General features: G+C 46.0%; 2 protein-coding genes across 5 annotated transcripts; one reads left to right on the plus strand and one right to left on the minus strand.

Moving 5' to 3' along the window:
- Nucleotides 1–37,674: 37,674 nt before the first annotated feature.
- Nucleotides 37,675–97,317, minus strand: CUNH2orf76 (chromosome unknown C2orf76 homolog). Of its 4 annotated transcripts, XM_040737913.1 has the most exons (8): nucleotides 97,198–97,310; nucleotides 70,162–70,306; nucleotides 60,282–60,332; nucleotides 57,131–57,168; nucleotides 50,596–50,677; nucleotides 40,352–40,407; nucleotides 38,446–38,514; nucleotides 37,675–37,834 (listed from the first exon to the last, which is right to left on the minus strand). In XM_040737913.1, exons 2-7 carry the CDS (start codon nucleotides 70,292–70,294, stop codon nucleotides 38,470–38,472), a joined length of 405 nt encoding a protein of 134 aa, XP_040593847.1. In that variant the 5' UTR covers nucleotides 70,295–70,306; nucleotides 97,198–97,310; the 3' UTR covers nucleotides 37,675–37,834; nucleotides 38,446–38,469. The 4 variants fall into 4 exon arrangements, with proteins under 4 accessions (XP_040593847.1, XP_040593846.1, XP_005070357.1 ...); XM_040737912.1 differs by lacking the exon at nucleotides 38,446–38,514 and having other exon boundaries at nucleotides 97,198–97,312; XM_005070300.4 differs by lacking the exons at nucleotides 38,446–38,514; nucleotides 40,352–40,407 and having other exon boundaries at nucleotides 97,198–97,308.
- Nucleotides 97,318–97,320: 3 nt separating this feature from the next.
- Nucleotides 97,321–104,931, plus strand: Dbi (diazepam binding inhibitor, acyl-CoA binding protein). Its single transcript, XM_005070299.4, has 4 exons — nucleotides 97,321–97,468; nucleotides 98,394–98,511; nucleotides 101,988–102,050; nucleotides 104,684–104,931. The coding sequence occupies exons 1-4, from the start codon at nucleotides 97,460–97,462 to the stop codon at nucleotides 104,755–104,757; spliced, it is 264 nt and encodes an 87-aa protein (XP_005070356.1). The 5' UTR covers nucleotides 97,321–97,459; the 3' UTR covers nucleotides 104,758–104,931.
- Nucleotides 104,932–107,619: the final 2,688 nt, after the last annotated feature.

Below are 107,619 nucleotides of genomic sequence, written 5' to 3' on the forward strand. Positions count from 1 at the left end.
GTACTCAGCACAACCCCCAAATCATGCAGAGATGGAGTGATCTACCGCCATTACAAAGAGTGGTCCCATGGGGGCTCCCCTGGGCCAGGAAGCATCTTTTGATGCAGGGAAGAAAGAAACAGCCAACGTACACAGGATGAGATGTTCCTCTTCCCACCAGGGAGGCATCGTCAGGGACCTTAAGTAACAGGATAGAAGCCCAGTGCAAGAACCTCCCTTTAGGCCCTTGATGGGCAGAGGTGTCACACCGGAGAGTCTGGCTGCTTCTTGCAGAAATGGCCAGCCAATATCCTGTGCCAGAAATAGGGCCTAGGACCTGAACTGGCACCTGTTGTGGCCCACAGAGAGGACCACTGGAGGCAAAACAGAGATGTCAGCATAATAGGGGCCAATGAATTCCCTGCTGACCAAGGACAGAAAGAACACTGCAAACAGCAAAAGTGGGAGCCACGCATGGTCCTACCTGGTAGGGGCCTACTGCCTTCTCCATCTCTCACTGGAGGGAGATGGTTCCTTGTACCAAAGGGGGAACAGTGGGGCATCCTCCCTTTCCTCACCCTACTCAGCCGCAGCTGCCTACAGATGGGGAGTGGGTACCTGTCAATCAGCTCATGGATGGCAGGTGCACCACATACTTGGTTCCCATCTTGCCGTCTGTCCCTGCTTCTCCCCAACTCCCCAGGCAGTCAGCAGCTTCTGGGGGCCGGTCACTCCATAAGCCTGGCAGTCTTCATTCTTTGGGTCCCAGGGTACCGCAGCCAGCGCTCTAGAAACTAAATGTCACAGCCTGAGATGGACATGCAGTGTATGGTGGGGTCAGCCTCCCTGTTTCATCTTGTCGAAGCTGTCTCAGAAGCGGTGACAGTGCACAGCCACCTTTTGAACTCCAGACTTTCCTTTCCGGCAATCAGATCACACGAGCATGGCTTCCATTGTGGATTCAGACAGTTCCGTGGCTGGAGCCTGTGCTCACTCAGCCATACATTAGATGCAGGGGTTGCCAAGGTGAGCATTAATCTGTGCCAGAGTTGGCCACTGAGGAATGGCAGGTGTGCCGAGGAGTGACAGGCCAGTGACGGAGCAGGTGAGGTCCCCACGACAGAGTCTGGGTGGTAAAAGACAACAGTGCAAGAGGAATAGAAGTCCTGGGTGTCCTATACACACACACACACACACACACACACACACACACACACACACACACACACACACCTCTGTATTTCTTGGAAACATAGAAAGTATATATTTTTTGCCCCGCAATTTTCTATGATTCCAGATAGTTTATCTCTGCAAAATTTGGCCTCTGGTAGTTGTTCAGAAATGCTCCTGCTTCACTGGCCATGTGGCTCTCCCTCCCCTTCCATGACGTGAATAAGGAGGACATGTCTACTGAGTGCTGATTTCATCTACTGGACCAGAAACCTGGCTTGTTTCTGTAAGTTCCCGTTGTAGCCTGGCTTTCAAAACACTGTCTTAGTTGTGAAAGATTTCCCTACCCATCAGGCTTCTGCTTCCAGAAGAATCTATCCTGCTACATCCAGTCTCTGGACTGAAAAGATAATTTTTGTTTAATTTTTTATTATAGTGTGCATGTGCACCTGTGTGTGTGTGAGTGTGTGTATAAGCATGTATGTGTGTGAGCTTGTGTGTGTGAGCGTGTGTGTGTGCGTGTGTATGTGTATATGTCTGAGCATGTATGTGTGTGAGTGTGTGTGTGTATAGGACAGTTCAAAGGAGGCAGTTTTCTGCTCCCACCATGTAGACTCTGGGGATGGAAGCCAGGTCTTGGAAGCACATGCCTTTACTCAATGAGCCGGTTCCTATTACAGTTCCATTGAATTTTCAGGAAGCAAGGAAATTAGTGGGGCTGAAAACAAATGGGACAAATGAAGGGCTGCTGGCTACTGACTGATGCCTGGTGAAAAACAACTTTGTTCACACCAGCTCACCTTCAACAAACCACCGGTGAGACAGCACAGGAGCATCCCCCAGGGACCAAGAGAGCAGAACTGGTGCATCCCCCAGGGACCAAGAGAGCAGAACTGGTGACTTCTAGCTGTGACCGAACCACCACACTCATGAACCCACAGTAGCCATGGCTGCCTGAACAAGAGGTGGCCAGTCAATATTCAAGCATGGAGTTTCATTCCACCTCTGTCAGAGGAGCTATCGTCAGCTGATGGCTTTTGCAGTAGGGAGAGCCTATTTTAAGGGAGTCACTGATAATTCCAGTGAATGGCCTCAGTCCCGTGAATATATGGGCAGCGCAAACTGAGCTCGGTGGGTTATTAAATCACTATCATCATCAACAACAACAACATGATGCTGGTAGCAAGTAAGAGGATTTGGGAGACACTGGCAGAATGAGTTGAAGGCAAATATGATCAAAATACATTGTGTGCATGTATGAAATTCTCGGGAAATTGATTAAAATATCCTATTTTTGAAAGAGGCACTGGAGAGATGAGAGATGACCTTTCAGTTAAGAGCACTTGCTGCAGCCGGGCGGTGGTGGCGCACGCCTTTAATCCCAGCACTCTGGAGGCAGAGGCAGGCGGATCTCTGTGAGTTCGAGGCTAGGCTGGACCGACAGCCTCCAAAACAATACAGAGAAAACCTGTCTCATAAAACCAAAAAAAAAAAAAAAAAAAGAGCACTTGCTGCTTTTCCAGAAGACTGGGGCTCAGTCTCCAGCATCTACAGGATGCTCACAGCCCTCTGTAACTCCAGTCCCAGGGACCATCACCCTCTTCTGGCCTCTGCACGCACCAGGCATGCACGTGGTGCACAGACACACATGCAGGCGAAGCATCCATACACATAAAATAAAACAATAGTAATAACATTTTTTAAAGAAAAAGCAACTATAGCTAATGGCCCTGGAGCAGGAGCTCAGGTGAAGAGTGTTTGCTGCTCTTCCAGAGGACAGGAGTCCAGTTCCCAGCACTCACATTAGGTGGCTCACAAGCCCCTGTAATTCCAGCTCCTAGGTATCCCATAGGTGACCTCAGTAGACCCCTGAACACACGTGGCACACACACACACACACACACACACAAATGCACATTCCAAATAAAAGTCTAAAAAGGGGAGAGGCTGCAGAGGTGGCTCAGTGGTTAATAACATTTGTTGCTCTTGTACAGGATTCCCAGCACCCACATAGTGACTCACAAACACCTGTAACCCCCATTCTAGGGGCTCCAACATGTATGCACGTGGTGCACATACATACACACATACATACATACATACATACAGGCAAATATTCAAACACAAAAAGTAAATAAACAAAAATCTTAAGAAAGAGAGACTCTCATACACCAATTACTGGAGTTGCAAAGGGAAAGAATTGTGGGAAGGCAAATTGTGAAGAGGGGAAAACCAAGATTTTCTAAAGCCAGTAAGACTGGGATCTAACTGAAGCAGAAAGCGTTTGCCAGCAAGCAGGGAAACAAATTAAAAGTAAGCCACATTCAGACACAGCAAGCAGCTCTGAGAAGCAGCCAGGAAAGATAAAGACAGGTCACCTACAGTTGTAGAACTGTAAGAGATTTCCTAACAGTTCTGTGGGAATCAGAAAATAGTGGCCACAGCTCTTAAGCGACAGAGAGGAAGTGATCGTCTTTAGTTATCTATTTGCATATTGATTTGCATATTCAACATTGACATATTTATGTATATATGCATGTATTAAGGAATGAGAGCAAAATTACTGTTTCCAGGAAACAAAACTTAAGAGGTTCCCAACACTTCTTCCCTAAAGATGTGCTCAGTGAGAAAAAAAGGATCCCAGAGGGGAGGCTAAAAAGGAAGGATTAGAAAGCAAAGAGACCCCAAGCAATGAGATGACTCAGGGGTGAAGGGGCTTGCCACCAATTCTGAAGACCCAAGTTTGAGTCCCAGTATCCACCACACGGCATACGTAAAGAGAACCAACTTCCACAGCATTCTCTCTCTCTCTCTCTCTCTCTCTCTCTCTCTCTCTTTCTCTCTCTCTCTCTCTCTCTCTCTCACACACACACACACACACACACACATACACACACAGACACAGACACACACACAAATAAATATAAAACATACAAACAACAGGTCTCATGAAAAATTAAAGGTAGATGCTAGAAATACATCCCATGAGGAGAACATTGTGCCACACTGGGGGCAAGCTCACCAATGTCTAAGACCTCAAAATCCCCTCAGTGCCCAAATCTGACACAGTCTTTCCAGCACAAACCCACTGTCCTGAGGCTTTGCATAAACCTAGATACCAGTGTCTACTGAGGTAGAGCCAGGAGTCCAGTGCACAGTGGCATCCGTGCAAGCCTGTCTTCCAGCATATAGATGCTGGCAGGTCAGAAATGAGCCTCCCTGGGCCCCCTTCCCACTGCAGCTGAGGAGCTCAGGAGGCATATGCTCTAGGTTTATATCCAGGAGACAATGAAGTCACAGGGCAGTGGCACTGTGGGCACCCTGTTCTGGAAGGAACAAGGACAAAGTCCAGATGTTCCATACAACTCTTCCTAAGCTAGGGTGCTGCATGCTTTAAGAAAGAAGGGAAGGGAGGAGCTGGATCAGTGGATGGAAACACTTGTTGTAAGCATAGGACCTGAGTTTGAATGCCAGAACTCACATAAAAATCAGGGTGTGTAGTGTCTGGATTCCCAGGGCTGCTTCAGGGAGATGGGAAGCAAGGACAGGAGACTCCCCATGAGTTCAAAGGCCTGTTAACCTAGGTACACATCAGTGAACAAAATATTGCCTCAAAACAAGGTGGAAAGTAAGGACTGGTACCAGAGGTTGACTGACCTCTGACCTCCAACCCACACCTCACACAAAAATGTATGCAAAATCACACACACACACACATACACACACGGTGGGGTGGGAGAGACGGACTGTGTTAACCAAGGCCATATGAGCAATCACCACAATGAGTAGAAATATAGATTGCACTTTTCACTCAAAAGATAGATTGTGAGGGGTGGCTATGAAACCTCACCCCCAGCTGAGGAGCTATCGGCAGGAGAAGGCTGACGCAGGAGGGAATGTCGGTTTTCCTTAGGGATTTGGCCCCTGTTAGATTGCCCAGGCTCCAATGGGTGACCCTGTACCTAGGCACACACTGGCAGCACTAATTAGACCCAGTGGATTAAGCAACAAAGGAAGTTGTGGGAAAAACAAGACAGGAAGGTCTGGGTGAAGTAGAAGGCGAAGGAATGGGAGTATATTTGATCAAAACATATAATATGCATGCGTAAAATAAAACTATTATTCTGGAAGAATAAACAAAATATATTTTAAAAGGAGGTTGTCTGGAGTTTGTCAATATAGCTATGCACATAATGAATCAGGCATACAGCTGCACACCTCAAGACTAAAGGCAATGGTAAGAGGAAATGTGTTACGAAACATTAAGACAGGTGCTGTGGAGTATTCTTTGTTTACACTATGTGAATAAATGTCGCTGTGATTGGTTTAATAAAGAAGTTGGCTGGCCAATAACCAAACAGAATAAGGTTAGTCAGGAGAGCCAGACCAGGAGAATTCTGGGAAGAAGGAGGGCAGAGTCTGGAGTCAACAGCCAGGTCAGAAGGAGTCGGCACACAAAAAGGGATGGAGGTAAAAGCAGCAACCCTTGGGGCTGCATGTAGATGAATAGAAATAGTTCAATTGTAAGAGCTAGGCAGTAACAAGCCTGAGTTATTGGTTGAGCATTTATAAGCAATCTTAAGTCTCTGTGTTGGTTTTTTGGGAGCAAGTGGTTGGGACAGGAAAACTCTACCTACAGAAGGGGGTGGCTAGATCATCATATAAAATATACTTTATGAAAAAAGGCAGTATTTGGGGTAAAGGGGGTCATACCATAATGACAAAATATTTAAATATTTAGAATTGAATTATTATATAATGTTGCCTCAAAATACAAAAAGAGTATCTGGAAAGATTGTTCAGTGGTTAGGAATAGTTGCTGATCTTCCAAGGAACCCACATCCTATTCCCAGCTCAAAACCAATTGGAACTCCAGTTCCAGAGGTTTCCACCAAGCCTTTCTGGCCTCTTCAGACATTTGCACTCACATGCATATACAGACACACTTGCATACATATAATTAATAATAGAAATAAAATCGTTTAAATGAAGAGATGTATCCTAGTGTGCATCCTATTGCTGTGATAAACACCATGACGAAAAGAAAGGGTTTATTTCATCTTACAGCTCACGTTATGAAGGAAGTCAGGGCAGGAACTCCAGGCAGGAACCTGAAGACAGGAGCTGAAGCAGAAGCCATGGAGGGTGCCGTTCACTGGCTGGCTCCCTATGGTTTGCTCAGCCTGCTTTCTCATACAGCCCCAGGGTGACACTGACCATGGCAGACACAAAGTTGCCTACAGTCAATCTGATGGTGGCAATCCCTAGGTGCCCTCTTCCAAGATGATTCTATCCAGGTGGGTTACAACAGCTGGCCACCACAGGAGGGATGAGGCAGGAAGGATAGAGGAAGAGGGAGGGGGACATCACCATGCTAAATCCCCACATGTAAGAATTATATGTGTGTGGCTTTTGGGGGAATTTTGTTTCGTTTTGTTTGTTTGTTTGTTTGTTTGTTTTCAAGACAGGGCTTCTCTGTATTGTTTTGGAGGCTGCCTGGAACATGCTCTGTAGACCAGGTTGGCCTCGAACTCACAGAGATCCACCTGCCTCTGCTTTCTGAGTTCTGGGATTAAAGGTGTGGGCCACCAATGCCTGACACATGTGTGTTTAACAAGCTTGACATCATAATAGGAAAATTCTAGTCCTATGAAAATATATTAGGCCATAAAATTTTCTTAACAAATATCAAGGAATAAGTATGGAGAATATATTCTCTAAATTCAATGAAAAAACATTAGACTTCAGGAAGAACATGGTATTTTAAATGCCCAAAAATTTGAAATTTAAAATATTCATTTCTAATTAGGTCACTTACCAAAGACAAAATTGTAATAGAAACTTTTTAAAAAATTTAATTAGATTACTATTAAATACCTCTATCAAAAAGTTCAGGATACAACAAAAATATTAATTAGAAGGAAACCCATAGCCTTGACAGGAATCACACACCAAATAAATACATGAAAATAAAAAATGAAAAATTTAAAATCCAGACAAAGTACCCAGAATGATAAACAAAATGTAAGAGCAGAAATTTGTGAAGCAAGAAACAAAGACTTGGTAGAGAGAATAGCAAAATGAATAAATAAATTTTTGATAAGGTTGATCATGACTAGAAAGAGAAAGGTTCAGATAAAGCAAGCTTAAGAGGAAACAACAGTACAGATTAAATAGAATTTTTAAGAGACCATAAGCAATTCCATGTGAAGCTTGAGGGATGGCTCAATGGTTAAGAACAGCCACTGTTCTTACAGAGGACCTGGGCTCAGTTCCCAGCATCTATGTCAAGTGTCTCACAATCACCTGGAACTCCAGCTCCAGGGAGATCTGCACCTTAGGCCTCCTTGGGACCTGCATTCATGTGCACATACTGACACAATACACGTAACTAAAAACAACAAAAACAAGATTTTACAAAAAGCTTACCCGTGAGATTATGCAAATAAGCTTGAAAACTTAGGACAGAATGAACAAGGCTATAATTATATGTGCACAGAGCTCAGGGAAGCCAGAAAAGAACATTTGATCTATTGGAATTGGAGTTACAGACAGTTCTCAACTGGCATGTGGGTGCTGGGGACCAAACCAGGGTCCTCTATGAGAGCAGCAATCTCTCCAGACTCCTAAAAATATTTAAGATAAACTATTCTCTAATTTACTCTATGGGGGATAGTAAAAGATAATATATTGTAAAAGAAAATCATAGTCCATTCTTATTCCCAACATGAAGGAGAAAATTACAAGCAAAGTGGTCTTAATCTTGTGATGTGACCAAGACCATACATGTGACTACATTGGCTTACTCTAGGAACATAAGTGTATCTTATTGTAGATTCTACAATACCACTAACCACAGTCACCGCATGATAATTTCGATCATCTCAATAGAAAGAAAAGGAAGGGAAATGATAAAAATCTATCATCTATTTGATATGGTTTGGATATAGTGTAAATGTGTCTCACAAAGGTTCATGCATTGGAAACCTGTCCCTATGTGGTATTATAAAGAAGTGATTGGACTTCTTAGGGGTAAGGCCTGTTGGGGGAGATGACTAGTCATTACTGAGAATTGCCCTTGAGGGGGAATTAACATAGGTTTCAAGAGAGGTAAGTAGCCCTGCAAGAATTGGTTGATAGAAAAAAATAACTACATAAAATAAAAACAAACCAACAAAAACTCACCAGGGCCAGGGAGGCAGCCCAGTTTGTGTCTTCCTTAGGGTTACCATTTCTGGGATGAGACACCATGACCAGAAGCAACTGTAGGAGGAAAGGGTTTTTTGGCTTACATATCCTAAATCATAGTCCACTGAGGGAAGCCAAGCCAAGGAACTCAAATCAGGCAGGCGCTGATGCAGAGGCCATGGAGGGGAGCTGCTTATTGGATTGCTCCCTGTGGCTTTGCTCAGCCTTCTTTCTTACAGAACCCAGGGCCACCTTCCCAGGGATGGAACCACCTACAATGGGCTGTGCCCTTCCCCATCAATCACTACTTATGAAAATGCCCTCAAGCATGCCTACAGCTGGTCTTAAAGAGGCAATGCCTCAGTTGAGGTTCACTCAGTGACTTCAGCTTGTGTCAAGTTGGCACCAACCTAGCAAGTGCAACTGGTGAAGTCCTCACCTTATAAGCACGAGGACCTGACTAGCCAGAAGCCCCCAACACGCACACCTTTTCTAAACAGCCAAGCATATTGGTGTGCATTTGTAATCTCTGATGAGACAGGCAGATTCCTGAGACCCCTGGCTGGGCAGCCTGGCCTATTGAGCAATTTCCGGATCAGTAAGAGACCTTGTCTCTAAAAACAGGGTGTATGACACCTGAGGTTATCCCCCAGCCTCCAAATGTACATGCATGTACTTGTTCTCAAACCATGTACACATGGGTCTGCACGCGCGCACACACACACACACACACACACCCCTGCACAGGAAAGAGCAGCTTCTCCCTCCCTGTTCTCTGTTCTCCAGTCCTCTGTCCCACATGAGATTCGCCTTCTGCACATGTCCCACAGTTGTGTTGTCTTCTACCAAAAAAGCTATCAAAACCAAATCCATGAAGCTGTCCAGTTGTGGACTTTCAGCCTCCAAAACTGTCAACAAAGCCTGTCTTCTTCCCAAATTACGGAACTTCATGTATTTTGTTACAGCAGCAGAAAACAAACTAATGAGAGAGAGGAGAGAATTTTATTAGAAAAAGAGTAACACAACAGATTTTTTTCCTTAACTCATTACAGATCATCTATAAATGTACAGAAATTTCATTCTAGAACTGAAATGTTGGTCACATTTACTTCAAAACCAAGAACAAGCGCTGCAGGTGCAGTTCAGTGGCCTGGCATTGGCCTAGCATGTTCAAAGCTCTGGATTCCATCTCCAGTGTTGGCCAAGATTTAATTATTAATTAATTAAAGAACAAGACAGTTGTTCCACATCACCACTCTATGTAAGACTGAATCTGTTGCAGAGATCTCAGCCAAGGCTTAAGGACCAAATGATTAAAGGGGCAAAGCCACATGCAACAGTGGAGATGCCCCTCTCGGAACTTTGAAATAACAGTCACTTGCACTGGAGACTCAGGAGAATGAATGTTCTCATAGCCACTCCGAGGCTTTGGCCAGCCTGCTTTTCATTAACATAAAGGGCTGAGAAGTGGCTCAGTCGGTAGGGAACTTGCCTAGCATGCACAAAGCCCTGGGTTCCTGAGTTCTATTCCCAGCATAGAACAAACCAGGGCTGGTGATTCAAACCCAGTACTCATGGAGAGAGGGGTGGAGGCATGAGGATCGTGTGTTCAGTGCCAGCTTCCACTGTTTAGGGAGTTTGAGGCTATACTGGGCTATGACATCCTCCCCCCCAAATGAACAGATGGGTAGATATGTAGGTAGATAGGTAAATAGACTGTTTTACCTCCAGGATCCTCTCTCAAGGAAATAAAAAATGGCCAGGTTGTGCATGCCTTTAATCTCAACACTTGGGAGGCAAAGGCAGGAAAACCTCTGAGTTTGAGGCCATTCTAGTCTACAGAGTGAGTTCCAGATAGTCAGGGCTACAAAACCAAATAAATAAATAAAAACAAACAAAACCAAAACCAAAAAACTGAATTCTCATATGCTAACAACAGTGTTTCAGAAAAAGAAAATTTTTAAATGGCTTTGACAATAACAACAACAATATAAGCTGTGTAGAATAAAATCTAATACATGTGGGGAAGAGCTGCAAATGAAATGACAGAATTGTATTGAAAGCATTATATATGATCTCGGGAAGGAAACCCCCATGTTAGAAATTCCAGTTTTCTCTAAATTTATCTAATATATCCATCGCGATCAAAGACCAATCACTTTTTGAAAAAGAAATTGTCCAGCTATTTTAGCAGGTTTCATTAGTACTTTGTTACGGTTTTGCCAACAGAGCATTCTTGTACTCACAAATCTGGTGAGAGAGATTCGTCATGCTACGATTGGCCACACGGGGGAGCACTGGGGTCAGTCGGGAAGGAGGGTGGGGCAATTGACCTCATCATGGTGTCCACCACAGGGAACTGACTTGTAGAGTATCAGTGGGCTCTGGGAATATGGGCCATCTCAAGGTGTTGAATGAGATGACTCTGTGGGTGCAGAGAAACCTAAAGTGTGAGACTCCAATACAGAAGTTACTGGAAGCACACAGTGAGGACTTTATTTTAAAAATATGTCCTGGAGAAATGGCTCAGTTGGTAAGAGTGCTTGCTAAGCAAGCAGTAGGACCCGAATTCAGACCCCAGCACCCACACCAAAAGACAGGCCTGGGGGCTGGAGAGATGGCTCAGCAGCAAAAAACATTGACTGCTCTTCCAGAGAACACAGGGTTCAATTTCTAGCACCTACATGGTGGCTCACAACTGTCTGTAATTCCAGTTCCAGGAGATCTGACACCCTCTTCTGGCAACCATGTGGTACACAGACATACAGGCAAAACACCCCCACACACAAAACAAAAGTAGGTAAAATTTAAAAATAGTAACACTAAAAAGCCAGGCTTGTCTGAGTGCTTCTGTAACCCAGTCCTACAGAGAGGAGGAAACAAGGACCACCGGGACTTGCTGGTAGCAGCTCACACCAGGTATAGTGAGGGATAGAATGGAATGCCCAGCATCTTCCTCTGGCCTCTGCATGCGTGTGTGCACATGTGCGTGTGCACACACACGCAAACACACACACCATATACAAACACAATGTGTACCCTAGAAGGAGGTGGGTGACACAGAAGCAAGGAGCCAAGGAAAAGTGACTTGATCATATTATCAGGTTGTCCAAAATAAGGTGTGCTTGGCAAACACAGGTAGGGTGCATGTGACAGCACAGGCTCCCCAGAAGCTGGAGCCACAGTCCGGAAGCTGGTGCCAGCATCTCTGCAGAGAAAACGAAAGCCCAAGTCAAGTTAAGGTACTCGTGATGAATCAGATGTGGAAACGCGCCCTACCAAATATCAAGATGTATTTTAAAGTTATCCTCATTAACACAGTGTGGTGGAAGCCCAGGAATAGATAGAACAGAAAACCTAAAAACAGACCCTCACGGATACGGAAACCTGATACACGTTTTATTGATTCAGAGACACATATTCTGCATATTTTAATTTCTTTGAAATTAGAACGTTCCTTGCAATTGATAGCCTCTACAGCACCACTGGCTAGCAGTTACTCAACTGTTACCACCCACCAGCACGATATATTTATTTAAATTATTATATCATTTATTTATTTGTGTGTGTGCAGATGTGTATATGTGCATGGATACACATATGTCACAGTGCACATGCCAGAGAACATGTAGGAGTTGCTCTCTCCCCTGACCATGTGGGGCCCGGACATCGAACTCAGGTCATCAGGGTTGGCAGCGAGCATCTCCACCTGCTAAGCCATCTTGCCAGCCCTCGCCCTACTTTTTGGCTCCCCTTCTTGTACTTGATCTTTCAGGCAGGAAGAGCTACCTGCTGGTAAACTCAGGAGAGTGACTTTGGAGGGGTTGGTGGTGCGAGCGTGGAATCCCAGCACTTGGAAGTCACGGCAGGAAAACCAGGAACTCCAGGTTCTCTGCTACACAGCAAGTCTGGGGTCAGCCTGGAGTACAGAAGACCCTGAAAAGCAAGAGAGAGAGAGGAGGAAAGGAAGGGAGGGAGGGAGGAAGGTGCCTTTGCTACAATTTACAGAATATTTATCCAGGTGTGTGGAGGAAAATTCCAGGAAAACAAAAAAAACTAGTTCATCAAACCAATTTTTGTCACTCTTCTGAAAGTCCTGCATCATAAAAAGAATAGAGCTATTGGTACATACAACTATTAGTTCACCAACAATGTCTTCACACTGAGCTAGAGGAAGCCAGACACAGAGGGACACAAAAAGGGCACACTCAGAATCCATTCATGCCTGAGGAGGGCAAAGTTGAGAGACGTGGAAAAGAATTCGATAGCCGGGTGTTGGTGGCACACGCCTTTAATCCCAGCAATCAGAAGGCAGAGGCAGGTGGATCTGAGTTCCAGGCCAGCCTGGTCTACAGAGTGAGTTCCAGGACAGCCTCCAAAACAATACAGAGAAACCTTGTCTCAAAAAACAAACAACAACAACAACAAAAAAGAATTCACTAACAAACAAGAAGAGAGGCCGCCAGACAAGGACATGAGCCCCTTTTGGGGATGGTGGACATATGCGGGTAATATCAGCAAGAGTAGGGTTATACGACATCTAGAGTTGTAGAGGATCAAGCTATGCATGAGATCCACATTTCAACAGTTTACTCATTATGCATCAAAACACAGGTTTTCAAAGAATGTATCAATGGTGCTTTACTGTTTCCTCTTTAGTGGAGAGTAAAATCCCTACCCCAACCCCCAGCTACACAAGGAGTTTGAGACCACTAGGGGCGATACAAGGCCATGGAGAAGTAGAAGCAAGGCTAGAAGAGAAGGGTGTGTAAAAAAAGAAAGATTAAAGAGGAAAGAAAAACCTGCCTCCAAATGGACAGAATCAACTTTTTCTGAACTCCGAAAATGAGTCAAACATTGACAGTCACCTGGAGTTAACACTGGAAACAGCCAACGGTGAGGAAGAGTGGGGCTCTGTGCTGTTTAATTTGCTGGCGTGTGTGTGTGTGTGTGTGTGTGTGTGTGTGTGTGTGTGTGTGTGTGTCTGCATGCTAGCATATTTGTCATATTTGTGTGTATGTAGCACACGTGTGCACGTGTGTATACATATAGAGGTCAAAGGACAACATCAGCTGTCAATCCTCAAGAGCCAATCACCTTGCCTTTTGATAAAGTTTATTTTACTGGGACCTGGACTTCACCAGCTCACCAAGGAGTCTCCTCTCTGCCTCCACCAGGTCCCACTTTAAAAATATTTTTTATTTATCCCTGGTGTACAAATAGACTTTCAGTGCCCATGCCACAATATGGGCTCTTCTTTCAGCCGGGACTCTTGTGGGAGGGCCTAGGTCCTGCCCTGGATGAATGACAGTCACTGGAGATCCAGCTTGGAGAGCCTCACCCTCCCTGGGGATCAGAGTGGAGATTGGGTGGGAGGCTGGGGGAGGGGGAGGGATCTGGGATTGACATGTGAAACAAGCTTGTTTCTAATTTAAATTAAAAAAATATTCAGACAAACTATTGAGTTATATAGCCAGGGTTTCTTTCAGAGCCAAATGATACAACTTACTCTAACTTTGTAAGCGGATATGAAATTTAATGGCACCTTGATACTAGAGCACATGGGTCCCAGTCAATCTGTTCAGAGGGACAAAAGATGTACTGGGAAGCAAAGGTTAATTATAGTATCATGATCAATTAGTCAAGCTTTCTCAGTACAGTTAAGGAGTGGGAGCTAGGTTATACAGCATACATAGTCTGCAGTCTGATGACTTTAAGACATAGCAAGCATTGGAAACATATGAAAATGTCTATCTCACAGTGTCAGCTTATGTTTGCATTCCATAATGACTCTTCTTCAAATAAGCTTTGTTAGAAATTGATAATTATTTTAATATTAATATGAAAGACATTTTCCAAATGCTCTGAACTCCTTATTTTTACATTCCCAATAAAACTTACATTAGACATTTATTTACAAAAATATTTTTAAAGAGTATCAGTGTTTTGCTTTTATGCATACCTATGTATGCTATGCATGAAGTACCCTAGGAGGTCAGAAAATGGTATCAGATCCCCTGGAATTAGATTCTGTTGATGACTGTAAGTCACCATGTGGGTGCTGGGAATCAAACCCGGATCCTCTGGAAGAACAGCCAGTTCTCTTAACTGCTAAGCCATCTCTCCAGTCCATGTCCAGCTTTTTTACTGGGCTCTGGAGGTCAAACTCAGGGCCTCATGTTTGCGAAGCAAGCAAACAATTGGTCTTTCTTGTTGAGGATTTCATTCTGTAGTCCAGGCTAGCCCTGAATCCTTGACAACCTTCCTGCCCCAGTTTCCCACATGCCGGGATTACAGGTGTGTATGCTACCATGCCTGGTGTGCTGTTTTGGATCTTAAGTTGCTCAAACTGGTCTTGAATTAAATTCTCCGAACTCACCTTTCCAAGTCACTGGGATTATAGGCACACACAACAGTGCTCAGCCAGAAACATTTGTGAAAGACACTAACGGACATTTCATTGTGCAGCTGCCTTGGGGGTTAGATAAGAGTCAGGGCAAACTGGATGAGCTATAGAGCAAGATGGGGGGGGGAGGGGAAAGAAGAGAGAGAGAAAAAACTGTGGGGAGGGTCTGAGAAGAGTTGGGGTAAATACGATGGAAATATATTGTACGAGTGTGTAGAATCTCAAGGAATTAATAAAAAGCACATTTTCTTTTGCCTACTCTCCAAGAAAGAGGGCATTCCTAACCTTCTTTTTGATGCAGTATCTAACATTCAAAAACCGAAAGGAAAAATATCTTATCTAGTCGTTAAAATAACTGTTCACACAGATGGCATTCAGCATAAACAAGACAAAGGTTAACGAGATAGAACAATGAACACCTCACACAGCCCATGGAAAAGGTACTGCTCAGCACCATAAACCTGGCCCTTCCTTTCCCAAATAGTGTTCCCTTTCCTACCCAGAGCAACCTCCCACCTTTGTGATAATGGGCTCTAATCTCTCCTTTGCAGCAGGGCCTCCCTGTCTAACCACCACAGTCCCTCTCTCCCTGTCCCTTCTCCCTGCTGCTGTCTGTTTAGACCTATTCTATCTGGTAGGGTCCTGTCATCTCTTCCTTCACTGTCCCTTGTCACTTTAGATATTGCTCCTAGTAGGTTGGTGAGACACTCAGCTGGGAAAGTCACTTGCTGCCAAGCCTGATGACTCAGATTCCATCCCTGGAACCCCTACAGTGGAAGGAGACAACTGACCCTCTTAGGTTGTCCTCTGCTCCCACACATGCACACATGCGCTCAAACACACACACACATACACACACACACACATGCACACATGTAAATAAATGTATTTTAAATGTACATAGCATTATTGAGCATAATTGCTCCAAACTGGAAAGCAACTCAAATTTAATCTACAGGAGCTTGCGTGGATAACTTATGGCATTCGGATGATGAACAACCTATAGCTGAGTGAAACTTAAAAACACAACATGGGGTAGGGGAACGGCAAGTAACAGAATACCATGTTGTGAGCTGCCGTTTACATAAACCACCTCAGAAGCTAAGCAAAAGCAGAATAATGTACTGTTGAGAGATGCATCATTGCATGACTTTTAAAGTTGTGTTTCAAGGAGGCATGATGGATTAAAAACAAATTTAGGATAGGCTATATCCTTTTTGGTATTATTTTTATAACCATTACACGCAGTCGCAAACATTTAGTAATGTGATTTAGTTTTTTAAATGACCTTTATTTGTTTCTTCTTTTTAAACTTATTTTATGCATATAATGTGTGCATACATGCCGCCGTGTTCATGGGTGGTGGTCAGAGAACAATTTGAGGAGCTGGTTCTCTCTCCAGGATGTGGGACTTGGGATCGAACGACGGTTACCAGCCTTGGCAGCAGGCGCCTTCATCCGTCAAGCCACCACATCAGCCCTAGACAGGTGATTCTTAAAACCGTTTTTAAAAAAGCAAAGAGGATGATGAAAAAAATCCAGGATAGTTTTTGCTGTTGTTTGGAGCGGGAGCCATTGAGGTCTGGCCCCAATGCCCCCTCAGGGTCCAGAGAGGATGCTTCAGCAAACGAGAGACTTAGAAATTCTTAGGGCAACTGAATTCTTCACACGTGCTTTTCTGAATCAGTTTCTTTATTCTTCTGCATTGTTCTACTTCTCCTGTCCTAATTTCTCCTAGCTTCCTCTTCTTCTGTTCTAAGAACTCTTCTCCTCCAGGAGCACTGAAGCACTAAAGAAGATTTATAAGAGTTACTTTCTCATTGGTCAAAAGCACATTCCTAGGGTAATCGATAGGGAGCTGAACCATTGCCATAGCAACACCAGGGTTTCAAGGTCATAGGTCATGACCAGACTGAGGGGTGGGGGGACAGCACAGTGCCCAGCGACAACTTTGTGACATAGATCCATTGTTAACAGACTTGGCAAGCAAAGAACCGGCATGCCCTGCCTAGGTGATCTGCACAGCAACCTGGCCAGATATCCATCTATGACTCTGACCTTGTGCAAGCTGTAAAGTTTTAGACTTAGGATCTATATACAAAAACCTTTAGTCTAGTTTGAACTTGCTCTGAGGTGAAAGTGAGCTAATTGTGTGCAGTTAGTCTGAGCAAAAGAGCAAAGATGGCTTTTCAGTGTTCACAGTCCTTGTGGGACACATAGATCTAGTTAAGAAGCATGGCCCAGAATATATTCCATATATCAAAATTATATGCCTAAGTGAAAAGTCATCTTCTAGGCCACCCACAGATATATGTGCTCCACAGTGGAATATTTTCATCAGATAAACACACAAGCAGTGGGAAAACACCCAAAGCTATTCTTAGGGAGGAAATTAAGTTCTTAGGGAAGAAATGAAGTGACTCATGAGAGAAATTACAGATAGGAGCAACTGGTTTCCAAAACCAGTAACTCCATGCCTTTCCAGGTAGGATTCCCTACCAGAGAATAGGTAGGTCTGTTGAACACCAGTGATCACCTACTGTATTTCTCATGGCCCCTGATAGTTTTATGTGTTTGAGGTAATGTCTTGTGTATCCCAGGCTGTTCTGGAACTTGCTGTGTTCCTGAGACCCTGAACTTCTGATGCTGCCTGCCTCTACCTCCCAAGCGCTAGGTTTTCAGGTATGTACACCATGCTTGGTTTATGCTGTGCTGGAGATCAAACACAGGGCTTCATGCATGCTGGTAACCTCTTTATCAGATGAGCTACAAGCCCAGCCCTGAGGCTGGTTTTCACTTCTAGGTAAGCAAAGAAGATGGGAGCTATTCAGTAAGTATCTAAAGCCATGTAGGTTCATGGCATGCTTTTTAAAATTGCATTTTGGGATGTACTTCGTTCTAAATGAAGAATATAGAGATCTGCACACCAAGAACAAAAATCCACTTTTATCTTTCAGCAGTCATCAACTCAATTAGTTACTCAAACACTCAAAAGACAGCTGATGTGTACCTGTAACATATCAGCCCACGTGCTCCAGGACACAGCAGTGAGTGCCACTGAACCAGTTCCTACCTCACAGCCTTCCAGGAATTAACCACACTGTCAGCAAGTAGTTTGGGGAAGGCCTCAGAAAGCAAGGCCCACGTCAGTCCAGAGTCATCAGCCTCAGAGTAATTCAGAGGTACCTTCTTGGTATCATTTGAAGGAGGTAACTAGGAAAGCAAAGCCAGTGAGATGGCTCACGGGTACAGTGCTTGTCACACAAGCCAGGTGACCCAGTGCAATTTTTGGGAGCCACGTGGCAGAAAGGAGAGAAACAACTCAGCTCCCACAATCGTCCTCTGACCTCCTCATGTGTTCCGTGTGCACATACACGGCCCATAACATATTTTAAATTAAGTTCTACATGTCTAGAAAGCCTACTGGAGAACACATGTCTTCTCTTTTATAAAATAAAATGGCTAGAAGGGGGCTGGAGGAGTCATGAGGAGATGTGACACAAGCTGAGACGGCCTCTTCCGTCAGTCAGAAGACCTGTGAGGGAACTCAGGGCAGCTTTCTCTTTGTTCTGTCACCCAAGATCACGCCCTGGACCACCAGCGTAACTGAGAGCAGGGCTTGAGTCCCAGCGGGCAGGCTCAGCGTGGGAACCCGTCCTCAAGAGGCTAGTTAAACAGGCAAAAGTGAAAAGCAGAAAAAAGAGATGGATTCACTGTGGTCACATGAAGAAAAGGGACAAAGAGGTGTCCTGTAAACCATCCTCAGCATCCTGACATGACATTCAGGGTTAAACAGAGGGCAAGAGGTACACAGCCAAACATTCCTGGTCCGGGTGTGGCCCTGCCCGTCCCTGACCCCTCATTGTCAGGCTCCAGTCTCTGTTGCAAAGTGGTGTGTCTAACAGGCTGTCAGCACTGTTTGAGTCTCTTCCTGGAGACAAACCCCCTCTGGCAGACATTTGCTCTAAGTCTTTTCCCTCCCCCAGCAGGAGGAAATTTTCCCCAGCCGGGGAAATTCTAATTTCTTGGGGTCCACTGATAACCAAAGTGACAGGCACAATGTCTCTTTAGAATATCTTCACTCTTTCCAGAATGGTTAGACATGGCTGTCCATGTCTCAGAAAGTTCTGGAAAGGCCATTAAGATGTAAAAGTTGAGGAAGCTGGAGGTGTCCCAAGTAACTAGCATAAATGAGACATGAAAGGAGGTGTCCTCTGTGGATGTCCTCAAGGCAATCACGCTTGAGCAGAGAGCAGGCTCTCACACCTGTTACCCCAATGCAACAGTCGGTTTTCACTTCTTTTTGAGGGTTTGCTGTCTGAGGCATAGCCAGAACAGGACTGTCACTCACCAGGCCTCCTCGCTGTCCTGGATTGTGGTGACGCAGCACTTCCCTGGAGGTGACTCCAGGTGACACCTTCACAGACAACTTTCTGTCTGTCTGCTTTGGCAGAGAGGCTGGTTTTGATTTCTATGCATTTATTCCCTTCCCAGTTGAGACAAAGGGCTACGGGGTGTTGCAGATTTGGGATCTTGGTGCCTCTGAGCCTCCGGCCTGGTGTGGCTCATGTGACAAGCCCATGTAAAGTGCCAGTCTCTAGGGTCTTGGGCAGGGGGAGCACCCGTGCACGGCTCTGTGAGAGGTTCAAGGGGATGGTTTGAAAGCAGGGCTCTGCCTCTGCCCCTGGAGAACAGGTGCCACCGAATCAACAACACGTGCGGCTCTGCATAATCAGTCCAACAGCAGAATAACAGAAACAGGGAAGAAGATTAAAAACTAATCCACGCTGTGCAGTGCTGAGGGCTATGAAGAAATGAGAATCGGATGCAGGTGTCATACCCCAGAACTGCCAGTATGTGCAGGTCAACACGCATCTGTGTGCACATGCGTGTGAGCACAACCCTAGATGCCGTTCCTTAGACACTGCCTAACTTAGTTTTTAATGTGTTTATTTTTGAGACAGGGTCTTTCACTGGCCTGGGACTGGACAACTAATTAGTTTAGGCTTGCTGCCTATCTCTTTAGTGCTGGGATTGCAAGCATGTGGCACCACACCTGTATTTCTGTGTACGGGTTTCTAGAATGGAGCACAGTGTCAAAGCATTCTACAAACTGGTCCATCTCCAACTGTTTTCACTCTCTTAACACACCAAGACTGAGGTAGCAAGAAATCTGCCTGCCCTTGGAGAATTCATCTAAGTTTCTCTTTAAGGAAGACTTCCATGTCTGACACTGTCTCTTTGAGGATGTGTACCGAAGAAACTGAAATTCCAGCTGCCTTGGAAGGGTGTCACAAATCGCTTGCTGGACCATTTACCAAGAGGCCCCTATATTAGTTACCTTTCTCCTTGCTGGCAAACTACCTAACTATTGTGTTCTAAACAAGAATGGCTCCCATATAGGTGCACATAACTGAATGCTTGGTCCCTAGTTGGTGGGACTGTTTGGGAAGGATTAGGAAGTGTGACTTTATTGGAGGAGGTGTGTCACTAGGGAAGGGCTTTGAGGTTTAAAAAAGTCGATGCCATTCCTAGCTAGCTCTCTTTCCTTCGTGCCTGTGGATTGAGAGGTTAAGTTCACAGTCACTGCTCCAGCACTATGCGGCCTGCCTGCTGCCATGCTCTCCACCATGATAGTCAGAGACTCTTAAACTCCTGGAACCATGATCCCCAAGTTAAATGCTTTCTTTCATAAGCTGCCATGGTCACAATGTTTCATCACAGAAGTAGAGTAACTGAGACACTAACTAAAGCTACTTAGGGATGGAAGGGTTTCTCCTGGCTCAGTTTGAGGGGACAGTCTGTCATGACAGAAAAGCCATGGCAACAGGTGCATGAGGCAGTGGCTCACATGGAATCCACAATCAGGAAGCAGAGAAGGAAGAATGCTGGTGCTCAGTTAGCCCTGTCATGTTTTAACTAGCCTGGGATCCCCAGCCCATGGGGTGGTGACACCCCTAAGGTGGATCTTCCTACCTCAACTAGAAACTCCCTCACAGACATGTCCAGAAGTCCCCCAAGTACTCTAGGCCCTGTCAAGTTGATGATCAGTGATAACCATCATGGGCCTCTTGGCTGCCTAGGGAGTCTCTTCCTGGATTCCTAGCTGCCTGAGAGATGCTGAGGGCACGTCTTTTGAGGCTCTGGCTGGATGCCCATGGTGGCTTTAGTGACTTGTAGTAGGGGAAACACAGGCGCTGAGCCAACAGCCTGGGTGGCCACCCCTGCCCTCCCATTCCGCGGGTTATGTAACATCTTGGCAGAGAAGCTCCACACCGCCCTCTATTGCTACAAGCTCCTCTCCCCACACACCTGGGAGCTCAGCCCAGCCTCTGCCAGGGTTCCAGCTTTCCCCTCCCTCCGTCATCCTTCTTGCTGTCTCTCCCCTCTTCCCTTCCTTCCAACCATCTCAATTTCACACCATTTAAGGATTCAAACTTGAGGATCTTTCTGTTGCAATACACCATCCCCAAACAGAAATTGGTATTTTGACAAATGGGACTGAAATTTGACACTGGGACTTCACAGAAAGTCCAGCCCTGGGTGGCCACATGTTGAAATGGCCTAGACCTTCATGAGCATGGTGAAGGCAATCCCTGCTGGATTCTTAGATGCCCTGCTATTCTAAGAGAAGAAAGCAGTTTTTAGACACCATATTCAGGGTATGTGAGATGGCTCAGTGGCTAAGGGCACCTGCTGCCAAACCTGACAACCTGAATTCAATCCCAGGGACCCACATGGTGCTAGAGAAACAATTCCCAAAAGTTGTCCTCTGACCTACACTGTGACCTCCACTCAAACACACACACACACACACACACACACACACACACACGCACGCATGCACGCACACATACACACACACTAAAAATGTAAACATCAGACTCACTTCACTCCTTAGAGCACATGGTTTCCTCCCTCCAAACATCAAGATTCCCAGCAGCCTCTGTAGTTAACCAAGACTGACTTCAGCTGCAAGTCTTCACCATTCTCAGGCAGGAATGTGCTCTGTGAACCATGCAGCCTTCACACCCCACCGATGGTAAGAGGTCCTGCCTCTGCATGCTCTCTCTCTCCCCCTCCCTCCTTCACTCCCTCTTACCCCCTCATAAAATAGTTCCACATTTTAAAATCTAAAATGAAAACAGCAAGACAGCTCAGGTAAAGATCTGCCACCAAGCCTGATGACCTGAATTTGGTCCCCAGGATTCACCTGGTGGAAGGGGAGAGCCAGCTCCCACATAGTAGCACAAGCATCCACACACACATGTGTACATAGACAAACACACACACATACACGCACACACATGCAAAATAAAGAAAACACGAAAATAGTAAATGAATGTAACTAAAATACAGCTTGGTCTCTAGCCAGCTATTGCTCTGACCACAGCAGTAGAGTCCACCACCCATCAAGAGAGTTCATACAGAGCAGAGAATTCTGTTTTAAGTCCATTGGTAGCACTGTGTGTGTGTGTGTGTGTGTGTGTATGTGTGTGTGTGTGTGTGTGTGTAGACTGAGCACCAAAGACAGCCACAAGACTGTTTCCATGACTTCCAACATCACAAAAAAAAGGGGAGAGACATGTCCACTGCTTCAGAGCTCTAACCTGTGGTCTTATTGCTTCATTTCATGAAGACATTCTATGGTTTGACATGTTTTCTTTAAATAACTAGCTTTATAGATTTATTTCTTTTTATTTTATGTGTATGAGTGTTTGCATGCATGTATGTGTGTGTACCACGTGCATGTTCTCTTCTTTAAGGTGTGTGTGTGTGTGTGTGCAGATGTTCATGTGAGTGCAGGTGCCCACAGTGAACAGAGGTATTAGAACTCTGGAAGTAGAGTTACAGGTGGTTGTAAGACACTAGACTTGGGCACTTGGAACTGAACTCATGTCTCCTGCAAGAGCAGCACTCTCCACTCAGCCACGGAGCCATCTCTCCAGGCCCTATTTACATGATCTTTCCAAATTCTTTAAAACTTGAGAATGGAGTCAAATCCAAACAATACATATGCATTTTCTAGAATTATCTGCAGTGCATTCTGAAAAGATGGAGTGACGTTTTATTTAATATGATGTAATGCCATGGTCTCTGCACAAAGTGACATTAACTGCTTCCAGACTCCTTCCTTATTTTTACATCAACAAATCACAGTGGTGAGACAAAACCTTGTTGGGGTCACACAGCTACCTGTGGATGAATGCAGGCATCTCTGGGTCAGGGAGGAAACTCTTATTAATTGACTTCAATGGCTGCTGCACACCCCATCCAGAAAATCCACCCTACCTCTTTTCTGTGTCAGGTCTTCAGTAGCTGGGACACCTCTCTGCCTCTTGTATTCCATCCCAGACCCCTATCCAGCTAAGTCTACAAATCAGTTACCACCAAGTATATATAACCCTAAAGGTAGCAGGGACTTTGCATGCACAAACTGTGGTCCGGGCATGAAGCACAGATAATCTTGCTGAGCAATTTGTGCAGTGGCTGATGTATCTGGAGATTATTGCTGGTATCTGAATCTCCTAATATAAGTTCTGCAAAGCCCAGCAAATTCCAGAAGAATATACAATATTAGATAGAGAGCCAATTGACTCATCCACACGCAGATAACCAGGTCCACACTTTCGTTAATTCCCAGTGTGTGCCCGGGAGTGGAGACGTAGAAAAAGCATAGCCCTGCAGCAGAGGCTTGACCACCATGCAGTAGGTCCTAAGACCCATCCCTGCCATGCAAAACAAAGCAAGTCACAGCATATTACCAGTGTCCCAGTAAACTGGCATGGTCACAGTTTTACTAAAGAGAATTCCTAGAAAGCTATGTCAGCAAAGGCTGGCTGATGTGCAGCGGTTGGGATGTTTCGAGCTCAGAGCCTAATCACAATTTATCTTGGGCCATCTCTAGCCTTCTAAATATCCATTCCTTGCCCGCTACTGTCAGACCTAACATCCCATGACTAATGGATTAAACCTTTCAGGATATATTAACAAAAGCCCATTCTCCAACATCAAAGGGCTAAGAATACTATCTGATGCCCACAGTTAATGTTTCTCTGCTGGGCTGCAACCCACCTCTGGATATTTGAAAAAAATACCCTGATTTATCACTGTTCTGTTACCATAAAAAACATCATGAAGTGACTTCCACATTGGAAGATGGAGTTCGGAGTGACCTAAATCTGTGTCCTTGAGCCATGGTCACTCATATTGAAAGACCCCTACCCAGGACCCCCTAGGAAAAGAAAAGCAAGGCCAGGCCGTTGCCTAATGAAAAAACCCAGACCAGGTGCCTCGCCCAGCTGGCAGGATGTCAAACAGGATCTGTGGTCACCAGAGCAGTCATGGGACCCATATAATAATTGCTGAAGCGTGCCGGGGTCTTTCATGAGGTAATACCAGGAAACTTAGTCCGTGGGAACTACCCCTGCTCCCAAGATGAGCCAATGAAATGCCTGTTGCTATGCTGATACTTATGTAACCATTAAAACTCCATAAATATTGTGCTCCCTACAAGCCCGGTATGCTCTGCACCCGAGTTACAGTAGCATCCGCAGGCGCCTGTGTACTCAATTAATCACCTCTTGCATTTGCAGCCAGTGGTCTGGCCCCGGTTCTTGGGCAGAGGGTTCGGTTCAGTGCCCGGCGCTTTGATGCCAAGGTCTTTCAATATGTGGTTCCAGAATAAACTAATTATTATGCCTGTTCAGGTAAGAACTTTTTGTGTTCATAGTTGATAGGGTCACAGCCATGTGGTCCTAACAAGCTAGCATCAGTCATCTTCCTTAACGGGCCAAATGAGGACACATGCGTCAGTGAAAGGTGGAGAGAGAGTAGCACTCAGTCTAATGATCAGAGATGGTAGTGGAGTAGTGGATGGTTGGGGGAGTTGGGTGGAGCAGTGGGTGGGAGCTGGGAGGGTTGGGTGGAGCAGTGGGTGGGGGTTGGGAGGGTTGGGTGGAGCAGAGGGTGGGGGTTGGGAGGAGTAGTGGGTGGGGGCTGGGAGGGTTGGGTGGAGCAGTGGGTGGGGTTGGGAGGGTTGGGTGGAGCAGAGGGTGGGGGCTGGGAGGGTTGGGGACAGGCAGTGGGACAGGCAAGGTCTTAGGGATGTGCTCCTGGGCAACAACTCACAAGACAGAAGGGGAGTCTGGGGAGCAGGGCATTCCAGAGAGCAGAGAGACTTCTGAGCAGTGTGGTGACCTGGTGTGTCCAGGGAGAGCAGTGGAGGGGATGGAGGGCTGCGTCAGACAAGGTGGGGAAAGCAGGTGGTGAGAGAGAGACGACATGGCAGAGTACACTTTATTAGGAGGGAACAGGGACCCGTCAGATGGAGATGGGGACACCAGGAGGGACAGAGGCTGGGGAGATGGCCCAGTCAATGAATTGCTTGCCAAACAAGCATGAGCATCTACTTGAGTTGGGTCCCAGAACACACATTTCTCTAAAAAAAGCAAGATATGGCAGTGTTTCTTTGTAATCTCAGCTCTGGGGAGGTAGAGACATGCAGATCCCTGGGGCTAACTGCTTGGCCAGCCCGTGTAGCCTATTTGGTCATCTGAGGAATGACACTTAGGTCTGGCCTCCATACACGTGCACCTGCATGCACACGAACACATATACACAAAAATTAAAATGTGTTTATTACGATGTGTGCAAATCAAAGGCAACTCTGGTACCATTTTATAGATGGCATTATAGCATCCTGGAAGCAGTCCTCCAATGTTATAGTGGACAGCTGTGCATGCAAGTGCTTTACCAAGACCTGGCACAATAAGCATTCTGGACACACTGTCTCTTAGTCTCCCCCGAGAGCTTGCTGACCCCTGTTGCTGGGCAAATCAAAATTGTGAAATGTGGCTTTTGTTGCTCATGAAAGGTCTACAGAAAAACAGTGAGCATCAGCCAGGAACCAGGAGTGACTGGCTCTCACCATGTTGTAACAGCAGTGCTTGTTCGCTGTTAGGTGTTGGATGTGGGGAGACAGGTGATTCAAGAGGACACAGACATCGATTATTAGAAGAGTTATTGATGCCATGGACAGACAGACAGAGGGGCAGCAGCATGGCAGAGGCTCCAGAAGAGTTCAGGCCCCAGCACCCAAGACAGACAGCACGGTGGGGTGATAGCTCACATGGCAGAAGTGTGGTCTTCTCTTACCTTCTGAGGGTGGGGGTGGAGGTTTACAGAGACAGCCTGCAGCCCAGCAGGAAAGGAGTGGAAAGCAGTAGGCTGCCACCAATCCCTGAACATCAGTACCCTTTGATGTGAGCTAGCAGGTGGGAAATCCGGTCAACAGCATCCCGGGAAGGTGCCTGTCAGTGTGTGTGACAGGGAGAGCAGCTGCAAAGCAGAAGCTAGATCCTAACCTTAGTATTTAAGGTTACAGCTATTTATTTGTTTGTTTACGGCAGAAGGGGGATGTGCACAGGCTTGTAGAAGTCAGTTCTCGCCTTCCACCATGTGGGTCCCAGAGATGCAATCGGGGTTGCCAGGCTAGGTGGCATCTCACTGGCCCTCTTCTCAGTACGTTTTTAAGTGGCATAAGGTCCTGTTGGTTATGAAGGAACCTGATTTTCTCAAACACCTTTCCAGAAAACAATAAACCTCACCGCACACCTGATTAATATAAATAATAGCCTAGTGGCTTTTAAAATGTATGCATGTGTGTACTTGTCTATATGTGTGCAGAGGTACATGTATATGTGTACTCCGGCATGTAGCAGTTGGAGGACAGCTCTGATGTCATCCTCAGGAATGCTCTCCAGTTCCTTTGAGACAGGATCTCTCATTTGCCTGAGCTCACCTACTTGTCAATGCTGCTGGGCAGAGAGCTGCAGGGATCCCCCAGCTCTGTCTGCCTCCCTGGTGCTGGGATTGCAAGCATGTGCCACCATGCCTTGCATTTTAATGTGAGTTCTGAAGACTGAACCCAGGTCCCTCTACTTGGAACTCAGGACCGAGAAAATGCTACCCAAGCACTCTAACCTGAACCATATCTTCAGCCTCTGTAGTTTTAAAGAGGCAACCAATTCTTAGTCCTTAAATAACAGTATCTTTTTAAAAAAGTTAAATTGTATACATGTGTGAGGGAGGGTTTATCTATCTAAGCGCAGCGCCCACAGAGGCCAGAAGAGGGTGTCAGATCTCCTGAAGCTGGCATTACAGGTAGCTGTGAGGTGCTGTAGGTGGGTGCTGAGAACTAAACTAAACTTGTTGTTTCTGCAACAACCGTATGAACTCTTACCTGCCGAGCCATCCCTCCTCCCCACTTCCCAGCATCTTCCAATAAAATTCATTCTTTTCTTTGTTTTGTTTTTTAAGACAGGGTTTCTCTGTGTAGCCCTGGCTGTCCTGGAACTCACCTTGTAGACCAGGCTGTCCTGGAACTCAAAGAGATCTGCCTGTCTTTGCCTCCCAAGTGCTGGGATTCTAGGCGTGTGCCCCCACTGCCTGGCAAGACTTGTTCTTATCTGGAAGCCTCTCCAGATGTGGCACCTGCTTTGAACATCTACAGAGTGGTAACAGAACTTGGACTGAACACGCTCAGGGAGTCACCAGACCTATAAGGAAAACCTGTCACCTGAGCTGGAGAGGGAGGGAGAAGATAGAAAGGGGAGTCTCATCTGGAGGCCTCTGGGGGGGAAGCGGGAGGAGGAAGTTGGGGTGCAGATGATCATGATACATTGTTTACTTGTATCAGATTGTCAAAGAATACAGAAAAACCAGCACCGCTTGCCTGCCTCTGCTTCTTGTTGGCCAGAGCATCTATCCTGTCATTGCTGCTGCTGCTGCGCCCACACACACACACACACACACACACACACACACACACACACACACACACACACACACACACACACACACCAGCAGAGGCACAATATGGAAGTGGTGCTGTGCCTTTATTCAGGTCCTGGCCTTTACTCTGAATCAAATCTTGGACACTAGCCACCCCACCACCACTTCTGAGCACTGCTACGGGCCACACCAGTCACATGTTAATGGCTTTGACTTTGAGCTAAAGAGCTCCAAAGCCAGCCACCCGCAGGGGGGCCATTCACCCACTCTAGGTGATGATTAAATGACTCACAGACACAGCCCCCAGCTTCCGGTCCTCGGCAGACTCTGCTGCCACCTGGTGGCTGGCAGAGGGGCAGCCAGACACCAACCACTGGGGGACTCTGTAAGGAATGCAGGCCAAAACCGGGTAAGATGTCTCACTGGAAGACCCGTGGGGGCAGTCATTGCTGGCCCTGAGCTTCATACCTAGAAAATTCAAACTGCAAAACCTGACTCTGCTAGACTATTTTACCCAGAAACCATGTTTGGCCTCTCTAAGTCCATTTGTTCTATACCTGCATTTGAAGTAAGTTGTGCCCAGAGAACAAAGGAAGTGTGACTGTTCCGCTGCTTTGATATGGAGCCTACTTTCCCTAACTGGAAAACAAAGCAGGCAGAAAAGGAGGACATAGGAAAGCAATGGGTCACGTGCTCTGGTTGTCTGTACCCAGGTATAAGGCATCTGGAAAAGGAGACAGGAAGGCAAGGGGTTCTGGGAAACCCAGAGTCCTTCCTGGAGGAGAACACAGCTGGGAAGTTTTGGGTTGAGTGGCAGACACTAGGTGGATGGGAACACAGCTGGGTTACTGCAGAGACCAGGGTTTGACCGGCAGACACTAGCAATCTGCCTGCCTTGTGGGAAGTCCAGTACCATGCTTACTTCATGTGGGATATAGCATCTTGTTCATCATCTACAGTTTCTTTTGTGAGTATACATGTGTGGTGTATGTATGTGTGTATTGTTCGTGCGTGTGCGTGTATGTGTGCCCGCCCATGTAGAGGACAGAGGTCAATGCCAAGTGTCTTTCTCAACCACTGTCTACCTGATTTCCGTTCTTTTTGAAAGATTCAATTTTTATAATGGTGTACATACGTGCACACGAGAGGCCAGAGGAGGGTATCAAATCCTCAGGAGCTAGAGTTACGGGCAGGTGTGAGCTACCTACCATGGGTGCTGGGAACTGAACTCAGTCCTCTGTGAGAGCAGGATACACTCTTAACTGCCACGCCATCTATCTCTCCAGATCCTCCACCTTGTTCTCTGACGCAGTGACTTTCACCGAGCCCAGGTCCCCCTGTTTGGACAGACTGGCTCGGCTGTGAGCTGTAGGGAGCTTTGTGCTTGCCTCCCTGGCCCTGGAATTGTAGACACACACCACCATGCCCCGCTTTTAAGCGGGTTGTTAGGGATGAGAGCTCAGGTCGCCATACTTGAGTGGCAAGCCCCTACCAACCGAACCATCTCCCTAGCCCCAGTGTTTACACATTCGGTGCAAAGCGATGAATGTTAAAGAAGCACAGATGTGCTATAAATAACATGTGTGCTGCACACCTTGCTAGGTCATTTTCCTGAGGCCCAAGGACAATCCTGTAAGGTCAGCACCCGCATCCCCATTGAATGGGACAGAAGACTGAGGCTTCCCTTTCACCAAGGTCACTCCTCTAGATCAGCGGTGGTGGGTGTAGGTTCTCCATGCTGCCACCGCCTGACTGCCAAGCGATGTTCCTTCCTCCTCCTCACGCTTGTCTAAAGCAAACACAGCAAGACAAATAACAACCCATGCAAGAGTGCACCATTTGCCTTTTGTAATCTGTATAATTTTAAATGTCACCACAAGTTCATTTCTAGGTCACTTCTAAACAAGCAACTTTGCTTTAAGGCAAGTGAGGGAAACTGCACAGTAATGTGTACAGTTTTAGAAGCCACCACTGAGCTCTCTTCAGCTTTCAAGGGACAGTTAAAAAAGAAACAGATGACAATCTAAGGCACTTATCTTTCCTATGGTGGATAATCAGAACAGTATTTTGTTTTCTGGCCAGCAAAAAAAAAAAAAAAAAAAAAAAAAAAGGGTCCTCACAAGCCTCTCAAGGCACAGAATTGCCTCTGGGCATACAAGGAACTTCCTTCTAGAGAAATTCACTTGACACACAGAGAGGCAGTGCGTGCCTATGGAAAGAGGTAGACACTAACTAATCCGTGTCTCCTGTCTCTCTCTTTTGGAGACAAAGTCTCATGTAGCCTAGGCTGACCTTGCCATATAGCCAAGGGTGACTTTGTCCTCTTGTCCTCTTGCCCTACATCTCTCAAATGCTGGGATTATAGGCATGCACCACCATGCCTAGTTTACATGGTACTAGGGATCACACCCCAGGCTTCGGGAATACATGGCAAGCAGCCTACCAACTCAGGCATCCCCAGGTCCTGTAACACAATTTTTAACCATGTTTCTCAACTCCTTTTTGAAATACATAAGCACTCAGCTCCACTGAGCACTTTTTCCAGAGCCCAGTCCATACAAGCTTATGAAGTTGATGACATAAAAGTGTTCCTTCTATATAGACCCACCAAATTAATTTTCTATGAGCGTCAGTGACAGCCAAGCTTTATTTTAAAACCCAAACACAATGTCCAACTCATTCATTCATGCAAGAAAGAGCTGAAATTAGAGAGTTGGTTGCAGAGAGGAGGCAAGGGTCACCTGCGACCTCTAAACCTTCTCAGGAAACTAGCTTTGACTGAGCGTGGCCTGCGTATCTGTGTCTGCGTGTGTCTCTCTGTGTACCCCACAGCATGCAGGAGAAGATCAGAGGACGATTTGCAGAAACCAACTCTCTCCTTCTACCATGGAGGTCCTGCTGATTTAACTCAGGTCATCCGGCTTGGCCACACACACCTTTATGCACTGAGCCATTTCCCTGGCCCACCTGCTTTTTTGCTTTTAGAAAGTATTTATTTTGTGTGTACGTATGTGTGTGCCTGAGTGTATGTGTGCACCACATGCATACAGGAGCCTACAGAGGTCAGAAGAGGGCGCTAAATCACCTGGAAGTAGAGTTGTGGGCAGTTAGTTGTGAGCCACCATATGGGTGCTGGGAACTCAACCCAGGTCCTCTGGAAGAACAGCTCATGCTCTTAGCCACTGAGCCACCTCTCCAGCCCATCACTCGTTTTTCTTAAGTGAGTTCTGGGGACCTGAACCCAGGTCCTCATGCCTGTGCCACAGGAACATTACCTACTGCATCCCACACTGTCTTTTCTTAGTTCAAGAGTCATACAGCATCATCTGGGTACAGCATCATCTGGGACCCAAAGCAGATTTCCTCCATCTTCAGTCTGGTGCCCATAATGTCGTTATTGTCTGAGTACTCACTCAGAGCCGTACAGAACAGATCGGGGCACAATTTACAAAACACAATTCAAGCAGTATGACACGCATCCTGGCTGCTTCTCTTAAGCCATTACACTGTATGATCTCTCACTGACTAATGACAAAAAAAAAAGAGATGAGTCACCAAAGGCCATTATCTAAACTCTTATGTTCGTGTTCTCACCCAAAAAGCACATTTGGGAACAGGAGGCTGACCTCAGGTCTGATTCACCAAATAAATGGGTCAGGCGGAAAGAAATGACAGAGTTGCACCTTTTCCTCCATACCTGCACTTCCCAGAGACGCTAGAGGTGTACACGGGAAGGGGAGAGGAAAGCTGGGGTCTCATACTGTGAGATATGGGGATGCTGAGCCTGCAGAGCCCTAAGACAGCCCTGACGGCAGAATTCAAGTCGCTATGAAATCAACCGAGAGAACATCTTCACATTGAGTTAACTTTCCTAATCCAAGTCATCAGGAGTTTCTGAGAATAACATGAGTGAGACAGCCAGTAAACAGCTGTCATGAGCCAAGCCTGTCCCCCAAATTATACACCATGGGAAATGGATAACAGAAGTCCAGTTGCTTGGGTTCAGGGAGATGGTCCAGCCAGTAAAGTCCTTGCTGCACAAGAAAGAGGATCCAGGTTTGAATCCCCAGGACCCATGTAAAGCCGGTGGCAGTAGATCCTGCCTACAATGCCAGCAATTATACAGTGGAATGCAATACGAAGAGGAGTATTTTCCAGAAGCCCAAAGGCTAGCTAGCTCAGCATTAGAAGGAACAAACAACAGAGACCCTGTCAAAACAAGGTAGCCGGTGAGGACTGACACTGGAGATTTTCCACTGACGTCCACACGTGCACACGCGCCCACACATATGAGTTCAATGCACAGAATCTGCATACAAGTCTTTAGGGGAGAGGAGGCAGGTGATCCCTGGGACAGGTGGATCCCTTGGGCTCCATGGCCAGCCAGCCTAGCCAGCCTAGCCTGTTCAGATAATTCCAGCCCAATGATGGAACCTATTTGTTGTTTGCTAGCCTCCCTGTGTATCTGCACATATGTGCATTCACACCCCACAATACACACGTGCGCTCACCCCTCACACGAACGTGCATGTGTGTGCACACACACATACAGAGAGAGAGAGAGAGACAGAGAGAGAGAGACAGAGAGACAGAGAGACAGAGACAGAGAGTGCTGTGCTTGGCTTCCTCTGCCCATTAGGAAGGCAATGCAGCAATCTCAGAGCCTGCCACAAACGACAAATGCATTACCAGAAATGGGCATGCCTCGTCCATCCTTTCTGGAATGTATACATGTGTGTCTATGTGCATATACACATGCCACAGCTATATGCCACAGCTGGAATGTATACATGCATGTCTATGTGCATATACACATGCCACAGCTGGAATGTATACATGTGTGTCTATGTGCATATACACATGCCACAGCTGGAATGTGTACATGCGTGTCTATGTGCATATACACATGCCACAGCTATATGCCACAGCTGGAATGTATACATGCGTGTCTATGTGCATATACACATGCCACAGCTGGAATGTATACATGCGTGTCTATGTGTATATACACATGCCACAGCAGGAATGTATACATGCATGTCTATGTGCATATACACATGCCACAGCTCGAATGTATACATGCATGTCTATGTGCATATACACATGCCACAGCTCGAATGTGGCAGTCGGAGGACTGGTTTTCTCCTTCCACCTTGTAGGTCCTGGGAATCAAACTCAGGAAATCAAGTTTGGCAGCAAGCACCTTTACTTGTTGAGCCTTCTTGCCAGCCCCAAATGTGCATATTCTATTGACCCAGAAGACTCGATTCTTGCGATCTAAAACAAAACAAACAACAAAACTCTAATAATGTTATGCCCTACTGAGTGGATTAACATCTGTGAGGGTCAGAGCTCCTTGTTCTAAAATGAAGTTGCCGCATCTGAGCCAGTTCACCGCAAGAACATGACACATGCGCTGAGAACTTACTTGGCGTCAGACTCTGCCTATTGAGGGCCCTACAGGCAGCATCTGATTTGACACTAATTTGTGCGCATGTGTGTTGCATAAGTTATGGGCTGTGCTACGGTGACAAGACTGCAATGTGGCCCCTGCTATCCTCTCCATGGGGAAAGCAAGCTCCCTTGGTGCCCTATGCCAGCTCTGCCATGGTGCTGAATGACCACATGGCATCTGACTGCCATGACTGAGACAAAAGGAGGCCTTTCAGCCTTACTTAAGACTACAACCCTTGGCGGCTCAGATGGCTCAATGGGTGTTCCCGGCCAAGCTTGAGGACCTGAGTTGGATCCCTCAGTCTCACATGGTGAAATAAGAGAACTCCCAAAAGTGTTCTCTGATTTACACACATGTACCATCACACACACACACACACATACACACACATACAGTGTACCAATATCATACATATATACTTAAACTACATGTGCAGGAAATGTCTTAAAATGTGTACAAGAAGGTGAGCAAAGGAGTAACCTTGGAATAAGGAGCTGAAGGGCCAGGGACGTGGTTCAGCTGGCCAAGTGCTTGCCTAGCAACCTTGAGGTCCTATACTCAATCCCCCTACACCAGAACTAAACTGGGTGTGACGACACATACCCAGAACCCCAGAACTTGGAAGTAAAGGCAGGAAGATCAGGAGTTCAAGTTCATCCTTGTCTACAAAACAAGTTTAAGGCTAGCCTAGGCTACAGTATATATTATATTTACTTATGATACCATAAATGCAAATATATAAAATCTTACATATTTTTCACCTCTATTACTTGTGAAACGTAAAACACACAAAATAAAATAAACACTAAAACATTAACAAAGAGAAAAACAATTCAGAGGGAAATACTATACCAAAATGTTCAGTATGCTCATGACACTTGAATAGTTTCTTCTTTTCCCTATTACTTGAAATTAGCTGTCTGTGTATCAGATTTGTTGTTACTGACTTTGAATGCAAGTATATTCTGATAAAGTTAAGCATTATAGATAAGACTTTCTGCGTCCCAACCCCAGCTTCCTTTTGTGTTCATGCATATTGCTTAAGCTACATGTCTTGTTCCTGTAACAAAATTCCCAACAAAACCAGCTTAAGGAAAGAAGAGCTTATTTTGCTCACAGTTTGAGGTCTCACAGTCCACCATGGTGGGAAGGCATGGCAGCAGGAGCAGGAGGCAGCTGGTCACGTGGCAGCCACAGTCAGGAAGCAGAGAGATGGGTGCGGTGCTCAGCCCCCTTTCTCCTTTTCACACAGCCCATGACCCAAACACAAGGAATACTGCTGCCCACAGTTAGTCTAGGACTTCTAACCATAATTAACCAATGTAGAAGCTCACAGACACGTTCAGAGGTGTGTCCCCCTGGTGATCCTAGATCCAGTCAAAGTGAAAAATCAATACTGATTTTCCCATAAGTCACAAGTATGTATGCAACTTGTGGGAGTCAGCTCTCTCCTTCCACCATGAAGTCCTGGGAATTGAACTCGGGTTATCAGTCTTGGCAGCAAGCTCCTTTACCCATCAAACCTTATCTCACTGGCCCACTGTGCTTTTGAAGACTTGCATCACATTTGTTTGAGACCCTCTATAATTTCATTCATCATTATATCTCAGACTCCATGTCATTAAATGACATGATGTCACCATCGTTGACTAACCAGGAATCTAGAACACGGAGACACATAGTTATACAAACTCTCTAATACCATCATTTAGGTTTGTTAGTTTCCTATTTTAACACTACAGCGAATTCCCTTCTTAGAGATTTCTTTGGAAAAGGACTCCAAGAATTGGACTTCTGGGTCCCTATAATTTAAAGCTATTTCAATAGATACTCCTCCAAATTTCCCATTTAGATGACTGTATAAGATTTACTATCCCATTAGCAGTACTGGCACACATCACTGTCAGGGTCTGCCAAACCCTTTCTTTTTTGTCAGTCTGTTAATAGAAAGTGGAATCCTATTATTTAACTTGATTTTCCCTGGAAAAAGGATGTGATCTTCATATGTGTCATACATACGAGAATTCCTTTTATTCTCTGTGTGTGTGTCTCTGTCTCTGTCTTTCTCTCTCTCTCTCTCTCTCTCTCTCTCTCTCTCTCTCCCCGTGTGTGTGTGTGTGTGTGTGTGTGTGTGTGTGTGTGTGTGTGTGTGAACACTGTTTGCAGTAATCAGTTTTCTTCTTCCACCATGTAGGTCTTGGGGATCAAACTCAGGGATTTAGGTTCAGCAGCAAGTCCTTTAGTTGATGACACCTTGTCTGCCCCCTGCATTCCTTCTATATAACTGTTTATAATCTTTTGTTATATGGTTATCTCCTTTTCATTGATTTGCAAGAGTCCTTTAAATAGTCTAGAAACTAATCTTTCATTTTCTATGTGCAAATAGACTCTTTCAGTCTTTGTGTTTTGACCTTCATGTGATTTTTTTTAAGATTCATTTTTTAATTATATGTATGTGTGTATGGTTGTGTGAGTTTGTGCATGTGAGTGCAGTGCCCACAGAGGCCAGAAGAGGGAGTGAGATCCCTTGGAGCTGGAGTTACAGGTAGCTGTGAGCCCTGGTGGTGGGTGCTGAGAACTGAACTCAGGTCCTCTGTACGAGTAGTATGCACTCTTAACTGCTGAGCTATCTCTGCAGCCACTGTGATCACTGACCTAGTTTCTCATACTTGTCAGATTTGATGACTGTCAGAAGCCACACTTTAAGGTCTCTATCCCAAGGTCATGCACATTATCCAAACTTTCTTTTAAAACGCTCATCATTCTTCCATGTTTATTTTCACTGTCTGAAATCACACACAGTCCCTGTCCCCAGCTCCTGAAACCTGCACTTCCTACCAAAGCCCGTGCTACCTGCCTACATGCTTGCTAGTGTCTTTTGAAAAGAAAGAAAATACCAAACAATAACAAGGACAAGACACTTTTAGGCTGGTGACACGGCTCGGTGAACAAAAGCACTTGCCGTACAAGTCTCAGGATTTGAGTTAAATCCTGACTTCTCATGGAAGCAGAGAGAACTGACACTGGCTCCACAGAGCTGTCCCCTGACTGCCTCATGCGTCACATGCCCAGCAGCAGCAGCAGCAACAGCAGCAGCAACAACAACATCAGCAGCAGCAACAACAACATCATCAGCAGCAGCAACAGCAGCAACAACAGTAACAGCAGTAGCAGCAATCCTTTCCCTCAGAAAAACTGTCTGTTCAGTTCTTAGAGACACAGCTCAACCAGGAGTTAGAAAAATAACAAAACAAAAATAACACCTCACAGAACTGATTGCCCCCTTGTCCGTGTTCCTGTGGCAGTTTGTCCTGCCATTCTTGTAAAAGCATATCTATCTTTCTCACTTACTGCAGCAAAAAAGTGTCTGAGGCCATCTGTGTATTCAGCACTTTGTTTAATGAACGAATGAATAAAACAAACAATCTCTGTTTTAAAAAAGGACTCTATTAAGCCTTTCAACAAAGCAGAGTGCTTCTGACCATGCTAATCAGACTCTTCGAGATGATTCCTTTAGAGAGAAAACATTAGCTGCCTCAGGCCTTCACCACCACAACGAAACCAGTTTGCCCTCTCTGCAAAGCAAGAGGCCAACAGCGGAAGTCCAGAGCCAGCTAGCCCTTCTAGACGATCTGAGTGGACACGTGCTAGCCAAAACCCCTCCAAAACACCCCCAGGAACCAAGAGAATTACATTACTCTGGAAGAATGTGGCTTCCAGGACACAGACTGTATCTCCTCAATTTTCTCCTGGAGGTACACATATTCAGCTATCTATTCTCTCCCAACAAATGAATTTGGTTTTATTATAGTTTGCTATAGTAAAAGTCAGGAAATGACCAGAAAAAGAAAAATGCTAGCAGCATTATTTGTGTAGACTGATGCAAAAAAAAAAAAAAAAAAAAAAAAAGCAAAAGCAAAGCAAAGCAAGACAGCCAACCCTCTTATACCAGGAAACTGTCCCTTAAGAGCCTCCTGCAATCTGTGCCCGTCACCCCTAGCACATGCAGAAGTCAGAAGAGGATGCTGGCTGTCCTGCTCTGTCACTGTCGGACTCACACTCCTGAGAAGGCTCTCTTACTGAACCTGGAGCTAGGCTGGCAGCTAGCACCCCCAGTGACATTCTTGTCTACCCCTCCACAACTCTGGGGTTATAAGAGCACCTGGCCACAACTTGCTTTCCACATGGGTGGTGGGGATTTGAACTCAGTCCCTCACGCTTGTACAGCAAGTGCTCTGACTTGTACATTTTTAAAGAGCCCAACACATTCAGTCACAAAATACTTCCTAATTTCAGAAAAAAATGTATTTTTGATATAGGTCTCATGTAGCCAAGGCTGGCTCTGAACTTTCTATACAGAAAGGATGACAGAAAAGATGAGCTCCCAATTTACCTCTCAGGTGCTGGGGTCACAGGCATATGCTCCCACACAGGGTTCATTCATCACTGGGGATGGAATTCAAGGCTTGGTGTGAGCTCGGCAAACGAGCACTCTACCCACTGAGCACACTCCCTTACCCCAAGATGTGATTTTTTTAAACAAACATTTATTCCATTTTTCATTCATTTTATAACAAGAAAGGAAAGAAGGAAGCAATGGAGAGAGGGGAGGAGGGAGGAGGAAAAGGAAGAAAAGAGAAAGGCAGAAAGAGACCTCCATAAAGAAAAATCAAGCCAAGGATTAATTTTTTTTAAAGATTTATTTGACAATTTGAAAAACTCACTTGTGGAACAAAGAAAGGCAAAGGTGTCCCCTGGGCACCTTCACCAGGATGAGGTGGGATTAGCTTTGTATCTCTTATAATCTTCTTCGCAGAAGAATGCAATTTCAGTTTCACTGGCTGAAAAGAAGAAACACAGAAAAGGAGAGAAACAGAATTTTAATGCAAAACTAGATTTTATGCAAGTATGGAAATCTGTATTACATTGGGTGCTTAAAATGAAAAGACCAGTTGTCGTTTGGACTGTACAATAACTTTTTGCCAAATCAACCAGAAGTTTCAGTGTGGTTATGGGAGACTAAATCTCAAATAATTCAAAAATAAAAGGAAGAAGAATTCATGCTAGTGAGATGATAAAGGAGCATTCTCCGAGCCTGGCAGCCCGAATTCAATCCTCAGAGCTAAGGTGGTGAGAGAGTACCAACCCTACCAAGCTGTGCTCTGACTTACACATGCACACACACACATACACACACACACACACACACACACATGCCTGCTCATGCACACACACACACACACACACACACACACACACACACGGGAGCATGCACACACACACACACACACACTCAAAAATAAACGTAACTTAAAAATCTGAAAGCAATAACTCCTAAAATTAAAATCAAGAGTTAACACAAGAGTGAAGATTTTCAAGAGGTACCTACATTGCTCATTTATATCCCTAGAAAAAGAAAAGAAAAGAAAAAAAAAAACAAGGAAAAACCCACCTTGATCTCTTTCAAATAGACTAGTCAGTTCCAGAAGGGAAGGGACTCCCCCCGCCCCACGAAATTAGCCTGTAGGTATAATAATTTAATACTTAGAGGATCAGTAGAATATTTTACAGATCACTTTACATTCTCCCTCATGACCCATCAAAATATGTGTCTGAAGAAGTTAATTTTTGGCCCTGCTTATGATTAATTCATGAGGCTTCAGCAATATGCAAAGTGAAAGACACAAATTGGCTTCTATGCAATACCTTCAAATGCCTCTAATTATTCACGGGGGAATGGCGCAGCTAAAGGACCCACAGAGGTTCAGGGCGGCCAGGAAGCTTTCAACCTAGTGGGTCAAGGACTCCGTCTTCTAAAACAATAAGTCAGCATCATTATTAATTCAGATCTGATGGAGAGCCTTCCCATTATTAAACATGTGGTCCTTCAAGGTGTTGGCACCCACAAGTTCCACACTGGTTTTTTAAAATTAAACCAGGAGTTAATACAGTCTGCTCGGCTTTCACAGAAGGCAAAAGGGCCTTCCAAAGCTCAACAAGAAAACAGACATGATTATTCGTAATGAATACTGAGTACTCAATTAACATAGGCGCTCCAAAGAGACAAGTAAAACTCTTCAACCCAAATAAACAGGATGGGAAGTGCAGAGGATTAGCGTTGGTCTGCAGCGTAAGGCTCTAATCTCATCATTAGATTCTATCACAAAAGAACGAAATTCAAGAGATTAGTGTGACATTTCATTAAGAATGGTTCTGCTGTTTGCAAGAATATCACATGTAGTGTCTCTCTACCATAAGCTATCCTGTGTTCTAGAGAAAATAAACAAACACTGAGAGAAGAAAATGATATGGCCATATTCCCAGATCCTTGGTCCAGATGCATTTCGTCCTCGGGATTAAATTTAATACAAGTGGTTGATAATTTGATTGGGAACTCTCATTGCATTGAGTCTTGGGGGGGGGAGGGCACCACAGGGAGAAACTGAGAATCAGAGAGGGGATGGAGACGAGATTCCCTCAGCAAACAGTGGGTTAGTGTGCAGTGCAGTTCAGCAGCTTGGCCAGCAGTCACATTTCAAAGAATCGGCTGACTGTAAAAAGGGGGCTGCAGGGGCTGGGAGATGGCTCATTGGATAAGAGCACTTGCTCTGCAAGCATGAGGACCTGAGTTCAAATCCCCAGAAACCCAGATAAAAGCTGAACATGGCTGTGTGAGCCTGTTACCCCAGCACCGTGGGGTGGAGACAGGAGGATCCTGAGAGCAGCCAGCCTAGCTAAAAGTTTAAACAGCGAAACAGCTAGCTGGTTCTGGGTCAGTGAAAGACTCTGTCTCAAGGTAATAAGGCACAGAGTAATAGAGGAAGACACCAGATGCCCTTCTCTGGCCTCCACACACATGCAGTAAACACACGAGTGCATGCACTCATTCCAAGAGAAGGTATTTGGAGCACTACCCTTTGAAGAACAACAGAAAGTTCCTTTCCGAGGAGAAACATAACTACGGGATTGCTACATGATTGAGTCCTCCCTCTCTTCTTTTCTTTTTGACAGGGTTTCTAGCCCAGGGTGGCTTTGAACTCCCTAGACGTCAAAGATGACCATGAACCTCTGATCCTCCTGCGTCTACCTCCCCAGCCCTGGAATACAGGTGTGTACATCTGCCCAGCGTATGCAGCACTGGGGCTGGAACTCAGGGAGCAGTGCACACTAGGCGGGGCTCATCCCCAGCCCCAGAGCTGTGTTTGTAGCGGAGAAAGCAAGCTGCATCTCTAACCGCAGGGCAGGCTCTGCTGTCATGTGCCATTACATGCAGAACTCTACAGTCTTTGCCCACCTGGCACTTTGCTAAAGTCACTGCATCGTAATCACACTTGTCACCGCCTGCCTTCAACACTCACCTGCCACCTCTCAGGATAACTGGAGAGCAGGCAAATACGGAACAGGTAGCTTGATTCTGAGGAGACGCGGAGAACAACTCAGTATTTACGGCTTGGCTTCTGCATACCTGTTTGTTTTGAGACAGGGTCTGGCTGACCTGGAACTCACTATGTGGACCAGGCTGACCTCATGTCACAAAGACTACACTACTCAAGTTTGGAATCTACTTTTTTGTTGGTTTAGTTTGGGTCTTTGAGACAAGGCTGAACCATATACAGTGCAGGCCGATGACTGGGAGCTCAGGACCCCTCCTGCCTGTGTGTGCCACCACCTCTAGCTGTGACATGGTCTCTATACAGCATGGACAGATACAAAGGCGCAGAATAAAAGCACTGAAGGTGGAGATGTTATTCTCAGTTAACCCCCAGTCTCTCTGGAAAACTGGGCCAACAAATGGGCTAAATTTAATGTTTCAAATTACATGTATATTTAAAGTGTGTCTGTAACAAATCAGAAAACACAAACTATAACTATTCAAAGGTAAGACCTGAGCACTGGGAAGGCGGCTCAGGGGTCAAGGGCACTTTCTGTCTAAGCAGGAGGGGCTGAATTTGAATCCCAGGAACCACGTAAAAACTTGGTGTGGTCACACAAGCCTATAACCCCAGTTCTGTGGGAGCTAGAGACAGGAGGCTCCCCAGTACTTGGTGGCCACCTGGTGGCTCCAGGTCTTAAAGAAATGAGGTGGAGAGAGACAGAACAGACACCTGATGTCCTCCTCTGGCCTCTGTGAATGCATATATATATGTATATATATATGCATATAATACATATGCAGACATACAAAGAAAAGCATAAGGCAGTTCTAATCTTGGCATAGTGACATGCATGAAATTCCAGCACTTGGGAGTCTGAGGCAGGAGGGTCATGAGTTTCAGGCCACCAGCATGGATTACACGGGGATAACTTGCCTCAAAAAAAAAAAAAGCCAGCTAAACTAACAAACAAACAAAAAATAGATTTCAGACTTTAACACATAGTTCCCAAGTGAAAGGAATGGAATGATAGTTTTTTTAAAAAACTGGATATCTTTTGGAAATATTTGAGAGAATAGGTTCATGTATTTAAATTTTTTAACATTTTAAACAGCAAATACAACTGATTTTCTTTTTGAGACAAAGTTTCCAGCAGACCAAGTCTTTCCTACATAGATGAGGATGTCTCTGACCTTCTTATCCTGCCTCCAGCTCCCAAATGCTGGGCTGACAGGTGTGGACCACCACGCGCAATGCTGGGGCTAACGCTGGGGGCTTTGTGGTGACCTGCAAGACTCTCCCAAATGGGCTGCATCCCCTCCCACACATGGTAATGACCACTATATAATCACTCTCTCCACTCATACCCCAACAACTCTTACTCCCCAAGTTCTATTTAAAATAGCTCTTTAAGCACAGCAGAGAAGAGCCTGCAGGAAGAGGGCACCTGGCTTTAAATCCAATGTGCTTTGAGCACAGTACAGTCAGTTAGGGGTCTTGGTGTGGGAATCTGAAGATCGTGTGAGATCTAAAACCAGGTGTCTTTATGTCACCATCAAATAAAACCAAGGAGCGCTCCCCAAATACATTGTGGAGCCCCTTAATACTGGCATGCCATTGTAACATGAGCCAGGACATCTAGACTTTAGGTATAACATTAAGAATCTGATAACTCTTCTAAACAGCTTACACACACACACACACACACACACACACACACACACACCTCTTTAATGGGAAACTGATTACTTGAATTAAGAGAAAAAGAATAAATTATTCTAGCTCTGAAATCTCAAGAGAAATTAAATACAGTTTAATTAATCTTCTGACCTATTGAAATAAACTTACCGGCTATCAACAAAGACACAGCACAAGCTCTCTATCTATATCCCTGACCTCACGCTGTGACTTGCAGGGCCTGAGAAAAACTGGCATGTGAGTGTTGGCTTTGTGGGACATCCAGGACAGATTGTCAAGTGAAGATAATAGCATTTTAAAAAAATTAGTTCTCAGAGCAAACCGAGGTCCAAATAGAAAGTTTCACTCTCTCTTCAGCTCCAGGAAAACATTTTATCCTTCCTTTTGTATGTATGTGAATGTATGTGTGTGTACATGTATGCATGCATGTGCATGTAGAGGCCAGAAGTCAACCATAGGTGTCATTTCTCAAGCACCACACACCTGCTTTTTGAGATTTGTTTCTGTTTATGTGTATAGGTTTTTGCCTTACATATATGTCTGTGCATCACATGTACACAGTGCCTGTGGAGGTCAGAAGAGGGAGTCAGATCCCCGCACCCTGGAGTTACAGATGGCCGTGAGCCACTATGTGAATGTTGGAAATTGAACCTAGGTCCTCTGGAAGAGTACTCAGGGTCCTTAACTGCTGAGCCATCTCTCCGTCCTCCACCTGGTTGTTTTGAGGTAGGGTTTCTCACTGGGTAAAGTACTTGATGTAGTGTGTTGAATCTCTAGCACCCATGTAAAAAGCTGGGCATGGAGGTCCATGACTACACCCCAGTACTTGGGGACAGGAGGCAGAGACGGCAGGGTCTCTGGAACTCATAGCCAGTCAGTTTAGAAGAGTTCCAAGGTCAGCGAGACCCTGTCTCAAAACCTAAGGTGAAGAACACTGAGGAAGATATTTGGTACTGACCTCTGGCCTTCACGCAAACATGCACACATATGAACTTATACCCCACCGTGGTGGACTGAATACAAATGGCCCCCATGGGCTCATAGGGAGTGGCACTATTAGGAGGCGTGGCCTTGTTGAAGGAAGTGTGTCACTGGGGGTGGGCTTTGAGGTCTGAGGGTCACTAGGTCCGGTGGCTCCCTCTCATTCCTGCTGCTGGCCTGCCATGACTGCCTGAGTGCCGCCATGCTTCCTGCCACGCTGACAGTGGACTAAGCCTCTGAAACTGTAAGCCAGCCCCAGTTACATGCTTCCTGCCACGCTGACAATGGACTAAGCTTCTGAAACTGTAAGCCAGTCCCAGTTACATGCTTCCTGCCACGCTGACAATGGACTAAGCTTCTGAAACTGTAAGCCAGTCCCAGTTAAATGCTTTCCTTTGGGGAGCTGATGTGGTCATGGTGTCTCTTCATAGCAATAGAAACCCTAACTAAGACACCCACATACACAAACACATACATAATCTACACACATTTTCATAGGATTAGAAGGCTTGCAAGGGTCAGGATATGTTGTATTTCAAAATGGCTAGAAGGACAGGTTTGGCATGTTCCCAACAAAAACAAGTAATAAATGTCTAAAGTGACAGACTTGATCATTATATATGTATATTTATATATATATGTAATATATATATGTGTGTGTGTGTGTGTGAAAATATGGCACCCTCCTCTACAGAGTGCACAAATACCTTTACTTATAAATACATAAAATTGTTACAAACACATAAAATCATTCTGTGTCAAAAAGTGATACTTTAACAAAAACCACAGCAGGGGTAGAGTAGTACAGTGCTTGCCAGTGTGTGCAAGGCCCCCGAGTTTAAGTCCTAGCATTGCCGGAGAAAAGGACATAAACAAAAACCTTCAGAGACAAATACTAACAGGAATACAGGAGGATGGGCTGAGGAGCCGGCTCAGCTGGTAAAGTGACCCCTGCAAGCTCGAGGATCTGCTTTTTTACTCCATTCCAGCGGGGGAGGGAGGGCAGCATGGTGGCATGTGCTTGCAATCCCAGTGATGTGACAGCAGGAGCAGGTGGCCCCCTGAGGCTCACTGGCCAGCCAGCCTAGCCTACTTGATGGTTTTCAGGCTAGTGAGAGACCCTGTCTCAAAAAACCAAAGTGGACAGCACCTAAAGAATGATAGCTGACGCTATCCTCAGGTCTCTACACTCACACGCACACATGTGCACACCTACCTGAACACACATACACACACACACACACACCACAAATAAAGGAATGTCTGTAGGGGTGCATTCTGAATCCATGTGGAAGCCCAGTCAGCATTAATTACTGAGTCTAGACTGTCACTGTTACAATGTTAATGTGAAGACTAGATTGTCACTGTTACAATGTTAATGTGAAGACTAGATTGTCACTGTTACAATGTTAATGTGAAGACAGCCATTGTGACACTGTTAAGAAAGAAAACATGCCTGGCCCAAGAAAAGACTAGGAAAGGGCCTGGAACCTGAAGGAAATTCGAATCCACACTGTGAAGCAGTGGGAGCAGAGACCTGTACAGTGCTTCTCGATGTAGGACACAGGATGGGGGGGGGGCGGTGTCTGGATGGAGGCAGAGGGCAGGGAAGCTGAGAGAAGAAGTGACCCATAAAATGAAAACCAACCCCAGGGGAATGGTGGATTATTACAGAACCAAGGTTGGCAAGAGGCGTTCCTTCAGATAAGCAGAGCTGGCATGGTTCACTGTCACCAGCCTTAATGTCTTTACAGTAAAACACAGCCTAGTCTACGACAGTCGCTAAGCCATGAATCCTTTCTCAAAGCAAAAGAGATTCAAAGAGAACAACAGGAACACAAAGAAGAATGAAACAGACAAAATAGCACTTTTCTTTCTGAGGTGAATTAGCCCATGAAAGTTTACTAAGAACACCCTTTAAGTCGCATTAGTTAAATGTCTTGGTGAAAGACATTTCCCTTCCCTTCTTCTTCCCAGAAGTAAGTCGTATTTTCCTTTTTGATGTGCGTTGTGTAGGTGTGTGCAATATTTGCATACATGTGCACTTAGAGGCCAGAGGAGGATGTCAGTATTCCGTTCCATCACCCCCCACCTTGTTTCTTCCAGAGGGTGGCAGCCAGGAAGCCCCAGCGATCTCCTATCTTAGCTCTGGGGTTATAGGTGAATGTGTGTGGCCACGCCCAGCTTTTATATGGATGCTGGGGATCTGAACTCAGGTCCTCATGCTTGAGCAACAAATGCTCTTAACCACTGACATCTTCCCAGGCCTAAAGCAAATGATTTTATTTATACAAGCCCACCAACAAAAATGGTCGGTAATGTCAGGAACATACCGTGGGGTAACACATGCTGTATACTACTGCGTGGAATATACACGGGGTCCCCATAAAGAGAGAAGGCTGCAGAGGAATGGATCTTGCTCTCTTCTCCCAGTTTCCCTGCCAGCCTTTCTTTTCCTAGTCCTGCAGAAAGTCAGGATGACACGTTCTGCACGCTGGCATTATTCCCATGACAACTGGCTGTGATAGCAGACTGACAGCTCTTCAGTGAGATCAAGGAGTAGAAAGGGAACGAGTGCTGCCTTTGAGTTTGTCTCTTAAACCTCCCTGAAGCCTGACCAGACGCAGGCGGGAAGGAAAATTCCCTAGAAACATCACACTTGACAACTCGACTCCCACTTGTAATTTCCTGCCATTCTCTGGGGGACCTTGCGTCCTCCCTGGATATAACCAAAGCTTGCTCCCCGGAGGACAGAACACAGCTCTCGGAAGCAGAGGAAATTGTTTCTAGGAAGGACCCACGTGCTGCCTGCCAGGTCTAGAGGGCATTTTGGGGATCCCTGGATCACTCTAAGCTCAGAGGTGAGCCCACAAAAAGGATCCGATTTGAATCAAAGTCTGATCAAACCCTTAAAACAAGAATGGGTAAAGCGCTTGCTTTGCAAGCATCAGGGCCTGCATGCCATCCTCAAAATCCACATTTAAAAAAACGCCAGAGTAGTGTGCACACTTGTAACCCCCGCACCTGGAGAGTAGACACAGGCAGGTTTCCAGGGCTCACTGGCTGGCTGGCATGTGATCCTTCCTTTATATACACCTACAAGCATGGGTTACAACCTTTTATTATTGAGAACTATTTAAGTATGGTTATGTATGTGTGCATGTGTATCTGAGTGGGCATATACACTGTGTATTGGGGCATTCGATTCCCTGGAGCTGGAGTTACAGGCAGTTGTGAGTGCTAGGGTGCAGGCTCTGGTCTTCTGGAAGAACATCAAGTGCACAGAACTGCTGAGCCATCTCTTCCGCCCATGTGTATGTTTTAAATGATGGCAACAGCACACAATATATTCTTCTTCCATGGGGTAAATACCCACATCAGTGATTCAGACAGGGAACACGAGAGGGAATCCTAACCCTTCAGAAGGTGGACCTAAGGGGGCAAGGTCCCTTAGACCTAAAAGATATAAGGAAAGCAGTCCTTGACCCCGGAGCCCCAGAGGAAGAACACACTCTCAGCAGAAGCGAGTGAGAAAGCCCTTTCCCTCACTGTAACCTCGCTGGGGCTCACCGGTTTATTTACGACTGCCAGTCTTGTACTAATGGCTGGTTGTCCAAGGTCACCCAGATGGACATAATAGACATAAATGGGTTCTGAGGCCAAGCCTTGGGGGCTAGGCTGTAACTCTCACCTTCTTGGCTCTGCTATGCAGACAGCATCTATTTCAGCATGCATTTGCCCTAACAAATGTGTGGAAGTACTTTTGACATGCTGTTCCTTCAATCTGAATAGTTTTTCATTTACCTTTCCTATACTAATTACAATGTTGTTTGCCTGCATGTCTATGTTGTATGTATATATACACATGTGTGTTCAGGTGCATGTGTGTGTGTGCGCGTGTGTGCACGCGCGTGCACATGCGCACATGTGCTCATGCTCAGTAGTCATGAAGGTAAGAAGAGGGTATAAGAATTGAGTTATAGGAAGTTATAAGCTGCCCAATAAGGGTGCTAGGAACTGATCTTGGCTCCTCCACACCAGCAGTGGATATTCTTAGCCACTGAGTCATCTCTCCAGATCTCACCTTATTCGTTTGAGACAGGATCTCCCTGGACCTGGAGCTCACTGACTGTTAAGCCTGGCTGGCCAGTGAGCCCCAGGGATCCTCCTGTGTACACCTCCCCAGCACTGAGATAACCAAAGTGGGCTACCACACCTTGCTGTCTTCCTTCCTTCCTTCCTTCCTTCCTTCCTTCCTTCCTTCCTTCCTTCCTTCCTTCCTTCCCTCCCTCCCTCCCTCCCTCCCTTCTCTCCCTTCCCTCCCTTCCTCCCTCCTTCCCTTTATTTTAATGTGAGTGGTAGGGATTGAACTTGGGTTTTTACCCAGTAAACACTTTACTCTTCACCTCTCCAAGTCCTGAAGAGTTCCTCAGTCAGGCTGGCCACTTTTTATGTGTCATCTAGCAAACTTAACATACGTATTCATAGTTTGTTATTCTTCCTTTGGGTCTGAGTCTTATTTAGGGTTTACAGTGCTGGGATGAAGACCATGGCCATGAACAAAGTGGGGGAGAAGGGGGTTATGTCAGCTTATAGTTTCACATCACAGTCCATTGTTGAGGGAAATCAGGGCAGGAGCCTAGGCAGAAGCGGAAGCAGAGACCAAGGAGCAGTGTTGCTTATGGCCTTGCTCCTCATGGCTTGCTAGTTTGCTTTCTTCTTGCACCCAGGACCACCAGCCTAGGGGTGACACCATTCACAGTGAGCTGGGCCCTCCCACAGTAATTATCAATTAAGAAAATGACCACAGGCATGCCCACAGGCCAATCTGCTGGGGGCATTCTCTCACTTGAGGCTCTTGCTTCCCTGAATGACTTTAATTTATATCAAGTGGACATAAAACTAGCCAACACAGTCTCTACCATTTTTAAGGTCATATTATACCTTTTCCCCTCTATAGCCTCTCCTCTGAGGTCATGAACCTATGCTTTTATTAGACGACAATATGATTCAACTGGTAGAGGCACTTGCTGCCAAGCCTGAAGTCCTGAGTTCCATTCCTTAGGAGCCACATGATGGGATGGGAGAATCTAGTTCCACAGGTTGTCCTCTGACCTCCATTCACTTACCAAGGTACATACCACGGCATGCCTGGCCATCCACACGCATGCACAGATGTGTACAAAAAACAAGTATACATTTTGTTTTTGAAACAGGGTCTCTCACTGTGTAACTCTGGCTGTCCTGAAAGTCACTCTGTAGACCAGGCTATCTTCAAACTCACAGAGATTCACTTGCCTCTGCCTCCTGAGTTCCTGGATTAAAGGCATGTGCCACTACACCCAGCAAGAAAAAAAAATATGTTTTTTTAAATTTACTTTTGTTGTTTTGTTTTGTTTTGATTTGTTTTTCAAGACAGGGTTTTTTGTGGCTTTGGAGGCTGTCCTGGAACTAGCTCTTGTAAACCAGGTTGGTCTTGAACTCACAGAGATCCGTCTGCCTCTGCCTCCTGAGTGCTGGGAATAAAGGTGTGTGCCACCACCACCCAGTCTTTAAAATTATTTTTACATTGTAACATTAATTCACCTAGAATTTCTTTCTTAAAGAAATTTAAGATTTAAATTAAAATCTTAATTTTAATTAAGTTAAAGATTTGAGTTTAATTAAATTAAGGATTTAATTGAGTTTTGAAATTTGTTTCCTAGAAACACAGTTTTTCATTTCTTCCCTGTCTATTTGTAAGATGTCAACTTTATTATCTCAGTCTTTTTACAGTTTGCATTGGATTTTATATTGCTTTTCACTGAGCTACCTATCAATTCCATTATCAAAAACAGTCTATAATGTTCATTTTGGTGTAGGCTTTTAAAGCAAGCCAGGCTTCATCTAGGCTTGAGAAGTCTTAATTAGACAAGTGCCACTAGCTATAAAAGCTGCTTTTGATACACCAAGTGTCAAGTTAAAAATCATTTCTCACTGACACAAAATAAACATTCAATACCTACTTGGAGGATGACTTTTTCCAAATAGAAAAAACATTAATTGATTATTTATTTATAAGCAGGATCTCAAAAGATAGTCTAGATTGGTCTTGTACTTGCTATGTAACCCAGGATGACCTAAAACTCATGATCCTCAGGCCTCCACCTCTCCTGTGCCATGATTAAAGGCATGGACCCCCATGCCAAGAAAGAAGTCCTTATAAATAGTCTCAAATTTGATTTACTTCCAGGGAAGTTGATCCTGGAGGAAGTTACAGAAAATGCTACAAGCATTAGAGAAAATAATTCCTGTGCACAATTCATAATACTGTTATTTCAATAACAATAAATGTACTGTATTAATAATATAAACAGGCACTAATTGTAGAAAATTATGTAGACTTAATACAGAGATCAGGTTTATGATTTCATAACCCAACATTTATTTATTTACGTGTGTGTGTGTGTGTGTGTGTGTGTGTGTGTGTGTGTGTGTATGTGAAAGTACCCAAACAGCTGCAAGAGTTTATGTGCAGAGGACAAAAGAGGACATCAGTTGTCCTGCTCGCCATCTTATTCCCTTGAGGCAGGGTCTCTCACCGAATCTGTAGCAGCTGGCAGCCAGCAAGCCTTAGTCAGAGACCCTCCTATCGCCACCTCCCACCCTGCTGAGGTTACAGGTGCACACATGGCCACAGGGGTGCTGGGGATCAAATCCAGGTTCTCCTGCTTGCACAGCAAACTCACTGAGCCATCTCCCAGCCCCCCTGACCTGTTATTTTAAATCCTGTTTCAATGGAAAGATCACTGTCAGGAATTCACATAAACCAAGTGAATCCTTCAAAAGTGAACTCCTGACATGTGGCAAAAGTTACTCAACAGAACATCTATCCAAAACAACAACAACCAAACCATAAGGCTTCCCAGTGCACTGGGAACTCACTGATTAGCTGGCAAGAACTCTGGGACTTAAGGAAGAAGTGTGCACTGTCATACTATCTTGTGTCACAGGCAGCATGTGCCTTCTTCTCAGAACTCCTGCTCATATTCACACACATTTTGAAGGCATAAGTAGAATAACACTGACATCTAATGGCTAGGAGATGGGCCACACAGCATTTATTTAAAATAGAACTGAACGTACACTCTAGGATGAAAGACTAAATCAGGTCATTTCCCCACTGTACATACCAGGCTTATAGTTTAAATTCCACAGCTTGGCTGGCCCTGAGAGTCCTGAGTGACTATCAGAAGTTACGCTTCGTGTTGTACAAACAACATCTCATTTCATTATTCTACATTAGTTCCACTAGGTCCAATTCTCTCCAATGGTGCTGATGACAGTTGCCAGTTACTGTACTAATAGTCTGTCAGTCATTTGAAATGACCCTCACCAGATTTCTGAATAAACTGGAAAAGTGTTTGCATTCTGCACATATGCAGAGCAAATTCCAGTGCCCTCGGTCAAATGATCGGAATGCAGAGCGGTCTCAGCACAGGGGCTTTGCTTTGGGAGATTTTCCAGATACTGTCATCCAGTGCTCCTCCATCCACCCCAGCCCTTCTCACCTATTCCTGATTCCTTCAGCGTTCTGTCTTCCTTCAGCAGGAGTGTGTCGTCATCCTCCAAACCCAACACAAGCTCATTTGTCTAGAAGGAAAGAATCCCCACTTGGTCAGTACGCTTGGTCAAGATGTCCTGGGGACCTGAGAGTGGTACTTGGAGGGGATGGGGAAACAGCTGAATCAGGAAAGTGTTCACCCTGCAAGTACAAGGACCTGCATTTGGAACCCCATGCTATGCAATTCCAGTGCTGGGGAGGTGGAGACAGGAAGGATCCCTGACACTCACTGGCTGGTCAGCCTAATCAAACAGCAAGTCCCAGACCCAATGAGAGACCCGTCTCAAAAAGTAATGTGGATGGGGCTGAAGAGATGGCTCAGAGGTTAGAGCTCGCTGCTCTACCATGAAGATTGGAGTTTAGATCCATGTCAGACAGCTCACAACAGCAGTAACTCTAGCTCCAAAGGACCCAAGACTCTTTTCTAGACCTACAGGCATCCTCACACACTCACATGGCCACACACAAATAACAAACAAAGAAAGAAAAATTTTATTTATTTATTTTGGTTTTTCGAGACAGGGTTTCTCTGTATTGTTTTGGAGGCTGTCCTGGAACTCACTCTGTAGATCATGCTGGCCTCGAACTCACAGAGATCTGCCTGCCTCTGCCTCTCGAGTGCTGGGATTAAAGGTGTGCGCCACCACCGTCCGGCATAAAGAAATATTTTAAAAAGTAAAGTGAACAACAATAGAGGGAGATACCTAACACCAACTTCTGGCTTCTATACACATGCATCCAGCATGTACCTGTGTACACACTCATGAACACACACACACACACACACACACACAGAGTTGTTACATGGAGCCTCAGCAATAATCTAAGTCATGTTAAATTCTACTAAGGAGATAACAGAAAAGATGCAGAATGTAGACCTACTAAGTGCCAATACTTTAAGCTACACTGTAGACAGTGCTACAAACAGGCTTTGGAATTTAACCAGGGTTCCAAGGCAGGTTCTCTTGGTGCCCAGCTTTGTGAACTCAACCCTATAAACTTCTACAAGCTTTAGTTACCTTGCAGCCACAGAAGGGGAAGTGAGCGCAGCATCCTCTTTCCCCAGTACTGATTAAGGAGGAGGCGCCACATCCAACTGGACCCTCACTCAGTGCTGCTGTCTGCTGTCACCATGTTGCATCATCAATGCAAGAACCAGGGAGGAAAGCAAAAATGCAGGCCCAGGGATGGAACTGAAGGCACACTCTTGACAATGTGACTTCTGAGAGAAGCAACTGGGCCTTAGTGGTCCCAAGAGCACATATCCAAGCAGACAAGGATTTCAGTCTTATTAACTGTCATATTTCCACCTGATTTGGAGTGGTGGTGGATGTTTGTTCTCCAGTGATATTTGTAAGTCTAGCTGGGTGTCTTGGGAGACAATTTGGGAGTTGCTCTGTCCCCCCTGAATAACACCTGGAAGTTACTGTGGATTGGGCACATAGTACCACCTGCCAATGAGAATTGACTGTTTAGTAGTATATTCTAGTTCCATGCACGTGTGTGCATGTGAGTGCATGGGTACGTGTGTAATAGAGGCCAGGAGTCAACAATTTTGGGTGACTTGCTCCATCTCTACTCCACTGTATTCTTTTGTGACAGCGTCTTTGTTGGTTTGAAAGACAATGGCCCCCAAAGGGAGTGTGACTACTATGAGGTGTGGCTTTGTTGGAGTGGGTGTGACCTTGTTGGAGGAAGTGTGTCACTATGGAGGAGGGCTTTGAAGTTCTCATATATGCTCAAGCCACACCCAGTGTTTCAGTTCACTGCCTGTTGCCTGTAAGATACTGAACTCTCGGCTACCTCCCCAGCACCATGTCTGCCTGCATGCTGCCATGTTCCACCATGAGGAGAATGGGCTGAACCTCTGAACCATAAGCAAACCACCGCAATTAAATGCTTTCTTTTGTAAGAGTTGCTGTGGCCATGGTATCTCTTCACAGCAGTAGAAGCCCTAAGATAGGGTCTTTCACTGAACCTAGAACTCACTGATTAGCTGGCAAGAACTCTGAGGAGCTGCCTGTCCTGCCTCCCCAGTGCTGACTTCAGCGCTTGCAGTCACGCCTGGATTTTCCTGCAAATACTTTACTGATGGAACTATTCCTCATTCCAGTCTACTTCTAGAATATATCTGAGACAGACTCAACAGAAAGATCTCTCCACGGCCAAACAGAAGCCCCATAAGTCAGAGGCCATGTTCCATAAATCATGAATTTCACTAAGTACAGAGGGCCTTGAACTCCAGAGTATATTCACCAAAAAAAGAAAGAAAGAAAAAGGAAAAAAAAATTCAGTGCTTAATTAAAAAGTTCTTTTAGAGCACAGAATCTAAATACAAAATTCTCCAAGAACACAGAGAATGAAAACTGCAAAGTCGCCTACCCCCATGCCCCAGCTACTGAGCTGTCCTCTGCAGAAACTGTACCTGGCCATGTGCGCTGCCTAACATGTGTCTTACATGTGTCCACATGTGTCTTACATGTGGAAATGTGCCTGCAAACTTTGCTGTGCAAACACAAATGCACCATGTTCTATCTTCTAAAGTATTTTTTCTTTTTCTCTTAAAAATATGTCTGTATGGCAGGAGAGATTGCTCACTAAGTAAGAGTATTTTCTGTGCAAGCATGAGTTCAAATCCCCAGTACCCTCAAAAAGCTGGGGGTGCCTGTGACTTCAGTACTTTCTTGAGTGTAGACAGGAGTAGCTGCCAGTCTAATTCTAGGCTCTGTGAGAGATCCTGTCTCAAGGGTGTGTGGTAGAGAGTGACAGAGCAGGACACCCAACACCCTCCGCTGGCCACTGCACATACACACAAGGCAGGGTGCTGAGTCCAGCATTGGGGGCTGCCTCTGCTTCTTATTGTAAATGCCATGCTTTCTCCTCCACGGTGGACTACAGGATATAAAATGGTAAGTAAATTACTCTTTCTTTTCAGTCACTTTTGTGAGGTATTCTGCCCCAGAAGAGAGAAAAGTAACTAATAAAACGTAAAGCAAAACAAAACCACACCTTGTCTTCCCCCACTGTTTAGAAATCAGTGAAAACACTCCATGGATGAAGCCTGTGGTCAGACTGTGGTAGAACGTTCTGGTAGCCATAAAAGGAGCAGATCCCACATGTAGCCTCAGGCGTGTGAGAGCCCAGTATCTTGAGACACTGTCAAATTTTCATATGCAATAAATGTCACTATGTCCCTAACCTGAAACCAACTGACACTCTTAGCCACTTGCCCTGTGTCATCTGTCACACACATCTATCTGAAAGCTTGAGTTTACAACTGCGCCAATGACTTGAAACAAGAATAAAATGAAACCAATTCATCAATGAATACCTCACTCAAAACGTGTTAGGGAGAGCCAGTGAGATGGCCCAGAGGGGAAGACACCCGAGGGCAAGCCTTAAAACCTTGATCCTTTAACCCACAGGGCAGAAGGGGAGAACAGAAGCCTGAAAGTTGCCCTCTGACCTTCCCCAGGCACATGCCCAGATATGCACATAACAGATAAGTAAATAAAAATGAAATAAGGATTTTAAAAATCATAAAAATTCTCCTGACGCAGGCATTTCACTAGGTGCTAGAGATATGAAGAGGCATGAATAACGAGATATAGTCCCTCAGGACTGGGACGTGGTACAGCCAGCAAAGTGTTTGCCACAAAAGTGAGGACCTGAGTTCAAAAGCTGGGCATGGTGCAATCCCAGTGTTGGCACTGTGGAGAAAGAATGATCCTGGGGATAGGCAAGCCAATGTAGCCAAATCATGAGCCCCAGGTTCAGTGAGAGATCCCATCTAAAAGATAAGGTGGGGGCTGGAGAAACGGCTCAGAGGCTAAGAGCAATGGCTACTCTTCCAAAGGTCCTGAGTTCAATTTCCAGAAACCACATGGTGGCTCACAACCATCTATGATGAGATCTGGTATCCTCTTCTGTCCTGCAGGCAAACACGTAGGCAGAACACTATATACATAATAACTAAATAAAAGCTTTTAAAAAAAAAAGGTAAGGTGGAAGCCAGGCATGCTGGCATATGCCTTAAATCCCAGCATTCTCAAGGCACAGGCAGATCTCAGTGAGTTTGAAGCCAGCCTGGTCTACGTAGTGAGTTCTAGGCCATGCAGACCTACATAGTGAGACCCTGTCTCAAAAAAATAAACAGTGGGGAGCAAACGAGGAAGATATTCAATGTTGACTTTTGGTCTTCACATGCATGTGCTCACCTGTCTCCATACACACATGCGCAGATGCACAGTACACACCAACATACACATACCCACACAAAGGTGCATCCCTTTTCCTTGAGCAGTTAACGTAAGAATGAGCTGACATTTTTAATGACGGGGCTCAAGAGAAAAGATGTTCCCATCCTGTGTGAGAAGCGCACCTTTGGTGGCAACTTCACCAAAACCTTACATGAATATTCAAGAACATATGAATGAAAGCACAAAACACAAACACCCAGCTCTCTTCAGGTAAGAGACACCCTGGAAGGGTGGACTGCGCCTCTGTGACAGCACCCACCATGGTTCTTGTGGCCTGCACCCATACACAGGGTACCAGTGTTTGCTTCCCGACCTTTCTTTCTGGTACAGAATTAGGAAGAGATTAGGCTGCCACAAGACAAGCAGGTTCTTTACACAAGCTGGGTTTATACATATTTTGTATAAATTTGTGGTGGTCATATTTTTACACAGACATCCCCTCCCCCCACTCCATTTTTTGTTTGTTTGTTTTTTTTTTGTTGTTTTGTTTTTTGAGACCAGATCTCTCTATGTAATCCAAACTGATTTAGAATTCGCTGGTGTTGAGGGATAATCTTTGTGTACACTGTAAAGATGTGTCTTTGCCTAAGGTGCCTTCTGATTGGTTTAATAAAGAGCTGAATGGAGATAGCTAGGCAGGAGAGAATAGGCGGGACTTCCAGGGAGAGAGAGGAACTCGTGATTAATTTAGGTGCATAAGAAATGCCAGTGAGACACAGAGAGTCAGACATACAGAATGGAAGAGAGGTAAGCAGCCATGTGGCAGATTAATAGAAACAGGGTAATTTAAGTTGCAAGAGCTGGTTGGGAACAGGCCTAAGCTAAAGGTCAAGCTTTCATAATTAATAATAAGTCTCCATGTCATTACTGGGGAGCTGGCAGTCCCAAAACAAGTCTAACAAGAAAACTTGCTACAGGCTGGCCTTGAACTCACTGAGATTCCCCTGCTTCTGCCTCCCAAGTGCTGGGATTAAAGGCATGTGCCACTATGCCCGACTATTTTACACTTTATTTTAAAAATCTACTAGTAACAAGTACACATAACTTAGCTTTTTAAATCTTTAAATTTCATGTTATTCGTTAATTGTGTGTATGATGTATGGGTGTGTACATCCCATAACAGAGATCAAAGGACAACTGTCACATGTAGGTCCCAGGGATTGAATTCCAGTTGTCAGGCTTGGCAACAGGTGCCTTATCCATGGAACAATCCCACTGGCCCTGACTTGGCTTTTATATGCATGTAGGGTACATGCACGCATACATGTTTGTAAATGTGCATGTAAATGCCAGATGCCCATACCAGCTACTTTCTTCAATTGCTCTATGCTATTTTTATTGTTGTTCTTTCTTTCTTTTTTAAAGTCATTACTTTGAGACATCATGGAGAATCCTTGGGTGCATATAAAAAAGACAGACCTAGTTGGCGGGCGAAGACAATCTAATCAGAAAACACCCATGCCAGAAGCTACAGTTGGAGCTGAAGTTGGGGAGTATGGCCTGCAACAGTGTGAGAGAAATGGAGATGTGGAGTTCCTGTTCTCACCTTTACCCACTTCTTAGCGGAATCCACAAGCCTTCTCTAGAGCTGCCATGTCCTCATGGACCTCACAAGAGTCTCCTTCCACCACGCCCTCGCTCACACACTGGTGACCAGAGCACACTCAGCATCCATAATGTCAAGCCTGCAATCCAGGCCAGTTGGGCCTCAGCAATATACGTGGTGCTGCTCAGCACGTACATAGATCACTGTACCTAGGCCAGGTTTCCATCAGCTACCACGGTGGCAGCTTGGTAACTAAAGCCAGCCTTCAAGACAGCAGGTGACAGACCACACACTGTTTCCTCACCTTTGTCTCAGACACAGTGTCTTTCTGAACCTGGAATTCACCAGTTCAGCTAGGCTGACCTGGCTCAAGGAAGCCTCCTGTCTCCACCTTCCCAGTGCTGAAATCACACGTATGCACCACTGCACCTCACTTTCCCCTGGGAGCTGGGGGCCCAAACTCAAGTCCCAACGCCTGTAAGGTAAATGCTACTGACTGAGCCCAGCCCCTACTTTTTTCCTTGAATGGGGAAGGAAGGCTGTAGAAAGCAATCCCCCCACAAATAATTCCTAAAATAGGAGAGATTTTAGACACACATGCCTGTTTGCTTACTCCAATTCCAGCAACACTGTGCATCGGAAACCCCACCCACCAGATACCCCACCCACAGACACACCTTTGCTTTGTGAGCTTGATGAAGAATCTTTAGTGTATCTGAAAGAAAAACAAAACAAGTTCTTTGTTCACAGATTCATCTAAAACCTCTGTTGTGATTATTAAATGAAGAAACTGGAAAAACTGAAATTCTTTCTTTATAAGCATACCTATTTAAAACCTGTCCTACTATAAAAGGAAATGCACTTTAGCAAATTATTCAAGGTATAGGAGGCCAGAGGTGAGCTCAGTGGTGGACTGCTCGCCTGGATATGGGGGTCCTGGCAGGAGGAAGGAGAGGAGGGAAAGGAAGAGAGAGGAACAGAGAGGGAGGAAGGTACACAAAGATACTTTAAATTGATAGGGGCACAACCATTTCACATTGAGTGACACAAAATTGTCATCGACAAAGTTCATAACCAGGAACCACTGAATTACCAAAAGCAGATCACAGAAAACTTTGCAACATTTTAAGTAAGTGTTACTTTTGTACTGGGCTTCATGAGGCCTGTGGGTCAGGCCTGACCATGTGGATTCAAAGCTTAGGCCTTTGGCATGTAACAGTGGGGTGGCGGAACTGGAAGCCTAAGCAGCAAACACACAACTCCATTTTATCTTCTGGAGCCACTAAAAGCTAAGAGTGAACTTTAAAAATATCCAGATGCAAATCGTAAATTAAGACTTAAGTGACAGTTAGGCACAGTAGTATACATCCTTAATCCCTACATTCAGGAGACAGAGGCAGGCAGATCTCTATGAGTTCCAGGCCAGCTTGATCTACAAAGCAACTTCTGGCCAAGGCTGCATGGTGAGACCCCGTCTTAAAAAAAAAAAAAAAAAAAGACACAAATGAAGAAAAGTAGCTTAAAAAATCCCTAATCCCTTGGGGCAGTTACAAGGCCTGCAGGTCAAATAATTGGACTGAAAAAGTGCATTCCTAGGGGGCCATCCACCCTACTATTTATTTATTTATTATGTATTTACTTACTTATGTACTTACTCATTTATTTTTGAGAAAGACTTTCTCACTGGCTAGAGCTCATTAGTTACATTAGGCTGGCCTGACCAGCAAGCCCCACGAACACACCTGTCTCTACCTCCCCAGCTCTGGGACTACAAACATGTGCCACTGTGCCCAGCATGTTTTAAGGGCTTGGAGGACTGAACTTGTCCAGCAAGCACTTTACCAAATGAGCCACTGACATCTCCCCAGCTATGTTTTCATTGTTCTAAAACTTACCTTTTAAAAGACCTGACCTTACACACATTTGCCTACACACACATACACAAACAAAATATGCAAAAGGAAAACTATATGTAATTTGCAGGTGGATTCAAACTTAAGATTTTGAGGTACTATTTGAGGCATTCTCCTTCAAAAACTGTGAAAGCCACAACTGAGAAGTTTCATATTTACCTCAATCATGCTTTTTATCCCTTTCTCTGCTTCAATATTGAGTATGTAAATGCTTGAGGTCTCATAAATCAAAGTACTTTCCACTCAGTGCCTCTGCCTCCTGCCTGACCGCCTCTGCAACCTCAATTAGATGCTGGGTATTAAAATGCAGGCACACGCAGACTGTGATTTCAAAAGATTGTAGGTCATTGGTTGTCCTATCAGATGAGAATGGAATGAAAAGCCACTCTGGAAAATGACTTAAGGTAATAAAAAATTTACACTTTCAAATGTCTGTGCTAATTAGCAGAAATATTTATTAGATGCACTGTAACTTTCAAGTAGGCTTTTCTCAGTGCCCCTCGGAAGATGAGGGACTAGGTGGTCTTTATAACATATAACGACACATAGCCTCTGGCTTTATTACTGTATTTTTACTTTTTATTGCATTTTATTTATTTTGTATTTATGTATGTGCATGCATGTGTGCCAAAGCAGAGGATAACTTGTGAATTTTAGTTCTCTCTCTCTCCATTATTTGTTTGAATCCACCTGAAAATTACATATAGTTTCCCTTTTTGCATATTTTGTGGATTGGTAGCAGATGCCTTTACCTGCTGAGCCATCACACCAGCCCTTATCTATCTATCTATCTATCTATCTATCTATCTATCTATCTATCTACCTGTCTGTCTGTCTATCTATCTACCTATCATCTATCTATCTATCTATCTATCTATCTATCTATCTATCTATCTGTCTATCTTCTATCTATCTGTGAGGCAGGTGTCATGTATCCCCGCTCGCCTTTATAGCTGGCTTTATACCTAAGGATGATTTTGCACTTCGGATGCTCCTGTCTCCACCTCCCAGGGTGCTATGGGACTACTTACTTTATGCAGTAGTAGGCATCTCACCGAGAACTCTATGCATACAAGGTAAACATTCAAACAACTAAACCCCACCCTCACTAATCGCAGCACATAAAGTGAGAATGTTCAAGTTATTGGCATTTAAAATGCTAAACCACTTCTTCTGAGACAGGGTCAGATGTATCCCAGGTTGGCCTTAAGCTCCATTTGTAGCTGAGAATGATCTTCAACTTCAGATTCTCCTGTCTCACCTCCTGACTGCTGGATTACAAGCGTGCACCAGCACACTGGCACCAACACTCACGGTTTTCTTCATGTCTGGGATGAAACCCCAGGGATTCCTGCAATTGTGCAATCTCCTGAAGGAGCCACATCCACAACCCTAAATTAATTCTCTTCATTCTTAGGCCCCTTCCATTTTTTTCTTCTCTGATTATCTGGCAAAGAAACCTCATTTATAAACAGTTTTGCCAAGCATGCTATTCCTCACAAGCATACTACTTCTCTACAAAATGACAACTGACATTCATACATACTAAGAGTCCTACATTCCTTACCAAACTTCCAGACTCTGTGTGTGTATATGCCAAAGACCCTCAAAAGCATCTCTTATTCATATGCTAAGCAACATCAATTATATAAAAATAATGGCTCATACATGCATAATAGATCATGAGTGCATGTAGATACCCTTGTATTATATATATATATGCATATGTTGTGTGTGTGCTGGGAACAAACTGGGGTCTTGACCATGATAAACACACATTCTTCACTAAGCTATGCCTCCTGCCCTTCAAAGGTGACTTTATAGTAAATTAATATTTGAACACAACATTTGGACTCACACCAACAAAAATAAAACAAAATTATGTATCTTTTAAAACAGAAGAAAAATTAGTTACCATATTTGTAATTTCTGAGTGGCGGTGGCAAGCTGCTTCTCAAAGGGACATCTGCAAGAGAGAATGATGATTTCTCATTACAAAATATTCAAACAGGATGCCGAGTCTTTCATTACTGCTCTCTAAGACCCACAGGCCAGATTCTTTCCCCCTTTTCCTTTCCTTAAGCAGGGCCTCAAGTAGCTCAGGCTGTCCTTGAACTCCATATGTAGCCAATTATGACCTTGAACTTCTGATACTCCTGAGTGCTGGGATTACAGGTGCTTTAGCATGCCTGGTTTACATGGTACTAGTATGGAACTCGGGGCTTTGTGCATGCCAGGCAGGCACACTCCCAGCTGAACCACATCTCCAATTACAGACTAAGTTAATTTTCAAAATGGGACAAAATGAAGCTAACGCAGCATCAAAGTCCAGGGCCATCTACTGTAACGAAACCATCACTGTTATACTGTAACAAATCATCACTGCCATGTGATGCTGAGCTAGTAGCCGCTGAACTGAGAATTCATGAAACTATTGAAAGAATGATGATTACTGGGAATGGTGAGAAGGCTCCGGCAGAAAAAGAAGCCGCTTTGTAATCATGAGGGTCTGGATTTGGAGCCCAGAACCCACAAAAAAAGTCAGAGAATGGTGGTATACTTTAGCAACCCTAGTCCTGGGGGAGGGAGAGGTCCAGAAGGACCCCTGGAGACCAGCAGCCATCCTAGCCCAATAAATGAGCTTCAGCTTTAGTGACAGACCTTTCTCAAAAAATGAAGGTGGAGAATGATCAAGGAAAGGCATTAGACATTGACCTCAGGCCTCCATAAAATGTGTGCTCACCTAAGTGTGCACTTGAACACACTTGTGCAAACATGAGGCCCTGGGTTTCCAATCCAGCACCGCATGAACTGGGAATGGTGACATATCTATAATCCTAGTACTTGTTGAAGTTGAGGCAGGGGGATTAGAAGTTCAAGGTCATCTTTGGCTACACAGAAAATTTTGAGTCTATCCTGAGCTACATGAGATCCTGTGTCATAAAAATAAATCAACATTATTTTTCTTAAGATTTCTTTTTATTAATGTTAGTTATGTGTGGGGGCAGGAGCCTGCAGAGGCAGGGGGTGGGGGTTGGATCCCCTGGAGCTGGAGTTTTAGGCAGTTATAAGCTGTCCAACATAGATACTAGGAGCAAACTTGTGTCCTTTGGAAGAACAAGAAGAGAGCTTAGCCTGTGAGCTGTCTCTTCAGCAGTTTTAAAAAACAAATAGTAAAAAATTAGCTGGGCAGTGGTAGCACACATGCCTTTAATCCCAGTACTTACTAGGGAGGCAGAGGCAGGTGGATCTCTGTGAGTTCAAGGCCAGCATGGTCTACAAACCAAGTTCCAGAACAACCGCCAAAGATAAACAAAACATACAAACAAACAAAAACAAAACAACAAGAAAAAATCATATAGTATACAGGCTGGAAGGAACGGAGATGGGGAAAGGGTGGGAAGAGAAGAGAAGGAAAGGGAATCCATGAAATGTTTTGCCACTGGTGGCAAATCAGGTGGTGTGCCTTGAGCCAGACAATGGGCTCCCTGAAAGGGACCAGGTGAAGAACAGGCTCTGATGCTACTGTCATGTAGAGATGACAGGAGGGGGGGACATGACCAACACACGTTTTGTGGCATGTCAGCTCCACCGACAGCCCCATGGGCACTAGCTCCTTGGATGTTGCTATAGCCACACTGGTTTACCTAAAATGTCTCCATTCTCTGCTAATTCATAAATCCCTGAAGATTAAGACACTATGGGCTGTCTTTTCAAATCCTGGGCAGAGACCATAACTTGCTTTTCTTACTGTGTAGTTACTATCTAAAAATCGTCCCTGGCAAGTGGCAGGCACTCATAAACCCTGAAGAAGGAAGAAACACTGTCTACCTTTCCCCTGGCAGTTGTGAGCATCAAGGCTCCAGGGAGGTAATTAGTGGCCGTGGGCTAGAACATCTTGTACCAAAAATTAAATACTTAACGCACATGCATATGCACACATGCACCCATGCCAGGAATAACAACTGAAAACCAAACACCAGGGCTACAACAATGCAAGCAAGTTAATATAGATATAACTTAGATATGAATAAGCTCATTATAAATACAAATGACACAGAAAGCCCACCCTCTGGAGTGAGGAATAACTCCCTGATCTTCAACTGCAGACTGTGCACAGAAGTAGCTTCCAAAGAAGGGCCCCGGGGGCTGGGCCTGGGCTCAGGTGCTGGAGAGCTTGCCTGACAGGAGTGAAGCTCTTGGTTTGATGTCTAGTGCAGCCCAGATCAAGAGAAGTGATCTCCGCCTGTAATTCAAAAACTCAGGAGGGAGAGGCAGGAGGATGAGACATTGAAGGTCGTTCTCAGTTACACAGCCAATTTGAGAACAGACCCTGTCTCAAGAAGAAACCAAAAGTAGAGCCTGAAAAGAGGGGGAAGGGACAATTTCACAGTGACATGTCCCACTGCGGGGTCCCCGCCTGCAAGCACAGAGCACGTGGAAAGCACGTGGCCTCAACAGGATGTGGGGAGGGTGCCTGGGTCTCCAGGATCTTCCTTCCACGAAGTTAAGCTGAAGCCCCACAACCATGTGGAGACTTCCCAGCAAACTCGAGCCAAAGGGAATCCTCCCATAAACCAATCAGTCCTCGGGGCTGCAAAGTCTCAGTCACAACCAAGAGGAGCTAAGGACACCAGGCAGCCATGGACCCGGTAAGAGGCCACACCATCCAGATGACCTGAGTTTGGCCCCCAGAATCCCTGTACAGGCGAAAGAAGAGAAATGACTCCACATAAGCAAGTGCACAGACACGTCATACCACTCTGTACGCAACAATAATAAAATAAAATTAGAAACCAAAACCATCATAATGAAGTGTAAAGTGGGATCCTGACTGGAAACTTTGAGCAAGAAAAAAAAAGTTAGAATAAACTTTAGTCAATGGTGATGTGTTCATCAATTCATTAACTGTAACCAATGTAGTGTTCTATGTATGATGTTAAGAGAGGAAACTGGGGGTTGTAAATGCAAAGAAATACAGATAAAAAGGAAATGTTGGGGCTAGAGAGAGGGCTCAGTCAGTGAAGTTCCTGCCACATAAGCGTGATCACCCAAGCTCAATGACTGGCATCATGTAGAGAGGGGTGTGTATCTGTGCATGCGTGTGACCCAGCACTGGGGACGTGGGAGGACCCAGGGCAGCTGGCCTAGCCAGTGAGCTCCACACCAACCAAGGACAGCCCTATCTCAAACAAACAAACAAAAAGAGGGCAGGAAGCTGGAGAGATGGCTCAGTGGCTAAATGTGCACACTGCTCTTGTAGAGGTCCGGGAGTCCGTTCCCAGGACCCACATCAGGTGGCTCATAACTGCCTGTAACCCCAGTTGCAGGGGGTCCAACACTCTCCGTCCTCCACAGACAATTGCGCACACGTGGTGCATACAAACTCACATCAGGGCACGTGTGCACACGCGCGCGCGCGCACACACACACACACACACACACCAGCATGGACACGCACACACATGCACTGAAAGGAAAAAGAAAAGAAGACGATAAAGGAAAAAACTCTTAAAGAAGTGAGGCTGTAGTGTAGCCTCGGGAGAGCAGGCTGCTTCACAAGAACCCAAAAGCTGGACAAAGCCATCAATCACAGCTCATCACAGGAGTAGGATTTGAAGTCTTAGAAAATACTGAAAGGTTTCTAAATCAAAGAATACCTGGAATCTCCTCTCACCTACATGATTGGTGTCTGCGCTCTTCTGATTCTGCTTTGGGAAACTGGCCATTTGCATAAGGAATCATGGTATTTCTATAATCAAAACACATAACTAAGTGCTTAAGAGGCTGAGGCAGGAGGACCACCTGGTCAAGGGCAGCCCTGGCTATGAAGTGAGATCCTGCCATGGCCTGAATATACTGGAACACTTGGTTCCCCAGTCGGTGGTGCTGACTGGGGAGGTTATAGGACCTTCAGGTGTGGAGTCTCGTAGAGCAGACAGCAAGCACTAATCTGCTGAGCCATCTTGCTGGCCTAACTGGTTTTGAGTCAGGTCTTTCATTAGTCTGGAATTCATTAAGTAGGCTATGCTGGCTGGCTAGTGGGTCCTGGAATCCCCCTGCCTCTGTCCCCTGAATACTGAGATTACAAGTGTGTGCTCACCATGCTCAGCTTCTTTCCTGAGTGCTGGGGATTGAACTCAGGTCCTCGTCCTTGCACAGCAAGCCCCGTAGCAACTGAGCCACGGCTGCTACTTACTTTCTTTGTTCCCATACTTACTTTCAGCCCTGTACTTCTTGATTTCCTTGTTCCTCCTTTCTTTACTTTTAAAATGGGGATGCCACCAATTTCTGCTCTAAAGGGAGGCTAAACGGAAGAAATGAGACAATCTGGCTAAGATTCTTGGCCCAGTCCCTGATCTAGAAGTGAGTCTAGCCCTCACTATTACTATTCTAAATTCTTCAGTATCAAACTGTACGACCTCTGTTATGCATACAATTCACAAAATGCAAATTTGAGGCTTACCAACTTTTCGGAGTTCTCTAGGTCCTCAAATCAGATGTCAGGCTGGGACACACAGTCCACAAGCTCAAAAGAGTCCATACCGTAAAGGGTTTGGGTTTTTGTTGTTGTTTGTTTGTTTGTTTTTATACCGAGTCTCCTGTGTCACAAGCTAGCCTCAAACTCCCTAAGTAGCTGAGAATGACCTTGAACTCCTGATCCTCCCCCTCCTCCTCTGAGTGCTAGGATTACAGGTGTGTACCCTCATGTCCAGTTTGTGCGGTGTTTAGGATGGAACTGAGCATGCCACATCAGCACTCTATCAACTACGTAATGTCCCAGCCACGCCTGGTTTACTTTCACGGCTACACTTCCCCACACACTCAACAGAAACCGGCAGGAGGTATGTCCCTATGTGGTGGGTGAAAGGCCAAGCAGGCAGGTCTGAACACCTAGCTATAGAATAGTGACAGGCACCACTATTCTGTTGGGGACAGTGATAGCCAACAGTTACGGTGAATGAATCGTTCTGTGGTACCTGGGAGGCAAAGAACAGAGTAACCCAGAGAAACCACTACTTCCTGTGCCACCATAGCAACTTGAAAATCACATCTTATTCCCGAGGACTTCAAGAGGATCCTATTGTACCTGACCAAGAACATCACGCTCTTGCTGCACTGATGCCAAGAAACACTAGAGCCCTCCACACCTGTGAAGACTTGAACACATGGCAATGGCTCAGCAGCAGGCATAAGTACCTGAAACCAAGCTTGACAACCTGTGTTTAATCCCTGGTACCCGTAATGACTTCCTCCTACACACACACACACACACACACACACACACACACACACACACACACACACACACTGTGGTACATATATGTGTACACACAAACACAAGAAGGTGGCCTGTGTGGTGATACATTACTTATGATTTATTCAGAAAGCAAAGTCAGCCCCAAGCTACAGAGATTGGGCGGTGGTGGTACACACCTTTAATCCCACGACTCAGGAGAAAGGCAGATGGATCTCTGAGTCTAAGACCACCCTGGGCTACCGGAGAGTGAAATCAGAGCTCTCGCCTTTAACCCCAGGATTTGAGGGGTATAAAAAGTCGAGGCATTCAGCCTGAAAGTTAGTCTCTAGCCACACTGAGGAGAACATAGCAGTCTGAGTGAATCTGAGGAGCAGTGAAGTTGGGGGCAGTCTGAGGATCGCCCCTTTGATCTGAGCCTTGGTAGAGCTATGAGCTAGTGGCCAGCTGCTTTGCTTTTCTGATCTTCAGTTTGAAGCTTGACCCCCAATATCTGTCCTTGGGTCTTTTATTAATCATGCTACAGGCATGCACATGAACACATGCACATACAGAGAGAAAATAAATAAAATGTTAAAAATAATTTGAAAATAACTGTGGAAATCTGTTTGTAATTCAAACTTCAAATATGCTGAGGGATGACTTCCCAAAAGCGGGCCACTCTGTAATTGGCACTGGGGGTGACCAGAACATGCCACCCCAACATATGCCTACCTTACACAAGGATTGCTGGGAGCTAAGAGCCAGTGCCTAATGTTCTCTGCCCTCCCTGTTTGCATAAGACAAAGTCTACACACCCTTTCTCCTAGAGCAACCTTAGAAGGCTGTCGTGACCCTCAACAGCCTGCAGGGGGCATCAGAGTGTGCCACACGGCAAAGCTTCAGCAACCAGGCCTCTCTACTCCCTTGTCCACAAGATTCCACCCCTAAGAACCTCTTCCTCGTCTGGGCAATTCTCTGGGAATTTTCACTCCTAAGGAATCCCACACATATGGCGTGCACTTAGCTATAAACTCCTGCTGGTTTTTCTTTTGTTCACCTGCTATTTTCAAATGAGAACTTAAGAGGCTGGAGCTGGGGAGATGGCTCAGAGGGTAAAGCATTTGCCTGCCCTTGCCATGCAAGTGGGAAGACTTGACTGAGTCCCTAGAGTTCACAGAAAGCCTGGCATGGTAGCACACGTCTGTAAAACCAGAGCCACAGGCAAATGAGAGGCAGAGAGTGGTCAGAAGCAGATAACACAAAACATCCTGTTTCAAATGAGATGGAAGGTGAGGACTGACAGGGAGCTGTCCCCTGACCTCCATATGTGCTCTGTGACACATGAATGTATGTGTAGGTATGTGCATACACATAAGCACACATCACACTATCACAGATTTCTAAAAAGAACGTTAAGAGTGAAGAAAAGTTATTTTCTCCCCTATAACATTATCTTTTAGTATGAAATATCAGTATCCCCTAATAATAAAGAAAAGCAAACAGCTGAGTCTGGTGGCTCACGCCTTTAATCGCAGCACTTGGGAGGCAGAGACAGGCAGATTTCTGAGTTCAAGGCCAGCCTGGTCTACAGAGTGAGCTCTAGGACAGCCAAGGAAATGAAGAGCTGTCTTGAAAGCAAAAAAAGAATATGGCAACATAACTTTATATTCTAAGTGTAACTCAGAAGTTACTTCATGAAATGCCTTAAACAACCCCAGCAAAGGAAACCCGTCACCAAACCAAGCCCATTTATTCATCTCTCAAAAAGAGAGCAGGGAAACAGTGTACTCATGGATGGAGAGAAGGCTCAGCAGCTAAGAGTCCTTGATGCTCTTGCAGAAAACCAAGGTTCAGTTCCCAGAACCTGCAGAACAGCCTAACCAAGTTGAAAAAAAGGAGTAGGAAAAAAATCACAATGATTTTAGTAAGTTTTTTTTACAATTATTAGTGTGTATCTATGGTACTTCCTTGTCTGTGTGTGTACCACAGAGGCCAAAAGAGAGCCTCCGATCTCCTGGAACTGTAGTGATGAGAATCAAGCCCAGGCCTCTATAAGAACAGCAAGCACTCATAGCCACTGAGCCATTTATCCAGCTCCCTGAGTAACTTTATGATTTTCTGTTGGGTTCATTCCTTTGGGCCACAGGTTAGATACACCTGCTTAAAACCAGGAAAATATCTTACCCACTCCTATCTTGACACCTTTTTGGTTTAAAGAGAGAAGAGAGATTTGATGAGTTTAGTGCAAGCCATTACTTACCACCTCCCAAGTACACATTAAGTGACTGACATGTCTACAATCTGACCCAAAAGTTAGGGTAGCAGAGGGACAGACACAACACAAATGCAGAAGCACCCAGCTTTGTCACCTTGCTTTAGTTACCCAACAGACACCTACACAGACCCAAGGGAAAAGTGAGGGCTCTAAACAAAGCGGCTTTCAAGTCCCTGAAAAGTAACCCTGGCAACCTTCATTTTCATGACACACAGCCTGCATACACATGCGCACACACAGGCTGGGGAGATGACTTAGCGGTTAAAACACTTGTCACATAAATATGGCAACTAGAGTTCAGATCCCAAGAGCCCAGTGGGTGGATTTGAATAGGTATGGCCCCCATGGACTCATGGCTGAATGGTTGGCCATTAGGGAATGGCACTATTAGGAGGTGTGGCCTTGTTGGAGGAAGTGTGTCACTGTGGGGGTGGGCTTTAAGGTCTCATATGCTCAAGCTATGCCCAGTGTGAGAGACAGTTTACTTCCTGATGTCTGTGGATCAAAATATAGAACTCTCAGCAACCACTCCAGCACTATGTCTGCCTACATGCTGCCATGCTCCTCAATAATGGACTAGACCTCTGAAATGGTAAGCCAGCCCCAATTAAATGTTTTCCTATATAAAAGTTGCTGTGGTCATGGTGTCTCTTCACAGCAATAGAAACCCTAACTAAGACAGTGGGCATGTCATAATCCCAACCTCAGGAGGCAGATACCCCATGGTATCCACACTGAGCTGGCTAATAAAACCAGCCTTGTCAGGGAACTCTGGATTTGACTGAGAGGCTCTGTACCTCCAAGAATAAGGCGAGAGAGCAACAGATGATGATTCCTGACATCAGCCTTAGGTTTCCTCATGCATGCATGCATGTGTGTTCACGTGCGTGCACTCACACACTCACACACACACATGCGTGCAAAAGCAAAAATGGAAAAACGCAACAGTAAAAATATAAAGACATAGTTTTCAATTCATGGGACTAAATATCAATTTTACTTCACTTAAAAGAACAAAAGCACATGCCAGAGGCTGTATCAGACGACTCTGGAATGCTTCAGTAGTGAAGAGTAATAAGGCTGTCTCAGGGTGAGGACTGCATTTCCACCCTCTGCATGTTTAGAACAATAAACCAGAAGACTTCCATTTCCCAGCCTGTGAGATGGCTCGGCTGGTAAAAGCACCTGAAGCCAGAGTGAGCCAAGTCCCGAGTAAATGTGTATTGTGACATAAGCAAGGCCTGCCTGTTAAAACCAATTGGTCCATGGTAAATCGCAAAACCATTATCCATATGGGGCAGGCTCAAGAGGGATGGCCAAGCTTGGGCATTCCAATATGAGAGATTATGGATCAATGCATGCAAAGATTAGCAAGTGCGTTTTCCTCCTCCCAGAAGCTTATAGCCTAGGACTGCTTGCCTACAGAGACCTCCTAACAAGACTAGCCAACTCCCACCCCATCCCATGCTGGAATGAATAAACTCACTGAGGTTCCAGACAGCAGTGGTGTCAGAAAATCCCACCAAATCTTATTATCTGTGTGGCCATCCTCCCTTCACTCCCTTGCCATCTCCAGCCAGGGCTCTGGGACCCAAGTTATACGGGATGAGGCAGGCAGGCTAGAGAGTGAGCCCCAGGGATAATCTGTCCCTACTTCTCCAGTGGGATTATAGGTACACACCTCCATTCCTTTATTACGTAGTTCTGGAGGGTCAAACACTTGTCCTCCTCACACTTGTGTGGCAGGCATGTGACAGTCACCTCCCCTGCAAACACACATCCTCCTCACGCTTGTGGGGTAAGCACTTGACAGTCGTTACCTCTCATCTTGGACCTTGGTTTGAGTATAAACATGATGGTTACAATTCCTGGTGAGTATGTTTACACTATTCACTAAAAGCCTGTGGCAGTTAGTGACAGGGCCCAGGACACAAGCCAGCCTGGCTCCTGCTAACACCAGCTTCCAAACTACTGTGGGCTGGGGAACAGCTGCTTCAGTGCTTTTCTTGGTTGATTCTTTTAATTTAAGTATAAATATTGCTATGTAGTCCAGGCTAGCCTAAAAATCACTGTATGGCCTAGGCTGGCCTAAAACTTGCTAGGTAGCCCAAGCTAGCTCTGAAATCATGATTGTCTTGGCTGTCCTGAGTTCTGGGATCACAGGTGTGCAGCATTAGGCCCAGTCTAATTTTGTACTTTTCAGTTTATTATTAACATCATAGCCAGACTTTTTCATTGTCAAAATACAAATATGGAATAAAATAACTCTATTTATCATACCTTGCTTTAGAAATACTATAAATTCCTTCACAGTTTGGTCCAAATTAACTCTATGATACACTACAGGCTTGAAATTTCGATGCTCAAATGAACGGATGAGTCGAACTGTGATGGTTGCTTCCTCGGCCGCCATGTGGAGAGATACCTGTGTTAAGACACATGGATAAAGGGCATAAAGACATTGCTGCAAAAGAGTGAGCAATCTGAGTTGCTCAGATCCACAAAAGCTGGGCACATATGGCAGCCTTCCACAATCCCAGCGCTCGGGAGTCAGAGACAGCAGAGTCCTGGGGCAATCTGGCTGGCAAGACTAGCCACAACTGGCAGCTCTGCCTCAATAAATAAAGCAGATTCTGACTGAGAAAGACATTTATTGCCAACCCCGGGGCTCCTCCATATACATACACGTGCACCCAAACACACGTGCACACACTACACATACATACACACATTAAAATAAATAAAATTCAAATAAAAGTTATTTCTTATCCAGTAGCAGGGGGTTTAATAATGGGCAACATTCTATATCTTAAGCAAGATATTAAATACAGGGACAGTGTGTTATTTTTATGTCTTTCAATTTGCCTGAAATAAGTCCATAGCACACCAGTAAGTCACATAAACTTGGCTTTTAAAGTCTCTCTGAATAACTGAGCTCTTGTCCAATTGTTTTACTAAGTTTGGGAAAAAATGCAGCACATTAAGCATGAAAAGCCAGGGAGTTTGCTGTTTGAATGCATCAAATAATTTATAATTAAAATTAGCATATAGCTATAATGAAACAGCTTCTATATACCCTGAAATAGATTTTCCCCATAAAATAAAGTAAGGGTTCATCTAATCTGTCTCATGGCTAATAAGCCTAATAAATCTTTTGATAATTCCAATATTGGTTATTATAGCATTTCTCATTACCTCCTTCATAATTCTCCTCAGAAAAACATGATCCTAAAAGCTACCAAACAATAGTTCAACAAACATCTACAAAATAAAAAATTTCAACATACTGAGGCACTTCTATTATAGGCACAATTCATGGTTTCAGGGATCTTGTGATCAAATATTCTAAATTTCCTTTGCATGCTGGGGCACAGTCTCGGAGCCTGACATATCCTCTGCCAGCATTCTTCCATGGAGCTGTTCCCACCCAGCCCTGAATGTCCTGTTTGTGTTAGTACATGTGTGAAAGCACAGGTGCATGTATGTTGTATGACAGGTGGAGGTCAGAAGACAATGGCACGTGTTATTCCTTGGGTGCTGTGGTGGTTTGAATAGGAATAGCCTCCATAGGCTCACATATCTGAATGCTTGGTCTTTAGGAAGTGGCACCGTTAGGAGGTGTGGCCTTGTTGGAAGTGTGTCACTACCGGTGGGCTTCAGGGTTCCAAATGTTCGAGAGGCCCAGTGTCTCTCTTCCTGCTGCCTGAGGATCCCAACGTAGAACTCTCAAGCTGCTTCTCCAGAACCATGTCTGCCTGTGAGCCACCATACTTTGCACAGTGATGACAAAAGACTAAACCTCTGAACTGTAAGCCAACCCCAGTTAAATGCTTTTCTTTATAAGAGTAGCCACAGTTGTGGTCTCTTCACAGAAGATGATTCCGACTAAGACAGATACCTTCTACTTTTTTTGTATAGGGCAAACAAAACTTATGTCCCAAACTCATGTCCTCATGTTTTACTGACTGAGCCACCTCTCCAGCCCAGGTTTCCATTCTTATCACATTTATTTATCTATGTATTTATGGCGCATTTGGGTGTACTGTGCATGGAACATGTGGAGGTCAGAGGACACCTGGTGGGAGTCACTTCTCTCTCTCCACCAGGTAGATCAAACTCAGCTTTTGCAGCAAGCACCTTCACCCATTTAGCAGCCCCTTCAGCCCATGCTCTGGATCTTGACTGAGATCTTATTCATATTTATCTATACATGATAAACTGCATAAAATAAATGCATGCACACATAGACACGCCTAGACACACACTAGTGCATGTAAAACTAATGAAATCTAAACTGAAACTATGGATTGTGCCAACAGACACAGACTACAGACACAAAAACAGACTACATGCAAGCCAGGTACCACCACCAGGGGGGACACTGGGCGAGAGGTATAGGGACTCTTATCTGTACTATTTATGATTTAATATAAAATTACAACTATCTCAAAGTAACAAGTTTCTAAGAATTGTCATTCAGTGTGGCGGTTTGAAAGAAAATGGTCCATAGGGAGTAGCACTGCTAGGAGGTTGGCCTTGTAGAAGTAGGTGTGGCCTTGTTGGAGGAAGTGTGTTACTGTGAGAGTGGGCTATGAGGTTCTTTTGTTCAAGCTTCGATCAGTGTAATACTGAGACCACTTCCTGCTGCCTGTAAGTCAAGATGTAGGACACCCAGCTACCTCTCCAGTACCATGTCCACCTGTGTCCCACCATGATGATAATGGACTGCACCTCTGAAAATGTAAGTCACCCCAATTAAATGTTTTTCTTTTACAAGAGTTGCTGTGGTCACGGTGTCTTTTCACAGCAATAGAAACCCTAACTAAGACATTCAGAAAAGTCCGATGAAATTATGAATGGAGGGAATGCACTGGATAACAGAGTACTAAAACCATTAGGTAAGAGACTAGCAGAGACCTTAGAATGGAGACACCAAAGCGGCCATTGGCTGACAGCACCTAAATGTACCAGTCTTAGTGGGTACATCAAGCCCAGAGCTTCCAGCATAACTGCTGTGACACAGTGTGAAGCCAAGTTCACAGTGTGACACCAGAGGTACCAGCCAAGGTCAGAGGCTAAGAGAACCTACCGCAAGCATGGCCTGGTTTCTCCAGCAAACTCACAAGAAATAAAGAAGGCAGTCTAGGGTAAAATGTGGGTAAATTGCTTACTGTCCAAGTGTGAGAACTGAGTTCACCTCCTCAGAACACATAGAAAGATAGACTTGGTAGTGAGCATCTGTAATTCCAGTGTTTCTGTGAAGGGATGGAAAGCAGAGACATGAGAATTCCAGAAGCTTGCAAGCCAGCTGGCCTGTCATTCAGAGAGGGAACTCTGGATCAGTAACATGGTGGGAGGGGCTGGAGAGATGGCTCAGCAGCTAGGAGCACTTTCAATACTTCCAAAAGACCAGAGTTCCATTCCTAATACCTACATCAGATGGCTCACAAACACCTGTAACTCCAGCTTCATGGGATCCAGTACCCTCTTCTGTCCTACTTGGGCACCTGTACACATGTGGCATACACAGACACAGGCATATAAGTAAATACTTAAGAATAAATAAATTAATTTCCAAAATGTGGAAGGTGAGGACCAACCCCTGAAGTTGTCCTCTGCCGTCCACATGCATACCATGGCATGTATGCAACTTCATTCACACACACGACGACATACACACACATACACATATCATACACCCTGAGAGTGGCAGTCATGTTTCTGGACTGGTATGGTTAGCTGTAGGTTGGCCCCCAGTGTAGTGGTATGGAGGAGTGGTAGACCCTTCAAAAGGTGGGAACCTCATCTGGAGATGGGGCTCAGTGGTACAGCATATTCTCAGAATGAAGGGGGACCCTGGGTTCAATTCCCAGCATCACATGTTTATATTCCAGCTACATACTGAACCACAGCAATAAATCCAAACAGCATGCAGAGGTTGGGGCACCCAGTCACATGCCTGGAAGGAGTCTGAACCTGTCCGTACGGCACTGAAAGCCTCCCACACTTAGCCCAGCCTGGGAGTACTCACCATCACAATCCACTTCCAGCTACAACGGCAGCTCATGGCTTCCCACACAGTCACCGAGTTTGTGCCACACTCTCCCACAGTCAATCTCCTCACCCTCCAACAATGGGGACCCTTCAGGAAGCAGGCCTGAGATTCCCAAAGCAGTACAGATTCAATCTCAGTGCCTGCCCACCCAGGCTGGGCTCCGGCCTGTCAGTCCCGCTGCAGGGTTCCTTACAGGAAAACAGACCACAGGCTTGCTTTCTTTTGGGCTAACATGAGGTGTGGCAGAGGCTCCAGGAATGCTTGCCGGCTGATAAGCAGGGCTGAGGACAACACGCAGTCCCCAGGAGATACGAGCAGAGCTGTCCTGCAACAGCAGAGGGCCACAGGAGAGGTATACTAGCTGAGAGTGGTACAGAGCCTGCCTGGCATATATGGGGCTGGACCCCAGCATACCAAAAAGCATCTGGGAGGGGAGAGGGAAGGAGTAAAGAAGGGAGGGAGAGGTGAAGAAAGGACATACAGGAGGGAAGGGAGGATAGGAGATAGAGGAGAAAGGAGGAGAGGAAGGAGATGGGCAGAGGATAAGAGGAAAACAGACAAGATAAAGAAAACCTGGCCGGGCGTTGGTGGCGCACGCCTTTAATCCCAGCACTCGGGAGGCAGAGGCAGGCGGATCTCTGTGAGTTCGAGGCCAGCCTGGTCTACAAGAGATAGTTCCAGGACAGCCTCCAAAGCCACAGAGAAACCCTGTCTCGAAAAACCAAAAAAAAAAAAAAAAAAAAAAAAAAGATAAAGAAAACCTTATTGTTTCCCCACAACAACAACAAAAATTTAAAACCAAGATTAATATTTGAATGTCTATAAACAGGAACTCAATATCTCTGTATTACAGGCTAAACTCAGACTGGGTACACCCTAATGTACAGGCTTGGGCTAGGCTTTGAAAAGTGAGAGTGCCTAGGGCTGAGGAAGGTCTTTAAATCTACAAAACCTGTTCTGGCTGGTGCCTGCTGGAGCACCCAATTCCCTGGTGGCCACATCACTGCAGCCCAGATACTCAGCAACTCCTCCAAAGCCCTCCCTTGGAACCGAGGGCCACACTGGCCCAGGCTTAGGGGGTTAGTGTCACCAGAGCCCCAAGGCTTCCAGACTCCAGTCCTCTGAGCAATAGAAGTTCGGGAACCAAGGAAAGCAGTAACAGGCTGCTATAACATTCTAGGACTTTGCAACTTCCCAAGCTGGCACCTCTCCACCTGGCAGCAAGGCTGGCTCCTGAGGCAAGAAAAGCAGCATAGCACATGAAACGTCAAAGCCTGACATCCCCACAAACATGGAAAACACATGTTCACATCACACTGGGTTATGGGCTCTTTATACTGATCTATATCAGCTCAAGGAAAACATGTAACTACAGTTGATTTTGGCTACTTGTGTAGTTTGTGTCAATTACAACCCATGAACCCCTGCTAAGACAAACACAGGGTCAGGTTCCTAGGAACCATGTTCTGAGCGCGTCTGTTAGTCAACACTGAATTCACAGATGATGACACTGGTCGTGTGTAGCAAAAAGCTGCCTACCACACCTGTTCACTCTGTAAGGTATGCGTGGCCTTCTCACATTTATGAACACTCAGTGATTCAGATCTACACCTGGGGGTACTACCTACAGCAAAAGATGGGGGCCATCGAGATGATTTTGCCAGTTAAAGATGCTTGCTGTGAAAGCGTGAAGACCCAAGTTCAATCCCAGAACCCAAGTGAAGATAAAAGGGGAAAGGAGTCTAGGACAACCAGGGCTAGGCAGAGAAACCCTGTCTCAAAAAAAAAAAAAAAAAGGGTGGGGGGGGTGATTCCACACAGCTGCTCTCGAGGCCTCTGTATGCACACGGAGACACATTTATGACCCTCATACACAATAGAACTAACTTTTTAAAAATTAAAAACAAAACGAAAAAGTAAAAGATGGGGGCAGGAGATGGTTCAGTTGGCAAAGCGATTGCCTTATCAGCGTAAGAACCAGAGTTTGGACCACTAGAATCTACACAAAAAGCCAGCACAGGGGCTGGGGAGGTGGCTTAGCCAACTAAACTCCCTTACCAGTGAGCGTGACAACCTCAGTTTGAGTCCATGATCTCACACAGTGGAAGGAAAAGCTGAATCCTGCAAGTTGTCTTCCAACCTCCAGTGTGTACCCCCATGACATACAGAGATAATTTAATTAAAAAAATATACATACATACATACATACATACATACATACATACATATATATAGTTGGGGCTGGGGAGGTGGCTCAAGGGACTCTCATAGTGAAGGCAGAGAACCAACCCCTCAAGCTGTCCTTGGACCTCCACATATGTGCTATGACATATGCACGCACACACAGACATAATTTTTAAAAATTAATGAGTCAGCTTAGAAGTGATTCTTGGAAGGAAGGAAAGAAGGGAGGAAGGACGGACAGACGGAAGGAGGGAGGGAGGGAGGGAGGGAGGGAGGGAGGGAGGGAGGAAAGGTAGTATAGTGGTACATGCCTATAACTCCAGTGGCAATATGGTAGGAAATGCAAATCAAACTCCACAGAGAGTACATCTTTCCCCAGTCAGAATGGCTGTCATCATACACATGGGAACACACACACACACACACACACACATACACACACACACACACACACGTTGGTGAGGATGTGGAACCATTACAGTCCAGACACTATGAAAATAAGAATGGAGGGTTCCCAACCCCAAACACCCTAGGAGTAGCATTGCCATATGACCCAGTGCCCCAGTGCTAGTAACAACCTGAGAGAAGCAAGGTCACCATATAAACCAGATATTCACACACCATGCTCACTGCATCACCATCCACAACAGGGAATTACAGAACCAGTGGTGTGTGTGTGTGATGGGTTTATGTCTTGTGAGGGTGTGTAGTGTGTGGTGTACAGTGTGTGTTATGTAGTGTGGCGTGCTGTGTGTGGTGTGTAGTGTGATGTGTGTGATCTGTGGTGTGTAGTGGTATGTGTGTGTCTGTGTGTGATGCGTACTGTATGTGTCTGTGTGAGGGTGTGATGTGTGGTGTGTAGTGTGTGTGACTCAGTCACAAAAGAGTGACAGCATGTCTTTTGCAGACCTGTGGATGCAATGGGAGATACTGTGTTAGGCACTATCTCTGTGGATGGTGATTTAGAACTGTGTTTCCCACCTTGTGGGTAGCAACCCCTTTGAGAGAAATAAATGGCCCTTTCACAGGGGTCACCTAAGACAATTAGGAAACACAGATATTTACATTATAATTCATAACAGGAGCAAAAGTACAGTTATGAAGTAACAACAAAAATATTGTTATGAGGACCTGTATTAAAGGGTCGCGGCATGAGGAAGGTTGAGAACCACTGGTCTAGAGTCTTTGGTGTGCACATTCCCACTGGTTTAGCTGGATGATCGCTGTTTTTAATTGAGAGACCTCCATACTGATAGCCGCAGTGGCTGCACAAGCTCACATTCCCACTGGGGGCAAATAATGGTTGTCTTTTCCCCACAGGCTCATCAGCATCGGTTGCCAGTTATCCTGTTGACTAAAGTGAGGTGGGATCTCAGGGTTCTTTCTACCACATGATTCCTGGGCATTGAACTTGTGTCATCAGGCTTGGCAGCAAGTGCCTTGGCCTGCTGAGCCATCTCAGTGCCCCTGTGAGACACAATATCAATGCAGCTTTAATTACATTTCCCTGATGGCTAAGGTTATTGGCTATTTTTTCCAAATATGTATTGGCCTCATGTTTCTATTCTTCTGAGCACCATTTCAGTTCTGTAGGACATGTGTTCATCAGGTGATTTGATTTTCCTGGTACTTTCTCCAGTCATTCGTGTGTTCTACAGGTCAGCCCCCTGTCTGGTATTGGTAAGGATCTTTGGTTTTTTTCCCAGTTCTGAAGCCTTTGCCATTTCCTCTGCTGCCCTTCTAAATTTATCTCATTTTACCTGTCAATTCTTAGGACTATTTCCTGTGCTCCCAGAGTCCTTTTCGGATGCCTACATCTATATCATTTTTAAGTGCAATGGTAGAGGAGGTCAGAGGTATCAGATCTCCTGGAACTGCAGTTACAGGCTTTTATGTGCTGCCAGACACGGGTACTGGGACCTGAGCTCAGGTCCTCTGTAAGAGGGGTAAACACCCTTCACTGACCATCTCCCAAGCCCCTGCTTGTATCTCAAAGAAGTTTCTCCTCCAGCATTCTCTAAGTTTCAGGCTGTACACCAAGGTTTGTGCAGGGTGAGAGCTGTGTGTTTGGTTTTATTGTCTTCCTGTAGAGATCCAGCTGTCCAGAATGTTTGTCTTCAACCAATGCATGCTTTTGACACCTCTGTCAGAAATAAGTGGCTGTAGCTATGTGGGTTTATTTCTGGGTCCTCTGTCCTATTCCATTTGTTTGTGTGCCTGATTTTGTGTATGGCTGGAATTTGAATAGGCACTTGGATGGAATTATTTTACAAGCCTGGATCATTTTGGAGTTACATTTATTCCATCAATTTGAGAATTATAAAACTCAGAATTCCCATTGGCTTAAAGGTGATAACTATAGGGGACAGTGCAGCTTTCCAAAAAGAATGGCTTAACTACAACAAACAGTCACACTCATATCACCTTAAATGCTGTTTCCTCTATGGTAGAGATTAGTAATGCAAGTGTAAAAGCTTACTGATTTAAGTTTTTAAACTCTATTTATTTGAGGGGGTATGTGTGGAGGTCAGAGGACAGCCTACAAGAGCCCATTCTCTCTTCCATGAGTCAGGGAGGGAATTAAAGTCACCAGGCTTAGCAGGAAGTGCTTTTACTTGTAAAGCCATCTCACTGGCCCTGTTTTCTTTAAAATGAATTTGCCTTGTATGTGCAATCCTGTGACAGCTTCTTGTTTATTTATTCATTAGTGCATGCATGGCGGGAGGGGGCAGGTCACACTGCACAAGTCAGAGTCAGAAGACAATTATGGGATGGGCCTCAGGGATGGAGTTCACAAAGTCAGGTTTGCACAGCGAATGCTTTAGCAGGCTGAGTCATTCAGCCACCAGGTTAATGTTGGTTGTTAGTTTGTTAAGAAACACCCAGGAGACTGGCACACACCTCTGAGTATGTCTAGGAGGCCGGGGGATAGACCATTAGATCACAAGGACTCTGGTCTAAGGAAAGGATTAGAAGAACTCAAGACAATGGCACAGTGGGAGGCAATGGAAGGTGGGTGGTGAGGCCTGGGTGGGAGAAGAAGATCACCAGGAGCTTGTCCTGTGAGGTTACATTTGCCTTGGCCTCTTCCTTCCCCCCCTTTCCTCCACGTCCCTCCCCATGTGACATGAGCCACTCAACTATATCCTCCTTGCCATGATGGGCTGAGCCCTCTGCCGTACCCTCCCCGTATGAATGGGCTGAGTCCTCTGCCGTACCCTCCCCGTATGAATGGACTGAGTCCTCTGCCGTACCTCCCTGTATGAATGGGCTGAGCCCTCTGCCGTACCCTCTCTGTATGAATGGGCTGAGTCCTCTGCCGTACCCTCCCCGTATGAATGGACTGAGTCCTCTGCCGTACCTCCCTGTATGAATGGGCTGAGTCCTCTGCCGTACCTCCCTGTATGAATGGGCTGAGTCCTCTGCCGTACCCTCCCCGTATGAATGGACTGAGTCCTCTGCCGTACCTCCCTGTATGAATGGGCTGAGTCCTCTGCCGTACCTCCCTGTATGAATGGGCTGAGTCCTCTGCCGTACCTCCCTGTATGAATGGGCTGAGTCCTCTGCCGTACCTCCCTGTATGAATGGGCTGAGCCCTCTGAAACTGAGAGCCACAATAAACCTTTACCCTTGAACTTGTTTTCTTGGGTATTTTAGTCACAACAAAAAGACATTAACTAAGAGTAATAAAACTAACACCGATGACCAAGTATAAAAAATGAGAAACGGACTGGAGAGATGGCTGTTGGAAACGTGCCTGCCCCACAAGCACGAAGTCTTGAGTTTAGTCCCTGGCCCCACACACTAGAAGCAGGGACCTAACTCCTCAAAGTTGTGCTCTGACCTCCACACACACTACGGTACATGTGTCCTTCCACACACATACACACACACACACACACACACACACACACACACACACACACATATATACATAATAAAAACATAGAATCTAAAACCAATAATAATAATATAAAACCAAGGACTTAAGAAACTAGGAGCATGTGACAATCAAATGAACATTTGAGAACTTCCTGCCTCCTTTCTTTAGTTTGCTTACATACCACAAACCCAAGTACCATTATTCTAGAAAGACTGGTGTGATCACATTTCACTGACAAAACCCTTAAGGAAGACACTTCTAACATTAATTCAAGAATGATTGTAGCTGGAAAGATGGTGTCTCCGTCACTATTCTATTACTGTGAAGAGACATCATGACCATGTCGACTCTTATAAAGGAAAGAATTTCCCTGGGGGCTTGCTTAAAGCTCCAGGGGATGGACAGTCCATGACCATCATGGCAGAGAGCATGGCAGCAGAGAGCATGACAGCAGGCAGGTGTGGAGCTGGAGTAGCTAAGAACTACATCCTGATCTGTAGGCCAAGAGATGGGGTGTGTGTGACTGGACCAGGCCCGGGCTTTTGAAACCTCGAATCCCACCTCCGGTGATATGCTCCCTCCAGCAGGAGCATTTCTGATCTCTGCCACTCCCTGGTAACTACACCTTCAAATAGATGAGCCTATGGGGGCCATTCTTATGGAAACCACCACAGATGGCTTACTAGTTAAGAACATGTTGCACTTGCAGGGAACTGAGTTCAGATCCTAACACTCATGTTGGACAGCTTACAGCTCCAGCTTCAAGGAATCCAATGCCCTCTTCTGAATTCCATGGGCAATGGCACTCATATGCACAACACCCCACCACCACCACCACACACAGAGACACAGACACAAACACACCTAAAATAAAAGAATGCTTTTAAAGTTTGGATTTTTAGATAAGTAAAAAAAAATAAATAAAACCTATCAGTGTTTGGGAGCCAGGCTCCCCTGGAGTTGCCTCAGTCCAGACTGTGCCCCTAAAAAGCCCACCATTGGCAGCTCCATTCCAGAGGGCATTAAAAGCCCCCACCTCTGGATTCACCTGGTGGTTCCTGCTTTTCTCCTACCCCTGGGCCTCCCTGGAGCGCTGTGCTCACATTAACCTAGGTTTACTAATTTGGTTTGATGGGCTATTGCGACAGTGGTGGGCTTTCAGTCACTGGGTATATTTTTAAACTTATCAGTCAGAGCTAAAGTTAACATGGTAGGTTCAAAATAAATCTGAGATAATCTAATAACTCCCACGCGTTTCCCATGTTGCTGAAGCTAATCACATGATGAGCGTAGCAGCTGAGGATGGGTCATTGTCAATGCCAAATAAGTAAATAAGCAGAAGATCCCCGTTCGCTCCCCGAGCCTGTGACCGGCTGGCATCAGCACCTACAGCTCCACAAACTTGCCTTAGCCAGGACCTTTCATCTTGAACAAATGTGCAAAACGATCACTTGTTGTCTTTGCTGAAGAATGAGACATTTAGGGAATAATTCAAGGCAGCCAAGCTTTCCAGATTTGGGAGAAAGACTTTCACGCACATCAGTCTCTCTCTTACGTCTCTCTGTCTCTTCCTCGTGTCTGTCCATTTATGTGTCTCTCACTGAACTGAGACCTCACTGATTTGGCTTGGCTGGGCTGGCAAGTGAGCTCCAGGGATCTTCCTGTCTCCACCTCCTCAGTGTCGGGATTACAAACTGAGGCCACTGTGTTTAGGTTTTTTGGCCTCACTCTGTATCTCTAACTGGCTTAGAACTCACTATATAGATCAAGCTAGCGTCAACTTTACAGCGATCTACCTACCTCTACCTCTGCCTCTGCCTCTGCCTCTGCCTCTGGAATGCTGGGATTAAAAGCATGTACCACTATGCCCAGAGTGTGTCCAGCATTTTATGTAGGTCCTGGGGGGATCTGAACTCGGGTCCCCATGCTTGTAAAGTAATCCCTATATCCACTGAGCCACTGTCTAGCCCTTGCACTTCCCTTCTTAAACAAGGCACACGAACATGAACCTATTTCCCTCGCTCACGATCCTCAGGGAGAAGGTTCGCCCCTGCGTGCTGGGTGTCTTACGGATTCTGCATGCAGTATGAGCAGAGGTAGTGGCTACTGCTGTTTTAAGCCAACTTTCAAGGCTGTGCGGCCTCTAGCAGTTCAGCAAAACAGACAGGATCTCCACCAGCACAGTGGCAGGTCTGGTTACTGACTGGTAAAACAAGACAGGATCTCCCTCGGAGGGGGCTTGGGGTAAGACTACAACACAGTTGCTTGGGGTCCTAATGTAAAGGTTCGGATTGCCTAAAATTAGGGTTCAACAGCTGTGACATAAACACATGGATGTGTACCAATTCTGAGCCACACAGCTCTGACCCCTGGGACTTTGGGGCAAGAGGAACGGATATCAACGATAAGAGCTGTTGGCTGTGTGGTGAACAACAGAGTGCTTTGTCTCTGACCTGAGTCTCATGCCTTCCATCAACGTCAACAGTTAGGTCACCTGGCAGCAGGTGTGGCTTGGTTGGTAGAGTACTTATGCAGCATGCACCAGGCCAGGGTTTGAGCAAGCCAGGCCTGGCGGCGCACACCGGCAATCCCAGCAATCCGAGGGTGGAAGCAGGGCAATGAGAGATTCAATGTACAGTGAGTCTGAGAACACCCCAGGGTGCAGGAGACTCTGTGGGGTGTGGGGGACTGGTGAGACAGCTGCATGGTTGGTTCTAATTGTCAACTCCTCACAATCTAGAATCACCTGGGAAGACAGTCTCAGTGAAGCACTGTCTATACTGGGTTGGTCTCTGTATGTCTGTGTGTGTGTGTGGGGGGGTATCTTGATTATGTTCATTGAAGTGGGAAGACACTGAGGGACCAAAAATTAAAGTTAATAAAAGTTTAAAAACTTGGGCCCTAAATCTATACAGAGAAAGGGAACTTTTAACGGTAAGGGAAAGTTTGATTCCTTAAATCAGGAGTGCCATGTCTGGCACCTGAGGCCTTGCGCTCAGAGAAGGGGAGGTGACTGTCCACCACTCCTGTTAACATTCCTTTGCTGATTGCTGGTCACAAAGGTCCCCTGCCAGTTGTAAAGATCCCTGACCTGGGGGGATAATTGACAGACCCTATGACCCTGTAACCCTGCAAGTCCATGCCCTGTCTTATCTCACTCAAACGCATCTTGCTTACAATATATAGTTACTGCTTGACTCTGTACTTTGTCTGACCTGAAGTAACCATGGAAACCCTGAAATTTGTGCCCTTCAACCTTATGGTCTGCCTCTTTAAAAGCTTTTTTTTTTTTTCTGGCTGGTTGGGATCTCATTTCCTCCACCATGGAAAGAGATCCAAGCTGGCCAGCTTGAACAATAAAAGAAACCTTTTGCTTTTGCATCAGAGTGTCAACTCCTTGGGTTAGTCTCTGTGAACCTTACACAACACCACCGTTCCCTAGGCAGGGGATCCCGTGTCTAAGAGTGGAGAAAGTGAGCTGGGCGCTAGCATGCACGTGTTAAGTCACTGTTCTTTGCTCTTGATTATGTTATGTATACAGCTGCTTCAAGTTTCTGCCATATTGACCTCCCCACAATGATGTACTATAACCTGGAACTGTGATCTAAACCCTTTCTCCCACAAGATGTTTTTAGCAAAGAATTTTATCACAGCAACAAGACACAAAACTAACTAAGGCAATGTCTCAGTCGCTTGGTAAAGTACTTGCCTTGCAAGCATGAGGACATGAGTTCGAGCCCCAGAACGCATGTGAAAAAGCCTAGTGTAGTGGTGTGTCTTTATATGAGCAGAGCTGGGGAGGTGGAAACAGGCAGATCCTGGGGCTTGCTGGCCAGTCTACAGGCAAGTTTCAGGGTAGTGAGAGACCCTGTCTCAAAAAAGAAGTGCAAATGACCTAAGAAGCAATGCCCAAGGTTGTCCTCTGACTTACACAAGCATGCACATATAGGCAGACACACCCAGAGGCACATGTACCCATATATACACAAACACACACATGAGACAATTCAGATGACCTAAATGTGAGGTTCGCCATTCTTACAGAAACCTATTTCATGGGAGGCACCCACGGAGGCCGCTATCTGGGACTACAGAGCTCAAGGAACTGGAAGAGTGAAGCCATTATCCTGAAGTGGCCTCCATAACCAGAGTTCTCAGGTAAGCAACTGGGAAATTGACCTGGCAATATTTCAAGTAACAAAACAAAAAGATAGCCCTCAACCCATTGAGACAATAAATAAGCAAATGGCCCACTCCCTATACCCCTAATAAGGCAAAAACCTCTCTGCTTGTATCTAGGTTGTAAAAACACAGGCTGTTTGTAGAGTGTTTGTCTAGCATGCACAGAGCCCTGAGTTTTACTCCCAGCATAACATTAACCAGTACTCAGAAAGTGGAGGCCCAAGGATGAGAAATTCATATTCATTCTTCACTATATAACAATGGCTAGCCTGGGCTACATGAGGCCCTGTCCTAAATAAACAATTTTTTAAAAAGTCAAAAGAACTATTTTTGCGATTTGTGAAACAGAGTCCTCTGTCAAGGTACCACAACATTTTCTGCCTGGTAGATCATGTATCTCTTCCTCCTGGGCCAGGAAGGTAGCTTAGGACTTGCGTGGATTGAGCAGTTAAGTTCTCACTCCTAACTTCTGCAGAAGGATTGGTCTTGGGTAAGAGATACAAGCCTACTGTGACCCACCCTTAGGTCATTTTTCTTCTTGCTATGTATGCCAGTATGGACTGGGCTCTAGAGCAGTGGTTCTCTCTCTCTTTCTCTCTTAAGTCGAACTTTCCAGCGAACTCACTTTGGCAGTCATGATTCCCTCTGTTACACCCACTCACACCTGCTTTTACTCTGACCTCCACATGAATTCCTCAGCCATTCCCAACCTCCCTAATGCTACGACCCTTTAATGCAGTTCCTCATGTTGTAGTGACCCCAACCATCACATTATTTTCATTGCTACTTTCATAACTGTAATTTTGCTACCGTTATGAATTGTAATGTATCTGTGTTTTCCTGTAGTCTCGGGTGACCCCATGAAAGGGTCATTTGACCCCCCAAAGGGGTTGTGACCCACAGGTTGAGAAATGCTGCTCTAGATCCTCCTGCTTCAGACCTTGAACCACTGACTTCCCAAGAACTGAGATTGTAGGTATATGCCACCATGCCTAGCAAAATGTTATTGCTAGATCATATTCACGGATTCCATGAGCCAAGAGTACAGTACAGGCCCAGCAGAGATGGCTGGTATCTACTCAGTGCTGCCTAAACCTTTCTCTAGTTCTGACCTAGGAATGCATTGTCTGATGCCTGCTGACCTGGGGCACAGCACACACTGGCCACTGCCTCCCATCCTCACGCTGATTCACCTTTGGGGTTCAGCCCTATGAGATATTCAGATTCTACTAGCAGGGTTTAAGTAGGATTCACAACTTGTCAGCTTCCCATGACTAACAAATATCTGAGATGATCAACTTACAAGTGTGCTGGCTTGAATAGGAATGGCCCCATAGATTCTTACATTTGAATGATTGGTCATTAGGGAGTGGTGCTACTTGAGAGGGATCAGGAGGCGTGGCTTTGCTGGAGGAAGTGTGACATCAGAGGTGAGCTCTAGGGCTTCAAAAGCTCAAGCCAGGCCCAGTGGCTCTCCTTGCTGCCTGAGGGTCTGTATACAAAGCTCTCACCTGGCACGTCTGCCTGCATGCCACCATGCTTCCTGTCATGATGACAATGGACTAAAGCTCTGAAACTGTAAGCCAGCCCCAGTTAAATGTTTTCCTTTATAAGAGTTGCCTTGGTCACGGAGTCTCTTCACATCAATAGAACACTGACTCAGACACCACAAAAAGAAGAAAAGGTTTACTTTGGCTCACAGACCAAAAGTTCTCAATCACTTCCCCATTTTGGCCTGTGCTTCAGGCCTATGGCAGTACCAGACGGTACAAAAACGTGGCAGAGTAGAACCTCTCACCTCAAGGTTAGGGGCAAAAGACCAAGGGGCTTACACCCAGTGATCCAAAGGCGTCCTACTAGGCCCCATTTCTCAGAGAGTTCTTCCACCTTCCAGAAGCACTAGCTGGAGGACCATGCCTCTAACATGTGGGCTTCAAGAGATGCTCAAAGGGGCTGATGAGATGAGCTCAGTGGCTAAGAGAGCTGCTGTTCTTTCAGAGGACCAGAGTTCAGTTCCCACGCTCACAATCACTTATGAATACAGCTCCAGGTGAACCAATGCCCCTCCTCCATGGCCTCTCTCTCTCCCTCCATCCCTGTCTCTCTCTCTCTCTCTCTCTCTCTCTCTCTCTCTCTCTCTCTCTCTCTCTCTCTCTCTCTCTAAGTTTTAAATCTAAAAAATTCAAACCCACTAGGATAGTCATCAGTGCCATTTCAACACGCTGTTGACTCCCACAGCTGGGTGTGCTATACAAAGGGGCATCCACAGATGCTAGCAAGGCAAGCTCCCTGCCATCTGTCATCAGTGGGTGGCCAGGATTTAAAACAAATGACCTAGCTCTGGATGTCCCAAGAGTCTACTGCATAAAAGAGCAAGCTGTTGGCTGCTGAGTCACAAGTAATAATTCTGCATCCCTGACTGTGCTGGGATCTCATCTCTGTCAGCAAAACTTGGGGTTCTCTTCACTGCTCTGGGGATGGTTAATATTGATAGCCAGCTAGATAGGACCTAGACTCACCCAGGAGACAAACCTTTGGACAGTCTATGACAGAGTCTCTGGAAGTAGGAAGACCCACCCTGGATGTGAGCAGCAACATCCTATGGGCTGGAGTCCTGGGCTGAATGAAAAGGAGAAAGTGGGCTGAACACCAGCCTTCATCTCTCTGCTTCCTGACTGTGGATGCCATGTGACCCCCCATGCCTGTTGCCATGCCTTCCCCACCATGATGGACTGTACCCTCAAACTGTGCGTCAAATCAATCCTTCCTTCCTTAAATTGCTTTTGTCAGCTATTCCATCATGGTGACAAAGGAAGTAAGGTAAGGCACATCATTTGCATTCCTTAGGACTAGACAGGCAGCTTCATACTGCCCAGCCCCTTTGACCATCAAGGGACAATGGCTGGCTCTTCAGCCTCTCACCACCAAAAAGAAACCCTGGCACACTGCTGCGCTTTTGTTGCTGTTCGGCTTTCTGATTTTGTTTTGAGATGGTACCTTACTGTATCCCCAACTAGTCTTGAACTTGAAGTTCAGCCTCTTGAGTACTGGAATTACAGGTATACAAAAACAGAGACACATATATTTCCTTGGCCCAGGGGGAGGAACACCCCCAAAATTTGCATTTTGAAACATAACCGCCAATGTGACAGTATTGAGAGGGAAGGCCAGGGAAGTGACTGGGCCATGGGGCAGTTTCATGAAGGAGATGAGAACATCTTAAAAGAGGCTCCCCGGGCTGGAAAGAAGGCTCAGTGGGTAAAGCACTCGACATGGAAGAGTGAGAACTGGAGTTTAGGCCCCGTAAACCACACGAATGAGTGGCAGGCGAGCTGTCAGCTGTCATTTCAGCATTTGGAAGGCAGAAACAAGGGATCCCTAAAGCAAGATGGGTGGCCTTACTAGGCCAACTGTGCTTGATTGAGAGATCCTACCTCAACAAATAGGGGAGAGAGAGAACCAAGGAAGGTACCCACTGTCAACCGTAGGCCTCCAGGTGCACAAACACACACATACATACATGTACACACACATATATACAGGAGGGGGTGGGGGGAGAGCGATCGACACCTTCAAGAGCTGCCTTGTTCCTTCTGGCATGTCAGGACATAGAGGTATGCATGAAACAGAAAGCCAGGACTCATCAGACTCCTGACCCGACCTCTAAAATTTTGTCATAGTAACCGGGCTCTAATCCAACAAGACTGGAACTCTCACAGGGAAAGTTCTGTAAAAACAGACACTTGAGAACACCATAAAGATAGAGGATTTGAATAGTTCACCTGTGAACCAAATGCCAGGGGCCACAAGAAGTGAGGAGACAAACACAAGCACATTCTCCCCGCCAAAGGCCTCAATGATGCTTGTCCTGTTAGCTCTTCCTGTCAGTCTGACAGCCTACAGACCCCTGAGAAGGGAATCTCAATTGAGGGCTGTCTAGATCAGTGGGCATTACGGGAGGGACTGTCTTGAGAGCCCAGCCTGCTGGGCAGCGCCATTCCCTGGGCAGGTGATGAAGCCAGCAAGCAGTGTTCCTCCATGGATTCTGCTTCCCGCTCCTGCTTGAGCTCCTGGCTTCACTAAGTAAGCTGTGACCCACGTGCTGAAATAAGCCCTTTCCTGGGACCCCTCAGTTGCTTTTAGTCAGTGCCATTTTGTTTTCTATTGGTTTTGGTTTTTCAGAGACAGGGTTTCTCTGTGTGACAGCCCTGGTTGTCCTGAGACTTGCTTTATAGACCAGGCTGGCCTCCAATTCCCAAGTGCTGGGGTTAAAGGTGTGCGCCACCACCGCCACCAGGCTTGGTCAGTGTTTGTGTAGCATCACAGAAAGAAAACTAGACCACTGCTGACGCCGTTTCACAGTGTGTGGGCCTCCAGAGCCCGGAGGCAGCAGATTTCTGTTGTTGTAACCATTCTACCTGTAGCACTTTGTGTTTAAGAAACAGATAAAATGTCAAGTAGTAAACAGAAGGGGACTCTTGAGACTAGAACAAGCAGCACAGTGGGCATGGATCGCAGGCAGGGCCCTCAACACGTGTGTGCACGTACCTGCACATGGGTGCAGAGGCTGGAGGACAACCCCGGGTGCCATGCTCAGGATTGGTGTCCACCTGCTAAGGGACAGGCAGGGTCTCCCACTGGCCTGGAGCTCACTGAGTTGACTAAGGCTGGCTGGCCAGAAGAGCCCCAGGGGTCAATCTCTGCCTCCCCACTACTAGAATTCAGTGCTTGCCACCACGCCTGTGATTCTCACATAGGTGCTGGGGATCCAACTCATATCTTCCCCATCCCTGACTAGCAGCTTTCACATTATGTATCTTTGTTTAAACTACAGTTTCCTCTTTTTTTTTTTTTTTTTTTTTTTTTTTTGAGACAGGGTTTCTCTGTGTAGCTTTGCAGACCAGGCTGACCTGGAACTCAGAGATCCGCCTGCCTCTGCCTCCTGAGTGCTGTGATTAAAGGCATGTGCCACCACCACCCGGCACAGTTTTCATTTTTTAAAGTAACCCAATTATTCAAATACAGACTACCATTAAAATGGGGCCTCACCAAGCTCCTGGAGTACAAAGTGAGGGAGTAGCAATAATATGAACAAAGGAGTCAAGACCATGATGACAAAACCCACAGAATCAGCTGACCCGAGCTAGTGAGAGATCACTGACTCAGGTCTGACAAACAGAGAACCTGCATAAGACTCAACTAGACTCCCTGAATATAGGTGACAATGGTGAGACTGGGACAATACATGAGGCACCAGCAGTGGGTCCAAGATCTACCATTAATGCACAAATGGACTTAGTGGAGACCATTCTATATGGAGAGATACCTTGTTCAGCCTAGACACAGGGGTGTGGGGGTAGAGAGGTGCCTTGGTCCTGCCTCAACAAGACGATGGGACTTAGTAGACTTCCTAGGGGAGGCCTTACCATCTCCAAAGAGCAGATGGGAGGAGGGGGGAAGTGAGGGGAGTGGGAGGAAAGGACAGACGGGGAACTAGGATCGGAATGTAAAAAATAAATTAATAAAAAAACTTGGTGCTTCACTACAGGATCTACCCCCAAATCGTGCAAGTAGAACAAAGTAATTGTTTACTAATTACAACAGTGTCAATAAAGAAAGGTCACTTGGGAGCCACCCAGGTGGTTGTCAAACCCAAAGACCTGAGTTTTAACGCCAGGACCCACGTGGTGGAAAGAGAGAACTGACTACAACTTGTCTTCTGTCCTCCACATCCACACTACGGACATACGCATTCTCCCACACCTATCCCTACACACACACACACACACACACACACACACACACACTAGGGACATACGCATTCTCCCACACCTATCCCTACACACACACACACACACACACACACACACACACACACTAGGGATATACGCATTCTCACACACCTATCCCTACACACACAGACAGACACAGATAGGCAGACAAGACACATACACACACACACACACACACACACACACACACACTCTCTCTCTCTAAAATAAATGTTCAAAGAAATGGCGTCTGAGCCGGGGAGATGGCTCAGTAGGAAAGTATCTAAGCACAAGTGTGAGAACCTGAGTTTGATCCCCACTCCACATAAAAGCTGGCTATTGTAGCAGATGCTGGCAACCCCAGCACTTGGGGACTGGGGAGCAGAAGCAAGATGATCCCTGGGGCCTATTGGCCAGCTAATCTAGCCAAAGAAGGTGAGCTCCCAGTTGAGACATACACACAAATATTTTTAATGTATGTGTGCATGTACGTGTGCGTGTGAATCCACATGTGGAGGTCAGAGGACATCTGTCCACTTCTGGTTCTCTCCCTCCACCATGTGGGCCACAGGGATAAAATTTGGGCTGCTGGCCTTGTCAGCAAGGACCTTGGCTCACTCACTGACCTACCTCTCTTCATTCAATTCTGACATCATAGAAACACGAGCACAAGATTTGGCCTCTGCCCTTATCATGTGCCTGTTCAGCTTTCACACTACGAAACTACCCATGTGACAGTGACCCAGGGTGCCAGCCACAAGCAAAGCTTCAGGTACTCACTCTGTACTGACCCTCACTCTACAGATGAGGAGATGTTTGGAGGAGTTAAGAGTCATTCGTAAACGTTTGACTTCCATCCAGAGCATATGCTAGAAGGAACAGCTAGAAAGAACAGCTAGCGTCCTGGGGCGTCAGGGAGAACATAGAGGAGAAGTAAATTCCATCATTTGACCATGCTCATGCCAGGAGGGGTGCTTTGTAAGATAGACTATTTCTGCAGAATGCTCAAAAGTGTAAAAAGTGTGTGTGTCTGGCCTCAGGTTTAGAGGACAAATCAGTGAGCAGCAATCATTTTCTTCTTTTCTTTTTTAAATACCTTGTGTGTTGGGGGTGGATGTGGTCATGCTGTGCACATAACTGAGTCAGGACAGACAACCTAAGTCTGTCCTTCCACCCTGTTTGAGACAGCTTCCTGTTGCTTGCCTGCTGTATAATCAGGCTAACTGGCCCATGAGCTTCTAACAATTTTGCTGTTTCCTCCTCCCATCTCCAGCAGGAGCGCTAGGATTACAGGTATAACATTACCATATCCAACTTTTATATGGACTCTGGAGACTTGAGCTCAAGTCTTCACCCTTGCAAGGCAAGTAAACTCTTTACCCACCGAGCCACCTCCGCAGCCTACGTCCTGGATGCTTAAGACACGATGATGTTCTACCTTGTACCCAACTTTCCAGTAACCTCATTAGCACTAATGCCTCGCTGGAAACCTCAAGAGTCTTCACTGGACTTTTAAGATTCACATGAGGGCGGTGTGGGGCTGGCAATATATCTCAGTGGGTGGATGCATTTGCAGCCTGATGAGCCCATGACCAAGGTCAATCTCCAGGACTCGCACAGTAGAAGGAGACAGGCCACTCTTGCAAGCTGTCCTCTGACCTCCACACACATGCCCACTCACACGCACAAGCACAAAAAGTAAATTAATAGAACAAAAACCTCAGAAGGGGCTGGAAAGGTGGTTCAGTGGTAAGAGCACTTGTTGCTCTGGCAGAGGACCGGTTTTGGTTTCCAGCACCCACATTGGACAGCTCAGAACAGCCTGTTACCCCAGCTCCAGAAAGTCTGACACCCTCTTTTGGCCTTCACGAGTGTCCCCATGCATGTGCATACCCACACAAAGACACACATAGATACACATAAAAATCAGTGTTAATAATGAGCTTCAAGTGATGTTGTCCTATTCGAAGAAGATGGAGACATGCTTTTCCCTATAATTCAACTCCAAATCCTGATGTTCTATAAAAACAAAGCTAAATCTCTGAAACCTGGAGGGAGGAGGGCAACCAAGCTAGAGACGTCAGGATCTGGGGCATAAGGTGGTGGTGGGCTAGTTTCCTGGGGTTCTTGGGTCTCAGACTCATCGCTTAGCAACTGTACAACCTCAGAAATACCAACAATGAAGAAACAGTCTTTCACTGCCGAGCCCTCTTGGTGTTCAGTCCTATCTCCACTGGACACCACCACACAAGCTGCCTGGGTACAGAAGAGGGGAGGAGGGGCGTGATAACAGACGTGTGCCACACACACTCGCCTCTCACACCTGCCCTGACGCAGTCCTCTTAACATAAGCATCTGCAGAAGGAACGGCAAAGGGGAGGATCGTCCAGCACTCTACTGACAAGCCTCTCCTACTGCTGCAGTCGTGAAAATGTCAAGCTCACCTTCCCACCCCACTCTCTGGGGTCTTTCCCCGGCCTCCTCCTTTCTCTCTCCACTCCGCTCCCAGAAGTACTTCCCAATCCCTTTAAAACACACTATTCTCCTCGCAGCTCTGCTGGAGCCTGGCCAGAGGAGTCAGTCCAAGAGAATGGGAACCAAGCAGCATGTTAACTGCCCTGGTGACACTGCCCCTTGCCTTCCATGAAAGCTCTCTTTCAGGCAGTAGTTTGTTCTTAACTCTTTTCTTAACAATTGGGTTACTTTTAGAAATTATGGGTTTCCTTTAGAGCAAGAAACTTAATCTTAAACCACTCTTGACACTCACTGGGTGGGAACAATTTTCGCCTGTTCATGTGTCTTGTCCAACTGGCTTAAACTAAGAGTAAGAAACAGAAATCGGCCTCAAAGTGACTGAGAAACTCTCCCTGATGGCTGGCTTATGCAGTGCCAGGAGGTGTAACGCAAGCCGCTGCATGAGAAAAGACCTTAGCAGTCTGTCTCAGCCAGTGTTGGATCCTGCATGCTACAATACCGACCTGCCTGGCAAAATATGTCCATTGGTCAAATAGTGGCGTGGCAGTTATAGGGGTAACCAACTGCTTTCTCATGTGCCATGAGGCCTGCCTCACTGTAGGAAGGTCATACCTGGCAAACCTGGTTAATCTAACTAAGCTGAGAGCAAGGGAAGCCTGTGGACAGACAGAATGACACCTCACAGATTCACACCCACAAGAACAAGCTGCAACGTTGACAGCTGCTATTGACTGGCTGACAAGGTGGCTGGGTCAGGTTCCCCATCCTCCCTAAGCCCTCTGCTTCCAAAGCTGGGAGTGCTACCAAAAGATTGCACAGGCCCTGGGCTAGAGTTCATCTACTTTGTTCCAGCCCATGGTCTCGTAATTAATCAGCTCTAACAAATTCAGTTGTATTCCAAGTTGGCCGCTAATTAAAAAGAACGTTGTTTGTTTTGTTTTGTTGCTATTTTTTGTTGGTGAGAGAGAGAGAGAGAGAGAGAGAGAGAGAGAGAGAGAGAGAGAGAGAGAGAGGAGAGAGATACCTTTGTATGTAGGAGCATACTTGTGTACATGAGTGCCTCTCTCTCTCTCTCTCTCTCTCTCTCTCTCTCTGTGTGTGTGTGTGTGTGTGTGTGTGTGTGTGTGTGTGTGTGTTTGTAGGCCAGAGGCTGACACTGAATAACTTCCATAGTCATTGTCCACCTTATTTTTTGAGACAGGATCTCTCACTGAACCCAGAGCTCACCAATTGGCTACAATGGCCACCTAGCAAGTTCCCAGGATCTGCATGTATCACCTTCCTCAGTTTGGAAAATAAACTTTAACCATTATGTGGGGGCTGTAAATCTTAATTCAGGTCTCTGTGTTTTCAAAGCAGACACTTTACCAACTGAACCACTCCCCCAAGTCCTTTGGTTTGCTTTCTGAGACAAGGTTTTAGTGTGGGGCCCAGGCTGTCATCGAACTCTCACGATGCTCCTGTTTCAGCCTCCCTAGTCCTAGGATCACAGTGTGTGCCAGTAAGTCTAGCCAGAAGGAGCACAGCCTACAGAGAATAGGCTTTACTCAGTTAATAAGAATTTGTTGAGTTCCTAGGAAGAGTAAGCATCAAGAGATGAGGCAGTGGCTGGTGCATGGTGACTCTACTCTCCTTAGCTTATGTATGGGAGAGAGCAGACTGCAGAAAGTAAAATCATAACTTGAGAGTTGTTCATGAGGGCAGAACAGAGCTGAGGACTCCATGATTTCTCAGCATTATTAAAAGCAATGGCTTTTTCTAGTTTTGTAGACATATGTAATTGTTAAGAATTCATATGACTAACCCCAATATGCTGAGCAGTTTATTTTTAACATATTTATTATTGTATATGTGTGCAAGAACCATGGGTATGAGTGCAGATTCACGTATGCCACAGCATGTATGTGGCAGTCAGAGGACAATTTGGTGGACTTGGTTCTCTCCCCCCACCTTTATACAGGTTCTGAGGGCTGGAGTCAGGTTGTCAGGGTTGCATGGTAAGTACCTCTCCCTGCTGGGTCACCTTGCCAGCTCCATAAGCTTATTTTTAAAAATTAAATTCCAAGGGCTGAGAAGCCTCAGTCAGGAAAGCATGGGAACAATTTCCATAAACCGTGCAAAACATGCAGGCATGGTGGCATATGCTTATAATCCCTGTGCTGGGGAGACAGAACAAAAGGACCCCCTAGGGCTCACTGGCCCAGTCAGTCTAGCCTACTTGGTGAGTTCCAGGACAAGGAGAGATGTGGTCTCTCAAACCAAATGGAAGGTACCTGAGGAATTACTGCCAAAGTTTTTCTATGGCCTCCAAATGCCATCCAACTGGCTGGGGTAGGAGCACTAAGGGCAGGGCTTTAGATGACACTTCCAATAGATAACACCAACAAGGAGTCACTGAGCAGCAAGGGAAGGGACAGGAAGTGTGCAGAGAAGCATGCCCTCACTTACTCTGAAACTCAGTCCAGGGGAGATCCCAAAACAAGGAGTGCTCTTCAACTCTGGCTCTAGACGACTCAGCACCCACCACCCTTCAGCATGTCTGTCACCCACTTGAAATAATCGTTGTGCCCTCATCTGGAACCACTACATGGAATTAAGACAGTGAATCATATTGCTAACAAGCACCCAACAGATCAGTCTTGAACTACACACTGACTGTCAAGGTAACGGCAGCACTTGCACTGATCTCCTGCCTGCATCACCATGGGTGCCATGATCTTTCAAAAGTGACAAGGAAATTACAGAACGGAATACAAGTCTACCATGGCTATTCATCCGACCCTTGAGGAGACAGGGTCCCCTAAATCACCGCCACGGAAGAAATCCACACTCTTTATACTTCACATGCAATTTCTCCAAACTGAACTCCAAAATTTTTTGTTACTCTTGCTTTCTGAGCAAAGTGGTTCACAAACTGCAATTTGTGAACCTTCCCTGAAATTAAAATTTCTCCTTCTCAAACATCCCACAAGACCTGACCGACACTGCTGGTGACATCTAAAAGCTTGGGCTTAAGTTTTTTATTTTGCAGAGCTAGGAATCCAACTCACAACCTCAGATATATTAGGCAGACATTATCCAGCACCGAGCTGTAACAGGCCCGGCCCTCCCTTTGTAAATGATTACAGTTATGATGAGGTGGAGGGTAGAAACGGTACCGATCTGTGGCCCAGGCCTCTTGCCACACATTAGGAGACTGAAAAGGAACAATCTCTCTTTTTAAATAACCTCCAGAGAACTTTCTATCACCCTTCTCTTCCACCTTGGCATCCAATGGCAGAAAATTCTCCTTTTGGCCCACTACACTCTTCCATCTCCTTGTGATGCCTCCCCTCCTCCCCCTCCCATGGAGCTAAGCTTCCCATACATGCTTACATAAGACAGGTGTGCATGTCATCATCTCTGCTGCAAATCAGGATGGCTTCCATCTCCATCAGAAGGAATGCCTGCATCCCCAGAATGACTAACCTCTGCCATCACCTAGCCAGCCTACCTCTTAGTCCTCCAGCCTCATTCCCTTTTACTCCCTCATTCCCTGCATTTCCCTTCTTAATAAACTATGTCTAAACTGGGCATTGGTGGCGCACGCCTTTAATCCCAGCACTCGGGAGGCAGAGGCAGGCGGATCTCTGTGAGTTCAAGGCCATCCTGATCTACAGAGCGAGTTCCAGGACAGTCTCCAAAGCAATACAGAGAAACCCTGTCTCAAAAAAACAACAAACAAACAAAAAAGGCTATCTCTATTTCTATGTCTAAACGCATACCTCTGGTGCAATCCTTTGCTATGAGACAGGATGCTTGGAATTCAATGCCCTCTGAACCCAACGCCCTACTGGGGGCTTTCTAACTCACTGTTTATTCTCAGGCCTAGCTTAAAAGGCATGACTTTTCCTCCATTTCCTTTCTTACTAGTGGGTATCAGTATTTTCAGCTCGTATGCCCGGTTGCCTTTCACCTCAAACTTCAATGAAATTGTCCTCAGGCTTCCTTCTGAGTCAGTTTTAGATTTCTTTGTTAACGAGACTTAGAACTCAAAGATTATCAATTTCCACAGTAACCGTTGCTCACCCCTGCTCTCTGCTAGAATGCTCCTTCCCTGACTTGCAGGAATTACTCAAACTGTATCTTCTCTCCACACACACACCCCCACACACACACCAGCTAAAACTTCCAACTCTTTAAAAAAAAAAGTTTGTATTTAGTATGCCAACTATTAACTATAAGAAGCTCTAAGGCTGCAGAGATTCATCTGTCCACTGCTGCGTGCCCAAGGTCTAGAAGCCTGCACTCATCGGGCTAAGTTTTTAAAAAAGCTTTGAGAAGAAAGGTTATTCACGTAACAAGGGTTTGTGCAACACATATCACACTGCCCCGGCTTTTATAAAGCGCTAGTGGAACACTGGACCGCGTTAGGGGAGCAGGACTGAAAACTAAGGGCAATATACACCGGTCAAAAAAGTGCTTGGGCATGGGCTTGGTCCAAAGAACGGGTCACCGTCGAGCAGGGCACCGAGGGTTCTTTCCTAGATTCCCTAAAAGGTGGCGCAGCATCCCATTTTCCAGACTGAGAAGTTACTAGACCAGAGATACAACTTCCGGCTTCTTCTCAACCAGCATGGCATTAAAGGGAAAGAACCGTACTGAGTTCCACCCCGGAGCAGCACCCTATTCCACGCGACCTCAGTTCCCGCCCAGCTCCTGTTCAGTCGCCCTGAACGCGAGTTCACCCCCCATACACCCTCCCCAAACCCCATAGGGCTGCCCACCTGCTCCCGGCGTGCCCCGCGGCTCCTCCCTACGCGTGCGCAATAAGCTCTCTATTAGGTCAGGGAGGGGCTGGAGCTCCAGCCTAGGTGGACACGCCCCTGAGAGCAGATCCGACTTCTGATTGGCTGCAGGCGCTCGCCCGAGCTCTGTTGGAACGCAAGGGCAGGGCTTTTAAAGGAGCTGCCTTGTGCACTCTAGAACTGGAGTGCTCTCTGCCTGCACTTGCTCCCGCGCTTTCGAGATCCAGGTCACCTCGCCAGAATGTCTCAGGTACTGCGCGTGCCCTGCCGGGCTGCGAAGATTCAATGGGTTTGGGACTATCAATCTGCAGGAATCCCGCAGGGTGTCTTCTCCCGGATGCTAGGCTTCTTTCTGCTCTGGGATCCGAGCCCAGCTCATAGCCTGGGGAGCGGAACTTTTTTTCTTGCAGGTTTCTGAAACTGCCACCCACGCCGGAACTGCTGGAGAGTTGTGGGTGGGCTGGGCTCCTGGGTGAAGCATGCCTAGGGTCCTCCAAAGAAGGATGGAATAAGAGGATGAAAGGCAGAGAAGATTGAATCCCATTCTGGGAAGGACCGGAATGGAACTGTGGGGGACTCGTGGGGGCCCTTTCTGGCTGGGGAGCCTGGAGGTCGGGGGAAGTAATCAGTCTTGTGCCTGGCGTGCCCCTGTACAAAAGAGATGTGACTATGTGAGATGGCCCAGAAACCTTTTCCTTCCCTCCAGTGGAGACCCCGGTCCGGGACCGAGAGGGTGATCCCTGGCTCCTCCCACTTGTCTCTCCCTAATCTGGGCACTGGGACAGAGGTCAACGCTGAACTCCAGGCCCCTGTAGGAAGGGACCAGTGAGCTACTGACCCTGTATTCCTCTGCATTCGTGCCTGATCCCTGATCGACTGTTTTGATCACGCCATGTTTTCCCTCACTGCCCCGTCAATTCCCGCTGATCAGAGGTCGGGGCTTTGCTGGAACCCCAGCAATTGCTGGATTTGGGCCAGCGGTGGTCAGGCCCTTGGGCAGGAAAATTTTGAAGGGCATGTAGATCCACTGTGTGCCAAATCTATTCCCAGCACTTGACACAGGACTGTAATTGCATGAGTGGACAGGTGGGCCTTTATCGAATCTTGGTGAGAGGAGAGAGTTGAAGGAGTGCCGCTATTTCCCATCCTTCCCTGGTCCTCTCCCTCCCACTTAGGCTGAATTTGACAAAGCTGCTGAGGAGGTGAAGCGCCTCAAGACGCAGCCAAGCGACGAAGAGATGCTCTTCATCTACAGCCACTACAAACAAGCTACCGTGGGTGACGTAAATACGGGTAAGTATACCCGACTTCTCATCAGAGCAGACCGAGTTGGCTCGGCAGCCCAGGAGTCTTGAGAACCTCACTTTCCAACTGCCTGAGGCCCTAAGGTTCAGTGGGGTGCGGTTGACAGATCCCTGGTGGGAGGTTTTTCAACTGTAAAGACCATCTTCCTAAATTCTTTGTGTGACTCTGGGAGCAGATTCAATCTTGGTTTTAGAAGGCCTTACCGATTATCTCAGTGTCTACAGTGAAGGAAGCAAAGGCTATCCTTGCTCTAAAACCTGTTGCTCAGTAGCAGCCTTGTTGAGCCTCCTGTTCCCATCAGATGAACAGGGTCATCGAGCACTTGGCAGCCACCCCAAGCCTAATAGATGAGCAGGGCCGCGTCTGGTTCCCTGGGGGAAGATGGAAGTGATACCAGCCAAAGTCTGCACCGTTCAGATGACTTTTTCCCTCTCTGAAAATCTTGGTGCAGACATTTTTGTACGGGCCAGAGCATTTGCACGTGGAGGCCAGAGAACAGTCTTGAGTGTTGTCTCCACGGGCACCATCCACCTTTGGTGTTTTGCTTTTCATTTTTATTTTTTGGGACAGGGTCTCCCCCCTGGCTTGGGGCTTGCCAGGTAGTCTAGGTTGGTGGGCCAGCAAGCCCCAGTGATCTGCCTGTCTCTACCTCTCCAGCACGGGGATTATAAACACAGACTGCCCTGTGTGCCCCCCCCCCAAACACACGCACACATCTTTTTCCTCATGAGTTCTAGGAAGAGAACTCAGGTCCTTATACTTCAAGGTAAGCACTGTATTGGCTGAGGTATCTCTCCAGCCCCTTGGCACAGATTTTGAAACCATGCTGTAGATTACCTTGGTCTATAAGACTGTCTTTTCTGCCGCCTCAGGCAGTGGCTATATACTGAGGTAGCAGCACAGTGCCTTCTAGCAAGGTCTCATGACAGCATAGAAGAAAATGTCTCTCTCAGCCACCCACCAAGTGTGGCTTCCAATTCCACTGGAGCTGGGGTGGCAGGCCAAGCAGGTCAGAGCAGAGGGCTTATAAACATCCAGGAAGAAGAAGGAAGTGGGGAAGGGAGCAGGGAGGCTGGGATGCTTTGCTGCCAGATAGTATTTTGTCAGAGCCTGGCCTCTAGCCAGGGTAGAGATACTTCTGGCATTTGAGCATCAGGAGATTGGCTTGGAATCTATCACGCCCCAATCAGGAAACAGTTGTCTGGTTTTTTTGCTTGGAATCTATCACGCCCCTATCAGGAAACGGTTGTCTGGTTTTTTCGGCTGTACTATTCAGTATGACAAAGACTAGCCACATGTGGCTAAATGGATTTTAGCTGAAAATGGTTAACCATAAGCAATGCACAAAGGTCAGTCTGTAGCTGCATGAGCTGTGTCTCAAAGGCTCAGTAGCCGCATGGGGCAGGTGGCTGCTGAATTAAATGTTGCAAGAACCAGTGAAATGGCTAGCGGGTAAATGCTCTTGCTGCCGTGCCTGGCTGCCTAACGGACCCACTTGGTGAACGAACTGACTCCCAAAGTCGTCCTCTGGCATCCACACGTGCACAGTGGCATGTACAGTATACCCTAATATATTCACACACACACACACACATATAACTGAGTGTTGTGAACATGCATTTCCATCTAGGGAGAACACATTGACAGGGAATCTTCCTCTGGGGCTCTGAGGGTTCCTTTGTAGAACCTTCCTGGGTTCCTGTAAGGTTCCCAGGACTTTTCCCTCAGACTCCGTTCCCAAGCTGTACGCTCTGCAGTTTCTGCCATTAGCAATGAAATTTTTCCCTAGGAAGGACAGGTGCTCTGAAAGAAGCTTGGCCTTCAATTAAAAATAAAAAACCAGCTGGGCATTGGTGGCACATGCCTTTAATCCCAGCACTCGGGAGGCAGAGGCAGGCGGATCTCTGTGAGTTCGAGGCCAGCCTGGTCTACAAGAGTGAGTTCCCAGGACAGCCTCCAAAGCCACAGAGAAACCCTGTCTCAAAAAACCAAAAAAAAAAAAAAAAAAAAACCTACAAATCAACAAGGAGTTGAGCGATGTGTTGGGAAAACAGGGCCGGGTTATAAAGACAAGTCACCCGCAAGGACACGGGAACACTGATGACAATAGAGAGAAACCGGGCCACTGAGAAAGGGGGTGGGGGGAACCTAATAGTATTTCTTCTCAGAATTGTCTGCGGGATTTGTTGTTTTAATGTCGTGTCCACTGGTGCATTACCTGCATGTGTGTCTGTGAGGGTGCCAGCTCCCCTGGAACTGAAGTTACAGACAGTTGTGAGCCGCCATGTGGGAGCTGGGAACTGAACCTGGGTCCTCTGGAAGAGCAGCCAGTGCTCTCTAACTGCTGAACCACCTCTCCAGACCCATTATTTTTTCAGAGTTTTTGGGTTCTGAACCATGTGAATGGATGTTTGTTTAATTTAATTAACATTTTAGTTTGGTTTGGTTTGATAATTTTTGGTCTTTTTTCACTCTTTTTTCTCCTCCTCTGTTTTGTTTAAAACAGAGTCGAATGTAGCCTAGATTGACGCAAATCCACTATGTAGCCAAAAAAAAGACCTTGAACTTCTGATCTGCCTGCACCTTGCAGACGTGGATCACCAGGCCTGGTTTATCTCTATCTGGTGCTGGGGATGGGACCAGGGTTTGGGGCATGCTAGGCAAGCACTCTGCCACCTGAGCCACACCCCCAGGCCTTTCATTATTTAATATTTTTCTGATTTTGAAGCAAATCTAACTAAGTCACCTAATCTGGCTTTAAGTTCTCTCTGTAGGCCAGGCAGGCCTTGAACTTCCAATCCTCCTGCCTCAGTCTGTGGAGTGGCTGGTGTCACGGGTATATGGTATTTTATTTTTTGAGACAAGTTCTCAAGCAGCCAGGACTGCTTAAAACTCACTGTGTAGCTGAGATGACCTTGAACTCCTGATCCTCCTGCCTCTACTTCCTGGGTGTTGGGATTATAGCAGTATGCCACCACTCCCTATTTATACTGTGCTGAAGATCACCCAGGCTTTGTACATGCTGGGGAAGGGCAACCAGCTAACCCTCATCCCCAGTCCCAAAGAATAGTGTTTTGAAGTGATACTTTGGGTTTTAAACATTTAACTTACAAAAAAGCCCTAAGAACGTTTTTTTATCCTGTTTTTTTCTGTTTTAAATTTGGGTTGCTATAAATTCATCTGTGTTTCTTACGATAGAACCCTCCGTGCGAGACACTGGGAGCCTGTGCATTGAACAAAGTCTTGGTTCTGTGCGGCGGTGGCATGCACCTTTAATCCTAGCATGGTAGATCTCTGAGTTCAAGGTCAGCCTAGCCTACAGAGTGAGTTTCAGGATAACCAGGGCTACACAGAGAACACCTGTTTTGGGAGGGGAAATGCCTTGCTTTTCATGGAAGAAAAGTTGATAAAGTTCTCCATCAGAACTTGTAACAAATCTACTGTCTACCCTTCCATTGTTGCAGATCGGCCCGGGCTTTTGGACCTCAAAGGCAAGGCCAAGTGGGATTCCTGGAATAAACTTAAAGGTAACTTCCCTCCCTTGTGAGACTGGGCATTGAAGATTCTCCATTCTGGAGTGGAGAGGACAAAGGTCAGGAGGTGCACACTGGGAGCCAGGCCTAGCATGGGGCAAACTAAGCCACCTCCTTTCCCTCCCAGTGTTGCCGATGTCTTTCCTAAGAGCTCCTCTCTGGGCAGAGGTGTTGTCTGGAGGGAAGGAATGTGGAGACCAGCCACTGAGAAATAGGCTAGGGAGCGACATTGTTGCCATGTCTTCAGAGTAAAGAGAGTTTTCTCATCCACATCTCTATCTCCCCAACAAGGCCAGGCAGTGACCCCTTAGCCAAGTGGCCATTCCCCAGTTCCCTTTCAGCCAGAAGAGCACATGAAAAATGGGGTGAGGTAATGCATGGCCAGTGAATGGCACTATTATTTGCTAAACACAAGCACCCAAGAAGTGTCCAGGCTCCACTAAATCACGTGTTCCCGTGGCAGCAAGCCCTGAAAGCTGGTGCCAAAGCTGTTGGCAGCTTTCGTACCCTCGCCAGCCAGTTGCTGAATAGGCCTCTGTCCTCACAAGGGAAAGGCATGAACTCGGGAAGGGCCCAGCACACTAGAATGCGCTTCCGGAGGGCCGTGTGGGTCTAGCTGTCCGTCTTCCACACCATTCTCAGGCCCTGATTCTCTAGTGCTTCACAACAAGCCTCCTCAGTCCCCAAGGACTTCTCATTACCCTGGGGGAGTCTAGGAAAGCCAGTACGGCTGTCCCTCAGGGTGCATTCTTTGTCCCTTGTGCCATGACCAAGAGACAAAAGATTTACCTCCTCCTTTCCAAGATGGAGCTGTTTTTCTCGTCTTCACCTCTTCTCCCAGCTTCTCTCTGGGTGGGTAGAGGGTGCCTGGCTTGGCTTTTTCACAGCCAACAGCAAAGCTCTGGGAGATAAGAATCCAAAATAGAAGCCTGGCGGCGGCGGTGGCGCACACCTTTAATCCCAGCACCCAGGAACAGGGGCAGGTGGATCTCTATGAGTTCAAGGCCAGCCTGGTCTACAGAGTTAGTTCCAGGTCAGCCTACAAAGCCACAGAGAAACCCTGTCTCGAAACCCCCCCCAAAAAAAAATCCAAAATAGTCCATAAGGCTGAAGGCAAACACGAAATCAGCAACAGGAAATCACTACAGGGATACTTCCTTGCCTGTCTAGAAGGCTGAGATCCACGCTGCCCCACTTTCAGGGGTCACCCATGTAAGAGTTTGATGTGTTGTGAAGCAGAACTCATGCCATGCCCTGGAGTGCTGTGAGCCCATTCCTCAGCCCATCCCTGAGATATAAGAGAGCTGTGCTGTATGTGTAAGAAACAGCCTCCAAATAGTACCTGGGATCATAGCAAATATGTCCAGCCTGTGGCCCAACATGTGTATAGATCCTAACATCATGTCATATGTTAAAAGCTTAAATGTCTGGAGCTAGGGAGATTGTTCAGTCAGCAAGTTGCCTGCCGTGCAAGCTCAAGAACCTGAGTTCAGATCCTCAGGGCCTGTGTAAATAAGCCAGACATAGCAATATGCATTTGTAACCCTAATGCTGGAAGGGGCAGAGACAGGCAGATTGATCCTCGAGCTCACTGGCCAATCCAGAAGCTCCAGGTTCTGTGAGAAACCTTGTCTCATAAACTAAAGTGGGGGGTCTGGTGTGACTAAGTGGGTAAGGGTGCTCGCCACCAAGCCTGACAACTTCCCCAGAGCTTACATGATGGGAATCAGTTCCCACAAGTCACCCTGTAACCTCTACCCTTGCTGTAGTAGGTATATGTACCCTCCCCTGTCTTAATTACTGTTCCACTGCTTAGAGACACCATGACCAAGGCAACTCTGCCTGCTTACAGTTTTACAGGGTTAGTGTGTGATCACCATGGCAGGAAGCAGACAGGCCTGATGGCGGAGCAGCAGTCAAGATCTTTACACACTGAACCACAGGCAATAGAGAGGAAGACAGGGCCCGGCACGGGCTTTTGAAACCCTAAAGCCCACCCCCAGTGGCGCACCTCCTCCTACAACACCACACCTCCTAATCCTTCTCAAATACTTCCACTAACTGAGGACCAAGCATTCACATTTATGAGCCTGTGGGGGCTTTCCCCATTCAGACCACCACACACCTCCCTTGCAAAATTAAATACATAATTTTTTTTAAGTAGCTGAGGTAGAGCTACTTAATTGACCAAGAGCACATGTTGCTCTTACTACAGAGGACTTGGATTTGGTTCCCAGAACCTACAACAAGTGGCTCACGACTGCCTGTGACTCCAGTTCCAAGAGATCTGACACCCTCATCTCACGCCTTCAGACGCCTGCATGCATTTGCTTCACATGCCTATAGTCAGGCGCATATGCATGCTAATTGACAAGTCAATAATGAAAGTCTTTTTTTTTAAGTAAGTAGAGAACAATGGAGAAGACACTTGACGTGGAACTCTGACCTCATTGCACGCATGTGCACATTTGCTGGCAAACACGCAGACACAAACATACATATTACATCCACGGTGCAAATACGCACATACAAGTTTTTAAAAAGCTAAGGCCAGACACCCCCCTACCAGACGGATGCCTCTGTATCAGACCACCTCCCTAATGTGTGCTCCCACCAATTCTTCCCAGGAACGTCCAAGGAAAGTGCCATGAAAATCTACGTGGAAAAGGTGGACGAGCTAAAGAAGAAATACGGAATATAAAAGACCAGATTTGGTGGCCAGCCACACGTGTCCGCCTGTGAGGACATAATGCCTTGGGTTTTTTTCTAATGTAGGTGTTATGGCTCTGATAAATTAGAGCCAGAATTAATTGCTGATCCTCCCCCCTGTGTAGTTTTTACCTGAAAATCAATTAAAAGTACATTTGTTACTTTATATGTTTACTTATCTTTTGTAATTTTTTTATTTATTTAAATGTATTTGTTTTTTGTGTGTGTGGGTGGGTGTGAGTGCAACAGCACATGTGTGTAAGTAAGAGGAAAACTCACCGGAGTCCGTTATCTTCTAACCATGTAGGTCGCAGGGATCAATCTCAGGTTATCAGGTGTTTCTACCGCTGAGTCATCTCAACAGCCCATTATCCAGGTCCAGTCTCTCATCCCATGCACTTTGGAGCTGGGGTGTAGCTCAGTTTGGTAAGGTGCTGCCTAGCATCCACGGATCCATGGGTTCAGTCCCCCAACACTGCACAAAGAAATCAGACGTGCTTGTGAACACCTGCAATCCCAGCACTCAGGAGGTAGAGTCAGGCATCTCAGAAGTTCAAGGCCATCTCTTGGTGGCAGCAAATTTGAGACCAGTCTGGGCTCCACGAAACCCTGGGTCATAAAAATCAAATAAATGGAGGCAGGAGACAGGCGGGCGTTGGTGGCGCACGCCTTTAATCCCATCACTCAGGAGGCAGAGGCAGGCAGATCTCTGTGATTTCGAGACCAGCTTGGTCTACAAGAGCGAGTGCCAAGACAGGCTGCAAAGCCACAGAGAAACCCTGTCTCGGAAAAAAAAAACCAAAAATCAAATAAAAGTAAAACTAAATGAAGATAATGAAGATGTGTTCCTGAAGCACCTCCGCTGGCTTCTCTGTACCTGAATGGAGCGTGAGGGGTGGCCACACGTGTGTGTGCAGGGGTGAGGGGAGGCTTGTAGAAGTGGCGTTTCTTCCTTCCTCCTGCCTCCAGCCCCCTCAGATCAGGTGATCTGGCTGGGACCTGAGCCTACCCCCATCGAGTTCTAAGGAGGCAGAATGGTGTTTGATCTTTGTCTGGGTCCAGCCTCTCTCTGCATCCAAAGCAATTGAGCAAGAGTGGGAGCAGCTTGGGAACATTATGCGCCTGGCCTGAGGTCTCCCAAGGTTCCCGGGCCACAATGGAGGCAGGAAGGTTGGTCAGCAATGAGCCAAGGACTACCTCGGTGGGAAGAAGGGAGAGCAGGGCTTGGAGAGGCCACAGAAAAGCCAGGCTGGACTTTCACAGAAGGATTGCTGTTTTCAAAAGAAGAAAAAGAGACAACAGCCAAAGGCATGCTGCAGGTGGGTCCCTTCTGCAGCCCTGAAAATGGGCTACTGCAGTGCTTTTCCCATTTCATGGGTTTAGGAGATTGAGACTGAAGTACTCTTAGGGCAAGTAGTTCTCTCTTTCCTCTTCCAAAGTCCAGGTCCGTAGCCACAGTTCAGCCTCATTCCCAGAACAATGGAAGGTCTGAGAATAACTCACGCCAGCTCCCTCCACTGATAAATGGAGAATCAGCTTCTGAATGCATGCCATTACCCTGGTTCCAAAGCCAAAGCCAGCAGAGAGGTGGGAAGGAGTCTAGCAGCCTTCATTGTTTGGGTGTGGTACCCTCTGTGCCACAGGACAGGAGAGAGCAGGAGTAAATGTGTGTAACTCTCTGCTAGGCAGTAGGAGCTCAAAGAAGATACCTGAAGATGCCATTGGAGGGCTGGGTGCTGTCTATAGGACCTGATTTCAGTCCCCAGAACTCATAAAAAGCTGGGTGTGGTAGCATGCACTTGTAAGCCCATCACCAGAGAGACAGAAGCAGGCAAATCCCTAGGGCTCTCCGGGAAACCAGCCCAGCCTACCTGGCGAGTTTTAGGCCAGTAAGAACCTGTCTCCTAAACAAGATGGACAAGGAAGGTAGCTCCATAATTAAGAACACTTGCGGCTCCTGCAGAGGACCCAAGATGGCTCACAACTGCCTGTAACTCCAGTTCCATGGGATCCAGCACACTCATATAAAAATAAATCATTTTAAAAGGTAGACAGTGCCTGAGCAATGACACTTAGGGCTGCTGTCTTACCTACACACACACACACACACACACACACACACACACGAGTGAGTAGGAGATTGCTTTAGTGTAGCAAGAGGCCAAGATTACAAGCCTACCCATGTATCCAGAGGATGTGGTTTCCTAAGTGGCAGGGTCATTCTTGAGGAAGTGTTGGGGTGTTGTTTGTTGCTTTTCTGGTTGTTTCTGTAATAAGGTGTTTGAGGCACATACTGTCTTATTCTGCCCTTCCGAGCTCCATTCCACCGAAGCCGTCAGGGCCACTGGACTCAGTCATCTGCTTGCTCTGTTATGACTCCCAAGGTGAACAGGCCTGAAACCCCGCCAGAGATGGGGTGCACCACAAGTCAGGCATGGACTGCTGCACACCTGGAGTCCTGTTTATTACCTCAGAGGTTGACACCAGCCTGGGCTGGTTTTAGACTCTTGGAGTTTGAACCAACACTGGCTCCTGAGTCGTGTTGAACCAGACTTCTAGCCTCTCTCAGATTGATACTGTGTTTGCCATGGTGTTTGCAGAGACCCCTCCCCAACAAGACCATCTCAAAAAGTCAACAACGAAATACACTGAGGATAAGCCACAATAATAGTAATAATAATAATATAATAATAACAACAACAATAATAATAATGCTTAACATGGAAAGAGGGAGAGACAGACAGAGAAAATGAAGAGGGAAATATCCTTAAATGATGTCCAAGATGTCCCTCTCCATTCTGACTTGACTCAAGGCTCAGCAAGCTCCCCCGGAAGGCAGTGGTGAACTTCATGC

Source organism: Mesocricetus auratus, unplaced genomic scaffold (assembly GCF_017639785.1).
Source record: "Mesocricetus auratus isolate SY011 unplaced genomic scaffold, BCM_Maur_2.0 Super-Scaffold_100676, whole genome shotgun sequence".
In the NCBI taxonomy this organism is placed as follows: domain Eukaryota; kingdom Metazoa; phylum Chordata; class Mammalia; order Rodentia; family Cricetidae; genus Mesocricetus; species Mesocricetus auratus.

What these genes read in the sequence shown, in the direction of transcription:
- CUNH2orf76 (XM_040737912.1), bottom strand. Translation starts at nt 70,294, where the DNA reads ATGGCGGCCGAGGAAGCAACCATCACAGTTCGACTCATCCGTTCATTT. An exon ending in TATAGTATTTCTAAAGCAAG is followed by an intron (nt 60,333 to 70,161) that starts GTATGATAAATA and finishes TCTCTCTTGCAG; the next exon opens with ATGTCCCTTTGAGAAGCAGC. An exon ending in ATCAAGCTCACAAAGCAAAG is followed by an intron (nt 50,678 to 57,130) that starts GTGTGTCTGTGG and finishes CTTTCCTTCTAG; the next exon opens with ACAAATGAGCTTGTGTTGGG.
- Dbi (XM_005070299.4), top strand. An exon ending in CGTGGGTGACGTAAATACGG is followed by an intron (nt 98,512 to 101,987) that starts GTAAGTATACCC and finishes CCATTGTTGCAG; the next exon opens with ATCGGCCCGGGCTTTTGGAC. An exon ending in TTCCTGGAATAAACTTAAAG is followed by an intron (nt 102,051 to 104,683) that starts GTAACTTCCCTC and finishes AATTCTTCCCAG; the next exon opens with GAACGTCCAAGGAAAGTGCC.